A 144,179-nucleotide genomic window follows, 5' to 3' on the forward strand; every position below is an offset into this window, starting at 1 on the left:
TAGAAATGTTTTAGGTAAACATTTTTGAAGTAGTATTCTTAGCTATAATGTACAATACTATAATGAAATATATTCTGGAAAGTGAAATGTAAAGAGCAATAAATATAAGTGATTGATTTTATGTTATTAATTTTTCATACATGGATGTATTCTGTTATAAATATTTAAATATCTAATTGTATGTATATATTGTACATTTGTATAAATTGTTCGTAAACAATTGCATTGTACTGTTCGTAATCTAATATGTATAAATTGTTCGTAAACTAATATGTATATATTGTTCGTAAGTTATTTGAATTTCCTAACCTGATTTTTTTATTTGAATATATTTTTCTGAAATAAAAGCCTGTTCGTTATGAAGTTTTCTCTTTATTAGATGTTTTTTACTATATTAAGATGAACAGTAATCTTGCTCTTCTTTCAACCTTCTATGCTTATATGACTTCAATTAATAGTTACTGATTGTTTGGTTTAAAACGGTAATGTATAATTTCTTTTCTAGATTGAATTAGCAAAATTTCTTCCTCAAATAATTTTTAAAGACTGAAATTGAAATTCATGTCAAATACATTTCAAACCACTTGTATTTTATGACTAATTTAATTTATGTGTTATTTATAGAATGTAAATTTCTTGAAATAAAAGAAATGTTTAAATTTTAACTAGAAATATTTAAATTTATTACGTTAAAACAAATATTTCAAAATTATAATTATTACTTAATTATTAAATTATGATTACAATGAATATTTATAAATAATTATTTTAAAATTAAAAATTTATCAATATTTATAATTATTCGAAAAAATACTGCAATCAAATGACGATTCATTTAATAAATAAATCAAATTCTCGTGAGATTTTTCTAATACTATCTTTAAATAAGTTTTTGTTAATCGCATTAGCTACGCGGTAAAAATAAACAATTAAGCTAGCTTTAATAAACAATTGATATTACATTTGGAAACAGCAAATTATTATATCAAGATAATTTATATCAAAATGTTAGGTATTGTAATAATTTGTTAAAAAAATTATTTAATAATATTAATAGTAAATTATAATAGTAATAATAATCGCAATAGTTGATTATTTAATAATAGTACTGTAATAATTTTTTATAATAGCTTTAAAATGAGACATAAAGAATGAAAATACGAATGGTAACCTTTACAGAAGAGATCAGTGAATCTTGACTTACTAAATGTGGTCCGCAGTTTACTTTATTTCAGTAAATACCTAATAAATAGGGCTTCCAAATTTTAATTAGATTTTTTCAATTAATAATTAATATGAATTAAATTTTTTCAATCATTAATTTAGTTTTCGGTGACTATTATTGCAAAAAATGCATTTTGCATAACGAAATTACAAAAAGCAACTTGGCCGCAATAACGTTTTTCCTATAAATTCTTTTTCATATTTCTGATAATTTTTTTAAAATGGAGTTAAATGTATATTTTTAGTAATAGTAAACTTCAGTTTTCAACAATGAGATTTAGAATCGCGTGAACGCTTTAAATATTATCGCTTCGCACTCGAATGTCTTCTTATAGTCACCATTCAAAGCGGTGCGTCAGTTTGACATTTTTATTTTTAAATTTTAATTAAAAATACCTACAGAATATTAAAAAGATGCAGATTCATTTTTCAGGGAAATTCAACTTGAAACAGTTGCAAGCATTTATATTTTGGTGTTATAAACAAGTTCAACAATTAAGGGAATAATTATGCATTGAATTATCTTTCCGACTGCAAAGGGTAAAACGTTGCTTTTGGGTACATATTAGAGTTCCTATACTATTTGTAAATCTCATGGATAAATTGGATATATCGACATTAAAAACATTAGCACCTTACGTGGTTTCGAGTTAAAGAATCCAATCTTCAGATGACGTGGAATAGCTGAACACTGAGTATTAAAAAACTTTTACAATGACATTTTATAGCTTAATTGTTTTGATACATATTTAATTTCGTATACAATTTGGATACTGATAAGATGTTTCTTTTCGGAGGGAGCATGAATTTGATTCAAAACTTAACATTCATTTAAAGTATATTATTAACAATGAATTGAAACAGGTAAAGAATCCTTAAAAATCGAAATTTCTTCCCCAAATATTGTTCCTCATTCGCAATATTCTAAAAATCACCAAACATTCTGTATGTGGATAAATTCAATAAAAAATATTCCGAATAAATATAAGGAGATGTATAATAAGGTTTTAGCAATTAATAATAATTTTTGATGTAACAAAAACAGTTAGCCATCATTTGTGCACTAGAACTGTAATAAATTGAAATGGCCCTGCTGTTCTTTAAATATTGTATAGATGAAGTGTTTCTTTTAGTTCGTTAACTATATCTCAGAAATATGGTATTCACTGATTAATGAAGCTCACCTTTTTGTTTCAGGCCTGACATTTTTTATTCAGTTTTTCTTCCGGGTATAAACGTAAGGAAATCAGTTTCGACTATTTTAAATTATTTATCCGATTCTAAAGAATTTAGATTTGTCTGTCGATACTTAAAGCTTGATTTGCGTAAATGGTAACAAAAAATTCTTATGAATTAGAAAGCTTGCGTTTGCTTTATTTGATAAGTGTAAGATTAATATCACCAACATTTGTTCCCGCCTTTTCCAGGGAAAGATGAGAAATTTCTTGTAAGGGATCACTGATCAGAGAGAAAACTTCATATGGAATATGGCTGTTAAATATATCTAAACAGTTAATACTTTAATGGTTTTGAAAATAAATATCCCTCTTGATTACAGAAATTCTAAATGCTTTGAAAGACATGCGTATTAATTGTTTTATAAGACGGAAAATTTGCCTTCATTCTCTGTAAAGAATAATATTTCCATTTCAAAGAAAATGAAATAATTTTAATTTCTTTTAGATAACTGAAATTTAATTTTCGAAGAAGAGATGTACGAAATTATTTTATCGAAAATGGTTAAGAGTTTGGAAGAAAATGGTTAAGAATTTGGAAGAAATCTAACGTATTTTTAAAATAGCCTCGGAAAGCTTGGGATAGTGAATCAATTTTAGTATTATAAAAGTTATGGTAATTACACTGGGTGTCCACAAAGCATTACTTGATTTAAAAATTAAATAAAACAGCAATAAGAATAGGAAAAATAATCGCCTTTCGCGAAGCTTTCAAGGTAAAAAGTTTCAAATTTAATTAAAAATGTAGCAATTTATGCTATAATTACTGAACATAAATTATTTAAAGGAATTGTTCCAAGAACACTACAATCGATTTTAAAAGTGCGTTTTTCAAAGCAAAAATAATCTCTTATAAAGAAGTAAATTTTTAATTCATTTCAGTGATGTTTTTTCAAATTTTTATTCATTTTAGAGGAAATGGACGCTCATGTCTCCAAAATAATCTCCTAAAATACTGCAGATTGTTTTTTTCCATTTATATTTTCATTTACATATTACAAATAATAGCAGAGATTAGTATTACAAGAATATCGAAGCTAATTTAAGCCTTTTCCAGAAAATTTGCAATAGTGCAAAGTAAGGTTTTTGATCATAAAGAGTATTATCGGAACTTCTAAAAACATAAGTTTTAAAAATCATTTTATTTGCGAATTAAAAAATTGCAGAAAACATTCTTTTAGAGAAAAACATACGATATAATAAAGAAATTAAGGCATAATGCAATTATGAGAAAGTATGTATGAAATGTATGAAATACATTTTTTAAACGAATCATTTCTTATCAGAATGTCGGTTTTTTTAACTTTAAATAAAGCCAATATTTTGGATAAATAATAAATGTTAGAAATTATATTATAGAAATACAACATTTTTTTTTCTTTGAAATGACTTTACACTTATAATAAATAAAATATGTCATTACAATCTAGAAATTTATAAAATATTATTTTAAGTCATATTGTCAGTAAATCTTTAAAAATATAAATTTAAGCAAATTCTTAAAAAACTTCAAATTAGCTACACCAAACGCTATACTCTGATCGGAACAAAAAAAATAACACAGTTTTCGTCAGGGAATGAACTACAAGTGTATGGTTATAATAATGAATAAAAAGTTTAGAGCCAGTCGAAGATTTATCATGAAATATTTAGTATATGACATTATTATTCAAACCATAGGCTGTAAATTAAAAAAAAAAGTATTAACTCAATCTAAATTTTTTAGTTCATTCATTCCCTAGAAAAGTTCACCAAAATTCATAGTCATATGATAATTATATTTTGAGTTATTTAATTTGAAATAAGAAAAAAAATAAGTAAAAATCATTTTGGAAAAAAAATTGCATTTAAAGTATGCAATAATATGTTCTGATAATCAATCATGTTTGCATATACTTAAAATTCAGCACATTTATAGGTTATACCTTCTTTCTCCTCAGCTTTTAATAATTTTCCTTTTTTAATAGTTTTATTTTATTTCTGGCAATTTTTGCATTTGGCAATGAATGCCACTTAGATTTATTTATTCTGTCTTTGTCGAGCTCAGCAAATGCTCTAACTGCATTTGCACTAGGATACACGCCAGTAACCTTAAGTGAATTCAGTAATTCATAAAAAATTTGTTAAAATGTATTACAGGCACAGTATCTGAGAGTTCGTAGCTCAACAAAGACATCTTTAGGTACAAATCTCCACAAAACACCATCGAAACTCTCATTTGCATTTTGCGTTTTTTCGTGCAAAACATTTCAGTATTTAAAACTAAATTTGATTTTATACACATTTTTAACATATTTTGGGCTCTTTAAATCGGTACTTCCGGTTATTTAAATATCCACTTCTGGTTTACCCACTTCTGGAAATATTAATATATCGACTTATAGTTAACGTAGAGACAAAAGTAAACCGGTTTTGGATAGCTCAAAGACTGGTATATCCAATAAAAAATATTTAACAAATGTCTTTTTTTTTTGAAAAAATTGGCCTTTTCAACGTGTTCAGATACCTTAAGCAAATGTGTCAGTCCGTATTGAAACACATGTAAATACGATTGCTACAAAATGTAAAGAGTCTAAATGGATAAACGTTGTTGCCCAATTTTAGCGTCTGAAGTGTAGAGCCATATCAAATTTCAGATGAAATTCATCACCGGGTTAAGTTTTGTCTGTCTGCAGTTTAAAATGCCTTTAAACGTCATAATTCAAAAACGCGACAACTTTGTTGCGTGCAATTTGATAAATGATCTAGTTACTAAAATTATACTCTAATTTTTTCTTTTAATACATTGACAGAAAATCAGCACAATTTATACTCATTAATTTTTATTATAGTATGAAATACAAAATGCTGATGTGCGTGACTCTAAAAATCAAAGTGCAAGTAATCGTGGCATTCAGGGCCTTAAATGATGCCCTCAAATTGTTTTGCAAATCGAAATATTACTTTTATTAGAGAATATGTGAGAAAACTTCAGGAAAGCACTTCAACTCGTAATTTTGAATTATATTCTTCTTTTACATATAATTTAGTTTAAAATGAGTAAAATTTTTAAGTCATTAGGAATTACACACACTTATTATTACACTGGGAATTTATTATATGTCAACCCTTATTTTAATTATTTCTATCAATCAACTCATGTCCCGCGGTCTTCAAATTTATGCTTTGATTTTTCCACGAGAATTCATAACATTATTTCTCAAGTTGTATAATAGCCCTAATTATCTATGTAAATAAAAATAAAAAAAAATATATTTATAGGGTGGAGGACAAAAGAAGAATCAGAATCATAAAAATAAAAAGGATTGGGAATGCCATTTGGACTGGGAAAGACATCAAGTGTATCAGCACTTGAGCACACAGAATGATGACGATGACTTTGTCCATCGATATCATTAGGTTTGAGCTATATACAGTTACGAATACCTGATGCATATTTTTCATGTGAGTAAATTTATCAACATTTGATTAAATGAATCGATTAACAGATAATTCAGTTCTAAAAATATTGAAATCACATCTTGTTATCTTAAATACAGAACTATCACAATTTTACCACATTAAGTGAAAATTCGATTATAACATTTCATCTTTACAAACATAAAAAAAAGTGTAGTGAAGTTCAAATATCTGTAAAACGCTCGTTATTTTAAACGATATTTTAAAGAAATGCTCGTTCCTTATTCTATCTGCAGAATTTATAGGGATGTTATTTGCCTCCTCGTTTGATTGCTGTATATTCTTTCTATATATTCCAGATATGATATATATATCTTTTACCAATTTGAACTGTTCCATTAATTTGTAGTAACTGCTTCTACTAATGTCCAGTTCAGTTATATTAACATACCGTTTAAAAGAAACACTAGGGTTATTTTAGCACCGACTTCGTACTTTTGAATCGCTGTCAGATGACGAGGACTACACCAGAGCTGCCATCTCCTCTCCAAACTTCCACAGCAGTGGGGTTTCTACTAATGGATATCTTTTTTTAAAGCAAAACACTTCTAATGCAATTGAAAAAAAAAATTTCAGCAGTTCGTTAGAACTTATTGAAATAAATGAAAGTATTTTGTATACAAATTAAACTAACTACAAACAGTGCATGAGATTGAAATATAAATTAAAACCAATTTGCTTAGAATAATGTGCTTACCCTAATACAACTAATTTTCATTCAATTGTCGCTTATCATTTCTGCATATTATTTCTATCAGAAATTATTACTGTAATTCTGCTTCATACTGTTTCCATCATTTAATTATGATTAAATATAATTTTGCTTCTTTTATAGTATTCTGTTTACACAAAAATAACTTATGAACTGGTATTATTGTTATTACAGTTGCAATAATTTAATTTGATCAAAACAATGAAAATTTACAAAGAATTGATATTTTCTGCAGCAAATGAAATAACGCCTCACTTATTGACTTTATTGATTCCATTTTGCGTTATAAAAAGCAGACAAGTCATCCTATGAATGATAAAGTAACTGGATTCTTGTGATATGTTGCATGTTATCTTTCACCTTTAAAAGCATTTATAAAAAGGACAGCAAAATGGCAACACAAGCGAAGTATGATCTAAAATATTCGTATATGACCTTACAAATATCAATTAATTTTGAAATTCATGGACTAGAAGATGAAATCGTATCAACCAATGCATATTTTATACGAAAGATGTTTTGTATTCAAAATCTGTATTTATTACATTCCTTATTTTTTTTGCATTATTCATTATGTTGCATTTATAATTTCTTACACTTGTCATTGAAATAGAAGGCATAAAATGTACTAACATCTTTAATATAATGCTTTGTAAATTTGTGTTTAGGAAGTTAGCTTTGATAGCATTATTTCTCTTTCAACAAATGGTTCAATGAACATATGAGATTAACTACTTTTATTGTTTGCTTAGTATTTCATTCAACTTTTGGAATTTAATTCTTATCAATATGTCTCTTTTTTCTACGTTTATGAATTTGTTATATATATATATATATATACACGCAGATTTTGCACATTGAAGACAACATGAGACACATATCACTTCATCAAATATAACGGAATATAGAATTTTTGAAACGTTTTTTGGAAAAAAACTTTAAACTCTATAATGCAGCTTCTTCTGATATAAAACTAGTATCACATATTCAATATTTGATTAAGTATTTTTTAAAAGAAAGATTTAAATTCTTGTATTTGTAGTTATGTTTATGCACTAGATGGCGACACTAAAATTTTAGCACTGCATTTCTTGCATTGTGATGTGTTGCCTCTATAGATTTCAAACTATGGAACTTACTTTTTAACATTCAAGACTAAAAAAAATGATTTCTTAGAAAGATTTATATATTTCAACAATGTTTACATTGTAAAAATATTTTGTTTTCCTTGCGCCTGTTGAGTATTGGCGAATGATAATTATCTTTAATCGTAAACATGTGATATGTTTAGTCAGAATTAAAGGAACTTTATTTATTAATTTTTTTGCTATCAGTTTTCATTTCAAGAATAGCGAGTAAAGCTTGAAATTTTCGAATGTTCTTTACTATACAGGATTTTAGGAATCAATAAGAAAGTTGCAAAAATAAGCTTTTAAATGTTGTGGATGATTCAAAATTTAACCTAAAAACTATAAAAGAGGATAGGACCCAGGTAGAAAAATCGGTCACGATCACATAAAAATTATGATCGGAAAAGGTCAATAGGATTACCCAAAGGATGCTCATCAATGGTGCTATTTTTCTCTGTTGATATACAGAACGCGAACGGTGACAATACAATAATTTATAATATTAAGATAGGGAATACGAATATTAATGCTCAGTTACATATGTGAATTGGTTGTTTCCGAAGAGATATAGAACATTCCGAATAGATAAATAATAATACCTACATATGTATTCAACTCTATCGGAATCTGAGACAATGATTTTCTAGCAAAGAATCGTCGTAAGCTAGTGGGAGTTCCATCTTCTTAAATTTATTTTTTTACTTATTCATTATATAAAAAAAAAGTATTATAAACATTGAAAAATTCGAACGCGAGATTTTATTTGGTTTCAGAATCCATGAATATGAATAATGGAATTTTTAAAACTGTATCTTTCTATTTTGTAACATGATAACTCAAAAATGCATTAAGCAAGACGGAATAAAATTAGTATACGATTCTTAAGAACTACTTTGTAGATTTCTGTTAAATTTTTAACGAAATATAGTCACAAGATGTCATCCTATTTTGCTTTCTAAATATAAATGAACTTGATAACTAAAAAACGCAAATAGATAATATAGATAAAATTTGGTTTCCTTTTTTAGCATTTATTTATGTAATTTTGAGTCTAATTTATTAAATATCGATAATTTGTTTTTTTGTATTATCTTAATCATGTAAATGTAATATTCAAAACGCAGAACTGAATGAGATACAGTAAGCGATTTTCTAACTACAACAATATTTGTATATCAAATTTTTGTACAAGCGGTTGAAAAAAAAGTGTTCAAATACATATTCGATTTCTAGGTATTTATATATTAACCACGTGTCATCTATTATTTAGAAAATAAATTGTCAAAAATGGCCCACTATATTCAATAAAAATGCTAGATTCATGCGAAATATTTATATTTCGCACTCATTGTTCCTCAACGGAAAACATCTACGGCCATGTCCACGGCCAACATTTTTGAATGTATTAGTTTCTTTTTTAGCATATTTTTCTTATGTTTTTAATTTTGTGGGAATTAAAATATTGTGAGACAATTTTTATATACTACTCTGCTTAAAAAAAATCAGATCATCAACCCATTCTTCAAATTAATTTCCTTCGAGCTCTCTTCTAGAAAGGCAGTTTTACGGTAGCTTAGGTATTAGTCTTTCACTCTGAATATAGAACTCTGAACATTCATTAATGGAATTACATTATTGATGAGTATATGGGGATGATATTTCTCTATAGTTAATTGAATCTCAAGCGAATAAATTATATATATAAAGCAGCTACTGCAGATATTCGAAGTTTTGTATATATCACGAAATTGTATCTACGTTAAGTAAATAAAAGGAACATTACTGATAACGATCAAAGCGTATATTAGAAATTATATTTCAATTTAATTATAAAGACGGCGAATTCTAGAAATAATTGAATTTTTTTTTAAACAAACGGCAGTAAATAGAAATTTTTCACATACTTCCTAATGAAGGTGTAATCCAACTCGTAGGGCATCAAATTGAAGGCAACAAACACAATGAAAGCCATGAGTGGTTTTTCTTGAATTCTAGGACATGAGATTTTTATTCTTCGTATAGTAAAGAAAAATCGAATATGAATTTTCAACAAATTTTACTTAGTCCTGAAATAAAAATTTGATACAGAATTACAATTTCAGTAACATGATTATATACCAATACTCATTTACACAAACTGTACCGTTTTTGAGAAATTATAGTAAGTCTAGAAATTATATTTCTGGACCTACGCAAGTATTCTAAAATTTTTTCAAATGAACATACGCTAAAATTTAATCATAGTTTTTAAAGGAATTCAGATTTAGTTTTAAAGTAACTCCATATTTTTTACTGCTAATACGTTACATCATTGTTATACCTGATGCTTATATATTTTATGCATGCTTATACCTGAATTATTTAAAAATACTGATCACGCTTCGCCATTGTGCTTCATTTCTATGGCAATTCGTGAGCTGTTTTTATAGTTGCTACCTAATAAATGTTATTTCATGAATTATCTCATTAAAAACCATCATAAACATTTTAGTTGTCTGAAGATAATAGAAGGAAATACTAACGAAAGTGCTCAAGTTGAAACTTTCTCGTTACTAGCCGCCTTTGGCGATCAGCATGCTCGTCCGTATTATTAATTATCTATGCTGATAAATAATTATTATGGTGTATTTTTAAAATTTTATCATCTTGTTGTTTCATGTGATATAAAAAACTCAAATGATACTATGAAACAAAAGGTGAAGTAAAAATCCTAAAATGGAGTTCAAAGCAGGCAACTGAATATTTTGATGGATGAGTTTGAATTCCATCATAGCATTTAAAAATATTGTTACTGTTGTGCATCCAATTGCATTAAAATATATTATTAAGGGGGGAAATGTCTGGAAATTAAACTGATATCATTGAAAACGTAATATTTAGTAAATAATTACTTTAGAAGATGTTGAGATCAAATTCTATAAGCAAGTCATTGCAATTACCCATCTGGTGATGGTTAAGGCCCATTTTAAGCTCGATTATATTTCCTGTCCGAAGACTATTTCTTGATTTCTTTAAAATCTTCTTTTCTCTAGCAGAATGAACTTTATGGAAATGCAGCTAACTCTCTTTGGAATATTTCTAATGATATTTTTCAGATGCATTAATTAACGATTCAATACAACTGTAAAAAACGTGCAATAAACCAGTCTGGATTTCGAACAATGATTTGTATATATTTGATTGTTGCCATTCACCCATAAGTAATAAGTATAATTTCTGTGTCACGTACTTTTACGTTTTATATAACACCGCGGTGGCCTGGTGGTAAGGTCTCGGCTTCAGAACCGATGAGTTTCAGATTCGTGATGCGATTCCACCGAAGAACCATCTTATAAGCTGGTCTGGTGCACGATAAACCGTCCGGACCCAAACGTCCTCCCGCTGGTGTTGTGTGGTGCGGAGAGGGGGGGGGGTGCCAGCTCAGGTGTCGTCCTCGTCATCTGCCCACGATTCAAAATTACGAGGTCCGTCCCAAAATAGCCCTAGTGTTGCTTAAAACGGGAAATTAATATAATTTAATTAACTAATTAACTAACTATTTTAATGTTTTATATATATATATAGAGAGAGAGAGAGATTAGTAAAAACAGACGTAATCCCCCCCTCAAACAAAATTGTGATACTTAGACAAGATCGTAAACGATATTGGTCCTCAGAATTGGTCATTTCCAGAATTCCACATATTTGTGTTGCATTATATCATTTTAAAAAAAAATCAAAATACGCATTTCGGGCAAATTCTTCCGATCGATTGAAACTGAAATTTGGCAGAACTACAATTGAAGAAACAAGATAAAATGCCAAATTTGATTTGTCTAAGTTATTGTGTCTGTGTGTAGTCTCAAATCAGCAAGTATCGAGACCTTACAGAGATTTCTTACGGACCAAATTTCTTAAATCCACGTATTTGCGTAACCAGAGTTATCGCGTTTATAAGCCATGCGAGAATACATGATAGCAATGCCTTGAAGGTTCACAACTTGATGCAGATCTGCAATATAGATGGAAAAAAAATCTATGTATTATGTAAATCTGTGAACTGAATTTTATTCAACTACCACTTTATACTTCGAATTCGTCATGTTCCCTTCTAATTGAACACTCGGGAATGGATTTCGTTCAAAATAGCTAAAAATCAACAAAGTTGGTGTAACTACTATATAATAAATTTCATTCACCTAGCTTCACCTAATTTCATGCTTTTGATTTATCGAGTTCATAGACATGCAGTTTGAAAACTATGTCTTCGAATTATGTCTGTCTAACCCTCCTATTTTGGAATTATGTTTTCCCTGAATTCAAATGGAATTCGAAGTTATCTGAAACATGGAGATTCGTCAAAATTCCAAGTTCGATTCTTTTGGAGTCCCAAATTTTTTCTTTGAAAGTTTCGTATTCGAGAAAGTAAAAAGTGCACAAAATTTAATTTTTGAAAATTTAAATTTACATATTGTATCTAACAAGACATAGATTATACTTTGTTGTTGTTGTTGTGACATATGGTACTTTACAAGCCCGCAGACAGTTATCTGTCAGCGATTTAAACCGAGTGAGCCTCTCTTGTTTATTTAGTATCGTCAATTAGGGCCAAGAGTACGACTTGGCTACTTCATGTGTTCACATTCGCTTGCACAATCCCTTTTTACAGGGCAGGGGGGGGGGCACATTCAAACACCTCATAGATGGAACACAGAAGAAGAAAAACCATGCCTGAACCGGGACGCCAAGATAACGGGGATATATATATATATATATATATATATATATATATATATATATATATATATATATATATATATATATATATATATATATATATATATATATATATATATATATGATATCAAGGCTAAAAACCTAACAAAAAAATTTTAATAACACCAGGATCATACGACTAGCTACAAAATTTAGTTCCATTAGCCTCTTCGTCTAAGAATTTATTTAACGTGGTAATCAGAAGACACTTCCTGTTTGACACCTTTAATGTTATTCCAATTCCTCTAAAATTATAAAAGTCACTTGAGATATTAAGGCTTTACCCAGAAATTTGGTTTGGAATATAAATGGCATAATAGTTTCATTTAATTCCATATTTAAATACTAAAAATTCAATAACTCGATGCTCATGTCAGATAAGTAGCTCAAGAGGTCAACGTATAGGATGACGTTCGGAGGACGTCTATGTAAAATGTCTTGTTGGCAAAGCTGTCAAGGTATAGTTACACACAATATTTAATTAAAATTTTTAGCAACTATTAATCCCAGCGATTTAACTTCTCGCCACAGGCGGATAGAGGAAAATAAAATCTATTCATACGACGAGCGAATGTATGCAGCAGTGTCAAATTGTCAGAGAAACAGATTACACTTAGCTCATATACAAATATCGTCTGTAACAACTAAAATACCCGAATTTGCAACAAAAATGTGATGTTAAGGTATGTGCCTACCCTAAAATAAGCGTTTTCGTGAAAATTGTCGAAATTTTTATTATATGCTCATTTTATAGCCCATACTTTTGCGATTCCAGAACTATTTCATTTTTGTTCTTACGTTAATTAGAAGCAAAGTTACAGCCTAATTAATAAACCGGAAGATGATTTTTTGCAACCGGAAGTGGGAATTTAAAGGGACGCAAAAATGCGAACAATACATTTACGCATCTATTTTGTAATTTTTAATCGATATAAATGCCAAAATCTTTTTTAAAAATATAAATAAACGTTTATTTTTTCATTTTTTAATTATTTTTTTTAAATTTCGGCAGCATTTTTTTTAAATTCAAGTTTCAGCAACTGAACGACAATACTATAATTTGTAGCTTGTTTGCACTCGTAATTCAAAGCGTTTTTCTTGTTTTCAATCGATTTGTTCAAAATTTTAGCATAATTATTTTTATACAAGGGGTATCAGGAAATATGGAAGCTGTTGGGGCTTACAGAATTTTTGGAAGATCAGTATTGAAACGAGAGTTACAATACACCGAATATTTTGGTGATGGTGACTCTAAGGCATTTCTGAAAGCAAAGGATGTATATGAAAAAGATACAGTTACAAAGCTTGAATGTATAGGGCACGTTCAAAAAAAGAGTAGTGTCCCGACTTAGGAAATTAAAAATGAAGACCAAAGGTCTCGGTGGAAAAGGAAAATTAACTGATAAATTTATCGATAAACTTCAAAATTAGTATGGAATTGCTATCCGTAGTAATGTTGGAGATATTGGGAAAATACAATCTGCTGTTCTAGCAGTAGAAACTTAATGCATAGGCAGTGTCCAGAATGGTGTGACAGCAGATATCGATATCAGCAAGCTATGAGCAACGGATGAGAATATTCAGAAAAATCATCAGGTCTTCCTAGTTCTGTCATGAAAGTGGTGAAATTAACATATTTAGAACTCTGTAATAGAGAGTTATTTAAAAAATGCTTGCATGGTGCATGCAGAACAATAATGAAAGTTTCAAGTGCCTCTTGTGGTCAGTATTACCTAAAGATCATTTTGGAGAACAAGAAACTTTGTTTTTAGGTGCATTTGTGGCAGCCATATTGTTGAATTCTTGCTATATAGGACTATTACTTATTTTTAAACAACTGGAAATTCCAATGAAACCTCTGACTTTAAAAATCTATATGGGAATCGATGATGAGCGCATTAAGAAATCGACACGTCAATCATTGCCCTCCACTAAACTGACCAGAAAAAAAGCTGAAAGCTAAAAAATAATCAAAATGAATTAAAAATGAAGTTAAAGGGGTTCTACCTACAAATATGGTGAATTTTAAGAATAAAAAAGGAGTAAAAAATTTTTTATGGTGCATTAAAATCTTTAAATGTGTTTTCTGAAAAACTGTGTTTTTCAATATTTTGCTTTACGCTAAACATCACCAAAACACATCTTTTTAAGATATTGATTTGAAATTTTGCGAAAACGTTTAAATATATTTTATCTATTTTATGAACTAAAATCTAATCTCCATCTTCATTTCTTTTCATTTTATTGCTTTTTCTGTGAAAAAAACACGAGTCTTTTTTTTTGAAAAAAATGAACTTTGACACAAAATTTCAAATAGTTCAAACACTTTTCAAAATTTTGCAAATCTTTTAGTTCATAACACAGATAAGGGTGTTATTTATTTAGTGTATAAATATTATTGAAATATATCTATTAGATTTTATAGTATAAAGTTTACCGTAAGTGTAATTTTTCGCTAAAATTTGACTAAAAATGACCAATATTTCAAAAATTAATAATAATTTCAAACAAATTACATTTAAATTTAAAGTTTTATGCCCCATTTAAAAAAAACATCTTTTGTTTATTGACAATTTAAATATTTTAAAGAAAAGTCTCCGAAGGTAGGCACATACATTAAATTGTAATTTTAAAAGTATCCTCAAATCAGCATTTTTGAAAAAAAGTGCGTGATTGCGTGGTCGAAATAAATTCGAGCTTCTAATCCGAAATGCACTTATTGCTTGATTCACCCGTCTTGAACGCATTAGCGGTTTAATTTCTTGTATATCACATGTCTGAATTTAAGAATAAAAATATTTAACTGATTAAAAGTCATAACATTTTTCTTACGAGCTCTAAATCAAAATATTGAATACATCAGATTTAGAATAATAAAGTAATATTGAGGATACTTAACAAAAAATATGAATGGAGTATTTATAGTAACTAGAAATTTATGAACGTTATCATATGTAATTGAATTATTGCGAACTAACTCTAAAGAAATCGTTGCACAAGATAGTTCAGCAGCAAGAGTTTAACATTCCTCATTAATTTAACTGTACACATGCTGAAACAGGAACCAAACTTCAGACAAATGTACTGCCTTGAAGGTAGATTGCAACTGCTTTGAAACGGGTTTTTTTTCCTTTCTAAATTGTAAAAAGTTGATACTTTATCGGGAATTTCCAATCTTCAACATCAAATCAACAACAGGATATCGGACTTTCAGCTTCAAATTTGATACGCACAAAGTTCACATATAAGGTGGATCTTGTATGGTATAAATTATCAAACTATTAATCTTCACAACAGAGCCTAAACTGCTATAGTATAACACAATCACCACAGATAAATCGGACTTCATCAATACCTTTAATAGAATGTGCGTTCATTGTGATTGTTCTTAATGAGAATGAGGATGAGGATGACAATCTAAGATTGCTCTATTAGTTTGAGCAATAAAAACATCAGTATCCATAAAAGTTTTGAAAAAATATACAAAAGCTCCCAACAATGCAAATCGATAATGTAATTCTTAAATTACTCGTAATTCCTTACAATGAAGCCTAATATTTAATTAAAACTATATTCGCAATATTTCCATTGATTAAATAAACAAATAGAGGAGACGCCCAATAATCAGTAACTTGGTTGAGAATTTTTATTCAGCCTTGTCCTCGATATATCCAAACCAGCGGGAGTGGTTTCGCCAATACTTTATCGCATGCTGTCTAAAAATGTTAATTAATTTGCACTTTAAACGAGTATTTTCCAAATCCATAAAAGCCAAAATTTGGTACACAATTAATTACATCTGTAGTCACAAACTCACATACCAAATTTGATATAGTTATCACTGCGTTTCTGAGATATCAATTTTACATCTTTCTGCAAGTGCAGACCAACAGACGTCCAACCCTTTGTTAAGTTTCACTCAAAATGGGATAGGTGGCTAAACTACAGACGTTAAATCTATGTGCCTAATTTTATTCAGCGATCTCTCTTCGGTTTGTAGCTATCGTGTTAAATTATATTCGAAGAGCAAGGAAGACTTTATCTGAACGGAATTTCGTCAAAATTTGGTGCAAAGACCTTATACCAAATTTCATCCGCCGAGCTCCAAGCAGTTTTTGAATTATATTTGTTACAGACGAACATACAAGTTGTGACGAAAAATGTGTTTAGAGAACCCGGAAAATATAAAACGTGGATAATCGTAAAACCTCAATTTCCATTTTTTTTTATTACGATTCCAATATTTTCTCTATATTTCATATACGAGAAAGTAAAAATTTAATATTATGCTGATGTACGTATTGAAGTATTATAGCAAAGCTAATCAGAAATAATTTCGAAATGCATCCAGGTAGGTCTCAATACACATTTGAAAATTTACTCAATTTAAAAATGAAAATCAATGCTTCCAAAGCGGATTCTGTTATATTCTACAATGCAAATCGAAAAATAACCAACGCAACTAGAAAACATTCGCCCTCCACCATCAAAGAACTTTTCGTCACATCTCACACTTTCAAGACGTGCTGTATATTAATCACTGTAAGCTAACATCAATTAAATACATCACATATTTAGTACCGTGATTTCTCCTGAATCTTCGCACAACCATTTGCTTTCAATAACAAAAATTATATCAAACTGATATGTGAAATGAGAGAGATTAAATTTAATCTCTCTCATTTCACATATCAGTTTTGATACAAATTGGAATACTTGGAAGATTCATTAATCTTTTCAATTAATCAATTCATTAATCTTTTAATTAATAAATGTAATTTCATTAATTAGCAGGGAAAAATCAAAATCAATATTTTTGATTTGATGCATAGCAAATTATTGGGCAATTTTACACATATTTATAAAAGAACAAAAACTTATAAAATATTACGATTTTTCAGCGCATTTTTGATATTAATTTCACGAACTATTCCCTCATCAAAGAAATTAAAACGCCAAAGAAATTTCGAACTAATTTTCGATTATAAATCTTATAAAGATCTCGCTGAATAATAAATGATCTGAATAATAAATTACTAAATCTCTGATCCTAATACTTAGTGTTAAGCATCGAAATGCGATTAAGTTTTCACATTTTTTTCCCTTAATAATTCAAACTCATAGTGTATTTCATGAATTCAAGTTGAGCCAGTTGAGGAACAGTGGTCTCAACTCTCTTGATTTATAATAGCTCATTTATCTACAATATATAATTTTTGTTTCTAATTTTCTAAGACACGTCAAAATATATTTTTGAAAAGAAATACGATACAACATATCAAACAATTTAAACTGGACATTATTTCCAATTCATTGCTACTCACGAGTGCAAAAACTAAATATAATTTATTTTTCGCATAGAAATTCAATTTCCACTTATCTTCCATACTCTTAGCTATCCTAAAAATGGAATTTTAAACTAATTATAGGATCCAGAGTATGCCATACGATAACAATATATGCAGTGAGCACGAGGAATTAAAATGGAAATACTTACAAAAAATGTTATAAAATTTCGAAAAAAATGTGTTAATGATTGGCTATCCATTCGTATGCAAGAATCTTCCGAACACCAAAATAATTAGAAGTTTGTTGGAAGTAATTTAGCAATCTAACTTTACAGCATCATTAAAGTACTAAAACTAATTTAAAAGTAGGTGAAAGCAATAGTACGCAAGCTATGGTTTGAGTTGAATTTATATGGGACAAAAGCCAAACACGGCTATGATGCGTCAGTAGTATGCAGACGAAAAAAATTTGTAGCACTTCAAAAATTTGACTTCAGCCAGCCAAGTGGATGAGCTTCATTATCAATTCACTTATTTGCTTTATAATGCTTAATTTCTTTACAATGCACAGCTTTCATCTAATTTTTTTTCAGAGCTTGAATCTAATGACCATGTATTTGGACTGATTACAATACTCAATCTTCGAAAATTAAAACTACAGAAACGGTTTCCAATCCATTTCTTCACTCGGGCAGAAACAAGCTTAAGATAAAGTTAATTATTTTGTATACAAATTACCACCTTTAAACCAATTTCAAATAAATCTTTATATTCGAGATTTCAACAACCCAAAAATAACATTTTTATTCCAGCATCCATTAGCCTATGTTACTCAATAACTTAAAAAAAGCAGCGAGCAAGATGGATGAAATTTGGAATTATTGGTTAAATGATTTTTGAAATTATTAATCTATAATTTTGTATTTGATTTAATGATCGACTACTTGTCCATTTTTAAGGAAAGAAGCAGAATAATTCCAAAAATTGCTGGAAGTCAGGCAACGAAAGTTTAACTTTCTGCCTTAAAAGCAGAACTGTAGTTTCGGGAACGATTCACTTGCACGCGAAAGTAAATCATTGCATGCAAATGGAAACTAATATTTCACATAGATGGAAGAAACTTTGTTTAGTTATGGCATTAAAGGCAGGATCAAATATTAAAACTAAACATATTCAATGCTTGATGAAACTCGGAGCCATTCTGTTTCAAGCAGAGCGTTATTAACAGCAACTTTAAATATTTATGCACGTAATCAACATGCGCGTATTCTCCACCCAACTCACTATTGAATTGATTTCACTCACAATCCAACAATATTTCTAAGCTCAATTCATACGGATTTAGATTAAGAGCTTTATCACTAATATAATGTCTGCACTTGCATATGATTGATTTAATAAAAAGCACTTTCGTTCATTTCCAATTGAAATAAGAATTTAGATGTCTACATACATAATTTCAACAACAACAACAAAAAATCCAGTCCAGTCTCGTTATCCAACAATTGCATGATAAATACCAAATATGCTGGCCCGCTTTTCACACAATTAAAATATACGTCTTTGTATTGAAATAAAACTGTGTTGTATGCTTCTGAAATGTCGTCCTCTAAAAGTAATTTCACCAAATTTACTCGCATACAGGTTTTCTCACTCCATATAAAACTGTCGAGTTTTGGCAAGACTTTACGCGATATATTCAGTAAAATTGTCTGATTAATCTACTACTGTTAATAACTAGCATTGGGTAGGAAGAAAGTACTCAAACATGAAGTATATATTTTACGTGCTTTTCCGATTTGATTAAAGCCAAAATTGGACATGGAACAATAATTGTAATCAAAGAATGACCTATCCATTTCTATTTACTTGATATATCGAATTTTTGAATTATTAAGGAAACATACATAGGAAATTACGAAATGACAGATGGTCAAAAAAGTATTCATAACAGTAGCCGGTAGATGCTAAACCTAAGCAACTAATATCTTTATCTAGTTATTTTATTTGTACCAGAACAAATACACTGCTTCTTGAAATTTTCCATTCAAGGATTTGATGGGAATCTACAAATCTGCTTTGGAATTCATACATCGAATTTTAGAGAACTCAAAGTATGTCTGCTTTCGTGTTTAAGAACGGACAGAATGTCAAAGATGGATACTGTCTCTTTGTAATCAAGAAAATAAAATAGCATTGGGAATATTGCTTCTTCAAAAACTGTCAAATATGATCAATTTTTTAAAAATACGTGTGCTTTTACGTTTTATGCTAAAATCCGCCCAATTTATGAATTTCTCTCACCAAACGCATATGGGAGATTTGAAATTATTACACCCTATCATTTTATTATTACACTATCCTTAGCGACGATTTCAACATCGCCGATTATATAAAAACAACGCTCCAGTGATGAAGCAAAGTAATGATTTATTTTTCACCCTAGTATAGCTCCTCTCAAACGTAATAAAAAGCTGTTTATTGCTTTAGCATCTACATGCTGAAGTTCAGAATGCATATTTATTGCCAAATTCAATTTAGATGCTTCACAACGACACTGGACTTGCTACGATTCAATTTAAACCATTGATTAAGCAAAAGTACTTAAGATGTCCAAACACAATAACATATTATTATTCCAAGTAAAATTTTCCAACTTTTATCTCATGAATACCTTATCTCTTCATAATTAGTTAATGCAATCGCCAATTCAAACTGTCAAAACTTCCACAATAATTCTTTATGGAAATTTTAATGGCCCACAAAATACCATTGCAACCCTACTCTAAACCAAATTATTTTACAACTAAAATAAGAATTGATTCTAGCGTTTCAACAATTCAATTTTTACAAAATTTTATCCTGTAACTTTTAATTACATTTATTTTTTGGTATAAAATTCAGCGAACACCAAACGCAGAATTACAAGGGAGAACCAGAAACCCCCATACGCCTTTCAATTTCGGCTATACATATCAAACATTCAGGACATTCTTATTTAACCAAATCAATAAATTCTTCCATTATACCGAAATTTATGGTGATTAAATTAAATATTTATTCTCATAAAAGAATGTTTTCTCACCAATCATCATTAATTTTAGACCTCATTTAATAACAGACTTTAAAATGTTTTCAACTCATGCCATTTTAAAAACTTACGTTTATAATATATTAAGTACATTTACTATTACTTTTATGCTATTATTTAGTGCATTTAAATTTATCAATCGTAATACTTAACAATTTACTCTCATCTATATTTCATACACAAACTACCATAAAATACGAAATACCTTATTCAAAACTTATCACAACATTGCATACGTATTCTGTTATTTAATCTATGACTTTTAATTAACGGGCCTGCCTATAGCAACATTTTGCAACCCGCATTCAATGCCCATATTTACAAAATAGATATTTTCAAGTACATGCGTTCATTCTAATCATAAAAGACATTAACTTTCTAAAATTAAATTTCTGACAAATCTTCTTCATGTCATGGGACCTCTCGTTCTCCATAAAGAGAATTAAAGAAGCCCAGCTTTTCACAGCAAAATTTTTTCTTTAGTCTTTATTTTAACCTAACGAAATAAGAAATTACGATTATTTCGTTACTAACATTAACTAATTTATTAGGAATTCAATTTTATTAACTAGCAGTGAATTAAATTTTAAAAAAAATGTTTTTGCAAATTTTTATGAAAATTAATTTAATTAGCTAACTTCTTAAATATTTCAGCCGAAGGCAGGAAGATTTACCTTCCTTCTCAAGCCTCCACTATTTATTTTTCATTGCCGTTTTAGGTTCTGGACTACAAAAATATTATGCATAAAATACATCCAAAGTCGACAAAGAAGTAACATTTGATTTGAAACTAAATAATTCCTAAACATTTAAAATCGCTATTTATTGGCATAAATTACCCAAATATTTAAGTCATATATTATGAAACATGATTAATAGTTTTAAATATCAATTTATCTTACATTTAGAGTATTCGAAAATAATTAATCGGTGCGACTTAAAGAGGGGGAAAAAAACTGACACACTTTTGCTGCTTGACCACAAAGCACTAGCATACCAGCTCATAAAATAGGCAAGCGTCTGGATGCATGTGATGAGGGGTCCTCCCTTTTCTTTTGTGGGAGAGAAGTATTATTATTCAAAAAAGCACAGAATACGATATTTTTAGTCGAAGAGAAAAAAATGTCACAAGTTGCATAACTAAAATATAAAGACGCAAGAGTTGAAAGTTACAATGTTCTACTACTATTTTGCACTTTGTAATAATTGTCTTTTTAGTCATAAATCGAATTTAGAATCACTCATAATGTTCATAAAGCAGTGGAAAGAAAGTAAAGTCAATCGCCATAGCAGAAAAAGTTGCGATTTAGCAGGAAACATAAATGCTTCCTGAGAATTGGTTGTTTTGCTCTCACATTCCGGAACTGGAAGATGATCGTCGATTTGATGATGCAATAATGAAAGTATTAATAAATGCTTTTCAAAGCATCAGTTAATTTGCTCACAAGAATAAAAAACATGTGAATTTAAAGTATATTATACGCATCTTTGAAATAGTTGCACAAACAGTTGAAGACAGGAAATACCCAGTTATTAGAGATGTAATTTTCAACCTTTATCGGATGACATCATTTTTCTTTTCAATTTTCATTTTTTTTTCTTTACAGTGTTATTTGTTTCGACAACTTCTTTATCCAAAATTTGTTTGCAAGGATAAAAAACTAATTTTTAGGGTGCAAATTAAAATGAGCTTTTATTGATGTTAGAGGATGTCTTTGTATGTTGAATTGTTATCGTATATCAGAATTGTTATCGTAACAAAATTTCCCTGTCGAATTGATAATATATTTCTTCGAGATTAAGATGTTTTTTTCTCTCTTCTCATTACATATTATATCCACGGTATCGGTCCACCACTCTTTGAAGCTGCAGTAAGAATTTAATAAGGGTGGAGTTTGTCGATAGTTTTTTACGAATGATAGAATAATATATTTCTTGTAAAAGCAAAAACTCTGGCATTCAGTTTTTCTAGAGAATCATCAAATGACAACCACCACATGCCCCTCTCCAGGATGAGGGATTGGAACGATTTGGTAGTAAAAGATGGATAACTTTCTCAAAATGAATCTTTTTTTCTTTCTGAAGGCTTGATTTCTAGCTAAAAAGCAGATATTACTCTCCATTCGACCATCAATAGGATGCAAAAAGATTTCTAAAGGAGGAAACAAATAAAAATCTCTATCAAAGAAATGTATTAAGCATGCAATGCAATGCAAAGATAAAACTTTTAAAGCAAATTTAAAACAGCATACAAGGGACATCTTGGGCTCAAACAACAGCACAGCAGAAAAACTTGAATTCAAAATTTAATACCTCAGATGAGTAAGAAATTTTGATAACTACTTTTAACACGCTGACAACAAAATTTCTCCTTCAGTGAAAATTTTGATGCGATTAGATAATTTCGGTATTTATTTTATATATCCTTGGTTTAATATGTTGTTCAAGTGAATCGCCTTTTTCATACTTATTATCTAATTGGATATTCGCTGCCGTTAATAGGACACGACAAAGAAGTATGCTTCTTCTATGCTTATAATAAAGCTCGGTGTGTGTGTTGGCGCTCTACAGGCCAGACCATTCAACTTACAGCTACCAAATTTGGCACGTGTATACCTTGCAGACCAAGAGTGTTCACCTGGGTTTTTTTTCGAATTTTTAATTAGAATTTTATTTATTTAAAAATTAAGCGAAATTTTGGCATGTCTCTGCTATAACTTCCGAAAATATAACCGCACAAAAAAGATTTTTCATGAAATTAAAGATCAAAAATTTATCTTTTAAATGATACCAATGTTTTTCCCTTAAAATTAAATTTCTAATTTTAATGAATTTTTAAATAAATATTTTAACTATATTTTTCAACAATTTTGTTCGTACAAAATAAAAATAAAATTTAAGCTGCACGAGCACGTTTTGCATTCATACTAAAAAAATTAGCTTTTTTCAAAGTGTTGCCATCATATTAATTAAAGCTCCAATTAAAAATAAATTAAATCTTTTTGGAAATAAAATCTGCAAAAATATAATTTTCGGCATGTGTCTGTAGGAAATAAAACAAATATGAAATATTATTTAAAAAAAAATTCAAGAAAAATTATTTTATGATCTTTTACAATCCAATAAATCAGTTTTATTTTAAGGCAAGTTTTATTTAATATGAACAGGATATCCATTCAAATCAGGGCCACACAGCTAATTTGTAAACCTTTAGTAAGACACAGATCAGCTAAAATGGTATAAATGGAAAATGATTATATTTTATGTCAATAAATGCTCTAATAAATAACGAATTTTTGATTTTACATAAAGCTTCTGCTGTGGAAACCACGAACAACAAAATGTTCTTGAAACACTAGTATTTTAAATAAAAAGAGTTAATTTCCAATCAACTGAATCAATCACTTAAACTGACTGATTTATGAAAATTTATATATCACTATTCAATAAAAAAAGGATAATTTTAGATTTTTCATCGATCGTCTCAAAGAAAATGCGCCAATCAGCGCGCAGATTTCTCAAGATTAATTGGCCTAACATTATGAAAATGTAGAGTTTTTCTAAATTTTTAACATTCAAAACTTCATAAATAAGTCTTAGTTGATCGTGGAAAATAGAAACATTCATTCATTTATTTAAAATTTGGTGTGTCCAGAATATGATACATTACTGCATTAAATTTAGACTTCATAATTTTTGAAATATATTAATAGGCCGGAACAAAATATTATTATTGATTTTATTTCAATCCTTTTGAAAGCAAAACTAAAAACTGAATTTTATGCTGAATCTGAGAAATTTTTGTTGAATTATTGTTTGAGATATTACATAAATTATGAAACATATTTTGTAGTTCACATAAGACTTAAATACCGAGCGATTCTCTTTGCAATACTCATATTCGATAATAATAATTAATAAATAACAATAAAGATGATAAATAAAATAAAACGCTTGGTTTTATTTAAAAATATCTTTATATTAATTGCAATTTCATCAATTCCACTTTAAATTAAAGTTGAAGTTTTACCGGAAATGACAACACATTAGAAAAATATATATAGTAAATTGAACGAAACGATCTAAACAACAGTATAAGTTTGGTATGACTATTAAAATTTGAAGATTAAAAATGTTTTGTTTGAGAATCTATTAAGAGACCAGTTACTTAAAATATTTAATTGAAAATTGTAGAGAGAGGTAATACTGGTGAACCGGCTGGTCGCCAAAGGCGCCTAGTATTAAATATGGCGTGAATCACGGCAGCAAACGTATTAATTTTAATTAATGAGGATTTAACACATAATGCTATACGCTGGTGAAAGGTTTTCGGGTTTACTTTAAATATTTACAAAACAAGTTTTCTATGCTTCATGCCTAAAAACTACACTATTAATATTTTTTAAATAACAAGTAAGACAAATTTAAAACAATAAGAAAGCAGTTCACTGGATGTGTAATCCTTGAAATAAAAGAGGTTTAAACAAATTAATACCTTACGATAACAAATACAGTTCTGTCAAAAAATTATCTTAACACTTCTTAAAGCCTACAAACTATAATCATTAAATTAAAGCGAAATACGTTATTTAATTTATAATGTGCCAAAAAAAAATACCCGCACATAAATCGAATTTTCTTAAAGAAGCAATTACAAATATTTCACTAAAAAATATCATTTTAAGCGATTTTGAATTCAAAACAATTTATATGTAATCCATGCAAGAAGAATGATCTTATGAATTGTCTGTTTGCAGAATAATCTCTATTCTTAGACACATAAATACATCTTTTGACATTTCATTCCTTTCAGTGTTAAAATTGGATCTTTTATGTTGATCGGAACATGGAATGGAATCCTAACTTCATCTTATACGAATCCAAAATTGCACTTTATATAGTTAAAAAAAAGTATAAAATTAAAGAATCCAAATGTCATCTCATCAATACACTAATATGTACTACACTATCTAATAGTCAATATTTAAAACCGGATTTAGAAAGTCTGGAAATAAATCATTTCAATATGACTGAGTGTTATTTATACAGAAATAAAAATATTTCTGTTTATTATTTAATAAAATAATCATCTGAAAAAGTTTTTACTACAACATAAAGCCTCGAAATTGATAATTTCCAAAATTTATAGTTTTACGTTTATTGTCAATAGTTTTTTTTTTTAACTTGATAGATTAAGGGGCGGGAGGATGAATAATTTTGACGTTCCCATTTTCTTCTGGAAGTCGGTATTGCATTACATTTAAAATCAAAATTACATATATTTTACATAGCTAATAATTTGTGTTTCCACCATTTTCAGGTATCCATAAAAATAATTTGTGTTCCATTTTAAAGATTAATTTACTAGTTTTTGATTAGCAAGAGTTTCTCTCTCTCACTCAGATTGTTAGCGGCAAAATACTATTTAATTACTGATGATTTGACAATTTCAATGTCTCAAACTTTGTTGAATGAGCATTCAAAAAAAAATTATTTTATAACACTAGAACGCCAGTCGGTGTCGATTGGACTGTTTAGCAGCAGATAGTTGGTCCTCTTTTCTTTTAGCTGGAAATTTGGAAATTTTTTGTGGTTTTTAATTATTTTTCATGATTTAATTATTTTCATTTCATGATTACATAGAAAAAAATTTGTGGTTCTAGATTAATTAGGAGAGATTTTACAACTAAATATACCTAGAACGTCCGCTGGGTATTGTTTCGACATCACGGCAATTTATCATTATAAATAGCTGTCGTAAGTAGATACCATTAGTAAAACAATATTCCCAAAGCACTATCGCAAATTTGTTTACCTTCAATACAGTGTTATTAGGTTCCCAACGGAATTGAATCAATTATTCTAAAATTGTTGTTTCTAAGTGTTTAGTTACACAACATTTGCTTATCTGCTCATAAAAAAACCCATTTTATTTTCGAACTTTCTGCAGAGCAGATACTCTGAAACGATGATTCTTAGAAAAGTCTAAGCCGTCATGAAATTGCTAATTTGTTGAGAGAGCTCTCTGAGAAAGATTCAGATGGTGATAAGCTGTCTTGTTCTAATTTAGATTCCAATAAAGACACAATATGGCTTGAAAATGAACTGAAGAATGCGAAGAATCTGAAGAAATACTTTGTTTTGTTACAGTTTCTTTTATGATATAAAGGGTCATATGAATAAATATACGAAATACATGAAATAATATTAAAAAGTCTTAAAACTACACCCTACTGAACAGTGGTCCTGCAATGAGTTATTACAATTATTTTATATCGCGGTGTCGAAATGACACCTATTTACGTTTAAGGGTAATCGAAATCTCGAACGTTCTAGTGATAAACCAATTATTTTGTAATCCTAGTGAATTTTCATTCTTTCCCGTTTTTCTTCTATAAGAAATATAGGACTTGAAAACTATCATACCTAATGTGCGATAAATGCTTTAACGTTTTTTTTTCCCTTACTAATTGATCCAAAAAAAAACCCTGTCGTCTCAGTTATTAATAAAAGAGATTGCACCTTAGTGCGATTGAGTTGGCAGTCTACAGGTCAGCCCATTTGACCCACAATTACTAAATATGGCATGCAGCTCTTTGGATAAAAAAAAAGGTGCACTTCAGAATGATTTTTTGATATTTTAATCAAAATTCTAGTTAACTAAAAATTTAACTGAATTTAACTGAAGCGTTTCCAGCGATAACTTTTGAAATCGTATTGCACGGAAATAAAGTTTACACTGTTTAAAAAATTTAAAAAAAAAAAATTTCAGGGTACCGATTTAATAACTGGATAAATTCTTTTGAATGTCCGTAATTTTGTATATGTCTCTTTTTTTCAATTTCCAACAACAGACTATATTTTTGCTTTGAAATTTAAAGTGTTTTCATTACTTCATCATATATTTAATCTCATGGATTTCTACCATTCTTGAGAGGTAAAGAAGGGGGATTTTATATATTATCTGCTTAATTTACGAAACGAATGACGGATTGAATTTAAAAGACAGATTTCTTACATGAATTGGACGTTGTTTTTAATAGCGTTGTGCGTCATGTGACTGATGCGTTAAAAAGATTCATGTACACAATGAATACAATTTTTTACAACACAATTAAAATAAAGTGGCTTTTAATGTCTTAAATTTGATGGAAGCATCTACATTATGTCTAAACAATTTAACTGAAATTAAATAAAAATTACTTATGATTAAAGAAAAATATTCTAAATTATAAAAATGAAAAGAAAAAAAAGATACTATCAACAATTTAATATTACTTTGAATTTCAAAAATTCACAGTTTTGGTTTGTGTTATGTAATTATTCATTTTAAAGCAAAAATTATTGAAATAGATTTTGTTTTTCGATATATATCTAAACAGAGACATTCTATAGGATTATTCTCCTATTGCAACAGCTGATGATTCATCACATGGTTTTGAGAAAAATAATAAGAATTTAAACTAATTTAATCTTAAAAATCAATGTTTTTAAGGAGTTGTTGAGTTTTTAAAAAATGACTTTGCGTGAACTTCAACACGAAGTTGATTATTTTATCCATAAAAATAGATATTTATTGCATTCTCGAATGTGAATTGTACAAAAAGCAAGTATTATAATCATTAAGAAATTCTAACTAGAGATTACTACATTTCAAATCCAATTTTTTCGTTTTTGTTTGTTTACTTTTACTGCCATTCCTGAAAATAGATTCAGACGGATCAAACTTTTGTGTGATCCTTAAACCAAATTTTCGATTTCTATATAATTTTTAGCAAAAGCCATTTCCACGAAGTTCCCTGTGTTTGAAAACAAATGCATTCGATAACTACACAATGTAAAGAGTTGGATGAATAAAATTTAGTTCTAACATCTAAAGCGTGATTTCATGGCTCTTTTGGAACAACATTTCTTGATATACAGGGTAGTTATAATTAAAGTTACCCAGTTTAGACCTACGTAGTGTCCGCTCTAGTGGAAGGATGTCGAAGAAACTTGATATTTAGGTTGTATAAAAAAGAAATCTGCAATAAAAAAGTTCAAATTTCGGCCGATAGATGGCGGTTTTCATGTACGATAAAGGCCGTTATGCAAATTTGGAGCGCAAAATCATTCTTCGTCAGGTCGTTAGAGAAGAAAGGAAGAGCTTTATCTTCGTCAGGTCGTTAGAGAAGAAAGGAAGAGCTTTACTGATAAAGTTGTTTTTCCAGAACAGCATAATTTGTCAGCTGCACTGCGAGAATATCGGCGCTTGAAAGACTTACGAAAAGGGCCTATGTCCGGGCAGGCTTTGAAAAAGATGATTATTAAATTTGAAGCGACTGGAGAGTTGGGTGTGGTACAAGGAAGAGAACGGAAACGGATTTCAAATGAAAGTGCGGAAGATATCGTTCTAGCCGCGTCGAAAAAGCGTCTGATTCGTAATATTCTTCATCAAGTGCTCAAGCGGTGACACGTGATTTGTCCCTCTCTTGGTCCAAAGTACGAAAAGTTCTTCGACCCATTGTAAAGTGGTATCCATACACATCCATCATGTGCAAGCGCTGAATCCTGTAGACCCGGAGAAACGAAATCAATTTGCTAGAATTTTTTAGCCAGAATAGTCGTTGACCATTCATTGCCTTGGAACATTTTGTGGCCGGACGAGGCTCATTTTACCCTAGGCGGAGCAGTTAATACTCAGGACTGTAGCATATGGGGTACTGCAAGTAATAATGATGTGCATGAACAGTCTTTACATCCTGATTACATTACTGTATGGTGGAGTTTTACTGCTGATTTTATTCTTGGTTCTTTTTTTTTTTTTTTTTTTTCAGGAGAACATGCTTCGTGGCCCTCAAAGGTGTTCTGTTACGGGTGCCCGTTACCTCGACCTTCTTCAGGAGTAAGTCATTCTTGCGTTACAAGAACAAGAATGTTTAGGGACTACTGTCTTCATGCAAAATGGTGCACCACTTCACATTGCTCGACCAGTGACGGCATTGCTTCGTGCCTATTTTGAAGTTCAACGGGTAATTTCAAGAAGTTTTACAACTGCCTGACCTCCGCGTTTCCCGGACTTGAATCCCTGTGATTTCTGGTTGTGGGGATTCCTGAAAGTTCGTGTCTATGGAGGAAGCATACGGACTCTGCATGAATTGAACGCACGTTTAACACGTCATGTTGCTGCAATTGGTCGAGAAACCCTTCGTGCCACTGTTGAAAACGCCATAATATGCTTTGAATAAGGGCTTGACGTAAATGGAATGCACATTGAGCGTACATTGTAATTAAATAAAGTTTTTAACTTCGAAATTGTGTTTTTTAGTTTTTCATGCGCTGCCTTCTCACCTGGCGGTTGAAATTGGAAGTTTTTTTTTTATTGCAGATTTCTGTTCCCCTTGATCCATACAACCTAACTATCAAGTTTCTTCGATATCCTTCCACTAGAGCGGACACTACGTAGGTCTAAACAGGGTAACTTTAATTATAACCACCCTGTACTACCCGTCTCCGTTTCTGTATTTTCGCATGTATATGAACGATAACTCTAAAACGTAATTTAGGCAAAGAAATTTAGTATGCGGTTTTATCATTTAAAATGCAGAAATGCATCAAAATTTAAATACAATTTGTAAAGGAGTAGACCATTTATTGATCTGTGTATTCTCATGCATGTAAATGCAATAACAAAACTTCAAAGACTTATGTAAAGGATATTTGGTATGCAGTATTGTAAATAGAATTGGCAAGTTTTGATTTCAGTCGGGAAAGTATAAAGCGTAAGCGTAGAAAATACATACATTTATATCACTATACTAAAAAGTACAAAACTTACATGCATGGAATTCCTAAAATAAAAATCTGAGTTTTGCCCAAGATGTTCTGTGTTTATGGAAGGGGGGGGGGATAATATCTTTATTAGAAAGGTTGCGAGGAAGTTTTGAGAGGACTATTTCAGATTTCTTTTTTTAAGAGAATAATTTTAAGTTTACTGGATGATAATAAGTTTTTTAGTAATTAGTTGTGTAAGGACACTTTTTAGACGGACTGTACCTCTCAATTTAATCTATGATATCACACTACTGATAATAGCTTTTTAGAGAATTTAAGAGAAAGATTTATAGACAAATATAAAAGTTAGTTTTCTGCAATCAATATACATTTCTATATTGCTAATCTAGCCAAAATTTATTTTTGCTTTTTCTACAAGTATTTGAAGCTCTATAATTTTATGCAACTGATACAATTATATAATAAAATACCTTCAATTGAATTTTTAATCTAAGTTTCAACAATAAGAAGGATCATTCAGAGAAAGAAGTCAAGTGGTAGAGTCCCAAGCAAATGCGTTTGGGTAATCTAAAATCAAAATAGAAAAAGTATCTGAATCTCGAAACTTGCCAAAAACCTGATTCAAAATTTAAAAAATGCTGTTAGCTTCCACAGATTGTATGTAGCAGATTTTTTTTTTTTTTTTTTTTTTTTTTTAATTAGGAACCATGCAATCATTGTATTTGTTATAGTAGAGAAGTTACTTCAAATTTTACTATAAGTTTCGCGTTACCTGAGGAAAAAATTATGCGGAGAAAATTTAAGAAAGGTTATATTAACTTAAAAAAATTTGAAATTAAAAAAAAATCAAAAGTTAACTCCTTAAGCATTGATATACATCAGAGAGTCCGAAATGTGCAGCAGTGAACAAAAATATGGTTCCCCTCCGTAACTTGTTATTTATTATTTCATCTTCATAAAACTGGTGTCAATGGAATTGACTAAAACAGTCTCGTTTGTTATAATCAACACACCGATTTCGGAGTTAATTAACAGAATTAACAATTTCGAATTTTTTCCATTGTGGCTATTTTTTTCTGAATAGATTTATTGTGATGACATTAACATCTTGATAGAAGTTTTATGAATTGCAAATGTAATTTCAAGAGTTACAGTGCTTCGAAAAATGGGGGCCTTTCAATGTTGAATGAGTTATAAACTCGCGCAAATATCAGATTTTTATATATTTTTTTAAACAATTTCTTACTAATTTTTTTTATTAAAATGTGCAGAAAATGCATGAATTATACAAATTTAATATTTTTATGAATTTTTAGTGATTAGTGAGGAAAAAATTAATTTAACATAATAAAAGTTTTGTATGAAACCAAAACTGACACAATAAAATTAAAAATTGTGCACATATCTCAAATATTGCTGTTGTTACTTATGGCACCTAGACAAGCCCGAAGTCAGCAATTTAAGCCGAATTTGTGCAGTAGCTTCTGAGGGTATAGGTCCCTGAGCCCTCGAGGGCAGATATGACTTCTAGCTCATATGAAGATGACACTGACATACTCGCTTACACGGCTCTCTCCTGTATTCTCACAGATAGAATACAGGGAAAGGTATAAAGGGTGCGCCACAAATTCTTCAAAAAATCATAAAAAGGAAAGGCAATGCTCGAAAAAAAGAATGCGGTTTCGGAATATGTTGAATGCCTTTGTATTTTCCCCCATTAAAAATATGACTGATAAATGAAATCAAATGTCAAATCCAGATGGTTTCTACAAATCAAGATAACTATTTAACACAAGGTAAGAAATGGAACCGTAATTTGATGACAGCAGAGTGCTTTCGTTCTTGGATAGAGCATTAGGGGTTCAACTTTTCTATAATAACGTTGAATCATGACTAAATCATTGTGAAATTTCCACTCGGTGAAAGGAATCACGACGAGTAAAAGCCATATTTCTTTTAATGGGATACTATGTGGACCACATCCCTGTTGTACAGTCACGAGAAATTGGACAGCCAAGACATCCACAGGAAGTAAAAGTGCACGTTAAGTTGAGAGATTAATGAGGATTCCGGAAATGTAGATCCGACGCAATTAGCACAAAATCTTGAAACTGCATACGTACAAAACAGAGGCACTTCACCAATTATTACTAGTAGATTCCGATGAAAGATAAGCCTGTGCAGGATGAGCGCTTGCACAAATGGAATGTGACCAACAATAGTTGCAGATGTGGATAGATGAAGTCTATTTTTATTGCACTGGCTACAAGTCGAAATCACCACATTTTTCACGTGTGGCTTGTTCGATGACCACGTCCTTTATTCTTTTCATTTCCACGTCTTCATTAGGCATTTGCGATTACGTCTACATTACAGCAAAGATGTGCGTTACCTGCCGTAGTATGGTGTTCCGTCTCACGTTGTTGTTTCGTCAAAATGTTCATTCTCGATACATTCCCTGAGAACCGAATGATAAGTCGAAGATGCAAGATTAAGTGACTCACACGATCGCCAGACGGACTTTTGGTTGTGGAAATATCTAATGTCTGATGTCTACTGATTCTCTCCAACCACTTTGGCGGAATTGAAAGGTACTGTTCAACCTGTCTTCGGTGACATCGATGCCGACATTCTAAATTCATCTACAATAGGCGTAGTTACGCGCATCATTTGCTCAATATCTTGTGGTGACGGTCTTGTTAAACTTTTTTTTTATTTAAAATAAAATAAATCGAAGTTACTGTGCTTTCGTTTCCTGATATGCATAAACAATCTTAGATTCACGTGTGAGCACCAACTATCGTCTTTTTTTTCTTTAAATTATTTTTAGTGGAGGGGAAAAAAAAAAAACCAAAGCTCTCTGATTACATTCTCGCAAACTGCAACTCCTTTCAAGCATTAGCTTTATTCAATGATTTTTATGAAGTTTGCAAAAATTTAAGACGCATGCTGTGTTTGTGAAATTTCTAAAATCCACACAGGCAATAGATGCTCCATTTTTGAGGAATCGTATATTAACGTAATTTGTATTTATAAATTCCCGATAAATTTCATGCTCCACAAAGAATATACTGTCGCAGTTATATAAATCTAAAATGTATTTTCAAATCATACGATTTTAATTGCCATAAATATCTTTTATTTTTAAAAAGGACCTTTATTCCGCTTACAGGATATAAATGTAGATTTCAGGGCAGATTAAATGTAGAAATATTATATCGATTTTTATCCTTCACAGCAGTTATCGTTTAGAAATAAATGAAATTAAAAAAAAAAATTAGGAAATCAGGACCATTTTCTTACCGTTCAGTAAGTTAACTAATATTAAAACGAGGAAATGAACCGACGCCTATTATTTATATATGTAATAGGTTAATACTGAGCACTCATTCATAAATTTCTTTGATTAGATGAAGGATACTTTCAACATATCATTAAAATAATCAACCCTCTAATTATAAAGTAGTTCCCGCTTTTACAGCTGTATTAACGTAAATAAACAATTTTAAATCAGGAGCTCAAACACACATATTTTGATAGTGTATAAAATTGGAATTGCTTGTCATTTCTCATTCAGAATGCATCAACCGTTACATAACAAAAAGAATATTGTTACGAAATTTCCGGGTTCGTTTGGATAGTGGAAGTTATATGATGTGGAGAACGCTCAATCAGCAGTAGAAAAAAAAAAACGACGTTTATTTACACGAAGACAGGAGAGGACAGCACAAAGACGACATCTATATACAGCATATAGAAGACAATTATCTTCAGCCGAGACGTGCACACAAGACTCTACTACAGACAATAGCGCACAGCTTAGTTCAGCACTAGCTTGACTCCGTCGCTGCTCTGCTAATCTCTGCAAGACTCGTTCTTCACCGTCGATTCCGACTACTCTGGAAGCTGCAGATTACCTCCTTTTATAGGTCTCAGGAGGCGGGGCTAGAAGCCTTCAACCAATCAGGAACTTTTGAGGCGTATCTCGGTTCCTACTGGACGGATCGGGAAAATTCTCGATGTTTCGGGTATAATCTATTTTGGCGCCAAAGTCGCCAAATTCGCCGCCAAATGGTCACCAAGTTTGTTGCCAAGCTCTATGACCTCCGACGCGACACCCGGATTCCGTCCAATACAGATGACTGTAAAACAGTCTTTCTGATGATGGAACCAACTATGCTGAGAAGCAGCATCACAGATTCGTAACAATATCCATCATTGTCATTTTTACTCTTTATAGTACTAATTTTTTTTCCCAATTAATTCAACGCAACTCATTGTGCAATTCACAGACAGAATGCTGATCTACAAATATTAGCAGGATAAAAATAGATTTTAAAGTAAAATAGAGCCCACGAAGATTTTTCAACTAATTCAAGATTCTAAAGCTTACATTTTCCTACGATGACAAAATACGCTTCTCTGTTTACAGAAAACAATCCAGTTTAGTTTTTAAACCAGCCTCATTTATTTGCTGAAGGAATCCAAAATTCGAAAATATTTAACAGATTAGGAGCTAAGACTTCAAAATGAATTTCATATTTCTAGTCTGTTGAATTGATGAAAAATCACATTTCAATACATAAAAATAATCAGGCTTATAAGGGTCTATTTTCTGATTCAGCTAGGATATTAAATATTTGGCACAAATATAAAAATCTGATGACAAAGCCTGTGCAAAATTTAATCCATTTAACCTTAACTTATCATGTTCGTATGGATTTGAGGATAGACATTCTTTTAGAAGTATTTCATTCAAAATATGTTTCAAATTAACCACTTGGAAGAAAAAGATTTCATATAAAATTAATCTTCCTAACTCATTGAGTATTGGATAAATGTATTCCCGGACAGAATGGTGTACTTTTAAATACTTTTTTCAGAGCACAAAGCGGTCTGAAAAGTGATGATACGTTGAAATCTAGTACTCACGTTATTTGAAGCCTACAATTCTTTGCTCAATATAGTTCGCACACGGACAAGTGCAATATGTTAAAAAAATTAAGTGAAATATTGTTTAAATATTTTATAATATTTCAATGCTGAAAGCAATTGTTATAATATAATCGAATTCTATGAACACCCCCATGAGTATTATTATTATAAAATAACCCTATGTACCTTTATCATTTCTCTCTGAAAATAAAATTCCTTCCTTTTAATAAACACCGATAATTTCATTGGCTTAAAAGGATTTTATGGTATTCGCATCTCACAAGTCAGCATTTTATTTAAATTTGAGATACAAGATATTATAATTGCCCTGATTGTTATTAATTCCTTAAAGCGGCAGGACTAATAAAGATAAATGACGTAGAGATTTGAAAATTAATTGGAGCTCCTCAATCTATAAGTAAAAAGAAAATATTTATGAATCTAAAAAGCATGCTGATATTAAGAATATAATTGATTCGTGTTGACTATATTTCCAAAATGTATGTAAATGCAAACGATTTTTTTTCTTTACTAATTAAGTGTTCAGATTAACTTAATGCAAGGGCCCCGGTGGGTTGACTTTTGTTAGGCGGATTTTTCATCAAATATATATATCGGGAACTACGGCACTTTACGGAAAAATTTTTATGTACATATAGTCTGGTGGGTCGATTTATTGAAATATTTCGGTCCATGCAATGGAAAAATTTTGAGATTCTAGTCATTAACTTAGTAAATCAGTTTCTCAACGGGAAGAAACTTGTTAACGCAGATCATTTAAATCAGCACCGTTTTCGTAAACAAGCGATACTAAATAACAATGTCACAGAGGTGTCCATTTTTTTTTTTTTTTTGTTGACGATTTTAAGTTTCTGTTATAAGTCAAAATCACCAATATCACTGGAGTTGCGATATCATTTAGTTACCTGAAGAGTGAAGCAATCACTATGGTTCGATTCAATCCTTATGCTTCATTCTAACCGAAGATTTAAAAATGAGACGCGTGTTAGTTAAACTAAGCCTTGATTTTTAACCAAAAGAGGGTAAAAAAGACTATTGCACTTCTTCAATGAAAATGGTGAACACTTTTTGAGAATGCTGTTAACAGAGGGTGAATCTTGATTTATGGTTATAATTCATTAAGAATTGAACATTCAAAGAGATCAAGCGTATTTGGAACTGAACTTTCTCTACCATTACATGTACAATGATAACACAATAAACATACGTTTTTAAAAATTTACAAAGAGTGGCAAGAGCTACAGCATAGTATTTTTTTCCTCATCTGTTGGAGGGCACAATACCAATATATACCGGGATTCTCAAACTCTCGAATTCGAATTTTTTGACGATTACAATATTTTCTCTTTACTTCGTATATGAGAAAGCAAAACGCACTGTTTAATTTGACCAGCTGATAGTGTTGTACTGTCTGCTCTGTATTTTGTGCTGTTGTTATTGTTATTATTACAACTTTAAATATAATTAATCTTCCAAAAAATAAACGTTACGTACTTGTATGTATAAATGTAAATTAAAAAGATTTTTATGATTAATGCTTTGATAAAACTCGGAGCTTTAAAACAGTCTTATTTTATTGCATAATCTTTCGTATCATTTCATTCTTAAAAGGTGAAAATACTATTTTTAGAAGAAATTTTGTGACACCTCGGATTGCTAGAAAAATAAGAAATCTATCTCTTGCAATGTTTTGGGACACTTAAATGATTTCTGAGCCACAAAAAGTTTCAAAATCGGCATGAATACGGGACAAACACCGTCAGATTGTTCTTGTTTAAACGACGGCAAGGAAAAAAAAGAGAGGAATATTAAAGATTCATTGAAAGAAGGAATAATTCTTGAAAATGGTCATTACTTACCTTTTAATCTTACTCTTTGCTAATCCTGCCCCATGTGTCGAAGAATTTCAAAATCGGACCTGTAAAAGAAACAGAATTGTTTGCTTTGACTTTCTATTCAAAATATTCCATTTAGGTTTCAATACATTTGTTACAGTTAATAATTATTCATTTAAATGGGCCTCGAAGAACGAAAGGGAAAAATTCGTATGCTTAAAATAACATCAAAATAACATTTTTAAATTTCATTTTAAGTTTTGGTAACAAAGAAAGGTACTCATTGTACTAAATCAGTAAATACAATAAACAATACAAAAACTTTGGTTAATTTTTTTTTTTTTTTTTTTTTTTGTCAAAAGTCTACGAGCAACTTGTATGCCTGATCCTATTACCATGAAACAAAAATTATTTTCATCTCTCCATTTTGGGTAAATGCGACCCATTTCTAAACTTCATTCGAATATTTCAATTATATTTGCCAGTCATTGTTCGACCAGTTAGAACACATTTTTTGAAGATACCCTCCATATTACTAATGAAAAAATTGCTGCATTGATTTGATTTTAAATTGAACTTTTTTTAGCTTAGTGATAATTTTTTTACTTGTGTTTCGCGGTTTGTATTATTTTGATTTGCTTAAGCATAGTGAGAAATGCTTATATAAATTTATAGAATTTTTATGAATTAATATTTTTTTGAAAATGTTCTCAACGGCAATTTTTAAAACTCTTTCGAGCGATTGATATTTTCAATTCAAAATGATGCTGCAGGCCACAAGAGGGTTTTATAAATTATATTAATCTATATAGAAACACGTACTTATGCGTAAATATATACTTCAAAGCATATACATGAAAATATTCCCAATACGGGTTAAAAACCCAATCATTTATTTTTATCACAAATATGTGAGAGTATGACTCAACCGATTCTAAATTAAGTAGAATTTTACATCCATTCCCTTCCTGTAAAAGAAAAAAAAATGTCACCCACCCCTTCCTGATGCTAAAACGTATCGCGTTCAGGATTGTACTCTTAATGACCAGAGCACCAAATGGGAATTACAATACTTTTACAATTCTCTGAAACACTAGATAACATCCTCGTCAGTAAACATATATCCATATATGTCATCGGTAATCAACAAATACATAATGCTGCTTTTCAGCAAGTTCTGAAAAGATTTATCTCCCATTCGTTCAACGTTGCAAATATTCGATTAAGAAATTTTGGAATTCCTATCAAACAGCACTGGAATTAAAACATATTTTTCCTTCTATTTGAACTCATAGAGAGATTCCTCGATGGTCAAAATCAAGTTTCACGATGGTGACCTCAAACAAGCTTTATAACAGCGGCTCTGCTTACAGACGACGGCATTCAATGACATCTGGATTTTCAAGCTATGAAGTGAAATGCCTCAACAAAAATAGTAGTTGTGCCGAAAAGGTAGTAAAATGGAAATAATTTCATACTACCCATTTTACGTTCTCATAAATGAAATAGAGAAAGTATTGTAATCAAAATATTCAACCTCGAGATTTTGAGGAATTTCCTCGTTTTTGACCTCGAAAACCTATTTTTGACATTATGTATGTCTGCAACCAAGGTGACTCAAAAACGCTTTGGGCCAGAGGAATGACATTTGGTATACAGTCTTTACAGCAAAATTCTTTTAGAAGAAGTCTGTCAATCCATAAGTTCGAATATAAATTAACACGATTGTTACAAAACGAAGAGAGACAGATGGATTTAACATCAATAGAGTAGGTATCTATCAAATGTTGAGCCTACTCCAGCTAAAGATTGGTCACCTATTAGTAGTTTTTGAAACATGTTTGTGATAACTCAAACACGCGATTTAAATATATAAATTTGGTTCGTTATTTTGTGAATATAAGTGCTGTTCTCTGTCCAGTCGGTTGGGAAAAGATCGTCTAAAGCACAAATTCAATTTTCGGATGTTATTAACCGTATGCCGGGGATTAATCACCAAAAAATACTCACCATGGATCTCAAATTCAGTAAAAATGCTAATTCACGTGAAAGATTAGTATTTCGTATCTCTGCCTTACCTAAGGTCCACAATTTTTATTGCATGCGTGGTGGATAATTTTACTAGATTATGCAAGGAAGTTTCGATGAGAACCCGTCTCCCTCTTTTTTTTATTGTTTCCAAAATGATGTGCGATACTTATTGATACTTCGTCATACTCATGCAGATGTATATGACTCCCTTCCCTCAAAAATGAAGCGATACCAACAATTTCTTTTGAACTTTCGTAAACGCATTTTTAAAATTTGTTTAATTCTATTCTGTAAATTCTTCATCTGCAACAGAATTAATTCTCTGGCAAGTTAGATTTCTTACAAATGGTATTCAGAAATCCAACCAGTATAATTACCAACAGAGATTTGCCTCAACTGCTAAAGAATTCGGAACTTATTGCATTTTACAAAAAATGTATATCCATACATTGTCATTGGATTCCTCACAAGAAATGAGCAGATTGAACGAAATGCAGCGGATTTTAATAACAGTTATGTCGACGTTATCTCATGAAGATCAAACTAAAGGGTTCAAATCGGTGCCAACACAGAGTCTCGGAAAAAATAAAGGAGCCGAATATATTTATTCCGGTCTCGTTCATCGTACAGTTATTAAAAAAAAGGAATCATTCGAAAGGAATTAATGTAAATATTTTCGAATTAAAAATTTCATAAGTGTCCATCTATATTCTGAAATAAGAACAAATTAAAAAAACCCCAATGGTAACTACCATTTTATTCATTAAATTTCAAACTACATCAAAAATTCCTTTAAACCAAATTTCTTTCGTCTAAGTCTATTCTTTTCGAAATTATGAACTAAAAAAATATGACCCCACCATTTTGACATTTTAATGGTATGCTAATGCAATGCTTAACAAAATCATTGCTATTAAATCGTAATTAAATGTTTACAATACTGATTCGTCATGGTGTAAAAGGACAAAAAAATATTTTCAGTTTTGCAGGTTTAGTTACGAAAGAATATTTAAATTTGCTAATAATTCAAGCTAGCTAAAGATGTTCGGACCAAAGTATAGCCAACTAATTATTCATTAGCGCCGATATCTAATCAATATTGCGCCCTCTATCCTTTCCCTCTATGGATGAAAACAAGAGCTAACATTTCTTGGAGGGATGCTCGATATATGCAGAGCATGTGCAGCTCAGGACTGTAATCTTAATTACCAATGTGCCAGATGGGCAACATAATGCTCTTAAAAATCCGAATATTTAACTTATCTGTAATCTTTGAATAATGAACAAAGGCACGATTTTAACTCATCCATCGCTTTCCCAAATATTTACTAAATATTAGGTTAATATAATAAATTTGTGATTATGAACGATCATCGGTAATTATACATAATCACTAGATTAATATCATTTATTGTAAATACATGATTACAATTACATAGTTACTTTCAAATTTTCACACTTTTTCGAATTTCTCCATAAATGCTGGACGTATTTTTAAGTATCTTAAAATTACTATTATGTAAGAAATGTACAATTATGCCTACATTTCACCGTGAAGATTCCGCCATGTGGCATTCAGAGAAACAAGCAGTAATTGAGAATTATTTTGTTCACTCTGTTTAACAGAAATCAGATAATGGTGCGGATCATTCAGTAATGGTGGATACTGTGAGGCATGATTATACGCATTTTCGTGCAAACAGAGTAAACATTGGTGAATAAAATTTCTTTTTTCAAATCCTAAATTTTTCATAAGCTTTTAAGATTATAAAACGCAGAATTTTCAACCAAATTATATGAAACTTACAAAATGTGTATCAAAATATATTATAATCTACAGTGAATTACATAAAATGTCCTGGTCATACTAGACACTTTAAAAAATAAATTAGCAATAAACTATAAGCAAGAATGTGATGTTTGAATTTTTAAACCTTTCTTTGGCCTAGTTTTTTTCGTCCTTTCATCTGAGAACCTTTATTTTCATCAATTTTTCGAATATCAAGTAGTGTGAATCACACAATGTCGAATGTGGGGCAATGAAACGCCTTAAGCAGCCGCCGAACTTTAATGCGATTTTCCAAATTTTAATATTTGGAACGCCCTATCTAAAAAGGAAGTTATTAGCACTACCATATTGCATGTCGAAGTTTGTGAGCGATTGCCTCAACCAACATTTCCCTAATATGGATTGGTTCATCCATCCATTTTAAGATCCATTTCTGTATCCTCCTCGATTACGATATTCTATCCCATTTAGGTTTATCATCTAGGATTACGTCAAAGATTTCGCCAATAAGACTGCTTGATCGATATAGAGAAAGTCAAACAGGGAATTGGAACTGATATTTATTTCATAACTATTTGGATATTTTCAACTACATGGAAGAAAATAAAGAATAATGCTGGTGGCTCATAATACACCTAAGTATCTCATATTGAAATCTATTCACTTTTGTAAGTTCTACCCGGAAGTGATTAAATTTCATTCCTACTATTTTTATAATTTTCAAAATTTAATATCGTGAAATGCCTAATTGTTCTCAGATCTCCTCAATAAATATTCAAAATATGAGTATTTTAGAAAAAAAAATAACTACGCATGAGTGAATTATAGCATATATACCTTTTATAATTCCAAAGGCATATAGGACAATTTATAAAAAAATTCCATGTGAATGGCATTAAAATTCTCGTAATGCAGTAAAAAAATTCAATCGCTCTCTAAAGAGCAGCTAAAAGATGGGCTTTAAAACATACTTTTATTCTTTGAATTTGGAACAGTAATACCGAATTCTAACTAAGATTAAAAATATATTACACAAAACTTCTTCATACTTAATTTGTAAATACATAATAAAAAGTGCAATAATTTAAGTTCTCAAATAAAAAAATAATAATTATGTAATCCATTAATATTTGCAGAAATGGCAGATTTCCAACTAAGTGACTTCAATTATAATGCGATTGAAAACAAAAAATGCATGTTATTCTTGTAAAAGAAAACTAGGAACCTCTGTCCTTGATGTTAGGCCTTAGAGTCTAGCTCGAATACGACATTCTCTTTCACCTTACAAGTGTTTTATGGAAATGAGATCAAAACCCTGTGCAATGCAATCAAATTCCTAAAAAACATGAGAAAAAGAAAAGAAAAAAAAAAAACTTCAAATTGGATTTAGACTCCAACGCCCTATAGCCGTGTCAGGATTTCCAATTTTCTTTTAGAAGAACGGCATTCAATCCCAGTAGAATCATGCCCAAAATTAATGGACAGTCTTCCTCATACAGCAAAGAATTAGCGCACAAGTTAAACCTTCAAGTATCCCGTATGCTTTTAATTATATCTTAAATTAAGTTACTTAATGTTAGAAGTTCACTTTTTGCACAAATTTAAATTAATATATTAAGTCAAATTTAAATGTTATCTTAAGTCTGTTTCTTGCAAATATGAAGACATATTTAGTTTATATCTAAATATAGAATTTGAATCTCGTATGAAATTTGAAGATTTATTCGAAGATCCAAGTTTAAATAATATCACTTTACAGAAAAAGTCCATCTTTTAACTTAAGAGAGATGATGAAATTTAGATAACTGCAACGGCGATATCTTTTCAGAATGGTATGTTTTCAGCTGCAGTTTTTATGCAGTTGTCCATTATATTTGATTTTTGAAAGGGCAAATATGCTGTGTTTCACACATGCACAGTTAAAATGTATTTACAAAAAATAATTTGTCATTGAATATGTACAACATTCATTTTACGAGTTAATATAATGCTATAATTTTTTTCAAACTTTCTGCACATTTTTATATAATTTCATTGAAAATTCTGCATTTTATTTTAAAAGAAAACACTTGAGTAAATGTGAGATTAAAAAATAACCTTTATATCTTTCCGAATAAATAGGCTATTTCTAAGAATTCCAAATGTCTATTCATCATTAGCCGGCTCTGTACTTTCTCGAATGCGTATAGAGAAAGTATAATAATGGCCAAACAAAATTCGAATTGGATATTTTGATGAATCCCCATATTTTAGACCTTCCCGACTTTGAAAAACACGTTTTTGAAAAATGTCAGTACGCCCATCTGTCTGTGACAAATGTAACTCAAAAACGATTTAACCTAGATGAATGAAATTTGATATATGGTCATTATACCGAATTTGCAGTTTTCAATCAAATTTTTAGTAAAATCTGCTCAGAGGAAGTTTTAATATAATTTAGCACGATAATTACAAAACAAAGAGAGCAAAATAAATAAAATTTGGTATAGAGATTTAACATCTACAGTTTTGACAATTATCAAAGTTTGTGCCAAATCCAACAACGGGTTGACTGTCGATCTGTACTTTCAGAAACAAATTCGATCATTCAAAAACACAGTGACTTAAATATGTTAAATCTGGTACTTGATTTTATGATTACAAGTGCAGTTTTGTGTTCAACTTTTGTTCTAATCGGAAGCGAAATACTTATCTGAAAAACAAACTCGATTTTTGGACACTATTAAGCATGCCAGGGATTAATCGCAAAATAATTCTCCAAAGGCAACACGAGATTCAGTAAAAATACTAAATTAACGCCAAAAGTTAATATTTCGTAACTATTGCACGCCAATGTCACTTAAGGAGTTCTCTGGCATGGCAAGTGTATTAAAGAGTACGCGAGACAGTTTGGGGGAGACCACTCCAGATAGTTTAAGCAGCCGGTTCTCCGGAAGTACTGATTATATCGAATTTCGGTTCAGTTGTTTGGCTGCTTTATTCCTTTAATTTGTCAGATGTTAAAGCCCTATTATTCTAACTACTTGACTTGTGTTCTGTTTATTGCCTGCATGAATCTTTCTAATCCAGACTAATCCCATGATATCAATGCACTATTAGAAACGTAAATGTGCGATGAAGTGTAACTACTCTTTTATTCGTCTAGAAAGCCACATGGGTAATAAACTGTATCCTTTTTCTTTTTGATGCGAAGATGAAAAAAAAAAATTACGTGATTAAATACTTGATGAATCAATGAAAATTTAATTAGAAGATAGAAAGGCAATCGATTAAAAATTGATTTTAGATGTTAAGAAAAAAATAAAATTTATTAAAATTAATTTAAAAAATTAATTCAGGAAAAATTTGGCCTATTATTAAATTGATATTATAACTTTAAAATGGCGTACACTTCGTTTTTGTGCAATAATATTTTCAAAATTCATTGTGGAAAAAATTCCAAAATTCAGCTTAATTTCTAATAAATTAAGATATCAAACAAATCGCTCCGCGGTACACATTTCCATCTTCCTATATTATATATATCAAATTTAATATATACACATTCTCACCTTTATTGTTAGTACTAGAAATAGGATGCAATATTACTTTTGAAATTTTCAATTCATTATCTGCTTCCTGTGTTAAAAAAAAAAAAAAAAAAAAAAAAAAAAAAATTCTGTATCATCGAATTCTAGACGGTTGCTAAGGCTGATTGCACACGCAACGGATTTTTCTGGCGCGATTCATTCACAGTCACCGCCATAACAACCGTAATGTATTGAATTACATTAGAGCTTACACATTTGGCGGGAAAATAAAGGCAATTTTTCGTTAGCGGATGCTGTGCAGACGTTGGCTGCAGCTGGCGCCGACGATACTCTGATAGTCGCAGTCCCAAGTATTGGCGCACATAATCAAATCCAAGCATACACACATGGCGTTTTCTTAAGTCTAGAGTTGCTTTTTCATAGTGAGTTTTGCCTTCCTGCTTGAAACACTACTTTTCTTTTATCAATAGATTTTCATCTATTATGAACATGCGTGAGTTAAAATCGATAAGAAATTTTAATTGTTTTAATCCAAAAAAGGTCTTTTTTATGGGATTTTGAAGACAAACGTACCGGTTGGCATGAAATTTATATAGAAATTTGTAACGACTCTGATTTATTGGAAGAACAAGAGAAAAAGGATGTATAGGAAATCCATAATTTCTCATATGTGCTTACTAGATAATAGATGGAGGCATAAAAATTTTCTAATTTTGAGAGTCTAGGAATGACAGTAGTAACAATATCTAGTTCTAAAGAATTTTATTTACATTGCACTATTGTTTCTGGATTTAATTATCAATTATTTTTATTTCTGAGCTGACTATTATTAACAAACTTTTTTTTGTAAAAATAAACAGTATTGGAAAACTAGTAACGATATTACGTTCATCAACATGTTTTATTATGCTTTTAACTTATATCTAATAATCAGAAATATTTTATAAGTAAATAAAATTAATGTGAAGAAGACTTTTTTTTTGTAATACTTATTTCAAATTAGAAAGCTGCATATTTTAAAATTATATGTCGCTAATATAATGGTGATCAGAATACTTTTATATTGTAGATGTATGCTAGGATATCATGCTTGCATTTGAAAAAAAAATTTCTACATAGAATGTGTTTTATATTGTTTGCTTTAAACCCTTCTCTTGCAAATATCTTCCAATGATATAATTGACATTGTATCCTCAATCATATCTATCTCTACCACTAATAAAATTATGAAGAATTATACAGGCTTTAATCATATGCACAAATTGTGGTAGAACATTAAAAGGGTGATGGAATATTCTTCATTTATTGCTGAGTATCAAATTAGCTATCATCTATCATCTTGCTTGAAAAATTGATTGTTGAATATTTTCTTTTAGACTGTCAAATTTTTTTCAGCATATGGCCTTAGCAAATTTTTATGCAGCCCAAATGCTGCATCACAAAGAAAAAAAGTACGGAACTTCTGGATTTTCTATGCCTGGCAAGCACAAAATGAAACGGTATTTACTGCTGTCAAATGCTCATCAGTACAACGGAATGGTAATTTAATTATATAATTAATAGTATATTAATTTCTAATTGTATATTTATATGTATAAAACATATCTAAGGTCCTGTTCGTATTTGTATGTTTTTATGGAATTGCATCAATAAACAAAGTTACCTTCAAACTTACTCCAACTTATATATTTCAAAAGTTATTGCCAAAATTTCCACATGCTGAATGGAATTCTTCAATTTGGTATCTTTTTTATCCGCCAATACCACTTTCTTTTGCCTCAAACCTTCAAATAACGAAAATATCTTCTAACTCCTCTAACTTTTTCATAAATTCAATAAATCCAATTAAGTCAATTTTTTGTCCTTTTCCTCTTCATTCGATGATAAAATACAATAAAGATAGAAACTGCTCTCTATTTATTTCAAATTACACATAATAACTTAGATAGCACGGTTCAAGTGAATTTCTTTGCTAATGAAATGACACCGACTCTTAAGACGACGAAGGAAATTTTACCGCCGTGTGTGTAAACCTTCGATTTCTGCGAGTGATAACGATAAAATATCCGCAGAGGAAAAAAATGCTGTGTGTGCAATCAGCCTAACTACTTTCGTGTTCGAATGTTTACAATAAACGTAGAGTCAATATATTTCTTATAGAATGGATGTGCAAAGGTAGTTAGTTCTGCTTTACAGAAATTCGAAAAAGTTTTAATATATTCAAAAACGACTGGATACTTTAATCACATTCGGATTAGAGATTGAGGAATTTCCAAGTTTTGAACCTCGCTAACTTCAAAGAACACATTTTTGGAAAATGTCTGTCTGTCCATCTGTGAAAAAGTAACTCGAAAATGCTTTGTATTAAATGATGAAATTTGGTATATATGTTTTACACTCATTTGTGGATTTCTATCAAATTTTGTGCAAAATTTGTTTCAGAGCAAGTCTATGTCAAATATAAATTAGCAAGATAACAAGATAAATAAAATCTGTTAAACAGATTTAAATTTTATGCAGTAGACATTATTCAGAATTTATGTCAAATCCAACGAAGGCTTCATTATCTGTCGGTCTGTATTTTCAGAAACACGCAAATACAATGATTTAAATACATAAAATTCGGTGTGTTATTTTATGGCTGCAGTTGTGTTGTGTGTCAAATTTTCATATCAATCGACTGGGGGGGGGCGATGCGTCTACAGAAATTCACCTTCATTAAAGTGTTGAAGGCGGCCACTCCCATTGCTTTACGACATTAAAGCTCTTAAGAATTATATTAATTTAAATATAAAATAGTATATAGAAAAAAAAATATTTTTGGAAAAAATATAAAAAAAGCAAGATTTTTGTTAGAACCACTTCTTTATTTCTACACATTAAAAAGGTTTAAGTAGTTCATATAAAGGCTATTACACTATACATAAGTGGCAACTTATATATGAAATATACTAGATACATGTCATTTAGGATGCAACCTCCATAAAAAAAATAATGATTTATGTCAAACTTTGGACTTAATCGGAAAACGGAAGAAGGTTTTATACCAAAATATATACTTAATTCTCGTCACTCATGGACGAAACTAAACACGATGTAGGTTACATTGAGGGAAAGTTACAAGAACATTTCCACCGGTTGTATTAAGTAAACTATTTCTCAGAACATCCGAGCTTCATCCATATTGACATATTATAACGTTCATCATTTTGCTGTGCATTTACACTACGATACTTACTGAGTTCTAATCTTTTAATAAAAAGAAATGTCTACAATATCTTACGCTAGGTTAAACGTTTTATACTTTGACGTTAAAGAAAAACCCATCTCTAAAAGTTAATATTAAGTTCATGAAACAATTCCAAAAATGTGTTTTTCGCGCTCAGAGCCGATGAAGTGTGGCGATTCGTCAAAACGTCGAATTCAAATTTTTGACAATACAGTACTTTTCCTTTGTATATATGCTTTTTATACAAGAAATTAAAAACAGTTAAAAATATGATATGAAAATTTGGCTCTACATAAATAGAATCTGCATTCAAATTTTTTCTCAACTGCTTCAAAGCGCTGATCCTCTTGATAAAACCTCTATAAAATTTAGTGTTTTTAAAAATGTATTTTTGAGCTCGGGGTGATTGGAAACGTGGGGATTCGTCAGAGTCTCTCAACTTGAATATTTTGCCTCTTGCAATACTTTCTCTGTATTTCAGTATACAAGAAAGTAAAAATTCTAACTTTAGCATATAAAGAAGTGAAATGAAGTTTTGGCTACAAAATTCCATCTTATATATATTATTACTCAATTTTAGCAATTGAGCAAAAACGTCTCTTTTGAAGAATTCATTTCAAGTACTACACTTCTTTTTACTGTTTACTGTTCAGATTTTGTTACCACTGTTTTCATTATAGGGTTCTTTGAAGCATATACAATAACACACGTGTCCTAATTTCCTCCAAGACAAAATAGTGTTGGCTCACAAAAATACTAATTTATTTAACCCTTTGAATTCCAAAAGTAGCGACATTATTATATAAATGTGGATATAAAGTTTCCTTTTAGTACTTAGATATCTGAAAAAAAGTTGCAAATTTTCTATAAATCCTAAAAAATTAAGTGGAAGTTTTTTTCTATTGTAAGGCTTATATAATAATCATTATCTAGCAAGAATGTGAAAACAATGCATCTTGCACAGTGACATTCAGAATTGATATAAGAGTGTTAAGGGTTCCATATTACTTTAACACAGGTACAGGACTGGCTGAAAGCTAGGACATAGCAGTGATGTGACACAGGGGGAATTCTTAAATTCGTAGATTAAAAATAACCCGACAGTCACTCCTTTGACGGAAACAGTTTAAAATTTGATGCATATCTTTAACTATACACACTGATGCATTGAACTGCTATTTTGGAAATATGTAGCAAACACAAGCAATGTAAATTTTGACCGGTAAGAGAAGGTAAATTTTTTTCTAACAAAAATTTAATAGCATGCAGGATTTTTGGAAAGTTATTGAAATATCGATAAATGGAAAAGAAAAAAAAATTGTTACGCATTCCAAAACTGATATTTTAATATATGTAAAATCGGTTTCACCTATTGTTCCTGTCCCCAATGCCGATTCGTTTCGAACGGTGGGCTCATTTTTTTGTTTTATTTTTAGGAAAAAAATTTATCATTTTTAAGATAAATATTCGGAATAAAGAGATATTTTATACATACCATTAAGTTATAAGACTTGAATGTTTTCAAATTATCAGTCTTTCCGCAGATTAATACAAATACCAATGCCCATAAGAGTTATGAAAAAACATGAGCAACTCATATTTCCAGGAAAATCTTTTTTATGCTTGTATGGAATTCTGATTTTCAGTTAGGGTTGGGGGGGGGAAGGGTTAAAATTATTATATATTAAGAGAGGTAAGCACACATTTCCTCTGCGTTTTCCCCAGGATACTGAAAGTGTCGAGCGGCCCGTTGCGTTAAATCTTTAGATGAATGTAAATATTAAACAAAATCAGATCAATTAATACACTGAATCAATGCGAGAATTGCGATTCTCAATATATTTTGTAAAACTAAAATGGCTTATTTACAAATAATTTGATACATAATTTTTATATAACTAACAGAAATAAAATGGACTCTCCTACAACGAGGGGTGATATGAGAATTTCCATCATAATCATATCAAATGGAGTATTCAGGGGAAATAATCATGTATTCTTTACCTTTTTCTGAACTGGCATCCGATGTCTAAATGTTAAATTATGTCAGTATGTGGTGAAATGAATACCAGTTAAGCATAACTCAGTTATCAATTTGTATTTGCGCCTATTGCTATGGGATAAACTGTCAGTTTTAGTGTTCATAATATATAACTACATAAATTTGCTTCATAAAAAAAAAGAAAATTATGTAATTGCTAATATTACGCTTAATACAGATTTTTTTTTGAGATTTATGAAATATAGACAAAATTTATTTAATGATTTATGTGATCAAAATTATACAGAGATGTGTCATAGGAGATTCCACTGTGTAAGAGAAACCATCAGTAATTGCTAAAGAAAATAATTTTCAATTAATAAATGAAAATTTATTTACCTTCCAACTATATCCATTCCATTTGCAGCTGAAAAAACGGTTCTTCCAATCATCCAGTAGAGAAGGGTTCCAGAGTTGATGCGATATCAATAAATATTTCAGAAATATCTTTGGTTGCACGAAGTTTTCCATGAAAAGGCTGTGTATTTACTGGATACACTTTTTATTGAGCGCTCTTGGGTTAGTCTGAATTCTCTAATAGGTGAAATAACCTTTGTAACTTGCAGCATCAGCAACGGAATTGCCATTTTGGAAGAGAAAAAAATAAATAAAAATAATAACTTCTGTATTTATATTAGTTATATAAAATCAAGATAATAAATCAAAAATAGGTAAAAATTTAGATTTATCAACATTTTAGCGTGGCATGAGAGATTTGTTACAAATCATCTCACTGTAAATCCTAAAACAAATTTCCAAGTTAAATTGGTATCACATTCTAGGTAAACAACATTCTATGCAATTTTTGAACATTCCCTTTCAGACAAATAGCAAGGGTGACATATTAAAATTATGAAAATTTAAATAATACTCGAGGTAAGCAATTTTTACTAAATCTACTGCGAGAGGTCAAATAAAAATTTTCCAAAGCATTTCTAATTTATTGGAGAAATGTTGATACCTTTAACGTTAAAAGAGATTGGTGTTCATGATTTTATTACGTTTAGTTGTACAAGTAAGTTTTCTTTCCATATCACATGGATCGCCGAAGAATTTCATATAAAATGTTAAAGAATGGCTATTGCTTTCAAAGCTTAGTTTGTAAGGATATATAAACATGATGAGTATTTTATTATTTTGGTATATTTATTAACAAAGTAAAAAAAATACACCAAAAAATATAATTTGTGGATAGATGTGTCAAATTTTAGTCAAGGGTAGGGCTGTATCCATACGCATGTAAATACAGATTTCTAAACTACAATGAGCTAGGTGAATAAAATTTAGTACACAGTTTTTACATTAAACATAACAATTTGTAACAAATTTTCAGTACCGAAAAATTATCTCTCCTAATAATAAAAATCGATGAATCAACAATGTGATCAATTGTATCATTTAAGAGCTAAGTATCGGCATGCTTTATCTATTCCTTAAACGTTATCTTATTTATAAATAACGAATGATGTCAATATGCGATGAAATGAACATCAATTAAGCATAACTCGGAATTCAATTTTGAAATGAAAACTAAATTCTCAAAATAATATTTCTGAAAATCAACTATTCTGCTTAACAGGCCGGACTGCAAAAATATCTTTGTTTCATAAATAATATTTTTAGAAAATTATGGATATTTTCATTTGAAACAATTATTTATTAATTATAAAATTTTAAAATGTTTAATTAAAAAAAGCTGTATTCTGTACATGGGCCACTTCTGAATTCTATGAATCATTTCACAAAACAATTGCTTTAACAAAAATATATGTAAAATAAAATTCTAAATCCATAAATTACAATTTTACTTACCATTGGAATTATTCCCCAATATTTGTATCTGAGAAATTTATTATAAATGTTTAATGTAAATGTTTATTTTTAAGACCTTATTGCTTCTTAAGTTTATCGTAAGTCCTATTTTTATATGCTCGTCCTTATTTTATACTTTCTTAAAAGGCCGGCTTTATAAGAATGCTTTTTAAAAAAATCACGTTGTATGGCAAATTTATTTACAAAAAAACTACAACGTAGATAAATTTTCCTCTGTCCTATAATTGTAATCATTTTAAACGCGATATGTTAACCTCATTGTAAGAAATTCTACTTTACAACATTGAAAAAAAAATTTACAAAAATCTTAACAATTCCAGTTCAAGCATTTATAAAGAAATCATATTCTAACTATACATATGCAAAAGTTAGTTTTTAACGCATTTACCGAACTGTGCATGTACAATACTGACAGATTCCACCCTTCCGATCAACGTCTCGATTCGACTTCTGACTCAGCATCGTCACTTGTCGTTCTTCATGCGTTTCGTGGTATTCAGCGACACGACATTCCTGTGACAAGAAACTAATCTCGCAGTGTTCGGCAGACCGCAGCTTCTGCTCTTACATCTTCACTTGCCAAATACATGTGATGAATATATTTATTCTGTACACTGGTAAAATACAGTCGGTGATAAGAACTGAAGAGTAAAAATTGTAAATGACCCCAAATTCAAACAAAGTTTTTCACGTTAGTGTAAAACGAGCAATACTCTTTTATGGGCATTTTTCTCATGCGTTAAACGTGCAAGTACCAGACAATTTTCCATGCCAGCGCCAGTGACACTGGGACGACATCAACGATAAGCTACCACTCATGTATTATAATACTTATTACAAATGGAATATCTTTCTGAATGATATTACATGGTTTGAAATATTCCATCCAATAAACTTAGGTTTTGCTAATGAAAGAAATCATTTTTATGTACTTCCGCTAATACGGCAGTTTATTCATTTGGCACATTCTGTTACTTTATTTTGTAAATCAACGAGATTGAGCGGTGGCATTTTTTATATTGTTTAATAACAATTACCTGCATGAAGATCGTCATTTTGAAGAGTCACAGTGCCTATCTCGAAATGGACTTCGAAATTCTGAATCAAGATTAGATAACAAAGATATCAACTTTGCTAGAACTATTTTTTAAACTTCCTCTTCAAGCCAGTGGATCATGCATACTGAACATCAGGATCACATACACAATGTATCTCTGATGGCTTCAAACCTTGAACTGAAACTTTAATTCCAAAATCGATGCTTTCTTAAAAAATCATCGTGCTCACTTCCCTTCCTTTTTTAAGATGGAAGTGACAGAGTTAATAGCAGTAGCGGGAATTTCGAAATCGACAATGAAGGGTTACATGTGATACAGATATCTTCTTTAAATTTATAGATTGTGCTCATTTCAGTGATTTTTGAAAACATTTAACTTCCCGTATCCTTACGTCCCGAAAGAAATATACATAGAAGATTTCTTTTTCGTCAAACTGAGAAATAGATTATACGCGAACCCATTTAAGGCAGCGTAATAAGTAAGGCAATAATGTGTCACTTTTTACTGCACTATGAAGTTGAGTTGAGTTGACTAACCGAGCCACATCTCAAAATATGCTGCTAGCCTTATTCCACACAGAGGTTCACTAAGCAAGCAACTGACATATATCACCGGGCAGCGCTGCACACGGCATTTTTTCATTCTCTGTTAATGATTTTATAAATTTGCTAATATTAATCGCATGCATACTTTATTTTATTTTCCTTAAATAATAAAATTATATATTTAATGCTCATGGAATATATGGCTCCTGCAGAAAACTACCACAACAGCATATTTGGAGTTTTTTGGCTTCTGCAAGCGAAAAGACACAAAATAATTTAGACCTGAGCCCAAAAAATGTCGCCAAGATCTGCATCAACTAGAGTACAAACCTAACGCTACAAATTTCTTTTTTTTTTCTTCTTTTTTTCAAGGGGTGGGGGAGGGCGTTAATGGTGTAAAGGATTTCGTGATAAGGACTCTTCGACCTCGAAGTCGATATCTTACCTGTAGGCAGGACATCGCGACTCGGAAATCTAATGAGAGAAGGCAGACAAGAACAAAGAAAAGATTACGCCCAAGATGCCATTTACCCTCCTCTACGCAACAGACTATTACAGAAAAATATACGTTTGGAATTATTTAATAGATAACTGTAACTTGTTTTAGTGCTTGATAAAGTTCTTTGCTTTGAATTCAAGGAAAATATTACATGATATTGAATCTCATATGGCACTGTAATTCAGCTCCAACAAAAGCTGCTTTATGGGGTACCAAAATAAAATGTTTATCTATTTGAAATTGTTGTAGAGAACTCTCTTACACTTCGTCCAGTGCTTAAACTTTCTCACTACGCCAGTTATTGTAATATAAGATTTCAGTATTTTAAGGGGACGAGGAAGAAATTTGTTACAAGGTGTAAATAGGGTATGAGGAAACCTGTCCTTAAAACTAGAATAAGCAAACTTTAAAAAAATTCAAACTGCAGTCCTTTTACGAAACCAACGGCCTCCCTTTCAAAGACGGAATAATTCCCTTTATTTCCCTCAAAAAGACTAGATGTAGTCAGCTATTATCTTCTCGCCGCTCGCTGCTCAATCGTTTAGATTCATTCACATTTTTGAAACAATTTTGATTTTTTCCCCCAAGTTTTGGCAGCAAAACAGAATTCGACAAAATAGAAAAAAAATTATAAGAAAGGAAAGCAGTTTGGTCTCACACGGAATTTTTATTCTTCCTTTCTATAATGTAAAGGAGAAGAAACGGGTATGTTTTTAAAACACTCAATCGTTGTTCCTGCTTCAATGGAGTAAATTGGTTTAATCGATGTTATTGATTCTCCCCAAAGTTAGTCAGAGGTTTGTTGGAATGCATTCTTTTGAGTAAGAATGAAGACGGATCTACAGTTTGATTTCCACCAGAGAAGAAAGACCAATCAATAGTTTTTTTTTTTTTAAATTGCGCTGTTCTTTTGAGTATTGTAATATTTGATGCCCTCTCACCAGAGAAAGATCAGCCAGTGATCATTGATCAACAGGAAATATTCACCGTAGGTAAGTAAAAGGAATTTTGGCAAAGTTTTGAAAGTCTTCATTAGGTCTTGTGAAGGATAAATTTTTGAAACCTGCAAATCTTTCATTTTCTCTGATGATAACTCCTTAGCTTAAATTTTTTAATAAATCCAATATTCAAGACTTCGAATTATTTTTACAAAGTTTTTATTTATTTATTTAAATCTGATTAGCTGCAAATATATATTCATAAAGACACATTTTTGTCCAAGCTCGTTTAAAATTCTCAGTCACGAATCACGATTAACTTTGCCACGATGCTACAAGGGATAATAGTTTTAATAGCAAAAACTAGCTTAAACGCATCTTACTTAGGTTTATTATATCTTATAGCTGAAACTTTAAAATGTTTTTTTCAAATGTTGCTTTGTTTCGAATAAAACGGAGCAGCTTTGAATGAAATGGTATATCCATTTATAAACATTTTGCTTGATGAAAGGCGTGTTTCCCGTCGATTTATCCGAGTCCACTACAAATCAAACATTACTTTTACGATAATGTATCTGCCTATACATGCTTGTAACTTAAAATAAAAAAGTAAAGAGTTTCCATTCACATCAATAAAGACAAGAAGGAAAACTCGTTTACTTTCCTTAAGGTATACAGCACTCGAGAATAATAAAAAGAAGAATTAAAAGACATTTTCAATTGTCGCTATGTATATACAGTTGAATACTTGCTAAACAAATAAAATCAATGTTTAATATCATCAGACAAATGATCGTCAGTTATTCAACAAGCTAAAACCGAACTAATATTGTAGAATTACAAAATAGTTTCAAGAAATAGAAACTAGTGTGCATTGAACGATCCTTCAAAAATTTTAAGTAAATTTGAGTCTATATCGATTGCAAACCAGTTAACTTTTACCAGCAGATTGTATGCGAATACTATTCCTTTGTATCGCCTATTTGAAGGATGGGCCACGAGGTTCTTGAAACCGAAGTTCCTAACTAGGGACATAACAGATGATATGAATATTGATAAGACACTGAGATTACTTATGAAGTGGTTGCACATTTTGAAAATGTCGATACGGAGAGCAGTTAGATAATTGTTGATAATATTTCGAAAGAGAGAAAAGAAAATATATTTATAAATATAATAAGGAAAGAGAATTTTATATAAGGTATTTTTCGGCAAAAACAATCCAGAGTCCTCTCGGTGTGGTAAAGCAAAAAAATTTATTAAACACAGATGAGATGACGAGGTTGCTAGGCGCTTTTCGGAAGTATAAAGTCATATAGTTTTATTTCTTTCATGACAATGTTGTCGCTTCTGTTGAATTTATCAAAAAAATCTTATTATCCATTCCTGTTGCACGCCCTGAGAAAGACAAGGATAGGAAATATTAAAATTTACAATTTTTCTCCACCATATGCACCTTTCAAAAGAAGAAAGAGGCGAAGTATTTCACTGTATTTCAGAAAAATTCGCGTTTTAAAAGGATATTTTGAAACGGTTTTCTCAAGATTATTTATAACAAACGGATGGAAAAACGTTTATTTCGAAAATTCATTTATGATGAGATTTCAGAATTATGACGACCTATAAAAAATGGTAGAATCCGATTGTGCTGTTTTTGACTAAATTTTAATCATACTGCCAATCGATGCCAGTTATATTATTCTTCAGAAAATTTTAAATCTCTTCTGATTAGTGTATTTTAATAGTTAACTTACAAGAGAAAATTCCATATACATGCTAAAATTAAATAATTACTCACAGAAAATAAAAGGGAGATGATTTCTTAAATAGTGCAATTATTCCTCAGCTTTCAGCGTTGGCTATCTTTGCAATGACATTATTTTATAATGTCAGAAGTAAATTATTTCATTATCGATACTGGAGAAAACTAAAGATAACTGAATCGTTATTTTCATTTCACTATATTTCTCAAAAGCTTCCTATCTTAAGTTAATAATATAACTGAAGTATGAAAACACTCAGTCATTAATTTTCTAAAAAAGATTTATATCCTAAATTAACGCTACTAGAAAATTGTATTTGGAGAAAGTTAATAACGAAATAATCCTTTTATTCATGTGAGTCGAATATTGCTTTATATAAATATTAAATATCAGATAAAATGAAAATTTTTTTAAGTACTGGAAATGTATCTTAATGAATTGAACTGACTTTGGGTCAATTCAAGTACATTTGCATGTAGTTATTTATCTGATGAAGCATATAAATTATATATACGACGCAGTTCCCTAATATTGTTCTTTATTCTTTTCCCCAGCCCTAAAACGAAAAAAGAATTCCAACTTTATATGAAGTTATTCATGAACACGGTCATTTTCCCTTTTTATGGTTATTAGTAGAAAAAAAATATACTTAATTGTATTTTCAGCAAGTATATATTTGAATAAGGGACAGATTGAAGCAGATTATTTTGGAAATATTTCTTATACTTTAATGAAAAGAATGCAGGGCAAAACAAAAAGATTTACGTTTGAAAATTTTCAGCTAACAGCTTCATTGATTTTGGGTACAATTCGCAGTATATTTGTATACTGCTTTCATATTTCGACTAAATTTTCTTGTGAAAACAAAGAAACTAAGAATAATTTATTGTTTACCCCTTTTTTAAAAAGAAAAAGACTGTTTAAATATCTCTTTAATTAGATAAAACGCAGTTTTGTACTATTGCATTTCTGCATCCTATGAGCATTGCCTTTGTCTTTGAAAATCATCAATAAAAAATTTAAGGATTGGTATCTGATGTTGTAGAAATGATTTACTGTATCATTCATTTTTAATGACTTTTAATTAAGAAAGTAAATAAATTGCCTCACTTGTTACTCCTGCACTCTTTACTTTTGTTCATTTACATCTACAGAATTGGGTCTTGAAAATAAAGTATATATGCATGAAGTTAAAACTCAGATTTTGGAAAATTATTTTAATATTTAGAAACAAGAAATTTACTTATCAAGCAATATTTTTGAAATAGTTTTTATTTGTTCATCTTTCAATGAAATCGTTATTTTCAAATTTTTGACATAACATAGGCGACTCTGAAGTGGAAAAAAATGTTATACAACCCATTTCTAAAATATATGGAAATGAATTTTCTGAAACAATTTCAAGCATTGTAATGGGGGAAGAGGATTTCACGTATTGTTAACACTCAAAATATATGAAAAGTGAGGCTAGAGAAAAATGAAATTTTTCAACTATTTTTTCTTTATGTGAAGGTAAACAGTTTTTTTTTTTTTTAGCTCAAAAATGTAAAAGTACTGCCACATTTAAATATTATGAAGATAAATTAATTAATTGAAGTAATATAAAGCTGGGATACTGCAGTTTAGTTGTGTTAATGACAGAAAACTTCGAGACAATGTAGTTTCATTGAAAATTGACATTCGCACCTTCAAACGATACTCCTTATCGCAGTTGCTTATCGTTGCAATTTTGTTGCATAAACGAATAAGTGATTTCATCAGTATAAAGCGATTTCATAAGTAATGCATGAGATCTAAATTGTTATATTATCAATTTTATTAATATATGTGATTATCGCAAATTTTTGAAAAGTTTTTACTCTATATTTAAAAATTGTGAAAATGCACTTTATCTTATTGATAACAATTCCAGTCTAAAGTTCATGGTGTGAAAGCGTTTTTAGAAACAAGGAACCGGTTTACAATTTCAAATACATTTTGAATCCTCAAAATTCACTATTCAAAGAACACAAAAATCCTGGTTTAAAAATTTATATGAATAATTTGTTAAATTTACCTATAATGTTGAATTGTTGAGCATTGATTTTCAGGAAAAAAGATAATATAAACAGTCATGAATTATCTCAAAGAAGTAATAAAATAAATACATTGAGCACCTCTTTCCAAAACGAAAAGCTGTCTTCGAAATTTCCAACAAAACTGCGTATAATAAAGTATATTTAGAAAGCAAAATCAGCAGAAATGGTCTTCTTAAAAGCTTCTCCCATACTCATTAATAAAGGTGTTATTCCAGAGAACGTCCTCTGTGGCATTCGTATACAAAATGTATTACAGATTAACCTTCGGCGTGGAATTTAATTTTTGTTTGAATCTATCGTGTGATCCTTGGAGAGGTTTTTAAAAATTCATCCCTAGCTTACAGTTAATAGATAGTAAGTATATGAAAATCGAATTTGGTTTTTTTCCCAACGGATTGAAAGAAAAATTTAACACAGAGCTACACATACAAAAAACCACATGACAAATTTGATATATTTAAGATCATACAGATCGACATACGGTCAATCCCTTGATGGGTCAAACTCAAAATTGACATATGTTAAATCTGTACCGAATTTAATCTATCTAGATCTTTTCGTTTTGTAATTATCAGGATAATTTATAATCATCCAGTGAACTTACAAACTGCCATTGAATAGTTTTCCTTAAAATTTGATTGAAATCTAGAAATATGGCATGAAGACCGCATACTAAATTTCATCCGTCTAGCTAAAAGTGTTTGAGGTTTCTTTGTCTGAAATAAGCATAATGCCGAAAATCTGTTTTTCAAATTCGGAGAGGTCTAAAACATGGAGATTCAACAAAATTTCAAGTTCAAATTTTTTGGTGATTACAATACTTTCTCTACTTCATATAAGTAAAACTACAAATCTAGATACTAATTATTTCTTCGCTAGAATATCCTAAAAATATACTTCTCATTGATTGTACTGAATTTTAAATATATTTTTTCCACAGCTTTATTTTCGTACCATAAAATTAGGGAGCAATTGCATAATTTAAGCTTTTTCCAATCTAATTTAACTAATTCATATGATAATTGAGTTTCAAATGCTAACCAACTGATTTAAGCAGCAACAATTATTTTATGGAGAAATATTATTACTAACGTTATTAACTAAATAACGTTTGTGTTTTTATTTACTTAATAGTTCCTTCCTCGAAATTAAATGCGAATCTGTCATGCATTTAGTACAATAATGTCCAATTGAAACAAAATCGTTTGCCAATGAATTGTTAATCCTTTAATAGCAATTCAATTTATAATTCTAATTTTAGAAATTAACGACAACTTAGCAGATTTTTTTCAAATATTTTCGTTTCGATATATCTCAATAACATTATTCAAATCAGAACAAAAATCTTAAATTTGATATCTGCTTTACAATATAAAAGATGCAAGTAATAATAAGACAAAAAAGACAAATTTAATTGATTTACTTTTTTATTAGAAAAAGCACTTTTAGTCATAAATATGATGTGCAATAAAAATTGGATTAAATCCTTAACAGAATATCCAGTTTTGAAACTAATCCATGGGTTACTCAGAAAAGCCATGATATAAGCCTAAAATAGACAGCACTGTTTTGATAATCTAACGACTGAGCTTTGACTATTCACATATGATAAAACGATCTTTTGTGAAATTGGATTACGAAATTCATATCACTAAGTGATTGTATAAATAACTGCATCAAAAAATTTAATATTCAAAAACACATTTTAAAATATATTTTAATCAATCTTCTCGACTTTTTTTCTAAATCCTGATAACCATTGACATTTAAAATACAGGGTTGATGAAATTTACAATTTATTGCATTAAATTAATTCATTCTATCAAAAATATAAATGGAAGTTTTTATATAATTTTCAGTATTCGTAAGGAAATATCTATTTAATTACATACATGAAGTACTCGAAAATACTAGGAAGGGACTCTTCATAAATGATTTTACAACCTTCAATTTTTCAAGGATCGAGATATTTTTAAGTGATATTTTCGTATAATTGAATTTAAAAAAGCATTTCAATTATGATCATTAATAGTTTCAGAAAATTAAGACCCATATTAACGTTTTGCAGTGAACTGAATTTCTAACCAATGAAACACATAAAACCCCTGAGGAATTAATCATTATAATAAATTATTTGATGCTTACAAATGTTTAAAATGTTTTGTTGGCAAGTAGATTCATCAAAGAGCTTCGAAGAATTTTACTGTTCTCTTGGTGAGATATTTTTAAAATTATAACTGATAAATTTTCAATAATTTATGGCACTCCTTCTATTTGACTTGAAAGATAAGATAAAACTATATAAAGCAAATATGCTATAAGAAAATTATATAATACAATTAAATGCCGCTTTTCTCCGGCAGATTAAATCGAAGGCAATATTTCGTCAAAACTTACAACACAATGCTGAATAGATTTGATTTACTTATAATTATTTAATAAGTACTGCTTACAAAAATTCCAGTTTGCTCAAAAAGTCTTAAAAGTTAATTTTTAATTACTTAACAATTAAGAAATAAAAATAAGGTTTGTTAAGTAAAATTGCCTAGCATTCCAAAATTGATGATATTAATACACGTAAAATTTAAATTAATAAAATAATTTTAATTTAAGAAAAATCAAAGAATAAATATTTAAATTTTTATTTACTCATCTTAAGATTTACTTATATTAAAATTTATTTAAAGAAAACCACATAATATTGAGTGTAAGAAATAATCATAATTCATTTATAGAATAAGACATTAAAAAGTTGCAACATGTATTTTTTTCTCAAGCTCCATTTAGATAATTTAAATTGAACCAATCAGATTTAATAAATTGCTAAATTAAAACAATACTTTTTTTCCCGAACATTTAATGAATATACAATTAAGGCTCCTGAACTCAGGAACACCTTTACTTTGAAAAAAGACAAAAAATCTTAATATATTGGCATTAAAATGAACCGTTTATAATAACAATATTTAGTACATAGATCATTAAGGATTGGTAAGATTCATGGTTTGTCCGTACTAAGACTGATTGTAATTCTTAATACAACAGGTGATTTAATATTACATTCAATTACAATTTTCGAGACAGTCAATGTGCTACAAGTCTCATAAACCATTTCCAAAAAAAGAACATCAACGTAAAATATATGCATTATACACAAAATTTCTACATTAGAAATTGGTAAAAGAAAATATCAAAAGATTCACAGATTACAAGTAAAAGCATTTTTAGAAGGGGAAATTATTGCTTTCATTTTCATCTTTTTTTTTTTTTTTTCCTTTTCTTTTCCTTTTTTCTTTCTTTTTTTTTTTTCATTTTTTTTCATTTTTTAATTTTTTCTTTTTCTTTTTTTTTCTTTTCATTTTTTTCTTTCATTATTTTTCTTTTTCATTTTTTTTTAATTATTTTTTTCATTTATTATTATTTTCTTTTTTTTTCTTTTGTTATTTTTTTCATTTATTATTATTTTCTTTTTTCATTTTTTTGCTTTTTTTATATTATAATTTTTTCTTTTCATTTCTTTTCTTTTTCTTTTTTATATTTATTTGCATTTTCCCCTTTAACAATATTAATACAGATAAGAAATATAGAATAACATACAGCATATTTCATACATTATCACTAGATTAATACAAAAAGTTAATACAATTTAACCCTACATGGCGCCTTTTTTTTTTTCAACCACATTTCTTTAAATCGATGTAAATAGAAGTAGAGAAATAGAATATTAATTTTCCAGATTAATTTTTAAAAGCTAAACTTTAATAAATCATTACGAACTCTAAATCATTACTTTTTTTTCTAAATTTGGTTTATAATGGAACTATAAACCAAATTATCCTATTATAAATGAAAAAAATGTATTAAATTATTTTATTATATTCATAATTTAAATGAAAATAAAATTTAAGAATTATTGCGCAATATAGTGTTAATATCAAATTTTTGATATTAGCAAATATTGCATTAAATTGCTTCCACATAAACTATTATCATTTACTATTAAAAGGAAAATAATCTCAATCTAATTTCTAGAGATCATGAATTCTGTTAGATAATTTGCCCTGCATGGGCTTCGGTTTTAACTGGAGCTAACCTATCATATGCACGAAGCACACAATAAAAAATTTAAATTTAAGATAAATTATAATCAAAGCTGAAAAATGATATTTCTGATTTGATTAATTCTGCAAATTCTTATAGAAAAGTAATGAATTTTACAATTTGGCAAGTCCCATGCATGATAACTTCAAAGACGTTTATGACACTTTCACAATGATACAAATTAAAATGTTTGCTTGCCAACTGAGACGCCAAAAAAAGGAAATAACTGGATTTCTATACATATTTTAACATATTGATAATTCCGATTGCTCACAAATTATTCTTTCCTCAAATTATTAAAATCAAATTTCGTAATTTTTAATCAATCTTGATAAGCAAGATTCGGAGTTTGTGAATTTCATCAAAAAATACTTTAAACAATTCTTTGGTTAACTGTCTGTAAACTGTTAAAAAATTAAGTCAATGGCTACAATATTAGCAACTCATTTTTTTAAAAATTATTAATTAAAAACAAAGAAAAGTCTTTGTCAAAACAATAGAAATAGTTTGTTAAAATAACACTCTTTTTATCACCTTGAGAAAAAAAATTTTTGAAGAAGTTTTACTATGTAAAATTGCTGAGCTCCTATCGAAGCTATCGTACACGCATAAACACTGTTTGCACCAATGCATTTCATCTTTCAAATTAAGAATTTAACGAACATTTTCTTTTTTAAAAAAATATATTTAATTTCTCAGACATGACACAGAATCGGGAAAAAAGCTGAATATTAAATAATGAACTAAATATTAAATAAATACCAAAAAGTAAAGCAAGTATTAATAGTTGTACAATAAAATGAATTTAAATGAAAGGTGCATGAGATATTTACAATATTTTAGAATTGTTAATAAAACAATCCATTACAAGAATAATGAAATTAAATACTGAAAGCACTGAAATCAGCAGAAATGTGTCATGTCTGAATTCTGTATTAGAAATATGCATTTACATTCAATTAACAATAAACTTCTGCAAACGTAATATTATCAATTAAAATTGCAACATCTTGAACATATGGTATAATTAACACCAAATTAAAATTGCAACTTCCCGAACATATGGTATGATTAACATGAAATTCATTTTACGCATAAATCAGAAATTCGATCACAAGAAATAAAAAGTGACTTGAAGCAGCGGTGATTTTTCAAAAACACATTTTTTGAAAATTACAACATCATTAGCAGAAAAAAGTCGCATTCAGTCGAAAAATTCAAAAGGAATAATTGCTTTATTACAAGGCGGCTTGTGCGCCGAATGGAAGGAATATAAAAATGAGACTAATGTTTCCTTTCAGTTTAGCGGCAAACAGCTCAAGAAACACACTGAATACAGAACATTTGATGTTTTAAAGTCAGTTCAGAGTCCATAAGCGTACAGTGGTGCCTGTCACAGTACACTGCTCAACGTATGGTCGAAGAGGCTATATTCGTAAGACAGTTGGGTACAACACTTCTCTTTTCTTTCAAAAGATAAGTATAGTAACGACTTCTTCTCAGATTATTTTCGGTATATTCTTTTTCATTTAACTCAAAGTTAAAATCAACTCTGTAAAAATTAGTTGCTTAAAAGTTAGAGCTTATTCCTTCTTCCAGGCTTCCCATTTCGTACAACTATTTATTTCTTCTCCTGACTTCTTTTTCTTCCACTTCTGCTAGAACAAGTTATTTTTTTTTTCTGTTGCAAGAGGTTTTCCCCTTTTTTTTCTTTTTTTCCCCCACATCTCCTAAATGAGTTTTTCTCCTTTTATATTTCTTCTCGCAAGAGTTTTTTTCCTTCTCGCAAGATATTTTTTTTTTTTTTATTTCTTCTCGCCAGAGGTTTTTTCTTTTCTTCTCGCCAGAGGTTTTTTTTTTTTATTTCTTCTCGCCAGAGGTTTTTTTTTTTATTTCTTCTCGCCAGAGGTTTTTTTTTTATTTCTTTTCGCCAGAGGTTTTTTTTTTTTATTTCTTTTCGCCAGAGGTTTTTTTTTTTATTTCTTCTCGCCAGAGATTTTTTTTTATATTTCTTTTCGCCAGAGGTTTTTTTTTTATATTTCTTCTCGCCAGAGGTTTTTTTTTTATTTCTTCTCGCCAGAGTTTTTTTTTATTTCTTCTCGCCAGAGGTTTTTTTTTATTTCTTCTCGCCAGAGGTTTTTTTTTTTTTTATTTCTTCTCGCCAGAGGTTTTTTTTTTATTTCTTCTCGCCAGAGGTTTTTTTTTTTATTTCTTCTCGCCAGAGGTGTTTTTTTTTATTTCTTCTCGCCAGAGGTTTTTTTTTTTATTTCTTCTCGCCAGAGGTTTTTTTTTTTATTTCTTCTCGCCAGAGGTTTTTTTTTTAGTACTTTTCGCAAGAGGTTTTTTTTTAGTACTTTTCGCAAGAGGTTTTTTTTTAGTACTTTTCGCAAGAGTTTTTTTTTTTTTTTTTTTTCGCCAGAGTTTTTTTTTAAGTTCTTTTCGCAAGAGGTTTTTTTTTTAGTACTTTTCGCAAGAGTTTTTTTTTTAGTTCTTTTCGCAAGAGTTTTTTTTTTAGTTCTTTTCGCAAGAGTTTTTTTTTTAGTTCTTTTCGCAAGAGTTTTTTTTTTTTTTTTAGTTCTTTTCGTAAGAGGTTTTTTTTTTAGTTCTTTTCGCAAGAGGTTTCTTTTTAGTTCTTTTCGCAAAGAGGTTTTTTTTTTTATTTCTTCTCGCAAGAGATTTTTTTTTTAGTTCTTCTCGCAAGAGGTTTTTTTTTTTTTAATTCTTCTCGCAAGAGGTTTTTTTTTTTTTTTTTTTTTAAATTTCTTCTCGCAAGAGGTTTCTTTTTTTTATTTCTTCTCGCAAGAGTTTTTTTTTTTTATTTCTTCTCGCAAGAGGTTTTTTTTTTTTTTATTTCTTCTCGCAAGAGGTTTTTTTTTTTATTTCTTCTCGCAAGAGGTTTTTTTTTTTATTTCTTCTCGCAAGAGGTTTTTTTTTTATTTCTTCTCGCAAAAGGGTTTTTTTTTTCTTATTTCTTCTCGCAAGAAGTTTTTTTTTCTTCTTATTTCTTCTCGCAAGAATTTTTTTTTTTTTTTATTTCTTCTCGCAAGAGGGTTTTTTTTTTTTTTTTTTCATTTCTTCTCGCAAAAGTTTTGTCTCTTACAAGATTTTATTTCTTCGCCAGAGTCTATCTAGGTCCACTTTCTTAATACAAGAGTTCGCTACATACAGCTTTATTTTCTTTCGTTCTCTGACGGCAATTCCTGATTTCACACATAGAAACAGTTGCAAATCAATCAACAAGATTCACATAATTACTTGTTCTGGATTATAAGGTATACAGTTTCACAATGGTTATATAGTCCAGCGCCCAACAACGTGTTTCTGATACATAAATCTGTATCTCCTATTGTAAAGGCAACAACTGGGGGAAGGAGCCGGAATAGTATAGAAAATAGCGATCTTGGAGCTGGAAAAATTCGACATCGTAGGCGTTTTTGCCCCTACTCTTTTTTTTTTTTTTTTGCATATTTTTATAAGCTTACTTATCGAAGAATTGAAAATTTAGGCAGGAAATGATCATGGTTCATAATAATTTCCATGTATATATCAGGACAAATGACAGTGGTACACTTTCAGCTCACTTTTATTCGGGAACCACAACAAACCGATATTTTTTATCGATCGTTAAGTCCTTGAAAGGTACCCTGGTGCAGTATTTTACAGTACTGGATGTTTTCTTATAACGACTGGATGACTGCTCAGAAATTACAGGTTATAAATTATTACAGAACAAAACAATATTTCCATTTCAATGAAACATTTGAGAAACAGAAACCATTATGATGTTGCAAATTTTAATAAGTTCTTTATATATCAAATACAGGAAATTAAAATTTGGAAAATGCATTGAAAGATATGCTGTTTTGATTCTTTAAAAAAATATTTATCCCTAAATATCTGCTCTAAATTATATATCTTTAAAAAAATTTTTGAAAGTTATGCTAGATTAACAGTATTTGATATAGAATATTATTTTAGTAAATTATTATCTGAATACTGTTTAATTGTACTAAAAGAAAATGTTCGAATGTCTTCTATCATTTGCACATGAATAGGAATAAGTTTCAGGAACAAACATGAATCACATTTAATTATTTCATTGAACATAAATTTGATCACAAAAGTTCATAAAAAATCTGAATATTGATTAAGATTATCAAAGCTTTTTTTTTCCATTTCCCAATGGATAGAAAATTTGACAACACGAATGTCGCGTTTTTCTGAAAAACAAGATAAAAATAAGCAATTTATCACATATTATAACAAAAATTTAAACTAATTGATGCTTTATAAAGCTCATTTAACAGTTTAAGTTTTTATAATGGTTTCTATTTTAACAAGATAATACTTCAGAAACTTCACAGAAATGCTAAATACATTGGTGCAAAGAATAAAGTTTAATTTCCTTTCCAAACGTTTTTTTTGGCGCCTCAGTCATTATAACAGCACACATTATTAAATTATTTAACACTTTAACTGCCGTGGGGTTCATTAGTGACCAGTGGTCCAATATAAATTACAGTGTAAGAAATGCAGCACGGTAGTCACTGTGTTAATTAACGAACATAAAATTTCATAAACTTAAAGAACATGAAACATTAAAATAATACAAAAAAGGAACTTTAAAAATAGCATAAAAACATGATTAACTTCATTAACAATTACCAAAATGAAAAAAAAAAATATTTTTCCTTAAATTTTGTTAATTTGCATATAAACATAGAAGCAATAAAAAACGAAACAAAACATACACTTTCTGCTAGATACAATGCAGGCATATACTGTATATATAGAATAAAATTAAGATGTCAAATGTACCAAATATATTTTTGGCACTGAGCTGTTTTTATTTTCAAAATCCCCAAATGGGGATTTGCCAACTAATGGATTAAAATAATAATAGCTATTTGGTGCAATATATAATAAAGGAGCAAATAATTTTAAGAGAAAAATATAATTTCATTACATAATTACCATTTGAAACAATATAATAAATATTTTATTTCGATAGAAAGTATTTAATAAAAAAAATGAATAATTATTATTTATATCTAAACTGGAAAATTTCATAGAATTACTAATTTTAATCAGTAAAAATTTTACTATAAATCTTTTAACTTTATAAAAAAATTTAATAAAAACTTTCGTAATTATCACTTTATGAGCAAACTGGACAACACGTTCAAAAGACAAACGTCTTCTTGGCTGTATTAAATCTTAATATTTTCAGAGTATTATTTATAATTAATTGAATTATAATTAATACTGCATTGAAAATGATAAATAGAAATTAATAACTTTATTATAATAAATAGCAATCTAATTTTTTAATGTGCTGTAAGAGTATTAATAGATTTCATTTTATCACAATTTCACGAGATAATTGTTTTTGTTTTTAAATTTAAACATTGCTTCAAATAGATACTTACAGACGTTTGAAATTTAGATCTCATATTAGAATTTATCTTTTCTACACAAAATGAAACTCAAACCTTATAGAAGAAATTTCAGAATAACTATATTAGTTTACACTGAACCAAAAGTTAATAATTTTAAATGCGCTTCAAATTTCACCAAATATAAATAATCGAAAAATTTTAGATGATTATGAATTTTGACAATTTTGTTACTTTTATATAGTTAAATCATACCCTTGATAAAAAAAAATCAGCATTCGAAATTATCAAACTATTGGAAAACTTCTAGAAATCGTGAGTATTAAGTAACTGATATTGAATATATTGCATTTTTTTGCTATGATTCTTGACAAAACTGGCCTCAAAATTTGACAAAAATCTACAAAAAAAATTATAAAAGAAAGGTGGATTTCTTATCACATCGTTTTGAATTGACCTCACGATAGAAAAAAAATCCTTTTCAGTATCAAATATTCAAGTTCACTGCAAAAACAATTGAAAAAACCCTGGAAATCCTAAATGCGTTAAAAAAAGAATACAAGTACAAATGAAATTTATAAAATGAACACTAGTGCAAAATATTGTTAAAATGCTCTATTTGCTTTTTCGGGTGTAACAGGGTTTTATTAATATTTCGGTTAATCGGAATCTATTTCCTCTCTATGATAAGCAAATTGATAAATTCAGAGAATTAATAAATCTTGCTTATCATTTCATTACTACAAATACTTCCACCGATATCCTAGAAGATTTGAGTGCTTAGTTGATTCAATATTAGTTGCATAAATCTTTAATATCAATAGTACGGATAATCCCCAATAAGATTGTAAGATTTTTGTAAAATACAAGAAGCGTAGAAGTTACGAAATTTGTTTCTAAATAAATTTGTGCATCCAAATTAAGGAAGAATTCTTATTCTTGAATAAATCAATGTTTTAATTTCAACACGCAAAAACCGTTAATATCTGAAATAAATAAATATATCCATTTCAACTCTGTAATCTCCAACTGTCATTTTATTATATATGTATAAAGCGAGAAGAATGCGAACTATATCAAATTTTATAAATAACATATACACCAGCAAGAATATTACCGTAATCATAAAATTGTTCTTTAAATTTAAAAAAATCGATAAAGTTGTCTAGCAGTAGCTGCATTTTCGTGAGTAACCCATAAGTATTTGCTATTTATTTTTAAACATTGTTATTAAAGCGATTTCACAGAAGGCAACTTTATCAATTTACTCCAAAGGTAAGCAAATTGATACGAAGAGATTCAGATATATAAATATATTCCTCGATTATATATTAATAATTTTTTTGAAAAAAGATGTTAACATTTTTTAAATATGGAATTATTTTATTTATGCACTAGGAAATGAGGGAAACTATAATTTTTGAATATTTAGATCCATTGGCAAATGGATAGTGTTCCTTGGAGCAGTCTTGCAAATAAATAGTAATGAATTTTGTACAATCCACTAAAAATTAATATATATTTCATCGCTCGTAAATGTAATAAATATTTCTAATAAGTTCGAAAGAAAATATGTGTCGGTAATCACGAAATGTACTGCTCTTCCTTAGTTAGATTAAAATATAATGCATTTAAGAATTAAGTAAAAAAGAATCCATAACACTTTAAAGCAAATACAGATGCAGACAGTATTTATTACAAGTATCAGACTTTTACTTTATCAGGAGTTTCATATTGCAATCAGACTTTACTTTCTGGTAGGGTTATTCAGAATTTTTAGAGGAAACTTATGAATAAATGCCACACCGAAGTTCTTGAGGAAATGCCAGTCATTCAGATAAATAATCCTTTGAATGACTAGTGATTTTAAATAATGTTTGCGCTTTTATTTCCTTTTACAAATATGTTTGAATTTCGGGAAAATTATTACAGTTTTTCGGAGAATTACTAAACTTTTACAGCAGTTGTCTTGATGAGGCGAGAGATTTTTTTATAACATATAAAAAGCAACAGATTATCTTAATATCCAGTTTTAGAACACAAATTCTATTTGGAAAAGGATCCAGTAATTCTTACTGTGGGCAGACGACAAGGACGACTCCTAGACCAATAACACCTGATCAATAAAAGTACACATGATCCTGCATATAGATTTTATTTTCATTAGCTGGGATTCGAATTTCCAATCGGGAACTTCTTTGCCATGTATCAGAAGAATAGAAATTTTATACTGAACTTTTCTGCTATATTCGATTATAAGTCAGTTAATTTTTTATAAAAGAGTTCAAGACTTCTGTCACTTCATTAATATTTTTGCATCGTAATACTTTCGCTTGTTTACAGATAAAATTAGAAACATTTAATTTGCAGTTTTTCCTCTAAGGTTTCTTTCCAGGTAAATTTTCAAAAGTACTATTTGCATACCTTATTAAATAATAATGCGAGTATTCATTTATTATTTTATTAACGGGATCGTATTTGAAGTTCATGAAATTTTAGACTAGAATTGTGTCTTCAATAATGTATTCGCATTAAAATTAACCATAATTTGTTCTTAAATTCATAATTTATTAGAGATATCATTAACAGAAAATATTCGAATTTGCTGGGCATTCAATCTTCATGGGATTTCGAGCTAACTATTTACTTTTCTATTAGTTCTAGAACTGTTTGTACATTTGTCTATTGGCTATAATAGGCATTTCGAAAGCTTATGAAAATATCCTATAAAATGTTCTATTAATATTCGGTTTTTCTACGGCGATATACAGGCGATTTTTCTTTTTATTCCATCAGCAAAAACTAAGTATTGTAAAGCTAGAAAAATCAGAGACCGAGTCAAAAAATTCTCAAGAAATATAAGTAAATAAAATATTTATCATTATACCTAGAAATGCTTTTTCCTAACTAATTATTTATTCAAACATCCTCAACTGTATGATTTTGCAAGATTTTGTCCAATTTAATAAAAATATAAAGTCGCATAAATTCATATGAAAAAAAGTAAGGAATGCTGGGAAAAGAATTTTAAGAACGAAATTCAGACGTATTTAATAAAAAATTATATATTAATAGCTTAATTTCAATTAATGAAAAAAATGAGAATTAAAGGTTATAAACACAAAAAGTGACAAGACGAAAATGTCAGAAAATCAATAAATTTAGTTTTTGTATATATCTGACACTAATAATATTTATATTTTTAACTCTTATTCATCGAGAAACTTTTGTTACCTTATATAATATATATAATATCACCATAATTACCCAATAAAAGTTACAAAGAGAACGTAAGTGTCTTTCACATGCTCTTTTGAATTTAGAGGTCTACCAGGTATTTTTTTACGATTAACACATTAAAAAGCAATGCTCATTTGATATACAAAATTTATTTTTTTGTGCTAGCATGCAACAGTCCTAAATCTGAGTAATGAAGATAAATAAAACACCAGACAATTAGTAAAATATAATTTAAAACTGCTTAAAAGCAGAATATGATGTCTCAAGGAATGTCAGGATTTGCGATTTAATCAATCATTTAAAATATTTCAAATTTAGAGTTTCGATTTATGTTTCACAGTTCTTTTATTTTTTGCAGTTCATTTAGTTGCACAACCATATATTAATATTTTTCTGAACTTGCGGCAAATCATTCGTAATATTTATTTGATCTCCAACTTTTTAAAGGCAAGTTTAAATATTTTTAAATATAGATATTCAAATTTTTGAACTAATTGAACGTTTTATTTTAAAATTCATCTAGCAAAATGCATTAAATTATTATTATAAATTAAATTTAAAATTAGAATATTGGAGCTTAATCTGAAAACAGAGTGGAAAAGGCAGATATGCTCATAAAGATCTCTAGCATAGGGATTTAAAAAAAAAACTGAAATGCAATATGTGCTTTATAAAGTAACACCTGCGCTGTATATACTTCACAGCATGGCAACATCGAATGATGAATAATATTTAAGTTGGGAGCAGGTAAAATTAATGTCGCCACAAAAATCAGAAAAAAAAAATTACTCTTGAAAGATAGAAAATTCTACTATGGTCTATAAAAAATATTCTAAAATTAGTTTGATAAGAAATTAACTCTGCAACAGAATTTTACAAATTTAGCAATAAATCATATGTAATCTAAGTATTTTTTAAAGGATGGACAATTTTAGTTAAATTGTTTGGTTGATAAAAAATACACAATTCTCACCATTTTCACATTTGCTTCCAGTTTTGGATTTTCTTTTTGGCAGAATAAATCTTTCCCTGTTCAAGAGCATTCATTTCCCAATACTTTCAAATGTATATACTTTTATTTTTATCTCTACAAATTTTGAAAATGAAAAGAGGAAACAATGAATGGATAAATATTCAAAACTGAATCATCTAGACCATTGCATTGGCCAAGACCAGCTCTCGTCTAAAGACCAACTGACATGCAATCGTACAGAATAAATACAACTACTTCCGAGCTCAGGATGACAGCAAATAAGAATCGACAGTTAATACAAAAAAATTAAATTGCATTAGAAAGAAAATTTCTAACAGCGAAAGGTGATTGAAAGATTATCATGTAACATCACGAAGTTGTAATCTCAAAAGATTCAAAACTCACTGATTCGGTCAATATCTGACCTTTCAAAGGAACAAAAAAAAAAAAGAGCTCACAGCCTCATAACTCCTTTTCACAAACACCAAATAAAAAGTTTTTAACAAGATTTCCAAAAGTCCAAAATGATTCAATATTCAAATTTCAATCTAGATAATGGTTGGAGTGCTGGCCTTAGATTAATCCAATAAGATCAATTTTTTGGAAATAAAACAATGCAATTTATGCAATTTTTTTTATTTGATCTTATTATATATCAACAATTCGGTAAAGCAGAAAAAAAATGTATGGCTCTAAATTTTCATTTCGCATGTATTTACATTATTCAAGCTGGAAAAATTCAACTAACATTGAGCAATATTAATGTAATGATAAGTTAAAAACATATTTGTTAATATCTTTGAATTTAAGACACCAAAATATCAAACAAAACCAAAACAGCTTTAATATATATAAAGTAAAAACCATTTTACAATCACATATCAAACTGTTTCGCTTAGTCGAACGAAGAATATGTTTTCAATTATTAGCAAGAGCAAAAACAATGTAGCTGTAGAAATTATATTTTAGAAGTGCATTGCAGATTTAAGTCATCGAAACGAGATACAATTTTGTTTTAAGTTTAAATTTTGAATTCCAGATAAACACGCTAAGTCACACAATTAAATAGTTACCTATAAAATATACAGAGATGCGCAAAGATGAAAAAATTTCAACATTTGTATTTTGATTGAAAAAATTTGTCACGCTTATCACTTTTTCCCAACAATTTCACCCCATCTCTCAGCAATTTGACTTGTTTGATATGCTATGCTATAATTTCAAATGGATAGTTTTTATATGCAGTTGAAACAAATAGGAAATTCCACTGTTTTAAACCAGAATTTTGATACAATTTTTAAAAACGGTTTAATCAAATAAATAATAAAATATTACAAGAGTTTTGGAAACAAAACTATCAAATATACTAGTGAAATTCTTTCTAAATCGTATAATATAAAATTTCAATATAATATAAGGATCATACCTCTTCAGTTCTACTTAGCAGCTGCAGTGCAGTTAAATAAACAGCTGCAGTTCACCTTTATAGCCATACCGAAGACATTCCACAGTTTGCAAGTCAATATGCATTCTTTCACAATTTTCAACTCTTATATTGGCCATTGAGCAGATTTTGAAGTAGTCGTTTAGGTTAATTTTTTTTTTCGTTTACGAGATAAAAAGAGAAAGATTTAAATTCCTTTCATTACTTTGGATTATTTTAAAATTATTTTTTAAATATATCAATAAAATAACTGTTTAAATGACTGCTTGCTTTTTCCGATAGTTTTTTTTTTTTTTTAATCCAAGGTGGTGCTCCACAATTTTTTCTACGAAATTTAATTTTATTCCATTATTATTTTCATGTTCTTTACATAATTCAGAAAAAAAAATTATTCAAATCACTGTTTTAAATTAAGTCGGGAGTTAAGGTTAATAATTCTGGCATAAGATTTCTAAAAATTCATTTATTTCGTGCCGAGTGCTTCATAATCGTTCTGTTAAAACCTTTTCTAAAAGACAAAAACATTAGAACCACAATAATATTAACCTATGTTGCATACATCATTCCATCTAGAATGAAATATTTAAAAAAAATTGCAGATCTGCATCGAAAGTTTAAACTTTATATCTATTCGTTTAATAATTCCCTTTCAAAAATAGAGAGGATTTGTTGAGGCATATTTTACTTATTCGATATTTATTCTGTACAACTTATTATCTTTTTTTTTCTCATATTATATCATCATTGCACTGTAAGCACTTGTTATTTATAAAGCAGATACTTTCAATTCAGTATTTAATTTCTACACTTGTCCTCAAAGATAGGACAAAAGTAATTCAAATTAAATTTATTCAAATTCAAGAAAACTGTCAAACGAAATAAAATTTTTATTAAATTCTTTCCGAATTATTAAATGGGAACATTATTAATTCGGAGTAAATAATGTTCCCCCTATTTTTCCCTTTATTTATCCAAAAACAAAAACTTGAGAAAGGAGATCGAATGACAAGCATGAATCTCAAATAATCCACCTTAACTAAGTTTCAGAAAAAAATATCTCTCCACCTGCAAATTTCAGTTCAGTAAAACACCGTTCATACGTCTTTAATAGACTGACTTAATCTGAAGTATTATTCAAATGGCGCAAGTAAAATTTCAATAAATAATTGATTTTTTTTATTATTACAAATTTAATGCTTTTCTTATTATTACCAATTTAATGCAAATTCAATCAACGTAAAAATTTTTTAAACTTACTATATTACAGCATAATTTATTATTGAAAATAATTGAGTTCTCAAATTAAATAATTATAAAATTAAAAAGAATCCCAGTTTTATAAGTATATCTGAGCACTAGTCATTTCTTATGATCCATATAACTCAAAGGAAGAGTTTAATTGATGCATTTTAATCCTCATCCGACAGATTGACTGCATATTTTGAATAGTATTACGAAATGAATTAATTTCATTCAATATTTTTTCACTCGTGTTTTCACATAACTTGGAAATTTTTCAGATGGTCATTGCGATTACTAAGGAAGATGGAACAACATCAACTTTTTCATCGCTTTAATTAGTATTAAATATTATCTTTGTTGACTGAAGAAACTATTTCTCCAGGTTCTCCAAAACGATTTTTTTCCAAAAGACTGAAGCAAAAAATTTGCATTAGAAAAAAGGGAAAAAACAATTTAGATATTAAAGGGATTTTGTAAAACTATAGAAATTCTCATGCAAGTCAAAAGTCCCCACTATTCCAGTTTCCTCATTTTTATATCTTTTCCTCACCACTGAAAAAAATCAATTGGGAAGCAGGAACAGCACAGAAATCAAAACATTTGAGAGGAGACGAGATAAATTTTAAGTACGCATTGCACTTCAGGTTCTTCCCTGTTTCAGCTGGCTTCATAACATTATCATGCGACATATTAATTCTGGTGTTTTTTCTGTTTGAAAATCTGATTCAAGCACTAAAACAAAATACAGAAACTACAGTCTTGGCAGATGGTGAATTTTAACATTCTGTAGAATGTGGAAAATAAAGAAGTTAAACAGCATTTCCAGGGTCAAATATGAATGAACTGCAGATAATTGACCATTTAGAGCAAGTATCCAGTTTTAAAAGTTTGACTCAGCATTTAATAAATAACAGGCAAATATGACATTGATATTAGCATGAAATGTTTATTAGCAACAAAATTAAACTAATGCTTATTGGCATCTATCCATTCAAGGACATACTGTACATTAATAAATCATATATAGGTATGAATGTTCAATTAAATTATTCAAATTCATAAGCTGGTAAGATATGTGTATTAAAGTGTGAAATGCATACTTGAAATCACATCAATCGCATAAAATAAACATTTTTTTCTTTCCCAACGCTAATTTTCTATATGAAATTCTCGCCATAATTTCCTTACACGTTGCAAAAGAATAAAGTTCTAGCATGTACATATTAAAATAAAACTATATACTCAAGGATCACACAATTTCATGAAGTTCTGGTTTAGTTCTTTAACTCTTGCAACAGTGGCGGATATACGATTAGAAATCTCCATAGAAAGATTAGTTACTGTCCGGATTCAAACTTGAAACTCAAAGCTGTTTTACACATGAGGCCCCATTCAATCGCTTTTACGACTCGGTAGCTGCGTAGCTGATGCTACTGGCTAAGACGAAATACAGATATCCCGGATTAAAATTTGATAAGGCCCTAAGTAATTTTAGAATTGAGGCTGCCTTTCGAAGGACTTACGACTAGACAGCTATGGAGGATTGCTGGTTGAGTGACAGGGAGGTATAGGCAGGCCAGATTTAAACTATGGTGGGGAGGGGAGAATACGATACAAAAGAATCTCATTTGACATAGGCAGATCAGTAAGTTGATCACTAGTTGCCAAAGAAATTCATGTAAAGTGTAAATTCTGTGAATTATAAAATATTAAGGCTACAATGCGGAATGTACGGCATATGTAATTATTAAAATTGAATAAATTTAAGCATAACCACTTGCTTATAAATATTTAGTGGCTGTGGGGTATTTTGCTTGTAGATCCAATAAATTATTATGAAACGACAGCATTTAGGTCCGCATTATTCATTTTGGAAATAAATAAACCATACTATATTTTTTTCAATAAAATATCTGGCATCTTTATAACACATCTCTAAAATATTAATATGTTAATTGGATATGACGAAAAATTTCGCCATACACGAGTTTCTACTACAATGAGCATAGCGAAATTTTTCGACTTGGAAATTTGATTTAATAATTTTAACGTTCTAGTTACTCCATTGTGAAACGAGTTGAACAAATCTTTATTCCCCAGTTAACAGGTTGAAAAAAGTATCAAAGAAATAAAGACTGATATTTTACTGAGATATAAACGGGAAAAATTACTTCAGCTGCTGAGATCGGAAAAAATTAATAAAAATATATACATTTCCGTGAAAATAATGAAATGAAAATATTAACAAAGCGATTTAGTCAAACTGCTGAAATCCGCAATTAAATATATTAATTTTTATGAGATGAACCTTATGTTTATTGCACGGGACCACGAAATATTTCCTAAATCCACCACTGATTCTGAGTTGTGCTTATTAAGTGTCTATTTATCGGCAAAGAAAGTTTTTTTGTTTTAAAGTTTAAGTAATTTAAATAAAACCGCCTCTCATTATATCTATTTCACCATTCTTGGCCAAGACTGTAGTGAAAAAATATATCACCCAATTCCCTGTAGATGTACGCAATAAAAAAAAAAATCCATCACATTTATTTGACAAGCGAAGATGCAGGAGCACAAATTGTGGTTTGCCGAACACAGTGGGATTTGTTCCCGGTCATTAGGCATGTCGTGTCGAGTGAATCCTTCGAAACGCTCGAAGAACGACAGTGACGAGGCGGAGTCAGAAGTCGAATAGAGACGTGAATCAGAGGGGTGGAACTCCGTCAACATTGAACATGCACAGTTACGTAATTACATTAAAACATTCACGAATGCATAAATTCATATTTATAAATACGATTTCATTATAAAAACATGCAAATCTAATTTAAAACAGAACCTTTGTATTCTGAAAGCAATTTCATTTTGGCTTTTAATTCTTGCAAAAAAGCGCGAAGAAAATTACATTTAAATTATCATATTTTAAACAGATTGTTTACACTGATTATATAACATAACGATCGTTCGTCGAAAAAAGTCGATAGTCAAATACTTCTGATGTTTTCTAATTAGTAAATAAAAAAGAATATGAATTTGAAAATTTTTAATTAATCTTTAATTTGCCATTTTGGTGACTGTTTATATTTTATCTTACATGCAGTAAAACGATGACTGCATATAGAAATTTTAAAAAGTTATGGAAAGATTAAGAAGTTTGATTTCTTAATATCCTTCCCCTTCGCATAAAATGACGCGTTTGACTCGTGCATCGAATTACTAATTTTCTTATTTTAAATCAACAATTAATTGAAAGTGAAGTATTTTAAAATACAAAAATCACTTAGAAATAACTCCAAATGTCATTTTATTATTGCAATTCCTATAAAAATGTACGATCTAAATAGGATGTGCTATTTAATTAGAGAGTAAAATAAAATCGAAAGTCAAAGGTTTCAATGCCTAATTAAACATTTAAGCATTTTAAACTTACCAAAAGTAATAATTTTAAAAATTAAGAATATTTTTAATTGGCGTTACAGTTTTATAAAGCACTGGTGGCAAGGCAAATATTCCGTATTAATCGATTTGATTCCCGAGTTCTTTTTATTAGATGAGGAATATGAGCATATTTATTTGCAAAACCAGAAAGAATAAATATAAGAGCATAAAGGTTTTTGTTTCTAGCTCTACTTCTGATTTATAGCATTTAATATCTAATTTTAGTAATCAGACACAGCAAGCAAGATCCTCCATTGTTGGAAAGTAAACATTTAAAAAAAAATTATTTTATGAATACAAATGAATGAACTGTAAGTGTATTGCTAGTAAGTGCCATGAATGAAAGAGGCAAGATTAGAAGCCATTGTGAAAAAGGAGCTTCAAAATGCAGAAGTTTAAAAAAAAGAATTATGATGCATGCTAGAATACTTACCAAAAAAACTGAATCAAAAAGCTTAACATTAACAAAATACTTACTTTAAATATTCCTCAATTCTTTTATTTTTAAAAATTATCCAAACACTATTCAACGCAGGAAAGTACATTTGTCCTCATTTATTCTAATAGGGCGAAATAGCGAATTAATCATATGCGATACGAATAATTCAATAGATGAACCACTGAAAATTGCTTACAAGTGAAAATCACCCAGAAGAATTTTTGAAAAAAATACAGCAGTAAATTCTTTTCATTTAAAATAACATCATGGTCATTACTTCAAACTGTTTCAAATAATTTAACCAGTTAATTGTTTCGAGTTCTTCCGAAAATGCGTATCTAAATTGTCATAAGTATATATATTATAAAAATATAATAAATAATTAGTTACAAATATAATGATTAGACTATTATTATATAAATATGATATTTATATAATAGTTTAATTAACCACTGAAAAAACTCGCCATAACTAAAAATATACTTATCCCATGACGAGTATATTCATCAAAAACTAATATCTAGTTAATTATTTTCATTGTTCCTACAAATGTGAAAAAATGTCCGTAATTAATAAGAAATTAATTAATACTTTATTTCCGGTATAGTGTAAAGCAATGTAAATATTTGATTTTTCTGATTGTCTGGTTCATTTCAAATTTTGAGAATGAGCCATAAACGATTGGCACGATTAGCATTAATAAATATTACAAATCAAATTTTTCTTTATTGAAGCCATTACAGTTTCTAACTATTATAAATTAGCAGCAAACTCAGCATAGAAAATCAATTGTGCTTTCAATACACAATTTGTTTATACATTTACTTTAAGATATTAAGAAAAATATGCAAAACTATTGTAGGTAAGTATAAATTAATATTTTATAGGAGTGCCAATTGAAATTCTTAGTTCAATACATAGTTTTTCATATCTTCTAGAAGAAATTATTTCTATTTAAAAGAAAGAAATTTATTTAATTATATTTATTTAAAAGAATTATATTTAAGAATTATATTTAAAAATTATTTCTTCTAGAAAAGATTATGAATTTCAAGATATATTACTTTTTATTAATGTGATATATTTATTACAGCTTAGAGCTATATTTCAAGAAGAGTTTAAATTTTACATCTACTTAAAGGTCAAATGTATTCCAAATAAATTTAACTTATCGCTTAACATTTGGTGAAATCGAAACCGAATCACTTGATGCCTTAGACCAAAAACATTTTAAACATTGCTATATTAAAAATCTTATAATACACACATTTTAATAAAATACTTTCTGTCCAAATTAAAACTATCAAAATCTCTCCAATCAATAAATGAAATTGCCAGTAAAGCCTTTTGACTCACCCATGGGCCACTTGTAATAATTAAAGACATGCCAATAGACGGCTTACAATAGACATCAAATACGGTTTTCTCTAATCCGATCTGAAACAAATGTATTTTAATTTAGATTCAGTTAAGTTAAATGCAATATTCAATAAGAACATGCCCATTTACCTATTTTTATTAGTGCACTAAAAAAAATCAAAAATTCGAATACCAAAATAATAAGCAAACTAAGTGAGGCATTGAAATTAATGTTATATTTTATATAACAATAAACATCAAAATTTAAAATTAGTTCGTTTTCAATATTCTATTAAAATTTCAAACTAATGTTACTTTATATTTTACAGGCTTATGACAGTGATATTTTTCTACTTTTTGTTTTACTCATAAATAGCGCATTTTTATTTTTAATGCTAGACTAATTCATTGCTTTAAATATCATGGTATCAAGATCACAACAATAAAAATTAATCTATCAGCCGAAAATTCTTGAAAATATGAAAATGATACAATTTCCATCAAGAATATATACAAACATAGAAAATTTCAGTATTAGAGTCCATTAGGAATAGAGCAAATATCCGATTACAAAATAACATCTTACAGAAAACTAAGAAAAAGTTATATAAAATCATTTGAAATAATTTTTTAATAAGTATTACAGAATATTTTTCAATGTGAATTTTTGCATAAAATATATTGAAGAAACACCAATGAGGCGAAACTATGTAAATTTAAAGTCAACAATTTTTTTAAAAAAATAAAAAGACAAATTATGGATATTTTGGCTCAAAGAAACTATAGAGCAAAAAAAAAAAAAAAAAAAATCACACTTTTTTGAAAATATATTTTAATTTCCGAACCAAAAAAAAAAATGTAACTGTATTCCGATACAATCTTTATACACCAGGAATTCGATTGATAAACATCATGAAATTCTCAATTCCTTTGCATTATGCACACTTAAAACAAGTGTAAAATCTTAAAATAGGCTTGTTGCCGATTTAGTCATACTGGAACTACAAAATAAATTGAGAAATTTCAATACCAACATTGCGGAAAAAATTTAATTTGGTTTGGTTTTAAGATTGTAATAAAATTGTGATTTGTTTGTTGTAATAAAATTAATTGTTTCAAGATTGTAAGAAGATTCTAAGAAAATTTATGATCGGGGACAATAGCATATTGAAGCATACTTTTATGGGAATATAAAAATTATTGAGTAGCAATAAAATTGAAATTTTTTTATAATAAAAACTGTTCAGAAATTAAATTTCACAATAAAAATATTGGTAAACGTGAATTTTAGTGTGTTCCTTGCTGAGCCAACAATGCCAAGTCGCCAATAAAGATGGCGGACAAAAATATACTTCCGCGGAACAGTTACAGTACCATTTCCCACCATATAATTAGGACTTTTTACTGATAAGTATTGTTTTTTCCCCCAGACTGCCGGGTACCTTCGGCATCTGTAGAAGGCACTGGGCAGAATTTTTTAACTTAAAGAAAAACATCCTACGGCTTCGCTAGCAGCGGGAGCGGGAATCTAGTAGATTAGCTAGCACATTGAACATAAAGACTGTGTGAATAACAGAAACAGTACATAACCAAAAGAAAAGAAATAACGGAGAAAGAAGCAATCGGAACATTCTCCATACAGAATTTCAATCAAACATCCTTTTCCCCAACTTTATCAACTCGTCAAATTTATATATATATATATATATATATATATATAGGGAACCAACCGTTAGAACACCAAACGAATTACGAGAACTGCTAAGAATTCCATTGCAGCTGACTTTTAAAGTGAGAATGCAGACGATGTTTTAAGGCGTATACTGACAATTAAAAATTACAAAAGAATATTTTCTGTTCTTATTCACATTAAAAAAACAACAACTTTTAATAAGTTTAACTTTCTTTATTTAATAAGCTTTTAATTATAATAAAGAATAAAATTAAAATTTTTAATCGATATTTTTTTAGTATTTTTAATTTAACATTTTTTATAATATATTTATAGCTCATGTACAACTCAACCATTGCAAATAGTAGTAAACAAAACAGCATTAGGGTTGCTACAAGAGCGTTCCGATTGGTTTCTATATTGGCGACAAACTCAAGGGCACACTATTCTTCACTTTATCCCAAAATAAGCATCTGTTTACGATGTAAATATATTAAAAGCTGTCGAAATTATTGATATTAAGGATGAAAATAAAAGATGTCAAAATCATCTCCAAGAATCGCCAATCCTTCACCGTTAATTAATACTTTATTATAATGATTTGAAGCATTGAAAATCTTCATTATATGTAGAAGTGGCTTCGAAAATTCTGATCCAAGAAAATTAAGGCCAGGATTTATAATGAAAATCCCATCTTTACAAACATAAAACAAATCAATTTAAATAAAAAGTGATAACATGAGTCAAATTAATCTGACCAAAGAAATTTTTATTAACATCATTAAAATTCGAAATCGCGGTTTTATATAATGTAAGAACCTACAAAACATGAAAATAGTTCGAACTGAGAAAATGAACACATTTATGCTAGATTATCAGATAAAAATAAGGTATTTACGGCAGAACATAATCAGCAGTCCAAAATTTATTATTAACACATTCATTGAGACAAACGAATTAGAAAGAAGTTTTTAAAAAAAGGAAGACAGTAAATATAATCGCTTTAGACAATTTATACAAGAGAAAGAAAAGTAAACTTATCCGACAGATATTTATTATATAATATAATCAAACTTACATAAAGTCGTAACGTCGTTAGAAAATCTAAATTCATTATTCAGTAAATATTCATTGGATATCGATATTCCTTTGACGGAACACGTTAATCATATTCAAAAATAAAATATTGCAACAAAAAAACTTACCGAATTTCCGTAGTTTAAGATAAATTATCGATGGATAGCATGGATGGAATCAAAATTGCGGAGCAGAATACTGATACTAGATTTTTCTTCCTCAACGTTGACATCCAACTACGAACTAAAGGGAAAACAGAGTTTCAACCAACGGCAGAAACGAATGCGCGCGCAGATGAATTATCGTATTTGAAGTCGAGTTTCTAGAGAGTTCAGGAAAAATTAAGCAGGTGCATTGGAAAATGTTAGTAAGATTTCCCATGGAGACTTACCATTTCTCTTTTTTGCTATTATTTTTTTCATACCAAATGTTTATTACTCAGCATCTACTTGAATAGAATACGAAGGAAAATTGTTTTAAATTTTGAATATTGTTTATTTTAAACATAACACAACGGATTTTTTTTTTCTTTTTTCTTTTAATTTTTGGAATTAATCTAGCAGAAATTAAAAATATTTCAGCATTTGTTTATGGCTTCACTACATAAATATTACAAAATGTTTCGAATCATCTCCTTTTTTTCTTATTGTTGTTAAATCATCCATTTAAAAAGAGGAATTTTATATACTTAATCATTAACTTTTTTTAAAGAATGCTTTTCAATTTTTCATGTACATAAAATAGTAACAATTCTCTAAATAATGATTCTTTTCCATGCATTATATTTTGACAAGTCTCAAACTATTCTTTGCATCATTTGTCTAGCTTAGGTGAGACAATGCCTTTTTTACTCAATAGCAGATGTCAACCTTTTTTGACCAACAGTAATGCACGTTATGAGTTCTCTCTTTTAATAAACGACTAGATTTCACTTCACATTCTGAGCTTAATCAACAAATTTAATTATTTATTTTAGATTACGATTTTTTTTTTATTTTAGAAACTTTATGAAATGCATATTTAACTATCTACTATTTATTTATTATGACTCATACCTGTGCAGCATCCACACGTGTACACAATATTATTTAGGATGCAACTGAGGTATGTAAAAATTTATCTGCCATAATTCATGTCTAAGATTCGAGCCACTGTCTAATAAGATGCTTACTTCTTTGCTACCTCTTAATTGTAATAGGGGAGAGAATATGTAATTAAATAGTAGGTGTGAGTCACAGACTGATAGAATCTGAATGCGAGATTTATAATATCTGTAGTTCTCTATTTTTCCAAACAACAAAAATTTATCTAGGGTTTTAGAGATAGTTCACTTTTAGCCATACTAAAATTTTGATAGTTATATCATTTTTCTACTTGATTAATGTAAATGTGTTTTGACTTTCTCTATATTTAACATGCGTGATAATCATAACCCTCCAGTTTTGAAGCCAAGAACCTAGTAATATCATCCATTTCCTAGCATGTTAAAACTTTTCATTAATCCATAATTAATTGATAATTCTACCTTAAAATTGCTTGCCATGTATAACAAGCAGTTGCATCGCTTTTCTTGTATAATTTCTATACGAAAATAAAATATTCAATGATATATTACTTCTTAAGTTCAAAAGATTTAATGCATGATTTATTCTTCATTACAAACCAAAATCTGGCTCATTAGTAATCAAATCCATGGAAAGTAGACTGAAAATCCCTACGGAGAAAAGTTGAAAGCAGGAACAAGACTCATTGGCTGTGAATCCTTTTATTAAGGAAAATGTCTCGTTCTTGAGGAAAAGGCCCGGAATACTCAAACCTATAAAACATCTATCCTCCTAATGAGATGCCACATCTTTTTTTGGAAATTTATTGTTATTCAGTTCTAAAAGATCATCATTAATTAAAGTTAAGATGTTTTAAATCCGATAATAAGTTTATGTGATATACGTATACCAACTTTGAATAGAAAGAATATCAAAAATTGTTATTCGATTCACTTTTCTGGCACTTCATTATAAGTAAAATAATTAAGGATACGAAAAATATTTAAATAAAAGACCTTGACAATTTGAAATCAATTGAAATTCGGATATAGGATTAGTTACTTTAGCAATATTCAACGAAGTCATGTTAACATATTTCAGCATGTTTACTCTTTTTCAACTGACAATTTTCATCTTAATTTTTCTTTTAAGATTGCATTCTTTGTGTATGAAATTGTCTGGAAATTGTTTGGTTTAATTTTGTTTGTTGACATGTTAAATCAAATTTAAATATTGTTTCTGATCTAAATAAACATTATTTTAGATTGAAACTCGTAACTTTCAGACTTGATGAAATAATGTCGCCAGCAGCTGATTCCAGAGTTCCAATTTCCATACCTTATCAATTTTCAGACGTATAATCTGAAATAATAAATTTAATATGCACCAGTCCAAAATATATAACGCATTTAAATGAAATACGTTCTTCAGCATTCTTTGTTTCTATCCCGAAACCCAGACTTCATCACTAAAAACATAAAGAATGTCATTTTTTTCTTTTATTTATTTCAACTCGTATAGGAGGAATGATAAATCATCTTTCCCTCCACGAATATACGAAATCTGAATTGTATTTGATTCTATCTTAACCTTGAATGTTATATGTAGGTGAATCCGATTATATTCGTGCATTTTTACTCTCTTGTAGCGAAGTATAGAAAAAAAAATATTATAATCATCAAAAACTTTGAATTCGGTATTTTGACGAACCTTCTTGAATTCCATAAACACATTTTTATAAAATGTTTGTCTGTCCGTCTATGATAAAAGTAACTTAAAATCTGATTTGAGCTAGACTGATGTAATTTGATATAAAGTTTTACACCAAATATGTAGATTTCTATCAAGTGTAGAGCAAAATCTATTCAGAGCTAGCCTGTCTGTCCGACTGTTTGAATATAAGTTAACACGATAACTACTAAACAAAGTGAGCTAGGGGGATAAAATTGAGTATACAGAAGTAGCATTGTAGGCGCCTGTCAGATTTCGAGCCAAATCCAATGAAGAGTTGGCTGTCTGTCAGTCAACAATGAGAAAATGTTAACGTAATGACTGAAAAAAGTAGAGTTAAATATATCAAATTTAGTGTATGATTTTTGTGACTTTAAGTGTAGTTTTGCATCAAATGTTATTTTTAATCAACTGAGAAAAAATCCGTTTAACATGCAAAATCACCTTTATTGGAAAAAAGGTGATTCTGGTCGAAAGGTCATGCGAGAAATTATTAAAGGGACAACACCTACTGGTTTAATCTCCATGGCTTCAAAACTTCTAAGAAAAAGAGAAGCAATGGACATCATCAAAGCGAGGTCGTTTTGAAGACTGTACGTAAAGGAAGCAATAAAATGTACAATATCTGGATAATCATTAATAGTTTTAAAATTTTAATATGATTTTCTTCATGGTTTTTAGTTCTATTTTTTTAAAATTATTCATGTATTGCTTTTGTCTTTCCTTTAATATAGGATACCCACTATTTTATAAGGATCATATTTCAGGCATTCAAAAAAAAATGCTCGTGCCGCTAGGGAGAAAAAGAAATTCAAATAGGTGATATCGGTATTAACGAGTTGAAGTCAGAGCTTGACATTCCCCTGAGCCGTCAGTCAATGCAGAACTGTATGATTTGTCAAACATGTTGAAAGCTGATCTGTAGTATGCCCAATTCTGAACTGAACATTTCATTATTAATGAATGTTTTAGCTTTGAGGTTTCATTATGAGTTGGATAATAATACTTAGGTAGCTGCATGGAAAGCTACATTTGCTTTCAGTGTGGAGAGTCGTGAGTGAATGACTATGCGAAACTGACTCAAATGACGTACGTCATCAGATTGCATTCTTGAAGGTTGAAAAACCGTCCATTATTATTGAAGCACTCTGCTCAAAGACCGCACCCAGCTTATAATATTTGCTGGAGAGTTAAAATGTCACAGGAGAACCATTCAATTACGTCTGTATAAATTTGGGAAGAAACAGGAATTCTGTTACTGAACTGGAAAAAAGAAATGCTGCAGGGGCTCAGTTTTACTATGTCACGAGAAGGCGTAATCCCCGGATCAGACTTGATTAAATTTTGACATGACGATAAATGGACCTTAAATATTATTGATCTTTTGTCTTGGAAGCATTTGCCACGAAACGAAATCTTCTCTAACGGAACATACTGCCGTTTTTGGTGGAATAATACTTTTTTTTTGTCCACTTCGGACATCTAGAAAGTGGCAAAACCATCATAATCAAGGTATTTATGCCATTGTTGTAGGAGCTTGTAGATACTGTTTCGGAAACGGTATTAATCCAAAGAATACTGTAGTGAATGTGCCGTTCCATATTTAAGATATAAAACGGGGAAGTAATTTTACTATAACAAACTTCCATAAATAAACGACTGAATTCATACGAGTATTCTTTAGTGTTGTGTGTTACTGTTATTAAACATTAGCCGTTTAACTGCTTTGCCTGAGTGCCATACGTGCATCGATTTATGAAATTTTGATAGTTGTAAGCAAAAAATAAACCATTCATAACGATTATAATTCAATATTAAAATTACTTCGTATACATAGATAAGTCAAGTATTCAATGTATTTCCATTTGAATCAAAATAAGAAAATATTTCCAAAATAGAAGGTGTCATCTTATTAGATAGTAAAGAAAATAAAACAGTTAAATGGTTAATAAATGTATCAGATATAAAAAAAAAATACTGTTAGATTGATAAACACTTGAAACAAGTTCCAAAAATGTCAGCTACGAGTTAAGTTGCCAGCCATTATGCTTTAGCAACGTTTTATCCTGTACCATATTTGGTAATGTATTAGTTGAAAAATTTCATATGAACGTATGGTCGGAAGTTCTTTTTAGGGAATAAATTTACGAACCATTTTTAACTTTTTCTTAGAAATTTTAATGTCAAGAAATCGATTTTCAAATAAAATGTTGCTCTAAAAGTGTATTTCTGACCTAAAAACTATTCTAAACAAGTCAAAATTAATTTTGTAAGGAATAATTAGTGTAAATTCTTTAGTTTTCAGTTAATTGTAACATAATGTAAGGTATTAGGGAAAATCGGTACATAGTTATTTTTTAAATTTCTGTGGATAATGGCAATTAAAAATTTACTAATATAATTTGTTGATGATTAACTTTCATCAGTCTTTTAAATTGTCTTTATCTTAAATATCTTGCACTATTTTAATAAACTTTGTTTATAGGCTGGCATACTATATGTAAATTTTATCATGTTACGTAGTGACTGGAAGAATTAAATGCTGTGCACTTCAAATTGTTTTACTTATAGCTCTCAAATGGGGAATTTTAAGTAAGACATTTTAGAGATCTCTTGTAGGAAGGACATACCTTAGGAAATATCTCTCATCATATATAGTGAATATAAACCTTTCTTTCTTTTCTCAGCAATTAATAATATTGTTTGTTTTACTTGTTCAATTGTGTTTCGAATTTTTCTTCTAAACCAAGAATCATTTCACTCGGATAACTGAAAAGTTTGTAGTATACATTAATATTAAAGGTTTTAGTTAAATAAAATTTCAAAGGTCCAAATTATTGGATTGACCTTTAATAAATTGAAAGTATTAGTATTCAGTTTAGTTAGCATTCTTAACTTGAATTCCTAGGTTAACAGGGATGTCTTAATCAATTTTCTTTCAAATATTGTTCATACTCGAATCAAAGACCTACTTTTTTGCATCTTTGATTTGGTCTCTTTAGATTAAACTAATTCCTTCGTTACGAATCCATTTCTTTTTAGTATCCTAGAATTTTCTCTTTTGAATTTTACTAAAGTTAAAACTGAACTCAAAGTAATTTGGTATTTTAAATCTTTTCAGACCGTAAAGAATCCGTTTATCCATTTACGGAAGATTTTGCATTTAAAAACTGGAAGACACTAAAATTGAAGAATGTAATAGAAAATCGCATGTGAAAAAAACAAGTAAGTTCTTAAAACGTCATTAATGAAATTGCAAGGATTTTTAGGTATCAATTTAGAAGATATACTTTAGACAATATTCATAAATCAGAAATTAAATATTTCAGTAATGGAAGAAAACTAATTAAAAATTCGAGATTGCTGTTCGTCAACGGATTCTGAAACGATTACATTTCGACGCTTCCATATCATTAGAAGGGGTGAGGCGCAGAACGATGAGCACATTTCCGGCATTCACCTTTGACCTTGGATTTACCCCATTAGATACTTACTTCAATTTTTTTCACGTGTGGATGTTGTGTCGTTTCTGACCGCATTTTATTTTAACTCAAATTTTCGTATTGATATGGCTAGTTCAAATGGCAAAAAAGTTTTAAAGAGGGGTACAAAGAAAAGTTTAGTAATAATTTCATGTTATGTATTTAAAAATATTCTTAAGTAGAAAAATCTTTAATAACTCTTTTAATATCAAAATACATAAAATATCAAGCATTTTATAGATAATATTTTTAAGAGGCTCCATATTTACAGCAATTCCTAAAATGAAAATAAAAAGTTTTGAATAGAACAAAATCTTTATTATCCATTGTTTTTAGTCTTAAAATATTGTCAAAAAATTCAATAGCGCATAAAAAACGGCATTTTAATATAAAAGATTATTTTGTAAAGATGAATTATCATATTTTAAGAACAGAAATTTTTCATTTATTTTTTCATAATTTAATGTTTATGCCTCTTACATTAAATAAAAAAAATAGTTCTGAAATATTTTACTGTGCATTAATTCATTTTCCTTTCTGTATTACTAATTATCTAATTTTTACGTCTCATAAAACCACGAGTCTTCATTGTTAAATGTAAACATCTCCTCCTTTCATCTTTCCTTTTACCCCTATTTTGACAAATTAAACAAATCCTAACGCATGCGCAAAAGCGAGGAGGGTTTTCCAAACCATTGTCGAACAGTAGACATATTTTGATACTTGTAAAAAGGGCTTGAAATTTTTTTAGATATTAGGCTCAAATAAGCAAGTTTTTTCCTTGGAATTCTTAAATCCCATTCTAATACATATATTCAACCTTACTCTTTTCCATTTAATGGCTTAATTTATATAATATGTAATGATCTCTTTTTATATTGTAATTTCCTATTTTGTTATCTTAAATTAGTTTATATTGCATTAATTTAAAATTAGTATGTTAAATCTAATTAGTATGTTAAATTAAGATAATAAAAAAAAGGTTAATCAAGTGATAGTTTTTAATTAATACGTAAGATAACTATTTTTCCTATTTTTATATCACAGGTATGTGGAGATCGTTTAAACGCAGTTTTCTATGAGATGTAATATACTGCATCCTCATAAAAACACGATTGCTAGAATTTAGTAAATTTTAGAGAACGAGGCTCTTAAAAAAGAAATGAAATTCAAAATATTAGCCTATGTTTTAAGATAAGAATAGACTATAAATACGATATGGTTTAAATCAAATTCGTCAAAAAAGGTGTCGTATGAAAAATATCAAAATTACATATGTTGGAATAATCGAAATTAAACTACAAATCAACTAAGAACTAAATGTAATTTGGGGTTAAAATTTTCCAATATAAAACATTCGATGTTCCTGAATGCAATATAAAACAAGACTACGGAAATTTAATTTTCCTAGCGATTTTCTTTAACATTAAATTTTATATAGACAATATTGCCTTCACCTTTCTTACAAGAGTGACGAAAAATTAATATTTTAGTGCGTCAAGTCCTATAAGTTCTCTCAATCTGAATTTTTCCTCTTTCGGCATCACTGAGCATTTTTAAGCACTAATAACTAAATCGTCTTATCGACAAATCTTTTCTTAGATTTCATTTAGTGCTTTGAACCATCACTTTATTCAATTCTGCTGAATTTTGGAAATAAATTTCTGTCAAGACTGACAGATTTTTGGATTTCGTATTGGGGAGGATAAAATTTCTAAAGCTTATTCTTCTGGAAACGCTTCATTCGGCACTCTGCCGTATTTTCTGATTTAAATTATACTTGTCGAAGCCTAGTCGATTTATTCAGTTTCCCACTAAGATACACGTTTGCATAATTCCATATATGTTGTCATTAAACGTTTCATTGGTAGAAATTAGCTAGAGCAATTTTTAGCAAATAACGTACTTCAATAATTTTGGAAGAAAATGTTTCAATTGCCTAGATTCGATAGCATCTCTACGGACAAAAAAGAAACTGATAAATTACCTTCATGATTTAAAGCAGGACAGGAAAATAAGTCTTACTATTGGATGACCTTTGATGTAAAAAAAAAAAAAAATCTATTGTGCGAATCCTGATCTTAGGTGTACTTTGCTCGTTATAAATGAAGCGTTAATACTGCAATTTTTTGGATTTTAGAATGTCAAACTATTTACTGATATCGTTGAGAAAAATTTACATAAATATAGGAAAATCTTAATTTTTTTTATTCCGTTATGTGGCTTTGACGTTAGCGTAAGACATCTCATTAAAATATCTTACAGTAAGTCTAAATAGATAGCAACAGATAGAAGTTTCATCAAACTTAATATTTATTCTTTTCTAAAAAACCAAGAGTTGATTCTGATCTCTTCTAAATCTTATTTGCATCTTTAAATAAGGAAAGATGCATATCATTAAGGATAAAACATAGTGATAGAATAATTCACTTTCTGTGGTTTGAGTTTTTAGCTAGGCAATACATGCCTTTAAAGAATTGTCAATTTAAAGAATTGTCAGGTAGATGAAGGGAGGAAGACATTGGAAAAGAATGCAAAGGAATATTTGAGAACTATTTTTTATAAAAAGCTCGAAAATTTGTGATAAGTCGGTTGATTACCGGTCATTTAAGATATCGAAATTGTTCTTTACATCAATTCTGAGGTATACTACATTAGGAGTGAAAGATTTGGGATTTCTGGGACATGCATATAATTAGTTGAAAATTTCATTTTATCGGTTTCACATATAGTTGAATCAGTCTGTCCTCAAAACGAACAAACTTTTTTAGAAAAAAATAGAATTGTATCGTAGAAACCAGTTTAGTAGTGATGGCATTGGGTACAAATTTTCTCTCAATTCTATTTTTCTATAAATACAATTTTATTCCGTTAGAGACATCAAAGCATGGCTGTAGGTTATCCCCCACCCTAAAATCAAGCTACCTTATTTTTTGAGTTGTACATTGCACTTGAGTTGTATTGTTGCCGCAGTATGCAAAATTTCTGTCCTGGATTTCAATGCGTAAATTAAAAATTATACAATTCATTGACTAGGAATAATGGCAGAGGATTTTGTAACGAATGTCTCTAGTATTCATAGTGGGTAAAGAGTGGAAACTGTACTGGATTGGAAATGACTATGGGTTTGTTCGTTGTTAAAATTATGGTCCATTATAGTGGAAGTAATGTATGCTGTTTTAACTGTGTGGGTCACTTGGATACAGGTATTGTGTTGGAACTGTGTGTAGTGGTGGAATGGATAATGCTGATGGTAGTGGATCTATGGATGTCTTAGTGGAGTTGATAGATAATACGTATGATAATGAAACCGGGTATCATAGTTGATTGTGTAATACATGTGATGTTAGAACAGTGGTATTCGTTGTTGAATGGGTGATGTGTAGTATTGGAATTATGGGGTTCGTGGTGGATGCATAATAAATGTATGTGGTGTTGGAATTGCAAGTGTCGTGGCGGTGTGGTTAATGAGTGTATGTGGTGTTGGAATTGTAGAGGTAGTGGCGGTGTGTGTAATGTGAGTGGTTTGGAATTGTGGAGGTAGTGGCGGTGTGTGTAATGTGTGTGGTTTGGAATTGTGGAGGTAGTAGCGGTGTGGGTAATGTGTGTGGTGTTGGAATTGTGGAGGTAGTCGGCGGTGTGGGTAATGCGTGTGGTGTTGGAATTGTGGAGGTAGTGGGCGGTGTGGGTAATGTGTGTGGTGTATGAATTGTGGAGGTAGTGGGCGGTGAGGGTAATGTGTGTCGTGTTGGAATTGTGGAGGTAGTGGGCGGTGTGGGTAATGCGTGTGGTGTTGGAATTGTGGAGGTAGTGGGCGGTATGGGTAATGCGTGTGGTGTTGGAATTGTGGAGGTAGTGGGCGGAGTGGGTAATGCGTGTGGTGTTGGAATTATGGAGGTAGTGTGCGGAGTGGGTAATGCGTGTGGTGTTGGAATTGTGGAGGTAGTGGGCGGAGTGGGTAATGAATGGGACTGTATTAGCTGGTAGTTCGTAGTATAAAATATATGGGGAGTGTAAGAAAGGGGTTATTATTGTGAGTTGTGCTGTGAGAGTAGAGGCGTTTGGTGCGTTTAGGGTCAGTGTACAGAAGCTTTTTGTGTGGTAATATGTCAAGAAATAACATGTCATAATTTAATAATTTCGTCTGAAGAATTACGTGAAATGCGTTTTTATGGCTAATTTCGATAAGCTCAAAGCATGTTTGCTGTACTTCATTAAAATAATTTTTTTTTTTCCTTTACCCAAAAAAATAAATTTTCACCCCTGCACCTCCCCTAAGAATTTACTTTTTTTTTTTTTTTTTACAGGATCTGAAAATCTGGATCGTATAAAAAATAAGCTCGCTGAACTTTTTCTAATTTTATACTTCGATGTTCAAATTCGAAATTCGGTGATTATTCCATTCCTTCATTTATGATTTAACTAGATATTCCAAACGGATATCTCTTCTGTATGGATAAAAATAAAAATAAATTCATTAAAAGTTAATCATTTAACAATGATTCCATGATCCCGAAAATGAAAGATGCCCGCAATATTTTCGGAATAATACGTTTCTATAAAAAAAATCAGATTATAAAGCATAAACTGAAACGGTTATATAATTGTCAATTTTACAAAATAGAATTATTCATATTAGAGAAGTTCGGAGAATCTCGAGCTTAGTTAGGATTTTACATGGATTTTAGAGTTGTATTCAGTAAGTACAAAGTTTGATAATATCCGTTTAATGTCCTTATTTTAATACTTTAGGTAGCTTGGCCCAAGCATTTTGTACCAATCATAGATTAAAATCTCACAATTTCCTGGATTTATATAGAACTTTAGTAAATTTTCTGTCTAATTGTAGAATATTGAAGAAATGTTTTTTTTTGGAAATCTCCAGTGTTCGAATGTTCGTTTATAGATATATAAAGCCCGGCAACTTAAAGAAATGCAGCCTTTTCAAATTTTTTGAATCATTAAAAGAATAAACCCTTGAATGATCTTTCTCTATATTTTAAAACGTTTCCTCAATTTAATATTGATCGTGTTTGTTCAGCATATAAAACATGGTTATAAAATATTTCCGGGTACTGAAATGTCAATGAAAAATCAATTTTTTTGTATTTATATAAATCGACAATATCTTTCATATGTCGAGGCGATTTAGCACATTAGGGTCTAATAAATCATTGCTTTATCCTTTCCGCAGTTGCAGTTAAATCTTAGTAATGGGTAAAAATAGTCGTATATTTTGGGTAAATTTCTGCTCTATAGAATGAAAGTATAAAGCCGCTCTGTATAATAGTTGTTTCCCACCTCAAAATGCTGTCTTCTCCTTTTCGAGTACTTTCTTTCTTACAATATGATTGCAGTTTTGTAGAAATTGTGCTGATATCTAACAATGAAATGCTTGATTGCTGTAAATCTCGAACTGTCACCAAGATTCTAGATGGGAAACCGAATGAATCGGCAAAGAATTGTACATTGAACGAAAATAAGACAAAGCGCAGCACGCACTCCCCCCCCCCCCAAGAGAATTAGCTTTCGGTTGAATGGCTAAGTACGAAATCCAAAAATCCTTCAGTAAGAGTAAACCTATAAGTGACTAGAATGATAGTTTAAAGCAGTTAAGGAAACCTTGCTGTCGATAAGAGGATAAACTTCTCTAATTATGAGTTTTGATCTTGGATTGGATGTCACAAACGTAAAATAAACCATGTTTGGATTTTCTTCAATTTTGATAATACAAACTTGAAATTAAATGGGAGCTCACATTAAATCTGATGAAATCAAAAACTTTCATGAAAATGTTTTAAACAATGAATTTAGATTCGATATTAGAGAATAATTAATGATTTTGGGCTCTAAAAATCAATAAAATATATTGGCAGGAATTGTTAATGATTATTGGATGTCAGATGGCGGGGATCTGTTATTTTCTATTGATGAATGCTTTTTAATATCCATGTATGTTTTAATATCCATGCTTTTTAATATCCATATTGGATATGAAATAGCAATGATCGGTTATTTTTTGAATGATGAACGCTTTTATCTGTTCTTTTTAATAACCATGTATGCTCAATAACCAGAAATTCAAATCAAGGGATAGTTTTCAGAACCCGAATCTTAGCTTTCCAATATTGCTTTGCTCGAAGTCAGATTTAAAATCACCATCTTGATTTTCATTCATTTCAAAATTCTATAATAGGAGAGTAGAATCCTTATTTTTCGATACTCATTTTTTTTATTAGATTCACTTATTTTAGAAATATAATATTGGAAAATTGATTTTTTGTTGGAAACAAATCTTATCTTTCCTTTGTTCTTCAGCTGTTTTAAATCCAGAAACGATTCTAACCTAACGGTTATCAATTTGTTCTATTAACTGTTATCTATCTCGAGTTAATTTTTTTGGAATCTGAAATTTCAATATTTTTTTTATTAAAATTTTATTAAACTTCTCGAAATGATCGGAAGCAACGTAAATTTTTGAATCGATCTCTTTATAGTCTCGAAATATTAATCTCGTTCTTTCTACATTTCTTAATTTCTAGTAGTTATCCATATGGAAGCATTGTCACATTCCAATTTGCGATTGGACACACTGTCGAATATCGATAAGTCATAAAAGAAACGTCCATTTATTAACGTACCATAAATAAAAATAGTAATTGTATCGAAAGCAATTCTGCACATTAAGATTGAATTACTTTTATATAAGGGTAAATTTGTCATATGTATCCAAATGGGGCATCGGAACTGGAATGGCGACACGTTCCGAGTAAATGAACAAATATATCATTCGTTTTAATGGACTGATCTATGTTGATTACTTTTAAAGAACTAGGCTATGGTAATTGGATAAAGGTAAAGCCCGGATGAATCTCTTTTATATGTAGATGTATAGGACTTAGCGTTTGAGATTATTTAAAATAATTCCGAAATAAAATCATACTGAGGTTTTTCCTGTTCGATGGCAAAACGAATATCAAGATTTTAACTAGAATGAAATGATTTCGTTTTCTTTAAGGAAATGACCAATCCCTAGAGAAGCAACGAAAATGAGAACTAGAAATGAAAATATTAAACGATTGCTAGTAATTAAATTTTTCAATCAAATAAAACCTATATTATATAATCGGATGAATTTATTTAGCTACTAATCTACATAAAATGGTTAATTTTCAACAGTAAGGAAATATTTCGAGAACGAAATCCTTTTATTTGATAATTTTTTCCTTTTAGTTTTTCAAAATTGCACTTTATTCTGATTTTATCAAATCGAAAATTTTAAAAATGCATTAGAATCATATCCCGAAACTGTCTGAATGAATAATTTAAAATTTATTTCCTAATGTCACAGCCGTTTTTTTTTTCAAGGATTCCAGAATTGAATATTCTGATGTGTGCAATCCATGACTGATGGATGCATTCTGTACAATTGTGAAATTCTCAAGCCATTGTGGATAAATGAGTAAAGAAAATATCAACATGCTATGAATTCTTCACAAACTTCAAAGCAAATGAAACTCTAAAGCAGTCTTAAGCAGCAACTAAAAGGAATGGATTTCATCATAAAATACCATTTATTTTGATTTATAAGACTCTTCAAAAGTGGCTAGTAAATCGTGAATTTTCTAGATATTCAAGTGATAGTCGATCTTTTGAACTATCTAAACAAACTATGCTAAAGAAAAATCTGTTGCGTGTGGCAGTTGTCATAGACATGTTCGCGAATGAAATCAGAGATAGAAAAGAAATCTTGTTGTCATAACTGAAAATCTTCCTGAAAATGAATTGCATGAACAAATTAAAAAAAAATCATGTTGAGCTTCTGAATCTCTTACATAATTGCAACTCGTTTATATTGTTTTTATCTGTTCTGTTAATGAAAAACGAATAGAATTTGGATGAAATAACAGGAGGAAAAAAAATTGTTCGGAAATAAGGTATCAAGAATATTCAATTTATAAGTAACACTCAGGGAAACGGAACAAATCGAGTTATAATAAACGTTAAAGTCTTGAGTCTTTCATTTCAAACTTTCTATTACAGGAATTGAAATATAAACAGTTCAAAAAATTTTAAACACTCTTACTTTGGAAGAAATTTTTCTTCAGATATTTCCCTACGACTAAGACTTAAAATGAACTTTTATTGTTGAAGAAGCAGCAATATCAATTTTCGAATATATTATCACTTTCAGTGTTTGATATTACCTTTCTTCTTAACTTCTTGCAACGTGTGACATTTTATGAAAATTGAAATTGATTTGCTCTGAGAAATTTGACTGGTTTACAATCGTGCTTATAGATGCATTTTATTCAATCTCTGGAATCGAGAGAACATAACTGAAAATATGCAGTACCGTAAATCTTACTGGTATATAAAAATAAGCATGTTTCAATTATGTGGGATTGAAGCTAATAAATATTCAGTATATATTTACACTATTATGTAATAAATGCTATCTACTAGACAGTTTCAAGCTTTTGCCCTGAACATTCCTTCAAATATTGCAAACAATGAAAAGTGTATTGCACGTCTCTGTATTTATACTCAATTCAAATATAACGTCAATGACCCCATAGCTATATGGATTCTTCAACATTTGCCGATTATTATGCTGCAGAGAGAAAAACGATTCACTCTTTACTTCTGATTTCTTAAATTCAGACACTATTTTCAGTTCCAGACTCATCTAGGATCGAGACCAGATTTCCAAGATACGTAGAAAATGTATTCTTTGTAATGGAAAAAAAAAATTCTGAAGTACAACGACATGGTAAGTTGAAATTAAATAGTGCTAAAAAAATCAACCGGAAATGAAAATATTTGTCACTTAAAAAAAATGTGTATTCATAACGTGATTATCACTTGCACTGCATTTTACTTTTGCTTTGATCTGATACATGCCGAGGCCACGGAAATAGATTAATCTTACTAGAAATATTTAGTGATTAAATAAATTTTACTATAATTTAAAATCTTTAAGAAAAGAGTTTCAATTCCATATTTTGATGCACTAGGAAACGGATTCTAAAGAAATTATCTAATGTAGTCATTGGTATTGGTACTGAAACCTTTGATTTGTTTTTTGATAAATTTTTGTATAATTTACTTCCACAAATTACTGTTTTTGCTATATTGTTTTTTCATTCATTATAACTAATATATTCATTTTTAAGTTGCATTAATTCATGCTTTCTTTTCAGATATTGCTCAAAGAAATTTAGTGTAAGATGGATCTTTCTCAACATGGCTAAGAAATGATTTTATATCGACATCAAGACTGGAGTTCATCGCTCTTACGTATAAAAGATATCAATGGAGCAACATCGAACAGTATTTTTTGCTGACAGCTTGGGAACTTATAAATTATCTCTTGCAAAATCTATTAAGATGATTTACTACTAATTATAAACTTGACTTGGCAGCCGAGGGAAATGCAATTCAGATATCTTTAAAACTTTGTGCACTGATCTTAAAAAAAATAAAAAAAATCTTATTTTACATTGCTTTCTGAAACTTTGCAGGTGAGGAGAAAATTCAATTTTCTAAACTTAAAAGGTAAATCTAGCTAAAATACGCAACTGCCGATATTTATCACGAAATTTAAGCGTATCTCTGGCTTTCATTCTATCTTTTAAAATAATGACTAGCTGAAAAGACAAGTGCTGAATGCTTTTTGTTTCATATTCTGAGATGGTACTTTACAAAATATTTTATTTTCAAACTATTGTAACGAGTCATTAAACTCAAATTTCAACTAATGTTTAGCGGTTAAATTAATATCTACTTGTAAAATCAGTTGATCAAAAATTTTGTATTAAGTTAAGAAAACGAAATCTGTTGGTGACTATTTCACGGATTTTGTATAATCAAATTCAATAAGTCTGTTTCGATATGGTTTTTCAGCATTTTAAGAGCACATATTTTATTCTGTTTTTAGCTTTAATCTCATATTTTCAAGCTTTCTCGTGACTCGCTCTCTGAGACTGAGTTTAGCTAATCAGATTCAGAAGTTGTTAAAAATTGAATGATCATATTGGAAAGAATCGATATTGCTAAAATTCTTCAAAAAAAAAAATCATGAAAAACAGTAATTAAATGTTTCCTTCGTCGTTGCTTCTAAATTATTAAAATTCTCCAAATAATCTACTTTTGGGTATTTCTAATATTTTCAGTTTATATGTGATCGCTAAGAATTAACCAAAATGTCAAAAGTACTGAAACTCGAATTATTTCTAGTTTTATTCCAAGAGATTATTTTAATTTCTAAAAAAAAAATATTGTATTCTATGTAAGTTTTGTGCTTGCATTTATAAAATTTAGATTTATCCTTTTGAAATATCTAGTGCTGGAATAACTGTCATACTTTTCAATGAAATTTTAATATTTACATTTACTTCATCCATAGTCATATATTGTTGCCAACATACTCTTATCACTTAAAATTGCTATAAAAGAATAGTCTTTAATTTTGAAATTTTGTGAATGTAAAATGTATATTTTTGCTGTTATATTAATATTCTATGAATTCAATAATTCACTCAACATTCTCATAGAATTGGGTAAACTTTTTTAATTTCATTCAACTAAACGATCTGATTTATAAAACTAAATATGAAATAGTAGAGTATCATAAAAATAAATTTCTATAGTATCACTTTGTAAAGAATGTATAAATTATATAAGAAAGCATTCCTTAGATTTGCATAATTGTCAGATAAGTAATTTCAGTCTTGTCTACCTATTTATTGTTAAGAATTTCAGTTCAAAGAAATTGACATCCATATTTTAAGAATCAAAGTTTCTTAAACTTCAAGAAATTTATTTGTTTTTAATAATGAATTCTTCTTGGTATCACAAGCATTAAGTCTGAATTCTTCATGATTAAGGCTCTAAAATAAAATGTTGACAATAATTGAAATAATCTTTCGCTGAAATGACGGTGAAAATTATTGATTCTTCCGCGCACATTTTATAAATGGATATGAGAAAGTTGGATAAAGAAATGTTTTAATTTTATTTAAGTTTGAAAGATATAAAGAAGAGTTAGAAAAAAGGGAACGATTCCAAAAATGAATCATTACTTTTTATTGTTTTGTGTCATTATATCGGCTGTACTATGATATATTAATAGCTGTGAAAAAGCGTTTAATAAATCCGTGTTAAATGAATCTCGGGAAAAAGCTGAATTTAAAGAAAGAATAAGATAGAATTTATCGTTGGAAATAAATTTCCTATGATATGTCATATTACAAAATGGCATGTTACAAAAATCGGTGACATCTGGAAGCTTTACAATATCTGACAAAAAAAAACCAAACCTACATTGAGGTTGTGTCTGAATTAAATTGTATATTTTAGAATTACCAAATATTTTTAATTCTGTGATTAGTATTGTACATGTGATTGAGTTTTGCGATAAAATGGCTATTCCTTACCTCGATGTTCTGGAACATTTAAATCTAAAATCAGATAGTTTAAGATATTAAATTATAACCATCAAACAATAACCTGCAATATTATTTCCATTTCTGGCATTAACATTTAAATTTCAGCTATTTCTTAAGTACTTATATTCATAATTATTTAAGCAAAATATATTAAGCCTCCATTTGTTGCATCCTTTAGAAATTATTATAACATCCTTTAATGTTTAGTTTACCATAAAAAATTGATGACAATAATATTTTTAAAAGCGAAATCTAAGCCTCATTTTTTATAATTATCCGTAAAATTTTGATAACTTCGAAATGCATTAAAAAATATGTAAGGAATTTGAAAGCTCTTTTTCGGTGGTTTTCCAACAAAGGATGACTGATGGCTGTGCTAGCCAGTCAATCAGGAATCCATCGGATTTAGAAAAAGCATTTGATCGCCATGCCTGATCAACATGGTGATGAATATGCTTTAAAAGAATCTTTAAAATTTCCAAAAACTACATTTTGGAAATGTGGATAACATTTTTGTATATGAAATATTCCGGAAATCTGGATACCACTGCTTAACTTTCAACCATGTTCATGAAGCATGTCATAATATGCTAGACCGATTAGAATGGATGCAATAAATGACAAAAGCTTAAATTTTCTTTAATAGAACTTTTCTGTCTAATAATACTATTAAATTTAATAATGTTACCTACATTTTTATTAATGTCTTAAATTAGTATTTGATTAACTTCAATTTTTAGTCTTTAACTAATAATTCATTTATCATTATGGATGTAGATGTCGATTTCTCTTACTGATAGACTGCATCTCTCGTAAAAAAAAATATATATTGAAATTCCTCTAAACGAAACAATCAAATGATAGTTAAGTTTTTAAAAATCAGTGGATTTTTATCAATCTAGGAAATTCCAGGATGTCTCTGAGCGTCAAGAAATAAAGATTCCAGTGTTGCAAACCTGAAACATACCATGAATGTAAAAATAGAGATCTTAAATATTTTCAAATATTTAAAATTTGTAGAAAGTCTTATAAAATCAAATAAATTTCAAAACTTCCAAGATAGTTTCCTTTGAATTGCTAAAAATATCGCTGGAGTATTTTCTTTGAAATTCATAATATTGTTATAATAATTCATAGAAACTGCATTGTCTTTATCATTAAGGTTACTTTACCTCATTTTTTTTTCTATATTTGAACAAACTCCTGGTATTTTCTATGTATTTTCTGTTAATATTTTTATCTTTGTATATAATCTTTGTTTCAAATAAATGTATTTAATATGAATGCTATAAATGCTGTTTTTATCTTGTATATTTGTACATAATATCTGAGTATTTTCATATTCATATATGTATTTACTTTCAATGTTATATTAACTTAACGATTTCAAATATTATAATCTTATTTCAGTATTTTGTATTACTTAATTTTGTAAATAAAATCTTGTTTGATAATTTGTTAGTATTCAGTTTTTATATTTTAACCTTTTTAGTTTTGTGAACATCAGCATTTTTTACTGATTTCTAAAACTTCACTAATATTATAAATCCCAAAAGTCCCTGCGAGATGTTACTTATAGGCTGCACTTCATTAAGTTAAAAATGATCATTAAATGAATAAATGTCTATTCTACAATAAAAATTCTGCTTTTCCTTGTCATTTACGTAACTATCAAAACCAACAAGAATGGTCTCTCAATCTTTCTAGCATACTTTCTAATAAAATCGAGTTGCTATTTTAGACACGTTTTCCCCGACAGATTATAAAAAAATAAACGTGTTATGCAATATTTTTAATGCAGCTGTGAATATGCTTGATTTCTTTTGATCGAGACAACTCATTCAAAAATGTTTAGAAAACAACGCGAGCAGACTCCCTAAAACTTAGTCTACGACAATTTAATAGAGGTGTTATTCCAGATAACGCTTTGCTTGGCATTGACGCACAATAATTACGAAATATTAATCAAAAGCCTTTTTACTGAATCTATTGGCTTATTCTTTTGTTTTTGGTGATTAATTCCTAGCATGCAAGTTGAGAGTATCTGAAAGTTAGATTCGTGTTTTAGACTCGTTATTTTCAACCGACTGAAAACATTTGCCACAGAACTAGAACTATAGTTACGGAATCGCATGTTAAATTTGACATTTTAGTTATTGCATTTTTGAGTTGTCGAAACTCTGAAGGTACGTATGGATGTTGTTGTTGTTTCTTATGGCACTTGCCATAGGCAAGCCCGCCTATGGTTCTAAGACAGCGGATTTAGGCCTGGGATGGGGAGCGCCTCTTGTTTCTATAGTACCGCCATCTAGGGCCAAGAGAACGACTTGGCTACCCACACGTAACAGCCCTTTTTACGGGGCGGACTTCATTCACGCATTTCATTCACTCAAACACAGATCGTAATTTAGACCTGAAGCAGAGAACGATCACCCCTGATCCAGTACCCCCAGTGGTATTACTCTCGACATGGAGGACTTTGTGACCACGACAGATTTAACGCGCGTCAGCCACCAAGAACGCGGGGAATCTTCGGCCGGCGGGACTTGAACTCGCAACCTAAGGGACGCGAATCCGACGCTCTACCAACCAGGCTATCCCGGCCTACGTATGGATGTTCAACCCCTCATTGTCTCAAAATTTGACAGGTGTCGGCACTGTAGATGTTAAATCTGTCGACAGAATTTTATTCATTTAGCTTTCTTGGCTTTGCATTTAACACGATATCTTATATTCGAGAACCAGAAAATGCAGACTTCCTCTGAATAGATTTACTGAAAATTTAATAAGTATCTACAAATTTGATTCAAAAATCATATGCTATATTGCATCCTCGTTCAAAGCGATTTTGAGCCATCTTTGTCACTGACTAACAATTTCCAAAAATGTCTTTCGAATTCAGAGGTGTGGAACGAGACGCACTATTACACTATTTTTTTCCATAGCTCCTCTACGAAAAATAAAAAAAGTATGCAGTTAATTATAAATAAGATCTAGACTTTATTTCATTATAGAACCTGCATTTAAAATCTCTGTATGAATTGAAATATTTTATTACTCCCTCTAGAATAGTTTTTCGTGATATTAAAAGTCTTTGATCGAAAAATGTGTTAGCTTTTCTTCATATTTTCTTCAGTAATGTACTTTGCTTATTAGAAAATTTAATTTGTTCAATTTTTATCAATTCTTAAATATCGCCAAAATCGATTTTGATCCATTTTTTGCTTACTATGGAATCATTCTCATTCGTTTGCATGACTTTTATAAGTGTTTAAAATTGTAATTAAATTAATAGAATTTATTTTTATGGTTATAAGCATAGTTAGGGTGTTTAGTATATTTCGGAGCTAAGTATAATTCAGTGTAATTCGAAGTTTCAATATTTTATGACTCTTAAAGAGCATCTGAAAAGTAATCAATTTATTTCGGTGGCGATGCCGTTGTGAATCATGATGGTAATTAACTTGAATTTTGAAATAAGCGCAGTATTTATCTTGAAAATTATGGGAAAAAATATACCACGCACAGCACAAGTGCATTTGCAAATTATTCATTGTCACTACTAATATTTCTTTTAATATTCAGAAAATGTATAGTAAATTTTAATGTTGCTATGCTAGCATATTATCACATATTTAGCAAATTTCGTATAATTGGTGAAACTCTGCATGTATAAGAAGAAAAATACGTGTTTTTTTTTTAAATCATTTCAATCATTATTAGTTTTTTTCTTGTTGTTGAAAATATCCTTATTTTTTAGTGCTTTCTAATCTTTAAAATACAGTGGTTACAGGAATTTTCAATAAAATTATGATCAAGCATATTCTGTGTATGATTGAATAAACACGACATTTTTAGAAAAATAAAAAAGACACGAGGGAATTTTGAATCTAGCCAATATTCTTGGTCCTAAAGTAACTACCTTGAGATATATAGGAATACCATGTTCAAACCATTGAAATTCAGATCTAATAAAGGAAACATGTTATTCACAGTTGCATTCAAAATATTGCAAATGCGGAAAGTCTTACATATGCTTCTTTTTATTTGTTTGAATAGAGGCAAATAATTCAAAAACGCTTTGAAAACCAGCTAGAACAGTCTCCCTGAAACTTTCTCGTGGATTCTCTAATGAATGTGTTACCCCACGGAAAGCGCTGCTAGACATTGGCGTATAACAGTTAAGAAATATTAAACTTTGGAGTGAATTTAATCTTTTTACTGAATCCATCTTGTTATCCATGAAAACGTAATTGGCTATAAAACCCTGGCATTCGGTTACTAGCACCTAAAAATCGAATAGAATTTTGGATGTATGTTTATATAAATATAATTAGTGTGTATTATGGTATTAAGTTATAAAAGATGCAAATCACAGAATATAATTTTATCTTTATATCGTAAATAAAAAAGAATTGATTGTTTCATTAGGATGTACTATTTATTAGCAAGGTTAAAAGAGTAATCATTATTGCGATCAGTTAATAATAAAAAAACATATTAAAATACTTTAAATATTTAGATTATTGAAGCTATCGCGAACTATTTAGGCAAATTTAAGTCACTATTAACAAATTTACTTTCACAGCATTTATAAAGACTGAAGTTATCTTAAAATCATGACAGAACAGTTATAATGTGAAATTTGTGCGTACCAGATAACTGCTAATTATATGAGCATAAGGGTTTTTAATTCCATTATTCATCCAACCATTTCTCACTTGCGCCAATAAACAACCACAACAACAACCAACCATTTCTCACATTTCGTTTATATGCATTGAATTTTTACAATTAGAGGAATATTCCATAACGAAAGCTCTATTAACGACCTACACAGAAAAAGAATTTCTTATTGTTATAACGCAAAGCTTTTAGGTGCAGAAAAATATTTACCTGGTGGATAGAGAGTTAGATTGTTTCCAAGATTTTTGCAGATGTTAAGTTAGAGAGGAATGGTTATATAGAATTTTCTATTTCTCTTTTTTTTATTAACTTTGAATATTATTCCCCATCCTAGTTCAACATTTACAATGAGTTTTTCCAATTCTTATATAACAAAAATAAAATTTTACTTCAAAATACCTAAAAATTGAATAGAAGATTTAAATATCAAGTTCTTGCACATGCGCAAAAATCATTCATATTCTTAGCATTGTGCTTTAAGACCAGATTCCATTAGTTTTCAAACTAGAAATGGTTAAATATGTTAAGAATCTTAGACTGTTCCGGACAGTGTAGTCTGACTGACCAGGTGATATGAGGGGTGTGGCGAAACTTTTTGCAGGTCTTCAGATCGAGTCTCGTTACCGAATAATAGTTTTATATATATTTCTTTTTTTATATAATATTTATTTTTAATATTTTTGGCCATGCCTGTTTAACATTCAATTTGAAATTTTCAAATTCTAATACATCAAAAATAAAGTTTTAGTTAGAAATCTATAAATTTAAAACAAATTTTAAGATCCAATCTTGCACATGCGCAGAAATCATGCCTATTCTTAGCATTGTGATTTTTGACAAGAGTTCCATTTTTTCAAACTAGAAATGTTTAAACATGTTAAGACTGTTCCGGGCAGTGTAGTCTGTGTGGGCTGGTGGAATGAACGATGGGGTGTGGCGACGCTTTTTGCAGAATCTCAGATCGAGTCTCGTTACCGAATAATAGTTTTATATATATTTTATTCATAATATTTATTTTTAATATTTTTGACCTTGCCTGTTTAACATCTAGTGTGAAGTTATCAAATTCTAATACATCAAAAATAAAATTTTACTTTAAAAATCTATGAATTTAAAAGAAATTTTTAGTTCCAAGATCTTGCACATGCGCAGAAACCATCCCTATTCTTAGCATTGTGCTTTTTGACCAGATTCCATCATTTTTCGAACTAGAAATGGTTAAATATGTTAAGAATCTTAGAGTGTAGTCTGTGTGACCGGGTTTTATAAACGATGAGGTGAAGTGACGCTTTTTGCAGGTCCTCAGATATTACCTCATTACCGAATAATAGTTTTATATATATATATCTTTTTTTATAATATTTATTTAATATATTTCGCTATGCCTGTTTAACATTTAATATGAAGTTTTCAAATTGTAATACATCAAAAATAAAATTTTACTTTAAAAATCTATAAATTTAAAAGAAATGTTAATCCCAAGATCTTGCACATGCGCAAAAATCATTCCTATTCTTAGCATTGTGATTTTTGACCAGATTCCCATTATTTTTTAAACTAGAAATGGTTAAATATGTTAAAAATCTTAGACTGTTCCGGGTATTGTCGACTGTGTGGTCTGGTTGAATGAACGATGGTTTGTGCAGATGCTTCTTGCAGGTCCTCAGTTCGAGTTTCGTTACCGAAAAGTGGTTTTATATGTATTTCTTTTTTTATAACATTTATTTAATATATTTCGCCATGCCTGTTCAACATTTAATCTGAAGTTTTCTAATTCTAGTACATCAAAAATAAATTTTTACTTTAAAAATCTATAAACTTAAAAGAAATTTTTAGTTCCAAGATCTTGCACTCCCGCAAAAATCATCCCTATTTTTAGCATTGTGATTTTTGACTAGATTCCCATTATTTTTCCAAACTCGAAATGGTTAAATATGTTAAGAATGTTATACTGTTCTTAGCTGTGTATTCTGTGCGTCCTGGTGGAATGAACGATGTGTTTTGGCGACGGTTTTCGCAGGACCTCAGATCGAGTCTCGTTATCGAATAAAATTTTTATATATATATTTTTTTTTCATAATATTAATCTTTAATATTTTTGGCGATGCCTGTTTAACATTTAATGTGAAGTTTTCAAATTCTAATACATCAAAAATGAAATGTTACTTTAAAAATCTATGAATTTAAAAGAAATTTTAAGATCTAAGATCTTGCACATGCGCAGAATTCATGCCTATTTTTAGCATTGTGCTCTTTGACCAGATTAAATTATTTTTCAAACTAGAAATGGTTAAATAGGTTAAGAATCTTAGACTGTTCCGGACAGTGTAGCCTGTGTGAACAGGTGGTATGAACGATAGGATGTGACGCCGCTTTTTTCAGGTCCACAGATCGAGTCTCGTTACCGAATAATAGTTTTATACATATTTCTTTTTTTTTTATAAAATTTATTTTATATATTTCGCCATGGTTATTTAACATTTAATGTGAAGTTTTCAAATTCTAATACATCAAAAATAAAATTTTACTTCAAAAATCTATGAATTTAAAAGAAATTTTTAGTTCCAAGATCTTGCACAGAAACCATACCTATTCTTAGCATTGTGCTTTTTCACCAGATTCCATTATTTTCAAACTAGAAATGGTTAAATATGTTAAGAATATTAGACTTTTTCGGAGAGTTTCGTCTGTGTGACTAGGTGGTATGAACGATCGGGTGTGGAGCCCCTTTTTGCAGGTCCTCGGGTCGTATCTCATTACCGAAAAATAGTTTTATATGTATTTCTTTGTTTATAATATTTATTATATATATATATATATATATTGCAATGCCTGTTTAACATTTAATGTGAAGTTTTCAAATTTTAATACATAAAAAATAAAATTTTACTTTAAAAATCTATAAATGTAAAAGAAATTTATATATCTTGCACATGCGCAAATTCATCCCTATTCTTAGCATTGCGCAATTTGACCGGATTCCCATTATTTTTCAAACTAGAAATGGTTAAATATGTTAAATCTTAGATAGTTCCGGTGTCTTAAGTCTGTGTGGCAGAAACATTGTACTTTTATACAGGCTCGATCTCCCCTAAAAATTTGGTTTCCTTTCTCTTCTTTCTTTTCATTTTATCGAAATATTTTACATTATTCAGTTTAGAGTAAAATATTTCTTTTCTTTTCAAGTTGAGACATTCTGTAAAGTATATATTTTTTTTAAAAAAAATTTAAGTCTTTTATTTAAATCCACCCAAATTGAAAGTAAGTAATGAAATCAGAGTCATTCCGCAGGAGAATCTGGACATGCGCAGACTGATTCGTTTTGATATGCACACAGCTTCCATGCAAGGATTCGCATTGTTATAGAGTATACAAGAAATACATGTAGACAAGACATATGGCTTTAAACTGCAGCTTTGGACGATACGTATGTTAATTGTAGATCGAGTGTCGAGCTGCCAACCTGCTTGCGGAGGTTCGATCTTTGCTTGGAATTCATTTTCCTTTCGTCTTTTTCGTTTTATCGTAATTTTTTTAATTATTCAATTTAGAGAAAATTATTTTTCTCTCCCTTCAAGTTGTGGCATTTTTCAAGAAATTAAAAGATTCAATCTTTTAGTTAAAAATCCCATCAAAATAAAAAAAATAATAAAATGAAAGTCCACATTTTTCCGGTTATTCGGGGCATGTGCAGACGGATTCGTATTTGGATACACGTGGATTCCATGCAGGGATTCGCACCCTTATAAAGTATACAGAAAAGATGAGACATGTGGATTTAAATTGCGGCATTGGGCGACTCGTATGTTGCCTTATGGTCTTAGTATCGAGTTGGCCACAAGAATAGCACCTTGGATCTCCGCGCCTCTGACCTTTTCTTTTTTTTATTTTATTTAATTTTTTTTAAAATTATTAAAATTAGAAGTAATTATTTTTTTTTCCTTTTCAAGCTGTAATATTTTTTAAGAATTAAAAAAAATCAATCATTTATTTAAAAATCCTCCCAAATTAAAGAAATAAAAGTCTAAATTCTGCCAGACATTCTGGACATGCGCAGATTTTTTCGCTCTAATATATACATTATGTTTATACAATTATAAATACTGTTATAGAATATACACAAAAGACTACATATGAGAGCTTGAAACACTTCTTTGCATAAATCCAGTATAGCATAATACTCAGTTTTATAATACTGAGTATAGCATAATACTCAGTCCGTTTGCATCCCACTTACGCAGTCTCGGTCCCCGTATTTTGATACTGTCTTTAAATCTCCATATTTTTCATTTCATTTTTATTTTCATTTAATATAACATTTAAAGCAAAAGTTTTTTTTTAATGCTTTTTCTTAATTGAAATGTTTTTACAAAATTTTTATTGTTTGCAATTATTTATTTATACACCCCGACTAATTTTATTAAATTAATAGAATAAAATACTAAATTTTCTCAGACATTTTGGGCATGCGTAGGCTAATTCGCTACTATATATACATTGGCTTTATACATATATTCAAACTCTTATAGAATTTACACAAAAGACTAGATGGATAGTTTTAAATTGTGTAGTTGAGGTACTCGGGTTCAGTTTTGTGGTTGGAATCCCACTGCCTCTTTGTGCACGCAAGTTCGATCCCCGCTCTTGCCCTTCGTTTTTCGTTCGCAAATTGTCATTTATACTTAATTGTAACGTTTCGAGAGAAATTCTTATCTTTCCATCTAATGATATTATTTGCAATTTTTATTGTTCCCAATCATTTATTTAAAAATGCAGCAATAATATACTAAATTTGTCGTATACGGGACTAAATTCTGTCAGATATTTTGTGAATTGCGCAGACTTATTCGATCTAATATACACATTCCTTTTATGTAGGGATTCAGTCTATTATATAGTATAAGTATGAAAGACTAAATATGTGGCCTTGATTTGCATCGTTGAAGGACTGAGACAGGGTTTTGGGGTCAGAAAATCCTTCTTCCTTCTAATATGTGCAGATAAATTCCCCGATTTTACCGTTCATTTTTGTTCACAATTTTTTCATTTTATTTTCACATTTCATTATGTAATGTTTAGAGAAATTGAATTTTTTTTTTCATTCCATGTAGTGATATATTTTGTAAAACTTTCAATGTTTGTAATTATTTTATAAAATTCCTGACGAAATAAAGTAAATTAATCGAATAAAAAAATATTTTCACTCAGATGATTTGGGTATGCGCAGAAATATTCGTTCCAATATACGCATTGAGTTTATGCAGTTATTCATACTATTATAGAATATATATCAGTTTTTAAACTGAGTTGAAGAACGATTCTTATTCAATCTTATGGTCAGAGGGTAAAGATGTCCAGTTTTTTTGGGCAAGTACGATCCTTGCCGATGGAGTACATTTCTCGTTCACTATTTTTTCATTTTATTTATTTATTTATTTTTAAATTTTTCAGTGCACAGTCTGTTTTCCTTTACATTTTGTGATCTTTTTGTAAAGTATTTTAAAGTTTTCAATAATTTATTTAAATATCTTGACAAAATAAAATAACATAATGAAACATATGTGTGAATTCTATTAGACAGTCTGGGCATGCGCAAACTTATTATGTCAAGATATGCAGTTGTTTATGCAGGCGTGATCTTTACTTTTCCCCCAATTCTTCTTTTGTTCACTTTTTTTTCATTTTATAAGAATTTTTTTCAAAAATTAATAAAGTGTAGAACAAAATATATATATTTTTTCTTTTCATAATATTTGATTATGAATTTTAAAGCATTCAAACATTTATTTATATATATCCTGAAGAAAAAAATAAATTAAGGAAATAAAACTCTGAATTATTCTGACATTCTGCGTATGTGCAGACTTAAAACATCAAGATGCGGATTTTTTTACGCAAGTTCGATCCTCGCTCTTGCAATTCCTTTGTTTTTCAGTACATTTTAAATTCATCTTAATATTTTAAAATTATAAAATTTTGAGCAAAGTCTTATTTTCTTTTAATGTTTTGATAATTTTAGAAGACGCATAATGATTTCAATCATTTATTAATTTATCCATAAGATACAATAGAAATTAAATGTATAAATTCTAATTCTATCTATTGTTAGAATTCTATTAAATGTCTAAATTCTATCAGGCATTCTAGGCATGCGCTATCTTATTATGTCAAGATAACCAGTTGTTGACGCAGAATCGATCCCCGCTTTTGTAATTTTTCTTTCGTTCTCATTTTTCATTTGAATTAATTTATTTTAAAAATCTGAAGCAAAGTATCTTATTTATTAAATGATGTGATAGTTGTTAAAGAATTTAAAAATTTTAATAATTTATTTAATGACCTTGAAGAAATATAATAAATTAATAAATTAAAAGTCTGAATTCGGTCCGATATTCTTAACATGCGCAAACTTATAATGTCAAGATGCAAAGTTGTTTATGCAGATTCACTCCTCGCTCTTGCATTTCTACTTCCGTGCACTTTTTTCATCATTTAAAAAATTTTTGACGGGTAGAGAAAAGTATTTTATACTATTAAATGATGTGATATTTTTGTAAAGAATTTTAATTTTTTTAATCATTTATTTAAAAACCTTGAAAAAATGTAATTTTTCCTTTCTTAAATTGCTCTTGCTATTCATCTTTTGTTCACATTTGTATAGAAAATATATTGTAAAAGAAAGTATATTATCTTTTTATAATGTGACTGTTTTGTAAAGGATTTAAAATTTTTCAGTCATTTATTTAAGTAAAAAAATAAATAATTCTATACACCAAAGTAAATTCTTTTCAGAATTTCCTTTGGCGTATAGAATTATTTTGAATAAAGGAATCCTAAATTATTACTAATGAATATTGGTGTGCATTAATAGAATACTATGGAGCATGCATTCCCAGGGGTCATTATAAGGGAAAACTAAGTTAAAAGGGTTATCTCCCAAAATTTTTTATTCTCATACTTTTACATTTATTATAGTTATTTCAATGTTTCGTCAGACAAAAGAAATTATTTAATCTTATCAAAATACTATACGTAATAAATATGAATTTACGCTCCAGTTAAGAAACCCTATTTGTTCGGACCTCTTAATCATAAAAATTGATCAGCAGGCAGGAACAGAATCCTTGCATCTTACTAAACGAAACTGAATCCAGCACAAATTGAAGACCCTGAACCTACGAGAACAGGATTTGTCACGATGGCATTGTGAATCCGATCGATGATCCTACGAATTTGAAGATGAACCTTTATCACCTAAAAAGTTATATACTATACAATTATAATTCCTATATAATTCTCATTTTCTATTGAAAGTAAGAGAAGGGTTTCTATATCCGTTGCTTTCAATTGCAGAATATCGAGCGAATATTAAGATTTAAAGGGACTATCTTAAAAGTCCAGAATAACAAAGAGCATTTAAAAGTATTATAATGACAATTTACGATTAATTTCCATTGTTTTTATTTTATTTTCAGCTCTCTCAATGTTAATTTTTACTTGTAAAAATGGAATTTTGAGCATCAATAATTTTGAACCTTGCTGAAATGGAAGGAGAAACATCTTTATTTGTCAACTTTGCAAAGTATAGACCTTATCATTCAGTCTAGGATGGTCAAAAATCATTAGGAGATAATAAATCTGCCTTACAAAAAAGATTTGAAGTAATTTTTGAAAGTTTTTCCAATTCATCTCAAGCTGAAATAAAAATTTTCTCATTTAGTTACAGGAAAATTATTATTAAGCTACCATCTAATAACTGTAACTTTCGTTTCTAACTGTTCAATTCTTCGTCAAAATTTTTTTTGAGTCATGTGACAGTCTAGTATATAAATGGAGTTTCGTCAGATTCTCGTTTCCCTCTTAATACCTTACGCTTGCGTTTGCTATTAAGTAAAATCATAATAATAATATTGAGTGTGCTTATATTATTGAAAATATATACTTGATTTAAGTATTACCTTCCGATAAGAAAAAAAATTTGAATGTAAGTAAATTGATTTCTATATTTTTTCCTTAGTGTATATAATAATGTAATAATATGTAAACAAAAAGTTTTAATTTCAATGCGATTTTCATTGTTATAATTAATAAGTGTGCTTGAGAGTCGAATTGGTGAAATAAAAATAAGAATTGCAAATGCTGAGTTTTTTTAGGTTATTAAACTTTCTAGTAGGTTTCTTTTTCAAAAATGCAAATCTTTTGATGCGATGCGTCTAAAACTGTTTTATTCTAATAATTTTTTACTAATAATTTTTCCTATAAAGTCTTTATTACAGCCTGTCTTAATTTTATAAATCTATTAATTTATAATTAATTGTATTTGCACTATATAATGCGCAATTAGTCAATGATCATTTCTTGCAATCACTTGAAAGTCTATTACTAATTAAGTATTTAAAATAAAATCTAATCTCTATTAAATTTAAAATTTTCTTAGTATTATGAAATCAAAATTTATGACTTCATAAGTTTATAACTTTAAAATTTATAATGAATTTCACATTCCTCATTTTATTGTACAATAAGTAACTTGGAATTTTTAGTCTTTGCTATCTGTTTACTATTGCAATATTTTTGCATGGTTTTTCTATTTTAATTGCAAGTATTATCTGGAATCATGTTTATAAGAAATTAATATATCTGCAATCATTTTTAATTCAAATCTTCATTTCGTCTAATGAGATGCGATTGTTTCAAATAGGAGGGCGTGTGTTTTCCTTCGTGTTTGTAAATAGAATTCTGCTTCTGAATGATATTTTAGGGATTGACTGGTTTTTTGCGCTTATTTATCTGCTTTTCTGTTACAATGCAATTTCGACTGGAAGCATTTCCCATCTAAGAGCCCCATAAAGCACTTTTCGAAATTATTCTATAAACTTTTCTGTGCCGCAAGTTTATTATGAAAATGCTGCAGTGAAGTGGAAAGTCCTTTCCTGTCCCTTTTTATTAGTATTTTATGGACAAATTTCATTTTACTTTTAAATTTAACTGCGGCAGAGACTTTTGGGGCTTGGTAAAGAAAGAATTGTTCTGTGATTATAAAAATAATCGCGTTCTGTTTTGAAATTTCAATCTCTTAATGTAACTGGTGAGTGTCATACGAATTAGTCAAAATATTTCAGATTTATTACGTAAACCTCCGACTCTTTGTAAGTGGGGTTTGTCTCTTATCTGCATATCTGAAGTTATTTCACAAGTCAATAAGCGAGATAAAAAGTTATCCCCGTTTTTGTTAATGCTTGAAATAGATGAACTATAACTAAACGATCTAAAGTGTGTAGTAACATATTAATTTCTACCTGGTAATATTAGGCATCGCATCTCTCAAAATTGGCAACTTCGTTGATATATTTTATTTAATGCTCAAATATATATTGTGTAGTTCAATTAGAGTGATTGACATTTCGCCAATCGTGTAAAATTATAATCTTGGAAAATATTTCATGGAATAACTAATTCATTTGTGGATTAAAGTCGAGAGTTGCAAAGGGATCGCAAAATTTTCTTTATTGAAAATAAAGATAAGTACATTTCTTGAAACGAGTCGAATTAATTTTCAGTTAACCAGATGGAGACGCCTATTCGATTCCTGTTGAATTCTAAAACATAAACGTAAGTGTTTAATTCCAGGATCAAAGAATAAAATTCATTCATAGAAAACTAGATGTTCACATGCAACTCCCATTTCATCAATTATTCTGGTTGATAAATTTTTGTATCTAATCGAATTTTTTTGCTGAACGCTGTTAAAATAGAGTAGTTCAGTCCCTTAAATTATTCTATTTCTGAAGAATCGCTTTCATTTACTTCGCTGTTTTGGATAATCGCATTATGAATTTCTTCCAGGCTTTGTAATTTTCTTCAACGCTTCCAAATTCAAAAGCTCATTACTGTATGTTTAAGAAAACTCCTTAGCGTTGTTCATATCGCTTTGATTAGAAGTCAAAGGTGTATTCCCTGCAATTGAAGGATATTTATATGCTTTCCGTTGTTACTTTGGGAAATTTATCGCTTACTTAGACAAATCAAGAGACATCAAAAGGAATTGAATCACTGTAAGATTAATAAAAAATAAAAAAGCCCAACAAATGTTTAGTTATTCGGGTAGTAGATAAGCATTTTTGCTTTCTGTAATTATTTTCAACAAATTCCATATTAATTCTAATTCTATTCTATTTCAATAATTCGGATGCCGGTTACTGTGAAGGTCAAATTCGAAATCGATTTTCTGACAATTTTCCAAACTTTAGAAATTCCAGAGTTCGGAAAACACATCGGCATTACGCGCATCTTTACGCCTTTGAAGACGGTCACTCAAATGTTTAGATCTAGATGGATGAAATTTGGTATATGGACACATGACCAATTTTGTGGATTTCTATCGAGTTTTGATGGAAATTCCTTCCTTGGAAGAGTGACAGAGTACAAATGAATTCTATAACTATAGAACTTAAGGAATTAAGTAAACGAAATTTTGTACGCATCTAAAGATTAGATATGCATCAAGTTTGGGCGAAATCCGTCTGACGGTCTGTATTTTCACATATGTGTAAACGCAATGACTTTAATCAATAAAATTCGGTTTATGATCTTATTAATATAGTGGTTTCTTATCAAATTTTTAGTCGGTCGGGAAAAAATCATTCAAAATACATATAAATTATATCTTAGATTTTATGTCATAGCTATTTAATGGATATTTCTTTGCAATTTCCGCGAAATGCTATGCGAGACATACGGCAAAATCCAAGGTGCGTTATCTTATCCGTGGGCGGGTAGAGAGAAGAGTTCAAATGGAGAGTATTTCGGAGCGACCCATTCTGGTTTCTGGATCGAAGAAACAAATATCTTCGGCAAATGCGCAGTTTTTGAAATTGGAAGTTTAACTTAAGGCATCATTTTGAGGTTACTTGATATTTCATCTGACAACAAAGTTTTCAAATGTCCTACCAAAAATCCCATACATAAATGCAGTGGAAATATAAATGTTTAATTGTGGCATTTTAAACATTGTTTTATTAAGTATAATGGAAGCATTTAATACGTTGAAAATAAAAGGTTTTAGATTCAGGTTCAGTTTAGAGCAAATTCTTTAATCGGTATTCCATATTTATCCAATAAGTTGGCGAATACAATTCTCGTTTACTAAATTTCCAAAGATGTATTTCGATTAAAACAAGATGCGTAAAGACTGTTAAAACATTGGCATTGAAACATTTCTGATAGCATGTGCCAGTTATTCTCAGTACAATTAATTTGTTAAAACGTGTTTTGAAAAGTTAAAATCGATCATTTTTATTGTCGGGGTATCAGCACAGAGCTCCGACAGGCGAAAATTTAGGCTTATTTTAAAACAAATGCTTATTTTAAAAATTTGCCCCGAAATTCGATTCCTCTTCTGCGTTCCTATTTTATTTATACCTAAAATATTTCAATTTCTGTCGAAAACTCTTGGAAGAAAAAAAACTATTGCAGATGCTCGGTGTCGGTTTAAATAGTATAACTGTAAATGATAAAAGAACTAAATATCGATAGGAACTCGAACTAATGAATGGCTTTAGTCTTATTTCAAGTAATAGAAACAGAGAACATATATAGCGATGGCGAACATTTCGATTATAAATTTTTGTAATGAGTATTTTTCTAGTTATATCTTGTTCAAAATAAAGAAGTTTCTTCTTTCATATCTAATATTTTGAAAGTATGTTCTTCGAACATTGAACATTTCAATCTTTTTACCCTAACTCGAATTTATTATTTGTTATAAAATTTGTTTGTAGAATGTTTCTTTATAAAATATGCTTATTTGTCGCCTTCTATTAGAATAGAAAATATTTTGCTTGAATAGAATCGTTTCCATTTAAACATCTGGCAACAGTTTGTTATACCCGTTTTAAAAATTTATATGCATTTGCAATCTAGCGATGTTATTTGAAGAAAAGCAATAAAATTGGGTTTTTTAAATTGCATCTTGAAAGCCATTTTTTATTGAAGGACAAATGTCTCCAATTCTTCTCATGTGCCATCCGTTTGTATTTTAGTACTGTACTAAAAATAATTGTATAATTCGGTGTGTGGTAAATTTGTCCATGGAAATCAGGGAAATTCGAATAATTTGTAAATTGGATATTCTGTCCTTTATTTTTCTGGTTTTAAAATGTCCTTAAATTTGATTTCAATCTAACAGTTGTAATAAATTAAAACTTAGATATAGGATTAAATTTAAGGAAATTTATTCTTCACAATTACCCTTTGAACAATTTATGATTGTATTTTTTGTTGTACAAATTTTGGGCATGTACTACAAAATGTAATCAATTTTATTAAACCGCTTTGATGCTCTATTTTAAATGACCGACCTTATTTTAAATGTACAAGAAATTTGATTTAAATATTTTATTTAATCGTTCATTATATAGTTGGATTGAATGAAATAATCGGACTTTTAATCATATTAATCTTGTTGTGATAATATATAGGCGAGTTTTCAATTCTCACATCAATTCAAGGCTTAAATATTGAATTCAATAACTCTCGATTCTGTAATTGATTGGCTATTTAAAGGTAGTCTTTAAAATTGCAACTAATCATTGATACAATTGGATCAAATATCAAACCTCCTTTCAATTTTATACATGGTATCGTATTTAAAATGACTAAATTTATAGTTTTAATTTAATTCGCTTTTTTAATTGCTGAATTAAAATAATTTATTATACAGTAACATACAATTTGAATAGCATTCATTTCTAATAGGTTTTAGCTTTAAATGCTTTTAATAATAGCTTTAGTTTCCTTTAACAGCTTTTCCTTGATAGCTCAATTAAGCTAAATGGAGAAATAAAGTACTTTCGTGTTAAAAACCTACAAGGGTGTATGGAAACTGAAATTCTGTTACTAACTGTTCAATAAAATAGCAAGACATACTTGATGGAATTCGCATATCATGTATTACTTAAACAGAAAATAAAATGCCCCCAAAATCCTGACATTTAGACGCATCAAGTAATACTTTACGTATTTCAATAACACAGAATTTGCTATCTAAATACAGCTACCAAGTTTCCAAATAAGTTCTTGGCATTAATAAAATTCTTCTAACCTCACTCACATGGAAAACCAAGAGTTGCTTCACTAGGGCATCTGGCGTTATCCTCATCTGGTATAAAGTATATAACTGTTAATTTACTATACATTTGACTTCAGTAATGCAGTGAGAAATAGGATGTTCTATAAAATATTCTAATTATAATCGTCACGGTACATCTCTATTTTGCTCAAGCCGAAATCGTATTTTTATGCAGTTTATATTCGTATCCAATTTGTCAAAACTGACTTTTTTTATTTCTTTACTTTAGATGTCAAAAAGACCTGGAGAACCCGATGGTAAGTTTTGCAATATTTTCTAGCATTTAAGATTTATACTAACGGTGACTGTGAATACAAAATACACTCGAGATATAACAATTTTGGACACTTATTCATAGAAAATTGTTCAAATTTATCATTTGTTTGACGAAGTTAGGTTTATATTTAATCAACGAATTATTAGACATTAAAAATTAAACAAAATTTCAGCAATTTTTTACTACCGAAGAAAATAACGACATTGTTATAAATTTGTAATACTGCCTCCATGCGAAGTAAGTCTCAGTCTCCTGGTGAAGATAGTTTTACAGACATATATGCCAATATAATGACTTCCGACATTGGCGTTAAACTTGGTAACCATTTGGCGCAGAAAATAAAATTGTTGAAATCTTGGAGATGTTTCGAATAAATACAAAGATAAAACATTTTGTAGATCCTATAGCAGAGCTTCAAGAGTCACTCGAGTGAGTAGTTAAGTGAAGTCTATTTGGAGTTGTAGTTTCAGAACGTTTTGCGCTTTTGTTTGTTTAATAGACATTTTCAGTTGAATTTGTGTTGGTTGGAAGAGTCGTTCTTGTGTAAGACTGTAATTAAATGCTATGCATTCGTGTTTCTGTGTAGAATTATAATTATTCGTTACTGACACTACTGGATATTTCGCAGCTCACCCACTGGGTTTGATTTTTCTGCAGTAATGGCATGACTATTTCTGTTCGTACCATCTTTTTCATCTCAAGGCCATCAAACTATTCAGCAATTCTTTCGCAGATGCAAAGAGCAAGCGACTCCTCTTCGTACACTTCTAGCTTAAAATCATGCAATCAAGTGGGTGGGTCGATTTAACCAAATCTGGCTGTAATTACGCTAATTATTTTCCACTCGGCACATCCGAGTGTACTCAAATTAAGATTTTTTTAAATTTGCAACTGTCATTTACGAAGTTTTTTGGAACTGATGAAAAAAATAAATACCTTGATGAATTTCAACAAATATTTTCGAATCCAAAATAATTAATCTGGACACGAATACAAATTGGGATATATAATTGACAAGATACAGCTATCTTGCCATTTGATCATTAAATAAAATTATATTAAAACCTTGGTTTTATCTTGGATGTATTTTGAAGCGCTCTAGTTTTAAATTTAATTTTACATTCGTGACTGGAGAAACGGTTCATATCGGTTTCAAAATTTTAGCCCAGAAACGAGTTGTAAATATATAAACAAGGAACCACAATGTAACATTTTTTCCCTCGGAACATTTTATTTCGAACGTGGTTAAAACAATGTAATTGATAAATTTTTATTTACAAGCTTTTTGCATCTCTAAAACCTATTTTTAGCCCCTTGGGGGGGGGGAGAACTGTTTCAAGAATGATTTCTATTCGAAAAATGCCACTTCAGATTTCTTCGTAACTTTTTGTTCCAGTCATAGTTAAAAAGATTTCATCTTCTTAACTTGGAATATGTGCAGATTTGTGTTTGAGTTGCACAATTTTCTATTTGAAATTAAAAATGATTACCTGAAGAAACATTCTTTTTAATGCATTCTAATATTGAACATCGAACAGTAGATTAATACTTGATTTTCCAACTAAAAATTAATTGAAAGAAATCTCTTAGTAAGAAAACTCGAATTTCTCAATTTTTTTTATTATGGGAAACGTTTCAGTTCCTTTAGTTCAAAGAGGTGCTTTTAAACCACTCTAATTGGTTTTAGCTTCAATTTATGGAACTACACAAAATGGATTATATTTGGAAATCCTCTTTACATTAGCGATATCAATCATGATGCGTGAAAGGAAAATGTTCATTAACCAAATTCATTTTCATGAGTCCTCACTCATTATATTGAAGACACAACAAGGTTTGAAGCAAAAAATTGTAAAGTTCATTCCATGAAAATATTAAATTTGTGGGCGAATAATTGAGGCAGCAATAGAAAAATTGAATTACAGGCGTGTAACCAAGTCCAAATGTTTTAATATCGTTCGAAATTCATGTATCAATATATAATATTGGCGAAATCCAAATTTAAAAAATAGATTTATTTATCAATTAATGTTTTACTTGTACAGTAAGAAACGTAATATACGAATAAGTGGTTTGTATATACAAATATACACAACACATACAATTTTGATCGGTTTCATATTAGAATACGCTTGGCAATATGCTTGTGTTTATTTCATTGATTGTTATTCTGATATTCAAAGATGAGCAATAAAATTCCTTTTCATTTTTTAGATGGAGCAGGAGCAAAGAGGATTCACTTTGCTGATGAGTCGATTCATGGGCCGGTATGTGTGAATTGTTCGTCATTAATTAGTCTTAAAATTTTCGTGTATTTTTATTTTAGAAATAGAAATTTTTGCTACCACTTTTTTACACTTGTAAATGCATCTCACAACAATAAAGAAGAAATGGTCTCGATGTAATTGTTTCCTCTTTGTTGATTTTGTGAATGGAAACCAATTGTGCTATAAAATTGTATAGGCTATATAATACGAACTTTTTTTTGTAATTAGCAATAAATCTTTAAATTCTTATAAATAATGTAAATTTAAATTGAAATAAAGATCCCTTAATATTTAAACAAATCTTGAACTTTATTTAGTCTACTTTTATTAAATATTTTTGACTTTACCTCTGTAAATATGTTCAATACATTGAAAGTGTGGGCTGAATTTCAATTACTTTGAATTAAAGTGGCTTATATTCATTCAACTGAACAGTTTCAAACCTTCAAAATAATTAAGTAAACATTCTACAGCTTCGGAAGATTTGAGTGTTGAATCTAACTAGCGTTGAATTTATCTAGAAGAATTTCCTTTTTAAATTGCACTACCGTGACTTCTGCCAATCGACATTTTTATAAGCTTACCCACTAGATTACTTTACCTTGTTTCTATTTTAAAAAATCAATTGAAATATTACAAGAAATTTGTGAAGTTACTTAATTATATTTACAGGCAACTTAAATATAACCAGCCGGTTTTGATTCGTTTTATTAAAAAAATTATAAATAGAAATAAACTATGCCTAATGAAAAGCGTGAATACTTCATCCTTTTTTAGTATACGCATTTTTGCATGCACGTATTTTGAGACATAGTAACAAACCTTTTTCAATGCTTTACAAATGTAATGAAAATAAATTTGTTGGGGGCTCATTTTATATAATTAGCAATATTATAACGTATAAAATGCTTTAACTCTTACCAGTCCGTGCAAGCATTATACTATTGGATCGTTTGAGGGTCGGTCCCTTTTTCGAATTAGGAATTTGGATTGTAAATCGAAGTTATCTTTACTAATAACGTGCTTTACATCCTGCACCCCCTTTTTTTTAAAAACTAATTGACTTATTAATATACAACTTCATGGCCGGAATAGAAGTGAAAGGGTTGATTCAATCAGATGTAAGATATCGCAATTGAATAGGTTCATATGGGTGAGCAAAAACTAGGATTGGAACTTTCACATCTGCTACTCCCAATCAGAGATAAAAACATTACACTGTGGTAGTTTCAATACTCGATTATCTTCTAATTACCCTTATTCACAACTTCCATCTATCCCTAGAAATAAGAAGGCGGTAAATTTCTAAACATTATATCGTTGATTTGTTAGAGTAATTGGCCTGGAAGGGTTTACTTCCAATCTCATGCAATCGAAAAATTTTATGGATTTTTCATATTTGTTGGAATAATGAGCGTTACATCTCCTCTGTTATGGAAGGGTAAGCCACTTAACAGCAGATCTGGTCAATAATTGTTAGCGTTTTGAGTGAATGGTTTGACATCCATGGCTATGAATTCGGTACACATTCATTTCATAAGAGGAAGATTCTAGACCAAATCTTCTACTCGTGCATCAGGAATATTAAGCACTGCTGAGGATGATAAATGAACGGTAAAATTTTAAGAATCGTTAAACTTCGGTTTGTGATGTCAAGTTTTTCGTTCATATATGGATAGATACTTACGTTTTTTCTTCCCTTTTTTCTGCTCAATAACAATATATATTTCCTGAATGATTCCTACAAAAATAAATGCGTATTCTAAATGGTTATTTGACTATTTTTCACATAAATTGGCAACACCTTTGAAATGTTTCGAGCTTGCTGAATCTCAACTCTTGTAATGCAGTTTCTATTGAAAATTATTTAATAGATTTAAATTTGGATCGGAACTTAACAAAAAAAATTCTGAGCTTTTATGTTAAACCTTCGGCAGAAGAATAGTTTTGTCAACATCACGACTTACATGATATAAGAAATTTTATTTTAAGATTAATTGGTATAAGACTATAATTTGTATCAACTAATTTTATTGGCTATTTCCTTAATTCTTTCAAAATATTGTCTATTGGATTCTTTACGCCGACGTTTAGACAAGAGGCTGTTTACTTTTACAATATTTTATCTGTTAAACAGATGTTGATCGTATAACCTCCAAAAGAAATATAAATTAGTCTTCGACACAAGCAGGTACAAATTTTCTTTTCACTTTCCAGATATCAAAAATGGAATCATCTAATCAAATTTTAAACTTTTTCATATAAATAAAATGGAAATCTAGAATAGAATATAATGGTTATTACTAATCGAAGATGGTATAGCTTTGTTAAGACAGATCTAAACTTCCATAAGCTCTGTGTTTTAAAAGACCAGATTTTATTCATAGTTTTTAAAACCTAAACGGTAAAGAATGTAGATGTAGATAACCAGTTAGCTTTTCTCAATGGTATTATGGAAAGACTCTGTCCCTTCTAGAAAGTAAACGTATTGCTATTCCCATTAATAAATCGTGAATTGTCTTTTTCTTGTTTACTCCAGAATCAAGTCTTCAGTTTAGAGTTGCGGCTATGTATTTGCTCTCCTCGAGTGCAATATTTAACTATTATATTAAATGGAATCTAAAAGAATCCTGTATTCCCCCTTTTGGCTTTTTTAGAGAATATTAACCCGCACGGATTCGCTATGAATGCTACCTAAGTGAGATTCAGAATAAATTATAATAAAGCTATAAAAGCGAAATAATGATTTCTCTCTTTTAATGTATCGCTACAGGGTTTAGACAATAAAGTTTAAAAGAAAAAAAAACGAAAATGAAGACTTTACGGGGGGGGATGAAATCTCTCTCCAAAGATATTGGAATTTAATTTGTATATAACACCTTGCTAATCCCTCTCTCGGGAGTTTATCTTTTGAGAGGATTCCTCGTACTCAGTTCCCAGAAATCTTTTCTTGTATCCCAACAGGTTTGTTGTTCTTTGGGAAGCACTAGTACCAAGTCCTCCGGTTGCTCTAGCAATTCTCCTTTTCTTTTTATCTTCAATGTTTCCCGACTTAATAAATTTAGTTGGCATATCATACATAATATGCGTTCTTTTTTTTGTTTAACTTCTATTTAATATGGGTTTGGATGACAAAGCTTTATGGCCAAAGTAGGATCCCGGTTCTTTGTTCCTTTTGTCCCTGCTGCTCCTTAAATCGGTTAGTAGGGAGCGAAGCCGCTTTTTTAGCCTCTATTGGCAGGTGGTGCATTTTCTAGGAAATAAGGAAGCAGTGTTGGAGGGTTGGGCAACTTCTCGATTTCCAGCCTACGTTCAGAGGTTTAACCCAGAATTGATTCTAGTCATGTTTTAGGAAAAATATTAACATTGACATTGATATAGCTACTGAAATTGTAACGTCATATTCTAACAGCTGCTGAAGACTCCATTCCCAAAACGTTGGGTAAATCCCCTAAATTTCGGAAACCATGATAGGACGACATATATGCCGAAAATAGTAAATTAAAGCTTAGAATTACTATTATCGTTAACCGGTAACTGATTGCATAGTTCTTAAAGCAATATCAAGCAGTAACTAGCAGAAAGAAACGTCAAATTAAAATGAGTGTTTTAGAAAATTAAGTTAAATACGATTCAAAATAAGGCAGTATGGGGAAATGTTCACAAGTTACAAGGAAAATGTAAAATAAGCCATTTAGTATCGGTTTTTGTTCTTAATGAAAAAAATGTTGGAAAAAAAGAGCATAGTAGAGACGCATAGGTGAATATTTTAATAAAAACTATCAAGTGCAGAATACTTTTCCAAGAATTTATAATGCGCAAAAGACGTGTGGAAGGATTACTGTATTTTAGGTCTTCAAACTCAAAAATAACGTAGCTTTTTCGCTGTAGTTGAACGTAAAATATCTATGAACAAATCCCACCTAGCATACCCTGGCCCAGATAATATATATATATATATATATATATATATAATATATAATATATTTTAATTTGGTCAAGATTCTGAATAATATATCCTGACATTCTTTTAAGTCTTATATAATTTGGCTAAAAAAAATACCAGTTGTATGGCGCAGAGCAATGTTATTCGTCTTCCCGATCATGGAAAGGAACCCGTATACACTTGCATTAACAAGTTGCTTATGAAAACTGAATGGTGAGAAAGGCCAACTTTCATTTCATATACTGCATTGAAAAATCTGGTTTCTAATCAAATGTTCATAGTGGGTTTCGAACTGGCAGAGGCATCACTGATGTTTTAATGCTAAAATGTCTTTGGACATTCTTTTGTGGTAAAATGCACTTTCTCATTTTTTTCCAACTGGGATTAAATTTAGGATAGGACAGGGTTTGAAGATGTGGCATTTTAGAGTTTGTATAGAATGTTTTCTAGGAAACTTGCCAGCTTTTATAAATAAACGACTTTCACCTGTTAAAATTATTTAAAGTACGCATACATTTTTTATTGAGCTTTCCATAGTATGGGGGCGTTTCAGGAAAGCATTTAATGAGTAAATTTATCGAATCAGAAGGCATTATTCTTCAAATACTGCAATACGCGTGCGGTTTATTATATATACATGATTAAATCTGAAAGGAAAATGTGCCAAAATTATCGAATCATCTGAAAGTACTGCGAATGCTACTTGGAGTGCAGATTTTCAATAGCCTTTAATATTAGTCAAATTTTATCACGGCGACTGTAGCTTCAGTTTCTAAATTTGCAAATGTTGAATGTATAGGATCCACTTTTAAATCCCTTGCAGATATTGGATCCTATACATCATTTTACGACTCAGATTTTCTTATCGCGAATCTATCAAATAATCTATATATAATTTGCAAAATACCATTTTACGATTTACATGACAAATTTTCTCTGAAATGTTTTAAAATAAAAAGAAGGTGCGAGAAACCTATGCATGGTAAAGTTCCAAATCATTTATTCGGGACATTTCAAGTACTCTAATCAATCCATTATTTGGACATAGAATGCAATAAGTATAATACAGTATTTTGTGATGGGAAATGTAGAAAATTTACAAAAAGAAAAGGAGGCTATTACTTTTCAAAAAATAATATCGATCATTTTATCAAGATTTCTGAATTAACATCCAATTCGCTTTATGGTAAGCTATTTTGTTGCCAAATAAAATATATAGTACTTGCGTTCCATTCAGTTACGAATGGCTCTAAAAATGAAATCGTGTTGGCTCTGTTGAAGTTTTAATCATTGAATATATGTTTATTGCTCAATTTTACCTTTCATTAAGATTAAGATAAATTCCTTTCATTAAAAAATTTCGTTTTCTGTAAGGTGTATAAAGAACGAATTATTTATACAAATTCGAAACCCTGTAGTTCAGCCTTTTTACGTGATTCAAAATACTGTGATTAATTAGTTCTGAAATGTTTGAATCAAATTTCATTCTTCAAAACACAACAGTGAACAATAATTTTTTGGAAATAAAGGATCAATACTGGCTGTTGAAAAAGGCTTCGTTCCTCTACATGATATAGAAAATCTACAACATTTAATACTATCATTTTGGATACTAGATGCATACTATATTTCAGTATCTAGAAGAAAATGCATTTAGGGATGATCAGATCTATGATAAATGATATTTCATTTAGCACTGTATCGCGAGTTTCCAACAAGCATGCACGCTTTCATTCCCAAAGTAGAATATCAAGTTTCTTTTTCATAGATTAAAAAAAATGCCACCAATCAAAAACCGCAATGACAACACATCTTCTTAAGGAACTGGTATACGAAAGATTGTCATTAATCTGATAGCTATTGCATTCGCTCGTACATCGTTTGAATGTTCTTAGAAACCCTCCCTTTTCGACAACCGCATTTGGGAGAGCATCTCGAATGAATAAAGTTCACGCCACGAGTATTCAATCACTCGTAAAGAAAGCGGAGAATATGGCTGTGATATCCAGGTTACTCGAGCAGCATCGTTGTAAGGGCAGTTGCGGCTTTTCCTTATTCAAATTTATTTGTAAAGTTGAAAAGACTTGGAACTTTCCACACAGATTTTGCATGTAATCCTTTATTAAAAGGCAATATATCAACAGTGTGCTTGTCCGACGACAGTATTTATTATCCGTTTGACCCATTTTAGCAGATTGGAATGATTTTAACTTAAGAATGAAGTATTTTAACGTTTGGTAACTTGAAATATTTACTGTGCAATCCCCCTTTTTCTCAATTTTCTTATTGACATCGGTTCAATCGGACTTACTTGATTTATTCTTCATTCCTTTAAACTTCTTTCGTAGTTCTGTTATTTCGTATCGGTAATTTTTGATAATATTAAATCGTGGTCAGAATAAATATCTTCTATTGAGTTCAGATGGAAGACTGGCGTTTGTGCCATTAAAATTCAAGACCTTGCTACTTTCATTCGTAAACTCCCAAGAATCAGACTCGATTCTTTTAAGATCACTACGAGATTCCAGCTCGTGTCGTTCACGATCCAATGCCTATGTATTTCTAGTCGAAAAAAAATGAATATTAATTACGAAAGTTAATGTAAATGATTTGAAATTGCGTGAACTGTCATTAATTTTTAATAAATGATTGAAAACTGATACTTAGTTCAAATGTATATTTGGTATCAGATATATATTTCAGAAAGAAATTGTAAACTAACATACTGCTTTAAAATGTCTAAAAATTGATTATTTTTATCAATCGGAATTTATTATATCCAACTGATTATTTCGCTACTTTAAAATCTAAAATTGTCATATAAAATATCTTACTGGTGTGAATCTCGCATTATAAAAGCGAAATAAAAATATTTTCAAAAGTTTATTTCTTATATTGCATAATTATAAGCTGACTAAAAATGCTTCCTGCTTTGCTGCTATAAAGGGTGTTTCATAAATGATGGGAGTAACTTTAAGGGGTGATAGTACACATCAATACGAGTAATAGTAAATAGGAAACCAAGTGTCCCAAACGTCTTCTTAAGGAGATAGGCGCCATCAAAGTTTAGGGCCCTAAATTTCAAATGATAAAAAAAACGGAAAAAAGGATAGATTCATTTGCGGTTTTCGCTAAAATCATTTTTTAAATTAGCATTTTCTTTAAAAAAATTTTTAAAGACAAAGTTTAAAAAATGCCGATAGAGGGCGCTCTAGACTTTGGAGTACCGTACAACCACTTTTTACCAGTATATTTTTATTTTGTTAAATGTTTACTAAAGCTTAGACTTGAACTTAAATTTTGAGATCAAAATTGAAACCATCGGGAGCGGTTAAGTGGCGCAAATTTAACCACGTTCAGGGGGTTACATTTTAAACGCTTGTATCTAATGAGAAAAATGATAAATGATGAAGCAAACTTTAATAGGTGATAGTAAAACACCAAAACAATCAACTTTCATTAGAAAATGCATGATTTGAATTCAAACGCAAAAGTGTTAGAATATCTTCAAATTTTATCCATGCAAGCGTTATATCTGCAAGTTTCTGGAAGAACATGAAATTGTGATGTGGGGAAGAAGAACGCATATGCAAATTGTTATTAAGATAAAAGCCACTGACCCGAGTGTGCAAGTGTAAATCACGGTAGAAACGTAACAAAAGATGTTGCCCTTCACTAATCAAGAAAAGGCTGATATGCACTTCATATACGGAACTGCAAATGGGAATAGTGCAGAGGCGCGACGATAGTACGGAGAAAAGTTTCCCAACAGGCGATTGCCCAATGATAAAACATTTGTGCGCTTGCACAGACAGTTGTGTGAGACAGGATCCTTTTTTGGTGCACGTTCAAATGCAGGCTGTGCGAAGTCTAACAGAACGGTTGCTGTGGAAGAAAAAATTCTGGATATGGTGGCTGATCATCCAAATACAAGCACGCGAGCAGTGGCTAGTCAAATTGAAGTATCACCCTCCACAACATGGCGAGTACTAAAGGATGAAAGTATACATCCTTTTCATGTCCAACGAGTCCAGGAACTGACTCAAAAGGATTTTCCTCGGCGAATGGATTTTGCTCGCTGGTATCTGCAGAAGAACACCCTAAATCCCGATTTTGGTGCAACTGTGCTTTTTACAGATGAATGTACATTTACACATGAGGGTGCATTTAACACCCACAATTCCCACCAATGGGCAGATGTAAATCCACATGCATCTTCTACACATACATATCAGCGACGATTTCCCATAAATGTGTGGGCAGGAATAATTGGTGACCATCTACTTGGACCTTATCTTCTGCCAGAACGCCTGGATGGAAAAAAAATATTTTACCTTTCTGCAACAGTTGCTGCCAGAAATGAAGACAGATGTTCCCCCACGTATCCGACGAGTAATGTGGTTCCAGCAGGATGGAGCACCAGCTCATTATGCGCCAGAGGTGCGAAATTATCTAAACGCAACCTTTCCAAATCAATGGATTAGGCGAGGTGGTCCTGTCCTTTGGCCAGTGCGATCGTCCGATCTTTCATGCCTGGATTTCTTTTGTGGGGGGGCACCTGAGGAGTCTTATATATGAGACTCCTATCGAATCTGCGGAAGAACTCGTCGCCAGACTTTCGGCCGCTGCAAGGGAGGTGCGCAATACTCCTGGCGTGTTTCAGAGGGTTCGTGAATCCCTTCTTCGCCGTTCTACCGCATGCATCGCCTCTAATGGTCAGTGTTTCGAACAGCTATTGTAATCATTTATAATTAAACTTTTTTTATAACTTAAATGTTCTTTGTTTTCATTTTTGTCTCTTAAAACGAAATCTCTTTTAGCGCCCTCTATCACCTTCGAGTTAAAATTACGACTATAATTTCTTTGATGAATGTTGTTTGTTTTGGTGTTTTACTATCACCTATTAAAGTTTGCTTCATCATTTATTATTTTGCTCATTATATCCAAGCGTTTAAAATTTAACCCCCTGAACGCGGTTAAATTTGCGCCACTTAACCGCTCCCGATGGTTTCAATTTTGAGCTCAAAATTTCAGTTAGTCTAAGCTTTAGTAAACATTTAACAAAATAAAAAATATACTGGTAAAAAGTAGTTGTACGGTACTCCAAAGTCTAGAGCGCCCTCTATCGGCATTTTTTAAACTTTGTATTAAAAAAAGTTTTTAAGAAAATACTAATTTAAAGAATGATTTTAGCGAAAACCGCAAATGAATCGATCCATTTTTCCGTTTTTTATCATCATTTGAAATTTAGGGCCCTAAACTTTGATGGCGCCTATCTCCTTCGGAAGACGTTTGGGACACTAGGTTTCCTATTTACTATTACTCGTCTTGATGTGTACTATCACCCCTTAAAGTTACTCCCATCATGTATGAAACACTCTGTATTTAAGTTTAAAGGATATATGATTGTAAGAGTACAGAATATTATTGGCATAAAATTTTGTAATTGTCAGACGAAAAATGGTTTTACTCTATAATGATATGTTGCAATTCGATTGCTATTTATACCATTGCACAGATACTTTGAACGAACCAAATTTTGTAATAATGTACCTCTGCTTGATAGCTAGTTTATAATAGAAATTCTGCAATCTGAATTAAAAGAAATCCACCCTTTAAGATCTGTAAACATTCCGAAATTATAAGTTGTTGTCAAACGATGATTAAAAAATTCGGCATATTTTCGCTTCCACTTAACTGTTTTATCTGTAAAAATTTTTACGATTATTAGTTTTCTAATTTGACTTCTGCGAAATTAGTGAAGAAAACTACTTCATGATAAAGTTTTATTGTTTAACCTCCAGAATCATCAAAAAATTGAGTGAATTTGAACGGCATTTAAAAATACATGCAGGGAATTTTTATCATGCTTGTTCTAAATTTGATCCATTTATTTAGATAATGATAATCTCGTAGCCAACGAAATTCTCAAGCAGGTCTGGCCAGAAAATGTACATATACAAGCCTTTGCAGATGATTTTGCACTGGTTATCGAAGCGGACACAAAAAATAGCCTGGAATGAGAAACTGAACTTGCAATAGCCAAATTTAACTCCTGTTGCTCAAATAATCAACTTTCCGTCTCCACGGAAAAAACAACCCATGTTTTATTCAGCAAAATGGTGAGAGGCCCCAGAATCATATGGAATGGAGACATCATTAAGAGAAACAAATCTATCAAATATCTAGGAGTCCACATTGATGACCAATTAAACTGGCTAGAACACATAGAAAAACAAAGAGAAAAGGTTATTAAAATGCACCAAAACCTCAAAAGAATCGCTGGCAGCACATGGGGGATCTCTCAGACACACAAAAGAGTTCTTTACAAGACGGTAATTGAGAGAATGCTCGCCCATGGTTCATCAGTGTGGTGTCTAAATCCAACATATAGAATGAAGAGGAAACTCTCTACCATTCAGAGACCATTTCTTTATATTTCAGGTGCTTACCGCACAACTCCAACAGCAGCGCTACAAACCATTCTCGGCATTCCACCCCTGCGCATGCAATTACAGTTTGAAGCCAGACTAACGACAATATATAGCCTAAGAATCCCTCTTCCGCTTTATATAACAGAGAAACAACCAGAAGAGCTTGAGAAGAAAGAAACTGGTTGGTCTACTCACCCTTCACAGCATCTCAATCCCAACCAAATCTCATTGGAAGATGAAGGAATAAATTTATCTCAAATAAACAATATCAATATCTTCACAGATGGCTCAAAAACAGAACATGGAGTTGGAGCTGCGTTTTCTGTTCTGTTTAATGATTCCTGGTCCTACCAATGGTCTGTAAAATAGAATGACAACAATACGGTTTTCCAAGCTGAAATCACCGCACTTCATGAAGCAGTAAAATATACATCACAGTTTTCAAACAACAATACTTTTAAAATACACGTCGACAATAGAGCTAGTATCATGGCATCTTCAAATCCAAAGTGCACAAACCAAACAGCAAGAGAAATTTTTGGTGTCCTGCTTTCAAAACCAACAATAAAAAATTCATGGGTTAAAGCACATGCGGGCAATATAGGCAATGAAAAAGCAGATCAACTGGCAAAGGACGCAACGCAAAATGGGCAATTTTATATGCAAACAAAGCTTCCTAAAGCACATATAAAAGCCCTCCTCCGGAAAGACATGCTTGAGGAATGGCAAGGATATTGGAGCAATGGTGTCACAGGCAGAAAAAGTTTTAATATCCTGTCTTCAGTCAACCTTAATCCCATTAACTGGATCAGAGAGGATATTATTTTCTTCTCAGAACACGGCCCTTTTCCTGCCTACCTCAAAAGGTTCAATCTGTCTGAGAGTGACCAGTGCAGTTGTGGTGGAATAGGCACCGCACTTCATTATGCTACAGAATGCATCCTTATAATCTTCTGGCATATGAAAAAACCCTCACCAAGCCATGAACAAAAATGGCTGAAAAGAGTCGCCAACAACTTCCTTTCCAGGCAAAAAATCCACAGTATAATCAAATTTATAAGTGCAAATAGAGACCTATTCTTGCCTCCATAGCTCTCAACATCAAGTCTCATACCAAAAAAGACTAAGGGAAAAAACAAGCACCGCAGTCTCCTGTCACACATTTCAATCAATCAGAGATTGTCTTCATTTCCATTTTTCAAATTATTTTCCATCTGATTTTTTTAACTGCATCCTGATCTACTATATCATAAAAAATAAGTGCTCACAGATTTTTTCTCTCAGCACTATATTTCTAAGTTTATTACTACAAATTATATCTCTAAGTTGAAAAATTATGTAAACGGTCTCATCATGATATAATTTCTTATAATTGTAAATTCTGTATATTATTATTTTTGTTTCGTTTTCCTACTGTAAATATTTTGTTAATTAAATAAAATTCCCGTAACATGCCCACCAAACCTTTCAGTGACCAGAATGGTCACGGATACGGGGGCATGAGACGGCGTTCTGTTCTATTTAGATAATCTCAGAAAGCTTAAAATATATAAATATATTATATTACAGTGACAGATGCCAGAATTTTGAAACTTTTTCTTGAAAAATAAATATTTAAATTTCTGAACCTCCAGAAGTCCAAGTCAGAAGCAAAACAAATTTCTTTAAGATGGCAATCTGCTCTTTTTGATAATGCAATCTTATTTCTACAATCATTAGAAACGAAACTACGGGTGAAAAATCATTAAATAAAACCCTAAATAAATTTTCGAAAGTAAAATTTAAAACCAAGTGAAACTAAGCGTGATACATTGAATTATCATTTCGACGTTATGAACACACGCGCGAGCGGCATCAATTCGTTTATATGGAAGCTGGTTCTTTAATGTCTCAACTAGTTTTAGATGGTAATAATTCAAAATAAGGCATTTTAATGGAATTTAAAAGCTAAAATGCGACGTTAAATAAATACTACAAGATTTCTTTATTATTTTAATTTAGGTTAACTGAAAATTATTGCGATTCCTCTTTTCATTTGTTTTACCGTTTATTACATATTTTGGAATATTTGAGCTGTGACTATCGCAGATTTTCAGGGCATTGTTTCAAAAGTAGATTATTCTATTATTAAAATTGCCACGGATGCTATTTATAACAAAAGTTTAAGAAGTAAAACTTAAATGAGCATAATAAATAATAATTCAATAAATATTGATATTAATATTTCAGGATTAGTCAGCATGTTTTTTTAGGCTAAAAAATAACTAAATGAAACCTAGTTTGTGGCATCTGTGTTGCTGTTCAAAATATATCCTCATCATTTTTTCAAGAATTGGAAATTTAAAACTCAATTTAATTTTTAAAAAAACAGAAGAAGTAACCTAGCGATTTAGGAAGTTTTGAAAAAAAATCCTTTGAATCTGTGCTACAGTAATCGAGAGATGTTGATTTAATATTTTCTTCTTTCTTTAAGGAGCACCTACGTCTGGTCAGACGTCTAGAAGAGATGGAGCGGCAAAATCGAGCATTAAAAGAGGAAATTGGAGAAAAAGATGCTCTGTTAGAACAGTATCAAGAGGTAATTCAAGTTAACGATTTCATTTTAATTAATGGTATGGGGAGTTATCAAAAGGCGCATAACTTATATATCCGCAACATTTGTTCTCGGTGATTTCTAAAACTGTTTATTTTTTAACCTTCCGGTGTTTGTTAAAGATTAGTTTGAAAATATCCGGTAATTACCATACAATATACGTGCATGGATGCCTTTGATATCAAATGAACTCATATAATATAATCTGTATTTTTGGAGTAAAGTATTTATGCGTGTAATGTCTAATGTAAAAACATTTGTACAGGATATTATGATACACAAACTCCGTTTAGCGTTTTGTCCTTTCAGTTAAAAAAAAATCGAGTGATTTTTAAGAACTTTGATCAAATGATATTTGATCAGCTCTCCTAGATATTGTTTTCGATAAAATCTTTTTTTTTCCCACAAATGCTGATAATTGTTTAATGAATGTTTCGGGGCAGTTAAACTAATCCGCTTTTCTTCCACGAAAATAGCTTTCGAAAATCAAATACCGATATAAATTTTGAAGCATTAGCTTTATATTTCTATTGTTCTTCCAGAAATCATCGAAGATTTTTGAAATAATTCTTGCATATTTCTGTTCTTCAGCAATAAAAAAAAATTACACATCCAACAATGAGATAAAATTACGCATTACATCGTTAAGCAGTTCATTATGAAGCCTATTGCCAAAATCATTAAAATGAGGGGAGAAGAAAAGTGCGGAAATGAAATTTCATGTCACTGTATAGTTAATTTAATAAATATTTTAATATCATAACTTTTATTATGTCAAAATATGTACTACAAGATTTTAGGAAGATGACTATTTTGGTTAGGGAGATAACCATTTTAGTTAGGGAGATAACTATTTTGGTTTTGATTATCTCCCTATAATTTAGGGAGATAATCAAAACCATGTTTAAATTCTAATTAAATGAAAAATTATTGCTTAAAATGAAAGAATTCATTTTAAACAAATGAAACGTTTCCAAAAATATTTTAAAAAGACAATTTAAAAAAACAAACAAAGGTCAAGGAGGTAGTGAAGACTTTAAACTACATTAAATATCCACAATTTTACTCCTTGATGAAATATTAGTGTTTGGAATTTAATTGTTTGATTTTTTTTAAAGTTGTGAAGGTTTTTAAATTACAAGAAAATGGGTAATGTTGAAATTCGCATTGTTGGAAAAATAATTCCATTAGTCTTTGTTATGTAGCATAAGATAAGTTTTACACTATTTGAGTTCTTCATGTGGTGGTCAAAAACTGCCACAACTATCTTAATTTTCGATATAGCATTTAACACCTCTAAAATAAATCTTTAAAATTATCCTCTTGATCAAGAACTTTACCCTTGATTAGCGTTTCCGCTCACTCACGTACACCATTTAAGAAAATCGACAGTCACATATGTTCAAACTGACAGTGGAAGAATGTTCTTATTCCTATTTGAGATATTTGAATTGCTATTGATCACCGGTTCTTAAGCTGTAAAGCTCTCGGGTTCGTTTAACGCTAAGCGAGAAACAAGAACTGAAAAACTAAAATTCATCGTATGAAACAACTTTTATATGTTTATTTTCATGCGTTGTGAGAAATTCGATGAAGTGAAATCCCATTTGCATCTTTAAGCGTCGATAAAAGAATAGCAATTCATTCAAGATGCTACTTTGCTTCGTTTTTATTTATCTCCTTATCGAAAATCAACAGTGAAATTGCTTTATTCAACATTCTTTATCAACAAGCATATATCGTATATAAAGATTCGTCGTAAATTTCTATTTTTCAGTTGTGTTATTAAATTCCCGGGTCTCGTGGTGTGGCATTACTCGGAGCTGCTTTTATAATGTACAACATCATAATTATAAATTTTTACTATAAACTTGATATGAATGTCGAAAAATAATATTTAAGGTACGAGCTGTGATTTAAAGGCGGTTGCTTTCATATAATCCGAAAATTCTTGATAATTGGAAGATTATACCGAAAAAAATTACTATAATTGAAAAGTATAGTCTTTGAATTTTAAAAGGTAAAAATAAAATATCGGTAATAATATGCCACAAAGTTAGTGAAGAAAAATGCCAAAATTGATTTAAATAATCCAAAATGTAGAACAATTTTTTTTAATTATTATCTATCAATTAAGTTGTAATTCTCAAGTTCTACAGCGTTGTATCCAGTAAATTCTTGTGAAGAATGACATATTTAATCACATCGCAATTTGCAGATAAGCCAATCTGTAAACATCTTGCTAAGAAGATAAACGTTTTCCCACTGGATTTAATGTAAACAAATGCAGATCCATAATTTTGTTTAATGACATGCATTGCTACTTTATTAATTGGGAAGATTAAATAAATTGTGCTATGTGCAATATACCGTATGAAATTTAAATTCAAGAGCATAAATGCGAAAATTAAAGTAAGTAAATATGAAACGTTTGGAGTTTCACATAATGAATAGCATCAGAATATCAATGTAAAATTTATTCTTTAAAAATATTCTTAACGTGATTGAGCTCGGATGCCTTTCGCATGGATAAAGTCAATTTTGGCTGATGATTTAAAAAAAAAACACTTTGGTTTAGAAAAAACAAATCCAGAGAAAGACACCCAGTGTCATGTTTTGAACTCGTGTAATAATGTTTCTTTTGCTAATGTCTTCAGAGTTTGTGGAAATAGCTTTTCATTTATCTGTTTAGAGCTCATTTCATTAAGCAAGAAAAAGGTTTTTTAAAAATGTGAATTATCGGATCCATAATGTTATTCACAAGTGAAAGATAAATCTAATTTACAATTTTTTACTTGTTCCCTATCTTTATAGAATTAAAAACTAAAAACCTCGAAAACTTCTTACATTTGCAAATATGAATAGAATTTAATGCATAATAACTTTTAAGATCTTCAACAACATACAGAAGTAACTGACAGTGTAGGAAATCTTAAATATTCTTTTGCTATTCAACGATCAAGAGTATTTTTAAGCGAAATTAGAAATCTGCGAAATTACATTTGAATAAAAATATTTCCTTATTACTAAAAATTATCTTCCCATAAAATTTTCCCTGTAAGTGATTCTTCCCGAGATGCATTTGTTATACTAGTCGTCTTTGGCGACCAACCGGCCGGTTCGTCAACATTAATGATTAATAAAATTGTCAATCAAATATTTTATAAAACTTGGTCTCTTAAAAGCATTTTGCAAAAAAATTTTTATCTTGAGATTTAGATAGTTATATAATTCAGTCATACTATTGTGTAGGCCTTAAACAGTTCTGTTGATTGTATTACATACCTCTCTTTCATTTTCTGTCAGCGCCCATAAAATTTCAACTTTAATTTAGAGTGAAAAAGTTTAACTGCTATTAATATAAAAACATTTTTCACTGAAAACAATCACGTCTTTTTAGAATATGAGAATTGAAAGCAATTTTTCGGCATTGAAGTTGTATGTGCAGTGCAGAATAATTTTCGCAATTTATATAACCTCTTAAGTATATAATATCAATATTATTTTATATTTTATTTCAGTCAATAAATGTACTTATGAAAAAATAATGAAGTTTAAATTTTAGTCTTTTTGTCCTAAGGAATCATATCCTGCAAACTACTCTAGACATTTCAACTATTAAATAAATAAATAAAAGTTTGTCTTCTGCGATCAAATCTAAACGATTTATTAAATTTTTTATATCAATTTTAGAACAGTCAACATTTTCATAATCATAGGACAAACACTGGCGAGAAACTCTGGCAGAATATTAGCGTATTTTCTTTAAGACTGTCAATGAAGTGATTTAAAATCACCTGTTTTTACAGAAGGGTGCTATTCAAATTTTATCAATTTTTCAGTTTAGTGATTTATTAATTGATTGAAGTTCAACAATTTTTTTTAAATACTGGTATTTCAAGAATATTTTTTAATATGATTCAAAGGCAGAGGACTTAAGTAAAAATTTTAAATTCTTAATTTAAAGCAATTGAGCCTTTATTGACAAAAGTTACATAAAATATAATTATTTAGTTCATTTAGATCGTTTTGCTTACAGATGCATACCCTAAAGTAACTAATGGGCGCTGATTGTAGTGATTGTTCTTTATATATTAAGCCATGTTTATCTTAAATTGTTTTATTGAGTTATAATATAGATATTGCAAAAGAACATAGAAAATGGTCCTCCATTTACTTTTTAGAAAATACCATATTTCTAATATTTTTCACTTCATACAGACACGTGCTGAAAATTACGTTTATATATTTAATTTACAATAATAGTTGATTATTTATGCAATTTGAACTTCGGTTAATGTGGGAGATACAATTCTGAATTTCTCTAACTGTAAGAAAAAAAAAGTTTTGGAATTCTAACAATTTTGAGATGGGGAGAAAGAAAAGTGAAGGGAGGAAGAGAGGGGAGTTAAGGAGAGATTTGAAGCCAGAATGATTTGGGGGTGAGGAGAAAAATCATTTTCTAAATATCGACACATGCGTAATAATATAGTCACATGATTTTTTTTTTAAATCGGTTTAAACTCGTCGGAGCTTATTATCGCACAAAAACATTTTAAACTCTATTATACAAATAAAAAATTAGGCGTTCAATCATATCCATTTTTTCTGTCGTTTTTTCTTAAATGATTATAATTTTCCACGATAAAATTTCAACCCTTTTTGCTTTTTGTAACTTTAATGTTATTTTTTGTATGTATTTATTTCATTCATAAAGAAACGTGCTGGAAATTGCACTTTTGTGTTTAATTTCCAATTATATTTTATTTATATTTTAATCTGAGCTTTTGTTCAACATAATAATAAAAGCTAATTTTTTTTTCCCTTGTATGCGTAACTTGCACATGCAGGTTAAATTTTATTTTGTTGAATATCAATAACTTGTTGAAAAAAAATAGTTAAAATATATTTAAAAATTCGTTAAAAATAGGAAATTAATTTATATTTTCAAACTTTAGTATCATTGAAAAATTTTTTTTGGAACTTTCACTAGATGTAATGATCCTTTCTGCGCGATAATATCTTTGGAAGTTATAGTGAAAAAACGCCAAAATAATTTTTTAATTGCAATTTCAATTTAAAAATTCAAAAAACTCGCTCCGAGATGCACATTCCCGGCTTCCAAGTTATAAACGTGCCAAAATTGGTAGCTATTGACCGAACGGTTTGAGCTGTAGAGCGCCAACACACACACACGCACACATACACAGCTTTATTATAAGTATAGATTGCACATTCGTACATAAAAAATATTATTACCGGCATTTTTTCCCATTACCTTTAACAGGGAAAACGTTAAGTCTCAGAAAAAATACTTAATTTTCTCCTAAGATTTTGAACTAAGCAATAAAACCACGCAAGATTTAATCATACAGAGGAGAAATTCAAAAAAAGTCCTTTTTGCAGGTTTTAATGCTTAGTTTATGCTTACAAGTTTTAATCAGCGCGTATGCTTTCAATTTGCTAAACAAGTATTTTTGGTTGTTAACTTAATTGGTTCGTAAAGTCCATTCATTTTAAATCGAAGTAAAAATGACTCTTTTATTTAAGACAGAGTACAACTTCATTTCTGAATCATTTAATTTTAAATTTTACATTTCGGTTTAATAATACAACTTGGCAAAGGTGCATTAAAAATATGGATAAACATTCAACTTCTGAAACTAGGATTTTTCTTCAGTAGAACTGCATATCCACTTTATCCAAATCGCGATGTTTTTGCTTATGTTTGATTAGTAGTAGAAGTGCTACATATTGAACTGCTCACTAATATTTTTTTGAAATTTTCATATTTCCATGCAACGCAAAACAAGATTAATTGATTATGAAAATTTTGAGCTTTTTCGACACATGGCTAGTTTACAAAAGTGTTGAAAGAAAAATGTCGCAAAGCTGTCCCAACTGTTGCTTTATGGTATCATTTGTCTGCATCTGTTCACATTTCATTAAAGTCATAAAATTCATTAAGTTGATATTTATTTCATTTCCTAAGCTAAAGTGAAACAATTTTTTCTCTTTAACAGCGTATTCATGAGTTGGATGCAGAGAACAAAGATCTGCATAAAAGAATAAAAGAAACGGCCACTAATACGGTAAGAATTTTCTTGAATTTCTGACTTCGCTTTCCTTAAAATAGTATGCTTAAGTATGCTGTATGCCATTAAGAGGACTTCAGTTCAGATCTTTCCGGCCTGATTCAAATAAACTGTATCTACTCATTATTTTTCTGTGCTTTTTTCATATCAAGTAGCATTTTTTTAAAAATATCTAAGCTTAATCATAATGTTGCGCCAAAATATAAGAATGGTACCATTTGAAGGGAAAAAATCTGAAAAAATATTTTGAGTTCGCTTCAAACTGCCAAAGACTACATTCTTACTGTACAGTAATGATATTCTGTATGATAAAATGTTATACTTTTCAGGCTGATAAAGCTATCCAGGCACCACCGCAGATTCCAGACCCATCACCTGAGCCACCTCAGTCGCCACCTGAGCCAACTCAATCGCCGCCTGAACCACCTCAATCCCCACCTGAACCACCACAGTCACCACCTGGCGCACCACAAAGAAGAGTTCCAAATTCGAGGGTGAGATTGCTTTTTTAATATCAGAAAAATGTATAAATATTTGAACATCGATATCAGCACTGCAGTTTGTATTATTCATTACGATTGAGTGTTTAAGATTTTTCTATAAATCTACATTTTTATGACTTCCGCAGCAATTAAATTTGTAATGATCTTGTTTAGTGCTGATTCTTGTTTTCTGATTTTGTTTAGTGATATGTTTATTTTTTTAGAAGCATATAAGGAATATCTTCTGACATTCAGGTCTATATAAACTTGTATTGTGATGAAAAAAGTTGAAGCACGTCTTCATACATTTAATCTAATTAGCTTCCTATAAAATAATCGAATTGACAATATAGTTCTTAATTAAGTATCCCTAACCTTTAATCAAGTTACTTTTTAGCGCCATTGCATATCTTTACTTTAAAAAACTGTCCTTTTGCGTTGGAGCTTATTTAGTAAAAAAAATCTCACGAGAAAGGAATAAAGAAACTAGAACTATTGCATTTTAATTTTCGACCGAAGGGCGGAACGAAAAAAAAAACAATTTTTGATTTTTAATTTGCAATAGGGTGGAAAAGTTGTCTTTTAGTGTAAAAGAAATAAATTATCAATATGAAAAATATTGGAGTAGGTCTTGAGTTGCCACAAGGACGTTAAAGTTTCATAAAATTGAAATTTTTGCTATATTTCAAAGTTTTTACAAAATCTTTTGATTTTTAATTTTTAATAGCCTTTTGCTTTTTGGTAAAGATAAGATAAATGAAAATTATAAACATATTAGAGTACATTTTGAGGTACCGCAATGACTCTAAAGTTTCAAAATAAACACTTTCACACTTTTAAGGATTTTTAAGGATTTTAGCGTGCCTTAATTACGAAATGGAATTCTTTTAATAGGCTTTCTCATAAGAATAAAAGTATAGAAACGGTTTTACTATTGCGCTGGCATAGCAGTGAGTTGTCACAGGAGTGGTTGTTATTGCTTTCTTAAGTACACAAAAATATGCACATAAATGGCCAATCTTTACTCAGATTTGGATGAATGATAAAAATCTGTTTTACTAATAAACCTGTGAACTAACATTTTTATATTGAGCTTTTGTAAAATTTTATACTTTTTACACTTCGTAATCACCGTGTTCGTCTCAACTCGGAGCAGCTGGACAGACAAACTTTCTCCGAATAGCTTTCGCTGAAAATTTGATGAATTTACAAATTCCGCCTGAAGTTGTATATGAAATTTCATCCACATAGTTCAAATTTTTCCATCTATAAAATTCAGTCGGCTATTGACAGACGAAATTCAAAAAAATAATTTTCGGACTTCGTGAAGCCTGAAACTTGGAAAATTTTCAATCTGGATTTCGAATTTTTCTAAGATAATAATTTTTCTTTGTATACTTCGAATACGAGAAAGTAATTTCAGTAAATTTTGAATACAATACGAAAAAGAAACTAATTATAGTAGGACGAATTTTTGTACTTTTTTTCAGTTTAGCAGTTCGGTAAATTTCGATTATGGAAATTCGAAGGATTTTTTTTTTTTTTAATTTCTTTAGTCTCTAGACCGGACATTGAAATTGAGAGAATTTAAAGTTCTTACTACCATATTACAATATATACTTATAAATTAAAGTTTTTACAAGATAATCAGTTTTGTATTAATTTAAAAAATATTATATATTTATTAAAACTTTGAAAGCAAATTTTAAATTAGATTTACCATAATATGGTGAGAGAAACGTAGTATACCAGCAAAATCATAAAAACAAGAAGTTCAGGAAGAAATAGGATCATAGGCTATGATTAAACAAGTTTGCATGCCAAAGAAAATGAATTTCACAAAATGAAACCGAAATCAAAGATTTATTTTAATCACTGAATATTTTTTACTGCTATAGAAAGCAGAATTGCTAAAAAAAAATGATCGGGAAGAATAAAAATTTGAATCGTTTCCCATCAATATATATTCATTGCATGATCGTAACTCAATGCCAGTATTTGAAACTGTCCACAAATTTATCCTTCAGGAAATCAGTAGCGCCATGTTTCGATTTTTCTGTTCAAATGTAAATGTATATTATTACAATGGCATACACGAGCGAAAGGACAGAAATATCGCAAACGCGTTGCAGTTGTAGATAGTTTCTGGTTTTTCTTTTTCTAAACGCATTTCTCTCCAAGTCTTCATATCTTCCAATCCACTATATGATTCCCCTATGTTTTCATTTAAGCATAACTCACTTAAATTTTAAAGGTACAGAAGGTACATCCATGCAATTTTTTTTATAAGGACGTAATAGATATAAAAGGCAAACTTATAAAAAAAGTAATTTCGAAAATAATGTAAACTTAAAATACGGAAGTTTTTGTATATTACGAGTATTCACAAGCAAACTATTTTCCCAACCTCATTTTGAACATTTTTTTGCCTTTGCAATGCCTACATATCTCGAGTAGCTTGGCAGCGGAAGCGTATGTTGCCCTTTTGACAAGATTTCGTATATACAGCTGTATACTGCCGCTATTAGAAATAAATAAAAAAATTTAGTCTTAATTGTATTTTTTTATAAACTCACATTTATATGAACGATTATACTATCAATTATTATGTCAGTTAAATATTTCAGCCAGTGTATTAAAGTCTTTATACCAAAAAATCATAACGTACTATTAATACAACAGAGATATGGGTTGTTTTAACCAGCCAAACACCGAAATAAAAACAGCCAAACTCTTGTGAATTAGAACAACAAAGCAATTTTCATATGTGAAAAGGAAATTAGAAGCGCTAAAAAGAACTTTTGAAGTTCTTTCATAATATATATTGTACAATAATCCTAGTCAGTGCTGTTTGTCACTATTCCTGTGAACACGGTAACCCGAAGTTACAATGAAGTAGATGGATTAAATTTACTATTTTATATTTCACAAAAACAAATTCAGATTTCTGCGAGGAAATTTTCTGATTGGTTGTTATCGGTGTGTATATTTCCAGAATATGAAAACAATAACTCAGAAATGCAAGTACTTAGATTATCGAAGATAATATAGTCTTTTGACAAAATGCGTAAACATGAACAAGATTTTTAATATAAGAAATCGGATGAAATGACTCGATCAAAAATTTGAAACGATGTTGTCTTGAAATTGAAACGTTTTCGAAGCCAACCATTGTTGGAAATTAATTAAAATGATTATAGAAAGCTTTTGAATTAAAAAAAAAATTACGACTATAAATATTTCCTAGAGGACAACTTTTTACAAGCATTTTTTGAAAAGATGTAAGATATAATTTGTGCAAGTATATTTCCGTAATTGAGCGTAGAATATTGTTGAGAGTTCGGTTACTTTTTAATTAAAATTTGTAAAACACTATGAAATGCACATTAT

The 144,179-nt window shown here is 29.7% G+C and overlaps 2 long non-coding RNA genes across 2 annotated transcripts; one reads left to right on the forward strand and one right to left on the reverse strand.

Annotated features, from left to right (window-relative positions):
• Nucleotides 1-21,588: 21,588 nt before the first annotated feature.
• On the reverse strand, nucleotides 21,589-83,434 carry LOC129976239 (uncharacterized). The gene is made up of 5 exons (XR_008785105.1): nucleotides 83,303-83,434; nucleotides 80,423-80,503; nucleotides 50,419-50,638; nucleotides 37,484-37,542; nucleotides 21,589-23,046 (listed from the first exon to the last, which is right to left on the reverse strand). It is a non-coding gene; the product is annotated as an uncharacterized LOC129976239 (long non-coding RNA).
• A 3,393-nt stretch (nucleotides 83,435-86,827) lies between these two features.
• On the forward strand, nucleotides 86,828-99,540 carry LOC129976141 (uncharacterized). Its single transcript, XR_008785091.1, has 3 exons — nucleotides 86,828-87,460; nucleotides 89,070-89,173; nucleotides 98,634-99,540. It is a non-coding gene; the product is annotated as an uncharacterized LOC129976141 (long non-coding RNA).
• Nucleotides 99,541-144,179: the final 44,639 nt, after the last annotated feature.

This window comes from Argiope bruennichi, chromosome 7 (assembly GCF_947563725.1).
Source record: "Argiope bruennichi chromosome 7, qqArgBrue1.1, whole genome shotgun sequence".
Lineage (NCBI taxonomy): Eukaryota > Metazoa > Arthropoda > Arachnida > Araneae > Araneidae > Argiope > Argiope bruennichi.